The sequence below is a fragment of the Salmo trutta genome, chromosome 4 (assembly GCF_901001165.1).
Source record: "Salmo trutta chromosome 4, fSalTru1.1, whole genome shotgun sequence".
Lineage (NCBI taxonomy): Eukaryota > Metazoa > Chordata > Actinopteri > Salmoniformes > Salmonidae > Salmo > Salmo trutta.
The window spans coordinates 24,762,362-24,906,540 of NC_042960.1; the positions used below are offsets into that span (position 1 = coordinate 24,762,362).

Below are 144,179 nucleotides of genomic sequence, written 5' to 3' on the forward strand. Positions count from 1 at the left end.
ACGCAGCCAGGAGAAGGGAATTATAATTATTATATTTAGCCCAAGGGCACAACGGCCACAGGCTGCAAAAGGCATGGATTTTTTTAGGGGGGAATACGGCCACACAAAGGGGATTTAACCGAGAAGTTCTAAGCATTATCAAATGCTTGTCAAATTGTGAATAAGAGACTGATCAAGTGTGTCCAGCCTGCGCAAAAAACAAAGCAGAGCTCATGCCTTTTCATGCAACTTTTTTCTAATCATCATTAGAGTTGCATCATGCAGCCTTATAATGTATTAAAAATCAAAACATATAGCCCAACGTTTGTAGAACAACTAAAGTTACATTAATAACTCTAAATTAAACATATAGGAGTAACTATTTCTTTGTTAACCGCTCAACACAGAATAGCCGCATGTGCACACTCCCTCAAATCTTTTGGAGAAAATATCCTTTCTATTTTATTCAGCTTTGTTCAATTGTATTCTTCATATTATTAAAATAATACCACGGAATTTAAAGCAAATCTTGTCTGCTAAATTAACTAGTGTAGTTCACAGCCATATGGCATAGCCAGATCTAGACCTAACATAAGGACAACTCAGAGTATGCTTTTCTGTTCTTCTGAAATAGACTATATTTTCTTCATATCATGTTTCTTTAGACCTGTCTAAAATAAATAATGGATTTATTGTGATGGTGTAGGCTATATTACATGGATTTATTAGACTTTCTAAACTGTAGATGTTCCAAAGGTCTGCATCAGTGGCTATGTAGGCTATGCGTGGAAGCCAGGAGATTCTACATGTGTTTATGTTAATTAACGGTCAATTACCATGAGACCAGCAGTTCTTTGCTTGACAATCACCAGCTGACAAAGTGTCATGACAGCCCTAGGCCTACCCATACCTCTAATAAACATTGTTCAAGATCAAAATCCCCAAAAATTGAATGTTTCTATGTTAAGTGCAGATGTTTAGTATTAGTGGATCTCTTGGATTCACTTTACTAGGTGTTTTCATTCCCCTTTAATTAATCAATTATACAATAAATGTGACTTTGTTTTTACCAATGTAATTACATATCAACATAATGGTAGTAATTTATTTGAATGGTAAATCTCTTGATAAACTGGGTAAATTGTGATGTAGCTAGGCCTATCCACAATACAGGTGAATGCATATTCAAAATGAGTGTGCATGCATTGAGTTGAGATTGTTTTGGCTGATTTCATGGGGCTACAGATGATAAACAATCTGTTTCCCTTACATTTGGGACTTGTTTTATTGTACTGATAAACATTTGCATAGAAGTAGCGCATATTTTTTTATAAAAGAAGCTGTCTCTTTAACTAGTAAAGTAACAAACTCTAGTACTGAACTGTTTTTCATGTTCTAGTATTAAAGTTTCAGTATACAGTCGTGGCCAAAAGTTTTGAGAATGACACAAATATTATATTCCACAAAGTTTGCTGCTTCAGTGTCTTTAGATATTTTTGTCAGATGTTACATTTGAACTTGAAGTATAATTACAAGCATTTCATAAAGGTCAAAGGCTTTTATTTACAATTACATGAAGTTGATGCAAAGAGTCAATATTTGCAGTGTTGACCCTTCTTTTCCAAGACCTCTGCAATCCGCCCTGGCATTCTGTCAATTAACTTCTGGGCCACATCCTGACTGATGGCAGCTCATTCTTGCATAATCAATGCTTGGAGTTTGTCAGAATTTGTGGGTTTTTGATTGTCCACCCGCCTCTTGAGGATTGACCACAAGTTCTCAATGGGATTAAGGTCTGGGGAGTTTCCTGGCCATGGACCCAAAATATCGATGTTTTGTTCCCCGAGCCACTTAGTTATCACTTTTGCCTTATGGCAAGGTGCTCCATCATGCTGGAAAAGGCATTGCTCGTCACCAAACTGTTCCTGGATGGTTGGGAGAAGTTGCTCTCGGAGGATGTGTTTGTACCATTGTTTATTCATGGCTGTGTTCTTAGGCAAAACCATGGATGACAGAGGAAGAACAATAATTCCAAGCACCACCCTCCTTTTGAAGCTTCCAGTCTGTTATTCGAACTCAATCAGCATGACAGAGTGATCTCCAGCCTTGTCCTCGTCAACACTCACACCTATGTTAATGAGAGAGTCACTGACATGATGTCAGCTGGTCCTTTTTGTGGCAGTGCTGAAATGCAGTGGAAATGTTTTTGGGGGATTCAGTACATTTGCATGGCAAAGAGGGACAATTGCAATTAATTGCAATTCATCTGATCACTCTTCATAACATTCTGGAGTATATGCAAAATTGCCATCATACAAACTGAGGCAGCAGCCTTTGTGAAAATGAATATTTGTGTCATTCTCAAAAATGTTGGCCACGACTGTACTGTGCAACACTACTATGTGTGTCCATTGGGTTGTAGTCTATACTTGTGTGTATTTAACACACATAGCTATATTCAATATACAGTCCCCCCAGTGTGGTCTCTAGTCCCGGCTCTGTTCCTCTCCTTGACTGGCTTTCCCACAGCTCAACGTGCAGACCAAAACAGTGGAACCCCTAGTGGAGGGAGGAGCACAGGTGCAGCAAGTCATCAATATCGAGTGTCTGACCGACTTCATTGATGCTCCGCTGCTCAACATCAAGTTCAGGTACACACACGCACAGAATATTACACAGAACATAAGATACAAACACCTCGCAATGACGCACGGAAGATCAGTAGTATCCCAAACGTACACACAAACATATTTTTTGTTGTTGTCATCTTCAGTTTATAAAGGTGTGTGTGTGTTCCTCTCAGGTATGGGGGAGCCCTGCAGAACATCTCTCTCAAGCTGCCTGTCACCATCAACAAGTTCTTCCAACCCACAGAGATGGCCGCCGCAGACTTCTTCCAGCGCTGGAAACAACTTAGCCAGTGAGAGAGAGAGAGAGAAGTGTGTGTGTAGGGTGCGAGCATGTAAGAGGGTGCATGTGTGTGTGTATTTATGACTTCTTCTCTTTTCAGGCCCCAGCAAGAAGCACAAAAGATCTTCAAGGCCAGTCATGGCATGGACACAGAAGTGCTCAAGGCCAAGGTAGACACACACACACACACACACACTTTAGGAATATTAATTGAATTCCTTTGCATGCTGAATGTCTACCACATTCTACTCCCTCCCATTTTCTCTCTCCCCCACCCTCCCTCTCTTGTCTCTAGTTGCTGGGCCTGGGGACAGCCCTGTTGGAGAATGTGGATCCTAACCCAGAGAACTATGTCTGTGCTGGAGTCATCCAGACCAAGGCCCAACAGGTCGGCTGCCTGCTGAGACTGGAACCCAATGCGCAAGCCCAGGTACACACACACACAAATGTACATGCATATATATATACACACACACAAATGTACATGCATATATGTATATATATATATACACACACACACACACACACACACACAGAGTCCGTCTGTCCTTCTCTGTGCTGCTCTCATTGCATCACTCACTGCTGTCTGTGTCTTTCTGTGTGCTGCTGCAAATCAAGCCTGGCGAGCAGGTAACACACAACTGTCCCTGTTCTCTCTCGCTCTCTCTTTCTTTCTTTCTTTCTCATCCCCCTCTTCTCTCTTTCACACCCTTTTTTCACTTTCTCATTCACTTTTCCCTCCACATTGATTCTTCCACACTTTTTCTCACTGACACCCCAAAATTCAACACTTGAATCTCCACATTCTCTGTCTCTCTCTGTCTCTCTCTGTCTCTGTGCAGTGTTAGACTCAAGGTTGATAATGTGTCATCAGTGTAAATCCATTCTACTCTCCTGTTAAAAATGTTGATGATCCAATATATACAGTGCCTTAAAGAATTCATACCCCTTGACTTATTCCACATTTTATTGTTAAAGCCTGAATTCAAAAATGGATTAAATATATATTTTTCACCCATCTACACACAATACCTCATAATGACAGTGATTTTTATTTATTTTTTAAAAACAGAAATATCTCATTTACGTAAGTATTCACACCCATGAGTCTATACGTTATGGATTCACTTTTGGCGACAATTACAACTTTGAGTCGTCTTGGAGAATGTGTCATTATTGTCTGTAGCAGCTTTGCACAACAGAATTTGGGGATTTTCTTCCTTGCAGATTTTCTCAAGCGCTTAAATTAGATGGGAGCGGCGGTGAACAGCAATCTTCAAGTCTTTCCACAAATGTTCAATGTGATTCAAGTCTGGTCTTTGGCTGGACTTTCACATTCTTGTCCTGAAGCCATTCCAGCGTTGCTTTCTCTGTTTGCTTGTGGTCATTATTGTCCTGTTGGAACATAAATCTTCGCCCCAATCTAAGATTTTGCACTCTTGAAGCAGGTTCTCATCAAGAATTTCCCTGTATTTGCCTCCATTCATTGAAATGCATAGCATAGGGATGGTGTTAGACGGGCAAGGACCTGTGCCTGGTTTTCTCCAGACATAACGCTTTCCATTCAGGCCAAAGAGGTACATTTTTGTCTCATCAGAATCATCTTTTGCCTTATGCTTTGAGTCTTTAACGTGCCTTTTTGCAAACTCCAGGTGTGCTGTCTTGTACCTTTTTCTCAGGAGTGTCTTCCGTCTGGCCACTCCAATAAAGCCCAGATTGGTGATGTGCTTTAGAGACTGTTGTCCTTATGTCAGGTTCTCCCATCTCAACCAAGGAACTCTGTAGTTCTGTCAGAGTGGTCATTGGGTTCTTGGTCACCTCCCTGACCAAGGTCCTTCTTGCCCAGTTTCGTCAGACGGACAGCTCTAGGCAGAATCTGGGTTGTTCCATATTTTTTCAATTTCCCAATGATGGAGACCACTGCTCTTGCAAACTTTCAACACTCTATACCCTTCCCCAGATATATACCTCATCGCAATTCTACCTCTGAGCTCTACGGACAGTTCCTTGGACTTCATGGTATAGTTTCCGCTCTGACATTCACTGTTAACTGGGGGACCTTGTATAGGGTTTCTTTCTAAATCATGTCCAAACAACTGAGTTGGCCACAGGTGTATCAAGGATGATCAAAGGAAATTGGATGCCCCTGAGCTCAATTTGGGGTGTCATAGCAAAGGTGTATAAATACTTATGTAAATTAGATATTTCTGTATTTCATTTTCTATCAATTTGCAAACATTTCAAAACATCTTGATTTCACTTCGTCATTGTGGGGTGTTGTGTGTAGATGGGTGAGGAACTAAATGTAATCCATTTTGAATTCAGGCTGTAACGCAACATAATGTGGAGTAAGTCAAGGGGTATGAATGCTCTCTGAAGGCACTGTATATATATTATGTGTGTTTGAACTTTACTGACCACCCTGTATGTTCATTCATGTTTAAGGGTGTGTTTGTCGTCTGTGTGCGGTCTTGAGTGCACGCATGTGTGTGTGTGTGTGTGTGTGTGTGTGTGTGCGTGCGCACGTTAAATCTGTGTCCCCTCTCTGTCAGATGTACCGGCTGACTCTGCGCAGCAGCAAGGACACCGTTTCCCAGCGCGTCTGTGACCTCCTGGCAGAACAGTTCTGAAACCCTGAGTCTAGAACCCACCCAAAGCGCTCCAGGCCATCATCATCACAATGCTCTAGACACCCAACACACCGAGACCAGCGTTTCAACCCCCCCCCGAACAAAGAATCAACGAGAAGAAAGAAAAATACCTATATAAGGGAAAAAAAGCAGCCGTTGCCACTTACACGACTGCCCTATTATTATTGTCATTTATTATTTTTGTCACGATTATAATTCCGATTGTTATTACTGTTTATTTTCATTGGCGCTACAATTCTTGTTTTTTTTTCTGGTGTTTACCTGTGTTTACCTATAAGTGTGTGTGTGTGTGTGTGTGTGTGTGTGTGTGTGTGTGTGTGTGTGTGTGTGTGTGTGTGTGTGTGTGTGTTCCAGAATTGTGCTGGTGTGTGTGTCCTGTTCTTCTCCGTCCTGTCTGTTTAAGCCCTGAGTACTCCTGTACTTGTGATGACAGCTGGTGTGTGCCTGTGTGATGCATGGGGGAGGGTGGAAGATTCTGTGCATTGATTCCGCGACATTTCAACCTTAGACTATTCCTGGGAGTTGCATGGGAGGACCAGTTCTATACACACACACACACACACACACACACACACACACGTAATACACACCCAGATACTCTCACATGTAGGCAGATACATGCATATATTTGTACATGCTTAAGTGTATGTGTAAAGTATCTGTATAGGGTCCTCCTTTATTGGGAGGGAGGGGTAAAACGAAATCACTAAAGAAATGGGACTCTTCTGTGTAAGGGTTTAAAACGACACTCTAAACCCCCACTTTCTCCCCAACCCCATCTCTTCTCCACCCTCTGCTGTCCGTCCCCCACCGGTTATACATTCCAAGGGCCTCTATCAGTATAATCCCTGAGCTATAATATTCCATAAAAAAATTCCAGCACATTCCCAAGTCTACAGTTCCAGCTCTATTCCAGTAGAAATGGCCAGTGCACTTTAGGTGGTTCTAAGAGACCTCAGTCCTTCAATACCCCTCCAACACATACAAACACCACCCCTCTCCCACTTCCCCCGTCTTTCTGGCGTGTAACCATACTTTATATATAAACTCAAATGATTCTGTACCTGTTCATGGAATATATATATATATATATATATATATATATATATATATAAAAAGAATGTAATTACTTTATCTTTTTTTGTCATCTTTACTTTTATTAGTAGTGGAGTTATTGAAGTGTTTGTTTCTTGGTGTAATGTTGTGTTGCTTCGTGTGAGTGAGAGCGCGAGAGTAGGGCAAGCTGTGTGTACCCTGCGAATAGGGTAGAGGTGTCGGCTAGAAGGAGAGCGAGATTGAGGGAGAGAGTAGCAGGGTAGCTGGTCTTGTTTACAGTGTTAATCAGACAGCGGTGAGGTTGACACTTGACTTAAACCTGTCGTAAAGCCTACTTACCACCATCGTAGTTAACTGTTTATTTCAGATTAGCAATGTTTTTTGACACTTGAGGCAGGGAACATTGGTTGAGAGCTGACATGGGGTGTTTTTACGACAGCTTATGAAATGTTTGTCGTGCATAAGCAAGCATTGAGCAAGTCCCATTGATGGGGAGTTCAGGTGGTATTTGGAAGGAGTTAGAGGGCAGTGGGCCAGTCCGTGTTCACATGAAGAGTGAAGCGGCAGAGCAGAGGCCTAGTATTCGTTATTTTAATTTTTTTCATGCTGAAAAGAGGGATGGGATTAGAGAGGAGTAGAGTGCTGCTTGACACCGTGATTGACTGAAAAAAAGAGGAGTACCTCAGAACTTGATCTCTAAACACGCACAGGCTTGTGCACGCACGCACGCACACACACGTCACAAATACTTCCTTTATGGTATTAATTGGGAGAAGATAGCAATCTGCAAATAGATTGATTATAATCTTTGAAAACACAACCAACCACAAAGACACTGGACAGCACTTATCTGTAAACTCAACATTTCAGACACACGCACCCACATGTCCATTCTTAGAGATGAGAGGGAGGAGGAGAGAACTCAAAGACCAATTGTCAATCACATCTATCAGGATCTATTCATCAGGGGTGGGCATCGCGTGTGTGTGTGTTCGTTTACCACGTGATAAAAATATCCTAAATTATCTTTGAGACATAGTCATATTAGTTTCAACAGGAGTCACTTATATGTCTCACCCATGCAGCATTAGTGGGACAGTCTGATCATTGTAGTGGAAACTGTAGAATCATTTTGTGTGTGTGTGTGTGTGTGTGTGTGTGTGCGCAGTATCCGCTAGCTAATGCAGCCCTGTGTATCGGTGTTAAACCTGTGAGATACCTGTGTTAGATTTAAGATTTACTCTGTACTGAATAATGTGAAAGTAAAACTATGCCATATACTCTACCACTGGCTCTCTGTTTCTTGGTGGGAAAGTGTGTCTGTGTGTAATGTGTGAAGAGGAATTTCTTTCCAAAGCTCACCACAGTTCCACATCCACAACAAGAAACTGATATTATGTGTTAGTGCTGGGCTTGAACAAAAGCCTGTACACCCAGCAGCTCTCCAGAACCGTAGTTGGATGTATCACATAGTCCAATCAATAAGAACTCATCACATTGACTAAGTAGTAGATGTAATGTGATTTTGCTCATTGAATAAAGATTCTGCAAAAGCAGGTAATGTGGCATGTTACCAGTGTTGGGGAGTAGTAAAATGTAGTTGTAATTTCATTATATTTTCCAGTAGTTGAACTAAATTCAAATCTAGGTAGTGTTTTAACTTTTTTTGCCATGTAGCAGTGTAGTTAACTACTGGAACTAGACACTACTGATTTTGCTCAAATAAAATGTGGGTGAAGTAGGCAATAAGTTCCTTTTTCTGCATCATACTTGCCTAACTCTCACTTGAAATTGTGTTTAATAGGCTAAATTCCACATTATGTTAACATATGACCCCAAAGTGATCTTTTCTTGCGATTTGTACTCTGACGTATCGGATTTACATATGATGCTTTTTCATTAAGTAGTTTGGATGTAGTGAACTACTACTTCAAAGTAACTTTAGTCAAGTAAACTATATTTTCTTGTGGGTAGAATTAGTGTAGCTTAACTTCCAGTGTGAAGTAGTTGGTAGCTTGGTTAACTGTATTTTCAGAGTAGCTTCCCAAACACTGCATATTACCAACCTGTACCTCTAACCTAATGGCTGAGGATGAAAGGGGTGATAGGATATGGAGTGTCACAGTGGGCCTTAACAGATCACAGAGTGGGCCTTTACAGATCATTTAGGCAGTGTTTACACAGGCAGCCCAATTCTGATGTTTTGTCCAATTCTTGGTATTTTGACCGATCAGATCTTTTGCCCAATTCAGAATTGGGCTGCCTGTGTAAATGCAGCTCAAGTGTGCAAAGATAACAGATTCCATCCTCACTGTCATCTTGACATAATAGAGCCTTTTTCCTGCACTAAAAAGCTTGATCAATGGAGATGTGTTTGGGAAACCGACCCTCAATCCACATAAATTAAATGTATGTCTTCTGGTGTGAGATGAGATTTTTCCTGATTTCCCGATTTTTCCTGATCCTCTATGAACAGGTCAGAGGGGGAGGGAAAGTGACCCAAACCCATTATTCACCTGTTCCTGGTGTCCTTTGTTGTGCTGATCACATCTATTACGAGCGTCCACCGGAGAAAGCGGCACCTGCATGCGTTTTTATCCCTCAATAATCAAAACGACGACAGACAAGTTCTAGAGTCATATTTCTATTTTCCTAATTCAACACCAGGTTAAAATGGCCCTCAAGCACAGGTTTAGGATTAGCAAATCTTTCCCCAGTCATAAACCTGAACTGTTAACGGGTAAATGCAGAACTGGATTCAGATTAGATCAAGTCTTTCTTATTCTTAATTTGACCCAATAGAAATATAGGGCTTCAGCAAGAGGAGTATCTCGTCATGATGCACCAATGGGACGAACTAGGCCGTCTCCTAGGCTACAGTGAACACGCAAACGTGTGCCCCGTGCAAAGCAAAGATCAGCCTTGATGCAGAAATAAAACATGAACTAAATATAAATTATCTATGTACTTCTCATGTTAACCCATTTATCTTGTTGTGCAATGTTATGTGAATTTTCTCCCCCTCTTGCAGCTGTGGGTCACTAAATATAGGTTATGATTGAATGATTACATTATTTGTATTTATTAGGATCGAAGGCAGGTGCTATTCTTCTGGGGTACAGCAACATTAAGGCAGTTATATACAATTTCAAATATTACATGACATTACATTAAGTGTGTACCTTCAGGAAACTACCACATATCTACAATACAAAATCTATGTGTTTGTAGAGTGCGTGTCTTATCGTGTATGTTTTTGTGTGTGTGTGTGTCTCTTCACAATCCCCGCTGTTCCATAAGGTGTATTTGTATCTTTTTTTAAAACTAGCGCTCTGTCAGACTGACCATCACGTTCTTGGTCACCTCCCTGACCAAGGCCCTTCTCCCCCGATTGCTCAATTTGGCCGGGCGGCCAGCTCTAGGAAGAGTCTTGGTGGTTCCAAACTTCTTCCATTTAAGAATGAGCGAGGCCACTGTGTTCTTGGAGACCTTCAATGCTGCAGAAATGTTTTGGTACCCTTCCCCAGATCTGTGCCTTGACACAATTCTGTCTCTGTTGATATCACAAACATTATCAAGCATTTCAGTTCTGTGAGCTTGTGTTGCCTACCACTTCGCAGCTGAGACATTGTTGTTCCTAGACGTTTCCACTTCACAATAACAGCACTTACAGTTGACCAAGGCAGCTCTAGCAGCAGTGGTGATTTTAGCATGTAAATCTTGGTGGGGCAAAAAAAAAAAAAAGTGGGATGCATGCCAGCAAAGCCCCGACACAACACTAAACAATACATGAATTGCACTATAACGGTGACAAACGGTGCCCACACACTGTTAGGGCCTACATAAAGCTGTCCCAACAGCAGTCCCACCACCTTACCACTGCTACACCTGGCTATCAGCGGAGCCTTGTCTGGCAGCAAAACAGTTAATTCAGCCTCATTTACTTCCTTTTTTTTTTAAAACATAGCTGATATGGCTGATTGGTTTAAAAAATATGGTTTCTAATGACAATAGAGATGTACAAACTATGGCATAAGGAGACGACAAGCGGATAAGAGGCAATCCGTAATTTCGATTGAGACAATGAGCGAGCTAGGATGGATGTAGTCAAAATAACTATTTGTTTAGCACTTTTGAAATGTACAGCGACAAAATTCAGAACATGGGCCGTTCTTACAGTGTTCTCCTTGTACACCAAGTCAGAACTGTAGGATAAATAAAGGGGGCATATAAGCAGACAATGAAAGCTCTTACAATATTCGTTGATTACATTTCTCTGAAACAGGTTATAGGCTACATGTGCACCAGCAAGTCAGAACAGTAGGTGATATTAAGAGGGGTAAATATACCAAATGATTAGGGTGAGGCACATGGGCTACTAACATCTTACTACACAACATACACTTATGTATACTGTAGCTAAGAAAGTAATACTATCTCCCTGGCGTATTACATAATTTATGCAGCAGCATACAATACATTTTTGGACTCACCTTGTTGTGCTGAGCTCACTTGAACAGGAAGGTGGTGTGGCGGTCCTTCATGGGCAAATTTTGTAATCAAATCAAAATCAAATCAAACTTTATTTGTCACATGCGCCGAATACAACAAAAGTGTAGACCTTACCGTGAAATTCTTACTTACAAGCCCTTAACCAACAGTGCAGTTCAAGAAGAGTTAAGAAAATATTTACCAAATAAACTAAAGTAAAAAATTCTAAGTAACAATAAAATAACAATAACGAGGCTATATACAGGGGATACCGGTACCGAGACAGTGTGTGGGGGTACAGGTTAGTTGAGGTAAATCTGTTGGAGCAGTATGCGAATTGGAGTGGGTCTAGGGTATCTGGGAGAATGCTGTTGATGTGAGCCATGACCAGCCTTTCAAAGCACTTCATGGCTACCGACGTCAGTGCTACGGTGGTAATAATTTAGGCAGGTTACCTTCGCTTCCTTGGGCACAGGGACTATGGTGGTCTGCTTGACACGTAGATATTACAGACTCGGTCAGGGAGAGGTTGAAAATGTCAGTGAAGACATTTTCCAGTTGGTCCGCGCATGCTTTGAGTACACGTCTTGGTAATCCATCTGGCCCCGCGGCTTTGTGAATGTTGACCTGTTTAAAGGTCTTGCTCACATCGGGTACTGAGAGCGTTATCACACAGTCATCCAGAACAGCTGGTGCTCTCGTGCATGCTTCAGTGTTGCTTGCCTTGAAAAAAGCATCAAAGGCATTTAGCTCATCTGATAGGCTCAGACGAGCAGCTCGCGTCTGGGTTTCCCTTTGTAGTCCGTAATAGTTTTCAAGCCCTGCCACATCCGACGAGCATCAGACCCGGTGTAGTAGGATTCAGTCTTAATCCTGTATTGACGCTTTGCTTGTTTGATGGTTTGTCTGAGGGCATAGCGGGATTTATTATAAGCGTCCGGATTAGTGTCCCGCTCCTTGAAAGCTGCAGCTCTAGCTTTTAGCTCGATGCGGATGTTGCCTATAATCCATGGCTTCTGGTTGAGATATGTACGTACGGTCACTGTGTGGATGACGTCGTCGATGCACTTATTAATGAAGCTGATGACTGAGGTCGTATACTCCTCAATGCCATTGGATGAATCCCGGAACATTTTCCAGTCTGTGCTAGCAAAACAGTCCTGTATCGTAGCATACGCGTCATCTGACCACTTCCTTATTGAGCGAGTCACTGGTACTTCCTGCTTTAGTTTTTGCTTGTAATCAGGAATCAGGAGGATATAATTATGGTCAGATTTGCCAAATGGAGGGCGAGGTAGAGCTTTGTATGCATCTCTGTGTGTGGAGTAAAGGTGGTCTAGAGTTTTTTTCCCTCTGGTTTCCTCTGGTTACACATGCTGGTAAATATTTGGTAAAACTGATTTAAGTTTGCCTGCATTAAAGTCCCCGGCAACTAGGAGCGCCGCTTCTGGATGAGCATTTTCTTGTTTGCTTTTGGCCTTATAGAATTGGTTGAGTGCGGTCTTAGTGCCAGCATCGGTCTGTGATGGTAAATAGATGGCTACGAATAATATAGATGAGGTCTACAGCTAGATAGTGTGGTCTACAGCTTATCATAAGGTACTATACAAGCAATACCTCAAGACTTCTTTAATATTGGACATCACGCACCAGCTGTTATTGACAAATAGACACACACCCCCACCCCTCGTCTTACCAGACGTAGCTTCTTCTCTGTTCTGCCTGTGCATGGAAAATCTCGCCAGGTCTATATTATCCGTGTTGTCGTTCAGCCACGACTCGGTGAAACATAAGATATTACAGTTTTTAATGTCCTGTTGGTAGGATAATCGTAATTGTAGGTCATCCATTTTATTTTCCAATGATTGCACGTTAGCCAGTAGAACGGATGGTGGTGGGAGTTTACTCACTCGCCTACGGATTCTCAGAAGGCAGCCCCCTTTTCCTCCGTCTTTTCTGAGTTCATTTCGGTCATAAGAGACAGTAGCAGCAACATTATGTACAAAATAGGTTAAAAAATAAGTTACAAACAATGCAACAAAAAAGAACAAAATAGCACAGTTGGGCATGTAAAACGTCAGCCATCCTATTCGGCACCATCTTAACATCCCTTTCTGGCATTAGTCTGGCATTCTCTGGATTTATGGTGCTTTCAAAAACAACTGGGAACTCTGAAAAAAGCAAGGTCGAATCATAATGACGTTGTTGATCTTCAGGTCGTAGCTCTACAAAGAGGCCGGATTTACAATTCCGAGTTGGATGACGGTTCAAAAGTGTTTTTACCCAGTCTGAGCTCGTTTATTCTTGACTTCCCAGTTGTCTTGAACTCACTGAAGTCAAGTTTTCACAGTTCCGAGTTAACTGTTCTTTTGAGCGCGGCACAAATCATGCATCATTGACAGTATGGCCAATGTTGAATGTTTATCATTATACATTTTACATTTTTGCATTTTCTCAAGTGGTTGTTTCCTAGTTTTCCCGGTTCTGACCATTCTGCCTGCCCTGATTCCGAGCCTGCATGCCGTCCTGTACCTGCCTGACTCTGACCTGATTACGAACCTATGCCTTTCCTCGACCTGCCCTTTGCCCAGTGTTATAATAAATTATTGAGAACTGTACTATCCGCCTCCTCTGTCTGCATCTGGGTCACATCCTGAGTCGTGATAAATGTAATCATCAAATATTGTAAGAGCTTTCCTTGTCTGCTTATATGCCCCCTTTATTTATCCTACGGTTCTGACTTGGTGTACAGGGAGAACACTGTAAGAACAGATCATGTTCTGGATTCTGTTGCTGTACATTTCAAAAGCACTGAACAAATAGTTATATTGACTGTGTCCATCCTAGCTCGCTCATTAATGTCTTAATCGGAATTACAGATTGCCTCTTATTCCCTTGTTGTCCCCTTATGCCATAGTTTGTACATCTCAATTGTCAGCAGAAACCACAGTTGTTTAAGCAAGTCAGCCATATCAGTTATGTTTTTTTAATGGCAGTAAATGAGGCTGAATGAACTGTTTCGCAGCCAGACAAGGCTCCACTGATTGCCAGGTGTAGCAGTGGTAAAGTGTTGGGATTGCTGTTGGGACTCTGCTGTTGGGACAGCTTTATGTAGGCCCTAACAGTTTGTGGGCACCGTTTGTCACCGTTATAGTGCAATTAATGTATTGTTTAGTGTTGTGTAGTGGCTTTGCTAGCATGCATCCCACTTTCTTTCTTTTTTGCCCCATCAAGATTTCCATGCTAAAATCGCCACTGGAAGAGATTATAGGGTTTTTCACAAATAAATGCTTTACGCCACGGGGTATTGCAGCTGCATGTTTTTTTAAAACGCCTCTGCAACAATAGCGTCAGAAAAGGTACGATTCGTCACAATAAAAGCAAAGGGTCTTCAGGCGAATTGATGATGATGAACAAATGAGTCAGGCATGGGCGCAGATTGGTTGAAAATGACATCACATACAATTGTACTATTCTTAGCTTGTAGAAACAGCATTACCTCATCCTTTTCCCCTCGCGCAGGTATAGACATACAACAACAAATAATGTTACAGTCGCAGACAGGACAAGGAACAGGACGAGAGTAGAAGTCAAGAAATAGAGAGCGAGCTCTATACTCTACTTATTATTAATTAAGCATAAGATATATTTTTGGATTCCTCATCCATTTTCTTTGAGACCATTCGGGTTGATTATATCGAGTTATTTGGTGTGCAAGTTGATTTGTGCGATATTTCCAGTATCTTCGTTTGGAGTGAAAATCGTCACTGTAAGTACAATGTAATATTTCTTTCATCATTTATGTCTGATCTTATATTCTCTTATGATCATCTAATGAATGTAAACTTGCAAATTCCATGACGTAATGCAAAGAGAACGTCATTCTGCAGCAGCAATAGACCAAAGCAATGTTTTCTTAATTAACATTCATGGCAATAATAATGCTAATATATTTCATGCAACTGTTAAAATGATTGTCAAAGTTCCATGCAGTATTTTTTCGATGCCTACGTATTGTAGCCTAATACATAACTGTAAGCCCTTGATATTGAAATGAACACAGTTTTCTCTCATGTTTCGGTTCCAGACACAAAGGACAGAGATGGTGTTCTACAGGGAGAGAGAGAACGGGACACGCGAGCGTCCACCGCTGTCTCTCATCCTACCGCATCTTTACCTGGGTGCAGAGACGGACGTTACGCAGGTAATAATGTTTTCATTCAGTAGGTCAGTCTATAGAATTGATAGTCTAGCTCTCGTCATTGGCAAAAGCGTTGTATTTTCACAATGCACCTCTTACAGAAGACTAGAACGTATTAATATTTCGTGTTCTCTGTCTCTCTTTTCCCCGTGCACTCCCTACTCGGCTGCAGGATTGCCTCGGCGCCCGCGGGATCTCATACGTGCTAAGCGTGAGCCGATACAACCCGCAGCCTACTTTCCTTCCCCGTTCCCAGTACCTTCGCATCCCCATCGAGGACTCTCTCCGAGACGACCTGCTGCCTCATATCCCGGAGGCACTGCGTTTTATCGGTGAGAATAATGATGAGATTGGGTTAGTTTGGTGTCAAATGCATGGCAACCCTATTCCCCATATAGTGCAACTGCACTATTTTCGACAAGACAGAGAGCTGATAGAACACGACAGAGCTAGTTCACTATAAGGGGAATATAGGCCTCATTGGAGATTTGACCAGGCAAATCCTGCAGGTTAGGTAATAGGACATTTCTGCATGTCATCATTATGCTATAGTCTGCATTATCATGTATGCATTACACACTGGCAACTGTCTGTCTGGAAGAAACACAGATGACTCAGTTCAAGTGATGAGCAGTTATTGATCAGGGTTTCATGTAGGCCAGTTATGATCCTATGGTTTCAGAAATATTGAATGCTGTTACATCCCATTCAGTACCACGGACAATTGATACGAGCCTACTGTTGCAGGAAGCCCATTTTCATGACAGTTGACATAAACTGTGTGCTTTGCACAGTTTGCAGTCTGGCTGAAGTGATGTCATGCAATACAGTATGGATGATTTCAAATAAAAGAAAATGTCTTCTCTCTTCTCTCTCAGATGGGGCTATGTCATCAGGTGGATCTGTGTTAGTTCATTGTGCTGCAGGAATCTCTCGCTCCCCTGCCCTGGCTGTGGCCTACATTATGTACAACCTGGGGATGGACCTTGACCATGCCTACAGGTGTGTTTGTCTGTGCTGTATGTGTATGTATTCATGCATTATAATGTGTGTGTGTGTGTGTGTCTGTGTCTGTGTGTGTGTGTGTGTGTGTGCGCATATAAACTATCCACATCTAATCTTGTCTGTTCCTCACTTTCAGGTTTGTGAAAGAGCGCAGGCCTTCAATCTCCCCAAACTTCAATTTTCTGGGTCAGCTACAACACTTCCAAGGAACCCTCGCTCAGAATGGCAACCCCACTATCCAGCCAATCAGATCACTGGACACATGTCTGCAGCCAAGCAATGAAAACATTAGCCGCGGTTCCTCTGTCCCCCTGTCAGCCAATCAGATCATGAATATTCAGGACAATGGCTATGTTGCTATTGACTTTTTAGAGGTTGCTAAAGTGCATAATATGTACAATGAGAATTCCACTTGTAACACAGAGAATATAGAGCAAAGGTCCTCATATTCAGGTGAAACTCAGAGTCTATCAGAGAAGCCACAGCAAGACCAGAGGAGCGTGCCGTCACAACTGACGCTGTCTCTCTCCAGCAAACTAAGAACGCTCACTCTCAACCTGAACCATAACCGGAACCAGAGGGAGGCCCAGAGCCCATGTGGAGCAATGACGCCAAGCCCCAACGAACCAGCGACACCGACACCAAAGCCCAACCCACTACAAATCCCAACAGGCATTGTGTCTCACTCTGAGAAGCGCAAGAGCCTCACCCTCTCCCTGTCTCTCGTTGGTGCAATTCCCCCAACTCCCCACCAGAATGAGCCAGAAAGCAGCAACAGGCACAGCATTTGCCACAACCAAAGCACTCCAGCGTTTCCAACACCATCCACAAGAGGGAGTCAGAAAGGCACCAGTGGTTCAAAAAGGCACGGTAGAAAGCCTTCGACAGTGGTCCTTTCCTCCTCACAGACAGATGTACAACAGAGAGAGAGGAGCACATCCTGCGTCAAAGCAGCAGGTCTGCCCAATCGCTGCTCCTCCCAAACCCAGGCAAAGGTAGAGAGAGAGGGAAGAGGCCAGCCTAAAAGAGAGCCCAGCCGCTGTCAGATCGTGAATAAGGGGAGGCCTAACTCGACTCCAAAGACGGGGAAGGACAACAGCAAGGGAAGAGCAGAGAGGGAGACACTAACAGGCAGCCTGAGCAGCAGTTCTGTTTTGAGCCAGCACAGTATCGTAGTTGACCAGCAGGTGTCGCCAGCAGCTAAGCTGTCTGCATCTGCAGTGGGGGCTGAGGAAAGAGTGGATGCTGAACAGGGCCTCCTGTTTCCTCTCAACAAGCTGCTGGGCTGGGGGGAGAAGATGCAGCTGGGGGTGCTGTTTGGCCCCCGGATCAAAGTGGAACAGGCTGTTCTGCCCTATAGGTGCTGATGCAGTAAGAGACCGTTGGCGAGGACAGAGAGAGGGCTGATAAATGCCAGGAGATTGATTTTGTGTGTGTGTGTGTGTGAGAGGAACTGAAGAACAGAGAACTGAACTGCATGTATAATATTTGTCTGCCCATACCATGTTCACAGTCCTCTTAGTGAATGCTTTGTCCTATAAATGCCAATTTATTGTTGACTTCCTTCAAAAGCACTATGTATAGTACACATAGGGCAGTTTATGCCTCCAACACAATGCTCATGGATTAAGGCTTGATTATGTTGAATTTTATTTATTGATTGATGTGAATCATGTGATCAGTTTGTTGTTATTTATAAAATGAATATTTTGAGGATGGTATTTTGGCACTGTTGTTTGTAATGGGATCACAGTGTTCATTAGAGATGACATATTTTACTCCTGTTCTCTCCTGGTTCTTCAATTCTGACTCATCTCCCATGTATTTCACCATAAATGTACAATCATTTAGGCCTATGAGGAAAAAATCTGATTCACAATTCAGACTGATATGGTTATTCACTTATTTTGTAAAATATTACAAGAATGCAGTCTTGAAAATAAAGTTTGGATAATTTTCACTTTTAGACAAGTCTACCCTTAAACATCAACAAATTACTTGGGTTAATAAGGAGGAGTTGAGGGTGAAAGGGGGTTACCTAGTCAGTTGTACAAATGAATGCCTTCAACTGAAATGTGTCTCCCGCATTTAACCCAACCCCTCTGAATCAAAGAGGTGCAGGGGCTGCCTTAATCGACATCCACCGCGCCCAGGGAACAGTGGGTTAACTGCCTTGCTCATGGGCAGAACAACAGATTTTTACCTTGTCAGCTCAGGGATTCGATGCAGCAACCTTTTGGTTACTGGCCCAACGCTCTAACCACTAGGCTGAATGTGGGTGTGGTAAAAATGAGCAACATGCCCATGTAAATGAGTCACATCCGGTTGAGGGGATGGGCAAATCAGGGAGGGAAAGAAAGACAAGAATGCTTTACTTGGCAAGAACTATTAGTATAAAATACTGTATGCTAGGAGTTTTCCCTCCCATATCTCCTCATATTCTCAACAGGTTGGCTAAAGTCGTTTGAGGGTAATCATACAATACTCTCAAATGCATTGGCTAAAGTACTAAACAGGAAACAAAAAAATAAATAAAGGGGTTATAAAACATTCCATGTGCCAAGGATCTATACGCCCCCCAATATGTTGCAAAAGCAGCTTTATAGGTATACTCCCCTGCTCTAGATATATGTACACCCTGCTGTAAAATTCCCCATTAAACAAATGAATGACTAGACCTACATACAACGGGGCTCAACGGCCAAATAAGGTAATACACGTAATGTAGTACACATAATGTGTGAATACTATAGTTCACTAATTTAAAATCTGGTTTAACCATATTGTTTCAGTTTCACGAATAAACGAGCAGTGTTGATTAAATAAACATTTTAGAATGTATCTCATTCTAATAGAGCCTTTGCTGATTCATGAAAAGAGGGAGAAGCGTGAGAATTTATACAATGAGGAAACAGTGTCGTTAAAACACGCCCATTTTTACATACGCATGAGATTTCGAGAAACCCTTCTTGGTTAAGAAACAAAAGTTGCCTTGGAGCGTTGAAAAAAATAAGTCCGTGAAGACGAGGGAAAAATGAGCACATCGCCAAGAAAAACCCTGTAACTTAGACATCACAAAAGTTTGTATATAATGCGTCTGCAGAGATATGTAGATGGATCAATCTAGAGATAATGAAAGTTAGACAAGTGCGTTGAAGTTTGACGGGGTAGTTGATAATCAAGCTCATATTTTTTTCTTCTGGAGTCACAAAGTTGGCATCGGTAGCCTAATTTACTTAAGGCGGGTGCGGAAGGCTTTTCACCTGACAAAAATGATGTGAGAGAGGCCGATAACCGTTATATTTTAACAATAATACGTTATGATTATTTTTTACCGGGTTATGTAGCGACCTATGAATTTTAGGAGCAGTAATACGAAACTATTGGGGTTAGAGGCGACTTTTGTGGATAGTTTACAACACTGGGCCAGACTAAAACTGTAAACTTTTCAATGTTATGAAATAGTATCAGAAAACGAACTATATATTTTATATTTAAGATATTGATAACTTATCGTAGGTAATTCAAGCTAAATATATTGGCGTAACACCGAGGTAAAAACCCAACTCTGCTACCTTCTCGGATTTGTCTATGAGCTAACGTTACCTTGATAAAAGTAGTTTGCTCAATCGTTGGAGAAGTGGACTTTCATTTTTCCCCATCATTTACCCTGCGGATTACTAAATTACACTTAATCAATAGATCTTATCAGCTAGTCAGTTATATCATTTCGTTTTTAGACAATTGTTGAAAGTATTTTACGAAACGAATCATGTCTGCTGAGGAGGAGAGATTCAAACTGGTCGTCGTGGGCGGGGGCGGTGTGGGGAAAAGCGCCTTGACCATACAATTCATTCAGGTGAGAGAATCCCCCAACTGTTTGGACATTGTCAACTGTGTGTTGTTTTGTTTGTCTTTAATTTGTCACATCTTCTGATGTGATGAGTATGTTGTAGTGGTAATTGAATATGTGCCTATTAACCCATATAGGCCAACCCACACCGTCTTGACTCATGCTCTCCTATCTTTTTCGCAGTCGTACTTTGTATCGGATTATGACCCAACCATCGAGGACTCCTACACCAAAATATGCACAGTGGATGGGAAAGAGACAAGATTAGACAGTAAGTCATAATGTAGGTTTACTGACGTTCTTTGCTCTAAGAATAGAGGCAAAGCGTAAACTACTTGAGTCAGTGAGTGAGCAAGGCCAAATCTGTCTGTATGATACACCAACATCTGCTCTGTTATAACTTGCCGTTGGCAGATGTTGATGCTCTAAGCCAAGGTGTAGTCTTTTCACTATGCCATAACAAAAGTGTTTCTGTCCAGGGATATAACAATATGTAAGTGCACTATGGCCTGTTGGCTTCTGTCGAGTCGGTTAACCCTGGGCATTTACATCTAAAAGGACCCATGAGGACCAATGTGAAGTTCATAGGAGCATGTCAAATTGAGTGTCAAATGAAAGATAAGTCAATATTATTTTTTTGAAATTAAGACATATGTTTTCAACCATTTCCATCCTAAAAATTAGGAATAATCAAAGGCTTAGATTTCTGGTTGAACAGATAGAAAAGGGGTCTTAGACAACATCTACCAGAATTTTTTTAAGGTATTATATATTTACATCAAAACACAATAATGTTGACGTAAAGACCCCTGCCAACTAATATCAACACTTATATTTAGTTACAGAGAAATGATTTGCCTTCTGTAAGTTTAAGAAACATTGCCTTGTCTTGTAATTCTGTTACCAGAAACCCACATATCTAAGATCTTTTCTAAGGAGGATAATGAAAGTTCACAAGCAAAGGTAGACCTAATAATTCGTTATAGGGGTTTTACTGATATCAAGTTTGTTTATGAATTAAGTGAATAAAACTTGTAATTCTGTTACCAAATCCGTAATGGAATTACCAAACAATCAGTAACGGAATTATTGCGATTGAATTGGCTAAAATGGGAAGTCATAGTAGTCACAAACCATTTACATTTGAGTCATTTAGCAGACGCTCTTACCCAGATCGACTTACAGTAGTGAGTGGATACATTTTTGTACTTTTTCCACATACTGATCCCCTGTGGGTATCAAACCCACAACCCTGGCAGTGCAAACTCCATGCTCTTCCAACTGAGCTACACAGAACATTTGGGTCCAATGTGGGTCACCTGCTACTGTCCTCCCTTCAACTGGCATACTGCTATCTTCAGCTCATAACTGTTTTTTTTCTCTTTCTGTCGTCTGGTGGTCAAAGCAGGACTGTGAAAACAGTCTTGACAACCGCTTTCTTTCTCTCTTCTCTTTCTTTCTCTCTTCTCTTTCTTCTCTTTTTCTCTATCTCTATTTTTCTCTCTTTCTCTTCTCTCTTTCTCGCTCTTTCCTTCTCTCGTTCTTTCTTTCTCGCTCTCCAGTTAATGTCACCTCTCCCAACTCTTACTGACACCTACCATGACACCTAACCACCTACCCTCTTTCCATTTACTGTAACAAGCATCCTCAACCGCTGAGCACCAACTGACACCGGACCTCCATGGATGTTGAAAAGTAATTGAAATTTGGTCAATCCGCCCAAATCTGAACCAATCATAGACGTCTATGTTTTACAAGTTTGGACAGTAAAGAAAATGTAGTACTGTACTGAGCTGTACTTTACTGTGCTGTATTGTAATGTCCAAACTTGAGAAACACAGACATCTATGATTGGTTCAGATTTGGTCTGGTCCGGACCAACCAAAACTGGTTGAGCAGACTTCATTAGCAAAAGGATATTGCATATTTCTAGCTTTTGTGTACTGGGATTGGTCCAGAGGGGCTCTAATCTATGCGGTAGCGAGGAGTGGTTTTGGCTTTGTAAGTTGCAAAAATCAAAACGATATATTTAATGTTCACCGAAATGGCACTTGGCCGGTTCAAGAAGGGGAAACTAAATCCAGTGCGTCGCGGCGGGATAGTGCGTCTGTATTTTCGTGATGGACCCCGGATCTGTGGATGATGACGTTACAGGGTTGCAAGCACAAGAACCATCTACATACCCTACTGTTATTCTCTTTTTTTCTCACCATCCAGGTGAGTGTGCATTATCAGTCACGAGAGGGAATTTTATTCCCAGCAGATAATATCTGAGGTAGTTGAGTGACAATTTTATATCCAGCCCCTCTCGGTCAACCGTGGCATATTTTATTTCCCTCCCTGAGAGCTTACTGCTGATGTAGGCTATGGGGTGTTCGACCTTTCCCACTCCCTGGGACAGGACCGCTCCGATACCGACATCAGAGGAGTCATCAGAGGCATCAATCTGGACAATGAACTTCTCAGAGTTCAGTGTGTCAAATCGGAGGGCCTGTTGTCCGGACCTCTGGCAGTCTCTATGGGGGTGCCACAGGGTTCAATTCTGTGTCCGACTATTTTCTCTGTATATGTCAATGATGTCGCTCTTGCTGCAGGTGATTCTTTGATCCACCTCTATGCAGACGACACCATTCTGTATACATCTGGCCCTTCTTTGGACACTGTGTTAACAAACCTCCAAACGAGCTTCAACACCATACAACACTTATTCCGTGGCCTCCAACTGCTCTTAAATGCTAGTAAAACTAAATGCATGCTCTTCAACCGATCGCTGCCCTCCCGACTAGCATCACTACTCTAGGCGGTTCTGACTTAGAATATGTGGACAACTATAAATACCTAGGTGTCTGGCTAGACTGTAAACTCTCCTTCCAGACTCACATTAAGCATCTCCAATCCATAGTTAAATCTAGAATCGGCTTCCTATTTTGGAACAAAGCCTCCTTCACTTATGCTGCCAAACTTACCCTCGTAAAACGGACTATCCTACCGATCCTTGACTTCGGCGATGTCATTTACAAAATAGCCTCCAACATTCTATTCAGGCTACATCCAATTTGCTATCACAGTGCCATCCGTTTTGTCACCAAAGCCCCATACACTACCCACCATTGCGACCTGTATCCTCTCGTTGGCTGGTCCTCGCTACATATTCATCACCAAACCCACTGGCTCCAGGTCATCTATAAGTCTTTGCTAGGTATAGTTCCGCCTTATCTCAGCTCACTGGTCACCATAGCAACGCCCATCCATAGCACGCTCTCCAGCATTTACATTTAAGTAATTTAGCAGACGCTCTTATCCAGAGCGACTTACAAATTGGTGCATTCACCTTATGATATCCAGTGGAACAACCACTTTACAATAGTGCATCTAAATCGTTTAGGGGGGGGGATTAGAAGGATTACTTTATCCTATCCTAGGTATTCCTTAAAGAGGTGGGGTTTCAGGTGTCTCCGGAAGGTGGTGATTGACTCCGCTGTCCTGGTGTCGTGAGGGAGCTTGTTCCACCATAGGGGTGCCAGAGCAGCGAACAGTTTTGACTGGGCTGAGCGGGAACTGTGCTTCCTCAGAGGTAAAGGTAGGCCAGCGGTGGATGAGCGCAGTGCCCTTGTTTGGGTGTAAGGCCTGATCAGAGCCTGAAGGTATGGAGGTGCCGTTCCCCTCACAGCTCCGTAGGCAAGCACCATGGTCTTGTAGCGGATGTGAGCTTCAACTGGAAGCCAGTGGAGAGAGCGGAGGAGCGGGGTGACGTGAGAGAACTTGGGAAGGTTGAACACCAGACGGGCTGCGGCGTTCTGGATGAGTTGTAGGGGTTTAATGGCACAGGCAGGGAGCCCAGCCAACAGCGAGTTGCAGTAATCCAGACGGGAGATGACAAGTGCCTGGATTAGGACCTGCGCCGCTTCCTGTGTGAGGCAGGGTCGTACTCTGCAAATGTTGTAGAGCATGAACCTACAGGATCGGGTCACCGCCTTGATGTTAGTGGAGAACAACAGGGTGTTGTCCAGGGTCACGCCAAGGTTCTTAGCACTCTGGGAGGAGGACACAATGGAGTTGTCAACCGTGATGGCGAGATCATGGAACGGGCAGTCCTTCCCCGGGAGGAAAAGCAGCTCCGTCTTGCCGAGGTTCAGCTTGAGGTGCTGATCCGTCATCCACACTGATATGTCTGCCAGACATGCAGAGATGCGATTCGCCACCTGGTTATCAGAAGGGGGAAAGAAGAGGAGTAATTGTGTGTCGTCTGCATAGCAATGATAGGAGAGACCATGTGAGGATATGACAGAGCCAAGTGACTTGGTGTATAGCGAGAATAGGAGAGGGCCTAGAACAGAGCCCTGGGGGACACCAGTGGTGAGAGCACGTGGTGCGGAGACAGATTCTCGCCACGCCACCTGGTAGGAGCGACCTGTCAGGTAGGACACAATCCAAGCGTGGGCCGCGCCGGAGATGCCCAACTCGGAGAGGGTGGAGAGGAGGATCTGGTGGTTCACAGTATCAAAGGCAGCAGATGGGTCTAGAAGGATGAGAGCAGAGGAGAGAGAGTTAGCTTTAGCAGTGCAGAGAGCCTCCGTGACACAGAGAAGAGCAGTCTCAGTTGAGTGACCAGTCTTGAAACCTGACTGATTTGGATCAAGAAGGTCATTCAGAGAGAGATAGCAAGAGAGCTGGCCAAGGACGGCACGTTCAAGAGTTTTGGAGAGAAAAGAAAGAAGGGATACTGGTCTGTAGTTGTTGACGTCGGAGGGATCGAGTGTAGGTTTTTTCAGAAGGGGTGCAACTCTCGCTCTCTTGAAGATGGAAGGGACGTAGCCAGCGGTCAAGGATGAGTTGATGAGCGGGGTGAGGTAAGGGAGAAGGTCTCCGGAAATGGTCTGGAGAAGAGAGGAGGGGATAGGGTCAAGCGAGCAGGTTGTTGGGCGGCCGGCCGTCACAAGACGCGAGATTTCATCTGGAGAGAGAGGGGAGAAAGAGGTCAAAGCACAGGGTAGGGCAGTGTGAGCAGGACCAGCGGTGTCGTTTGACTTAACAAACGAGGATCGGATGTCGTCAACCTTCTTTTCAAAATGGTTGACAAAGTCATCCGCAGAGAGGGAGGAGGGTGGGGGGAGGAGAATTCAGGAGGGAGGAGAAGGTGGCAAAGAGCTTCCTAGGGTTAGAGGCAGATGCTTGGAATTTAGAGTGGTAGAAAGTGGCTTTAGCAGCAGAAACAGAAGAGGAAAATGTAGAGAGGAGGGAGTGAAAGGATGCCAGGTCCGCAGGGAGGCGAGTTTTCCTCCATTTCCGCTCGGCTGCCCAGAGCCCTGTTCTGTGAGCTCGCAATGAGTCGTCGAGCCACGGAGCAGGAGGAGAGGACCGAGCCGGCCTGGAGGATAGGGGACATAGAGAGTCAAAGGATGCAGAAAGGGAGGAGAGGAGGGTTGAGGAGGCAGAATCAGGAGATAGGTTGGAGAAGGTTTGAGCAGAGGGAAGAGATGATAGGATGGAAGAGGAGAGAGTAGCGGGAGAGAGAGAGCGAAGGTTGCGACGGCGCAATACCATCCGAGTAGGGGCAGAGTGAGAAGTGTTGGAGGAGAGCGAGAGGGAAAAGGATACAAGGTAGTGGTCGGAGACTTGGAGGGGAGTTGCAATGAGATTTAGTGGAAGAACAGCATCTAGTAAAGATGAGGTCAAGCGTAAATCCAGGATCCCTCGGCATCCTTAAAGCCAACACCTCGTTTGGCTGCCTTTCCTTCCAGTTCTCTGCTGCCAATGACTGGAACGAATTGCAAAAATCACTGAAGTTGGAGACTTATATCTCTCTCACTAACTTTAAGTGTCAACTGTCAGAGCAGCTTACCGATCGCTGCAGCTGTAGACAGCCCATCTGTAAATAGCCCATCCAACCAACTACCTACCTCATCCCCATTTTTTTTCTACTCTTTTGCACACCAGTATTTTTACTTGCACATCCTCATCTGCACATATCACTCCAATGTAAATTGCTAAATTGTAATTACTTTGCCACTATTGGCCTATTTATTTCCTTACCTCCTAATTTGCACACACTGTATACAGATTTTTCTATTGTGTTATTGACTGTATGTTTGTTTATCCCATGTGTAACTCTGTTGTTTTTTGTCACACTGCTTTGCTTTATCTTGGCCAGGTCGCAGTTGTAAATGAGAACTTGTTCTCAACTGGCCTACCTGGTTAAATAAAGGTGAAATAAAAAATTCCCTGTCGAAGTCTGGTGTTCTTAGCACTGGTTTTGCGCACAGGGCTACCTTTAGCTTTTGGAAAGCTATCTTTGCTGCTTGAGTCCATCTCACCTGTGTGGGTAGGTCTTTCTTGGTCAGGTCGGACAATGGAGTGCCTATAGAGACATCATTTGGTATGAAGCGCCAGTAGTCACTTGTGAGCCCTAAGAAGGACTGCACCTGATTTTTACACCTTGGCCACTCCTGGATAGCCTCCACTTTCTTTGTCTGGGGGCGTATGACACCACACCCAATAGTGTACCCCAGATATTCTGCCTCACTTAACCCGAGCCTGCATTTCTTAGGGTTAGCTGTCAAGCCCGCTCTCCTTAGGCTCCCCGTAATGTAGGTCCTGCTCTTGCTGGTGCGTCAGCGACTTCACGACCTGCACCTCTAGTTGGGGTTGATCTTGTTTGGCTGCGGGTTGGGAGCAGAACATAATATCTTGATTTCTCTAATGGTACTCCTTCATAAGGTTGATGTGGTATAGCTGTTCAGGTTTTCTCCTACCTGGCTACCTAACTGTAGTTTACAGGGGATACTCTTGCCATTACTTCCATTGCGCTAAGAGCCAATGTTCCGCTGTTGGAATTAAAAGGAGTACCTTAACCTCTCTGGCGCAGGTGGGACGAATTCGTCCCACCTACGTAACAGCCACTTCAATCCAGTGGCGCGATTTTTGAATCGTTTGAAATACTATTACTTCAATTTCTCAAACATATGACTATTTTACAGCTATTTAAAGACAAGACTCTCGTTAATCTAACCACACTGTCCGATTTCAAAAAGGCTTTACAACGAAAGCAAAACATTAGATTATGTCAGGAGAGTGCCCAGCCAGAAATAATCAGACACCCATTTTTCAAGCTAGCATATAATGTCACAAAAACCCAAACCACAGCTAAATGCAGCACTAACCTTTTATGATCTTCATCAGATGACACACCTAGGACATTATGTTATACAATACATGCATGTCTGTTCAATCAAGTTCATATTTATATAAAAAAACAGCTTTTTACATTAGCATGTGACGTTCAGAAAAAGCATACCCCCCGCAAACTTCTGGGGAATTTACTAACAGTTTGCTAAATTACTCACGATAAACGTTCACAAAAAGCATAACAATTATTTTAAGAATTATAGATACATTACTCCTCTATGCACTCGATATGCTTTTCGGATGAAGCACATTTTGCACATTTTGCAATATTCTAAGTACATAGCCCAGCCATCACGGGCTAGCTATTTAGACACCCGGCAAGATTAGCCTTCACCAAAATCACATTTCCTATAAGAAAAATGGGCTTACCTTTCCTGTTCTTCGTCAGAATGCACTCCCAGGACTTCTACTTCAATAACAAATGTAGGTTTGGTCCCAAATAATCCATCGTTATGTTCCATCAGCGACGTTTTGTTCATGCGTTCTAGACACTATCAGAATACTAAATCACGGTCATGAGCATGGCGCATGGCGTGACAAAAAAATTCTAAATATTCCATTACCGTACTTCGAAGCATGTCAACCGCTGTTTAAAATCAATTTTTATGCCATTTATCTCGTAGAAAAGCGATAATATTCCGACCGGGAATCTGCAATAAGCTAAACAGCCGAATGAAATTTCTCCACGGGGGCGAATCGCGCACGCGCCTCATTCCATTGTCACCTAATGGGACACTTGGAAAAGGCGATAATCTGTTTCAGCCTGAGGCTGCCTCGTCATCGTTCCTGTTTTTCCTGGGTTCTGAGAGCCTATTGGAGCCCTAGGAATTGTCACGTTACAGCTAAGATCCTTACTCTTCAATAAACAGAGGCAAGAAGAACGACTCCTTGTCAGACAGGCCACTTCCTGCATGAAACCTTCTCAGATTTTTGCCTGCCATAGGAGTTCTGTTATACTCACAGACACCATTCAAACAGTTTTAGAAACTTTAGGGTGTTTTCTATCCAAACCTGAACAATAATATGCATATTCTAGCTTCTGAGTTGGTGTAGGAGGCAGTTAAAAATGGGCACGTATTTTTTCCAAAATTCTCAATACTGCCCCCTATCCCCAACAGGTTAACTCCTACATAAATCCAGGATCCCTCGGCACGGCCTCCCAAATAACAGTTAAAACAGGGAGAAGTCCGATGGCAACTGGGGCATCTCCCTAAGAGCAAACAATAAGTGAGGTAATAACATGTCCCAGTTCCTCCTGTCCCGTTCCACAACCACCTTTTATCATCGACTTGACAGTTTTATTCAAGCGTTCTCATAAACCATCTGTCTGAGGATGAAATATGCTCGAGTGTATCTGTTTAACCTGTTACAAGGCACACAAGTCCTTCATTATGCGGAAGATAAACGGGGTCCGTGGTCGGTCAAAATAGAGGGTATGCCGACTTGGGAAAACATCTGAAACAACTCTTTAGCAATACCTTTTAGTGGACATATTACGCAGGGGTATGGCTTTGGGGTAGCATGTGGCAAAATCAATTACCACCAGTATACAGTGGCTTGTGAAAGTATTCACCCCCCTTGGCATTTTTCCTATTTTGTTGCCTTACAACCTGGAATTAAAATAGATTTTTGGGGGGTTTGCATCATTTTATTTACACAAAATGCCTACCACTTTGAAGATGCAAAATATTTTTTTGTGTGAAACAAACAAGAAATAAGACAAAAAAAACAGAACTTGAACGTGCATAACTACTCACCCCCCCAAAGTCAGTATTTTGTAGAGCCACCTTTTGCAGCAATTACAGCTGCAAGTCTCTTGGGGTATGTCTCTATAAGTTTGGCACATCTAGCCACTGGGATTTTTTCCCATTCTTCAAGGCAAACCTACTCCAGCTCCTTCAAGTTGGATGGGTTCCGCTGGAGTACAGCAATCTTTGTCATACCACAGATTCTCAATTGGATTGAGGTCTGGGCTTTGACTAGGCCATTCCAAGACATTTAAATGTTTCCCCTTAAACCAGTCGAGTGTTGCTTTAGCAGTATGCTTAGGGTCATTGTCCTGCTGGAAGGTGAACATCCGTCCCAGTCTCAAATCTATGGAAGACAAACAGGTTCCTCAAGAATTACCCTGTATTTAGCGCCATCCATCATTCCTTCAATTGTGACCAGTTTCCCAGTCCCTGCCGATGGAAAACATCCCCACAGCATGATGCTGCCACCACGCTTCACTGTGGGAATGGTGTGATGAGAGGTGTTGGGTTTGCGCCAGACATAGCATTTTCCATGATGGCCAAAAAGCTCAATTTTAGTCTCATCTGACCAGAGTACGTTCTTCCATATACTTGGGGAGTCTCCCACATGCCTTTTGGCGAACATCAAACGTCTTTGCTTATTTTTTTCTTTAAGCAATGGCTTTTTTCTGGCCACTCTTCCGTAAAGCCCAGCTCTGTGGAGTGTACGGCTGAAAGTGGTCCTGTGGACAGATACTCCAATTTCCACTGTGGAGCTTTGCAGCTCCTTCAGGGTTATCTTTGGTCTCGTTGTTGCCTCTGATTAATGCCTTCCTTGCCTGGTCTGTGAGTTTTGGTGGGCGGCCCTCTCTTGGCAGGTTTGTTGTGGTGCCATATTCTTTCCATTTAAAAAAAAAAAAAAAAAATAGGATTTAATGGTGCGATGTTCAAAGTTTCTGATATTTTTTTACAACTCAACCCTCATCTGTACTTCTCCAACTTTCTCTGACCTGTTTGGAGAGCTCATTGGTCTTCATGGTGCCCCTTGCTTAGTGGTGTTGTAGACTCTGGGGCCTTTCAGAATATATATATATATATATATATATATAAGATTGTGTGACACTTAGATTGCACACAGGTACATTTTATTTAACTAATTATGTGACTTCTGAAGGTAATTGGTTGCACCAGATCTTATTTAGGGGCTTCATAGCAGTAATTATTTTTCATTTCACTTCACCAATTTTTAATATTTTGTATGTCCATTACATGAAATCTAAATAAAAATTAATTTAAATTACAGGTTGTAATGCAACAAAATAGGAAAAACACCAAGGGGATGAATACTTTTGCAAGGCACTGTATATTCGTGCCCCCGGGCTGATTTGGGAATAGGACCTACCAGATCCATGGCTATCTACTCAAAGGGTGTTTCAATGATGGGGAGGGGGGTGAGTTTCTGTAATTGGCTTTGGGGGCATTCTTTTTGGCACTTGTCACATGACTTGCAGTACTTCTTTCTCTGTATCACTTGTAATGCGGGGCCAGTAGAATCTACTCATGATGTGCTCTTTAGTTTTGTCTACTGCTAAGTGGCCTCTCAACACGTGCGCCAGGTACAGTACCATGTCTCTATATGCCCCTTCTCTTAACCAACAGTACTGTAAGCCCTTTATGCAGTAATAAGGGGGATTTAATAAGGGGGATTGATGTTCTCCATGTGCTTCCCATCCATCACCTTCACTCTGCGTTGCGCCGAGACCAGGTCCGGGTCCTGCAGCTGTGCGGTGCTAAACTGTCCTGTCAACTCATCAGATAAATTAAAGTATTGGCTGTCTATTCTCACCGGGGCCAATGCGGGCCCTTGGTCTCCTCCGCTCTCCGTTGCGAGACCTGAGCATGTATCCTCCGGTCTTTTCTTCAAACAGCTGCCTGAGCCTCTGATGTGACTTCTCCCTGTAGTGCTAGTGGGGCATATCGGGTGCGTGCCTTTTGGGGATGTGTTTTCTCTGAGTGTGCCAGTGACTGCTTCGCATAGCTTATATGCACTGGTGCGGTCTGGGGCTGCTCTGTTTAATCCGCCACGAATTCTTAACAAATTAGTCTCTCCCGAGCAGTACTGGTAAGTGGTTCACCACCCCCAACTTCATAGTGCACTTGCCTCTGGGAGTAACTAAGGTCACCTGCGCCACTGTGTCCCCATGGATACAGGAGACTGACATCTGTTCCTGACACACATCTCCCTACTGTACTAAGTGTGACCGAACTAGGGTAATCTTACATTGCTTCTGCATCCTCTCCTTGGACTTTTATGGCCGGGGCTCCCTCTGCGGTCCAACACTGCGGGGATAGATTACATGGATGTGCACCGCTTGAACCGGAGGAAGGCTCGGTGGGCACCGGAAACACCGTCTCTCCCCAACCCCTGGTCAGCCGTATTAGTTGATACATTTGGGCTCTTGCTGACTCGTTGCTATCGAAGGTCAACTCGTGGAAACGCTTGGCCTATGGATTCAGACAGCACCGGGATAAGATTTTGGCTTTTAGTTTCTTAGTCCTCTGCTTCTGCAGGATCCAGGTTGAAATACGCAGCCTGTGCACGCCCAGAAACAAAGGGGGCCAGCATCCCTGCCCACTGCTCCGGGGCCTATAGTTCTCTTACTGCTGACCTCTTGAATGATAGCGGATAAGCCTCAATGTCATCCTGTTCTTGTAGCCTAGGTATGAGTCCCCACTCCAGGCTTACTGTCCTTCCCTGCCTGAGCCAGCATGGCCACTTAAATTCTCAAGAGGTCTGTGCTTTCCTTTTGCACATTTTAACAATGCGGCCTCCATCCTTAATATAACTTATAGTAACTCTGTCACCACTTCTGGGGCCCGCATTCTCCACCACTGTGATTGGTCCAGAGGGGTTCTGATCTAATGCGGTAGCGAGGGGTGGTGTAAACAGAGGAAGAATTGGCTTTTTAAGTTGCAAAAATCTAAATGATATTTAATGTTTATCGAATGGCACTCGGCCGGTTCAAGAAAGCGGAAACAAAATCCAAGTCCGGTTTAGAGCACTTCACTTACAATATCCTTTCGATAATCACCAAATTACCTTTAGCTCGCCACTACGGGAATCACTTACGCAAGCAGTGGTGTAAAGTACTTAAGTAAAAATACTTGAAAGTACTAAATTCGTTTTTGGGGGTATCTGTACTTTACCATTTATATTTTTGACTACTTTTACTTTACTACATTCCTAAAGAAAATTATATATTTTTTTACTCCATACATTTTTTCCTGACACCCAAAAGTACCTGTTACATTTTGAATGCTTAGCAGGAGAGGAGGAATGTTCAAATTCACGCACTTATCATGAGATCACCCTTGGTCATACCTACTGCCTCTGATCTGGCGGATTCACTAAACATGAATGCCTCGTTTGTAAATTATGTCCAACACTCTTGACTTTTTAAAAATTGTGCTGTCTGGTTTAAGGAATTTGAAATTATTTATACTTTCACTTTTTATACTTAAGTATATTTAAAACCAAATACTTTTAGGTTTTTACTCAAGTAGTATTTTACTGGGTGACTTAACTTAATAGAAAATGACTTAAGTATCTTTACTAAAGTATGACAATTGGGTACTTTTTCCACCACTGCACACAAGGTCTTCCTCTTTTAAGCTGTTTGTCTCTCTGTCCTCTTCTGTCGTTTTATCCTCTCCGTTCTATATTTGTCCCCCACACCTCTGGATGGTTCAGGATGCATCACCATGAAGATAATGATATTCATATCCATAATTATGTAGTACAGATCAGGGATGTAAATCCACTTCACCTACTGTTGTTCAATAACCAAAATACTTTATTTTAAACTCAAGGTGTCATGTCGTAACTGACACCCCATTATTTCAGCAGACATCTTTGAATCTTAATTCGGAGCAGATATTTAACCGTTTTTGGAAAACGTGGTCGCATAAACTGATTTTATCATAATTATTTTAGAAACTTTGCATCTGCACAGTTCTTTCAGTAAATGTGTTTTTGTGAAATGTTCTGTGTAAATTGTGCATAGTTGTATGGTTTGAACTTTTAAATCAATGGTTTTTGTTTTGCATACATTTTAAAGTGAAAAATCTTTGTCAAAGCGTAATTCCTACTGGCACAAAAGGAGGGTGTTGCGCTTGTCAGTGAGCCTTCCTTGCACCCCTCCTGCATTTGTTACTATGTTGCATCTACAGTGCATTCGGAAAGTATTCAGATCACCTGACTTTTTCCACATTTTGTTATATTACAGCCTTATTCTAAAATTGATTTAAATTATTTTATTTTCTCATCTACACATGATACCCCATAATGACAAAGCAAAAAGAGGGTTTAGCAATTTTTTCAAATGCATAATAAAAAAAAACTATTTACATAAGTATTCAGACCCTTTGCTATGAAACTCAAAATTGAGCTCCGGTGCATCCTGTTTCCATTGATCATCCTTGAGATGTTTCTTCAACTTGTTTGGAGTCTACCTGTGGTAAATTCTATTGATTGGACATGATTTGGTAAGGCACACACCTGTCTATAAAAGGTCCCACAGTTGACAGTGCATGTCAGAGCAGAAACCAAGCCATGAGGTTGAAGGAATTTTACGTAGAGCTCCGAGACAGGATTGTGTTGTGGCACAGATCTGGGTAAGAGTACCAAAAAAATCTCTGCAGCATTGAAGGTCCTCATGAATACAGTGGCCTCCATCATTCTTACATCGAATAAATTTGAAACCACCAAGACTCTTCTGGCCAAACTGAGCAATCGGGGTGAAGGACCTTGGTCAGGGAGGTAACCAAGAACACAATGGTCACTCTGACAGAGTTCCTCTGTGGAGATGGTTGTCCTTCTGGAAGGTTATCCCATCGGTGCAGCACTCCACCAATCAGGCCTTTTATTGTAGAGTGGCCAGACGGAAGCCACTCCTGGCTGTCTATTTCTCACCATTTGGAGTTTGCCAAAAGGCACCTAAAGGACTCTCAGACCATGAGAAATAAGATTCTCTGGTTTGATGGGACCAAGATTGAACTCTTTGGCCTGAATGCCAAGCATCACATCTGGAGGATACCTGGCACCATCCCTACTGGTGAATCATGGGGGTGGCAGCATTATGCTGTGGGGATGTTTTTCAGCGGTAGGTACTGGGAGACTAGTCAGGATCAAGGGAAAGATGAATGGAGCAAAGTACAGAGAGATCCTTGATTGAAACTGACTCAGGACCTCTGACTGGGGTATAATGCTTTGTCATTATGGGGTATTGTGTGTAGATTGATGTGGGGGGGAAAAAGTTTAATTTTAGAATAAGGCTGTAACAACAAAATGTGGAAAAAGTGAAGGGCTCTGAATACTGTCCGAATGCACTGTATGTCACTATCCATATTTATCCCTGTGTACGTACATCTGATCTCTGTGTGTGTGTGTGTGTGTCTCAGTCTTGGACACAGCCGGTCAAGAGGAGTTTGGGGCAATGAGGGAGCAGTACATGCGCTCAGGAGAAGGCTTCTTGCTGGTGTTCGCTCTGAATGACACTGGCAGGTAAGAATTGTCCACCTAGACAATCTCGAGTCATAGGCAAGCTGTAGATTCAAAACAGTATTCCCAACTACACAACATTCTATGAAGTCCTCAGAGCTAAAGCATTTGTCAGGGCTACAGTACTCAAGGTTTCAGGAAGGCAATGTCACTGTTTGCAATTAGGGATGCATATTTCGGTCAATTTAGCTGACAACTAACTGACCCTCATTAACCAGTCAATGAACAGTAAAATAAATTCAGAACATTAAAATGACCAACAGAAAATACTAGCAGAGATATGTATATAATAACGAGATGCTTACGTCTCCGCTCTAACAATGGGAGTGGTCCCAAGGCAGGAAAGCAGGCGACAAGCTTAGGCCAAAAATAAGGCCATAGAAACACATTGGACACTATTTTGGACAGATTTTGGCGCTTCGCCTCTTCCTCTCTGATACTATGCATGTATATGCATACAAGGACCGGACATTTTTTATTAAGAGCTTATGGCGAATAGGAGGCTCGCTTTACGAGTTGAGATTGAGAAATAAAAATAGCTCCTTTTTAGACATGGCCACAAGTTTTTAACACGTGGTTGCATTTAGAATAGTTGTTTGTTGTGCAATGACTGGGCTTACAAAAGCAGCTTTCACTCCAGTAGCCTACAGGCTTTTTGAGGAGCTACTCTCGCGCTGTCTGGTAGGCTATTTCTCTCCGCAAACTAGGCTCTCTGTATGCTGTGCACATGTGATAAATAAAATGTATGACGACTAATGAAAATACACGAGGCAATTTTTATGTAAAAAAATTATGCAGAGTAACCTATAGACCCGAGTTCCCCAAAACTTGTGCCCCGAATTTGGCCTGTGGGTGGTTTTATTTGCCCCCCTCCCCCACCCCCCAGTTTTCTGAGCAAAAAATACGTTTGAATTTTCATTGTTGGACATAAGACTGTAAAAACACCAGGAAATCAGCTCCAAGTGAGTTTTATTTAGGAAATCTATTCCCATGCATTATAGAGATGTGATCATAGTCTAATAATAATTAATTGGATTTATATAGCACTTTTCTACCAGCTGAGGTACTCCAAAGCGCTTTTATATAGTTAGGGGAAGACTCAGTGATGCACAGCGACCACAGCTAACCGATTTAACGATTAACCTCTCTAGGGTAGGTGGGACGAAATCGTCCCGCACTATTCAACAGCCAGTGACGCATCAGAGCGCCAAATTTAAAACCACAAAATGTAATAATTCAAAGTTCTCAAACACAGGACTATTTTACACCATTTGAAAGATAAGACTCTCGTTAATCTAACCACACTGTCCGATTTCCAAAAGGCTTTACAGCGAAAGCAAAACATTACATTATGTTAGGAGTGTACATAGTCAGAAATAACCACACAGCCATTTTTCAAGCAAGCATATATGTCACGAAAACCAAAAACACAGCTAAATGCAGCACTAACCTTTGATCTTCATCAGATGACACTCCTAGGACATTATGTTATACAATACATGCATGTTTTGTTCAATCAAGTTCATATTTATATCAAAACCAGCTTTTTACATTAGCATGTGATGTTCAGAACTAGCATACCCACCGCAAACTTCCAGTGAATTTACTTAATTACTCACGATTAACATTCACAAAATACATAACAATTATTTTAAGAATTATAGATGCAGAACTCCTTTATGCAATCGCGGTGTCAGATTTTAAAATAGCTTTTCGGCGAAAGCACATTTTGCATTATTCTGAGTACATAGCCCGGCCATCACGGCTAGCTAATTTGACACCCACCAAGTTTGGCCCTCACCAAACTCAGATTTACTATAAGAAAAATTGGATTACCTTTGCTGTTCTTTGTCAGAATGCACTCCCAGGACTTCTACTTCAACAACATATGTTGTTTTGGTTCGAAATAATCCATAGTTATATTGAAATAGCTCCATTTTGTTCGTGCGTTGAGGTCAGTATCCAAAGGGTGATGCGCGGGCGCATTTCGTGACAATTTTTTTTTAAATATTCCATTACCGTACTTCGAAGCATGTCAAACGCTGTTTAAAATCCATTTTTATGTGATTTTTCTCGTAAAATAGCGATAATATTCTAACCGGGCGACGTTGTATTCGTTCAAACACTGAAAGAAATAAATGGAGTAGTCTCGTGCACGCGCGCTCCAGTTTCATTGTTCTCAGCAGGACCACTCACAAAAACCCCTGCTGTTTTTTGCCCAGAGACTGCAGAGCTCTCATTCCACTTTCTGGTGCCTTCTGAGAGCCAATGGAAGCCTTAGAAAATGTCACGTTACAGCAGAGATGCTGTATTTTTGATAGAGATGCCCTAGAAGGACAACAAATTGTCAGACAGGGCACTTCCTGCATAGAATCTTCAGGTTTTGGCCTGCCATATGAGTTCTGTTATACTCACAGACACCATTCAAACAGTTTTAGAAACTTTAGAGTGTTTTCTATCCAAATCTATTATATGCATATTCTCGTTTCTGGGTAAGAGTAGTAACCAGTTTAAATTGGGTACGTTTTTTTATCCGGCTGTGAAAATACTGCCCCCTAGCCCCAACAGGTTAACTGTTAACATCCCTATTTGCGACGCAAACGCAGTACACTCATGATCATTTATTCATTCCTTGAAGTGTTGAGGCATTCAAGCCATGGTCAGTATTACACTTAGTCTATACTGTGTTTTCTGGTTCCGGCCGTGCAACCCTAATCACAGAGCGATGCTACAGTAACTAAGGGAAGTGAGACTTGTTATAGGCGTTCACCTCTCATAAGTGTCGCATTCATGACATGGTGTCAAATACAGGCAGCATAATGAGCTGCTGTAGTAGTTCTCTCTGAATTGAAATGTGGATGGGTGCAATTGCACGTTAACAGAGTTCATGTGTGCCATTAGTTTAGATTGCAATTCATACGAGCTTCACAACCAACGAACCCTTGCCCTCTTATGAGCTGTAGAATGCGTCTTAAAGGTGCACTGGAGAAGTTCTGTCCCCATGCGACGACGAGTCTAAGTACAAACACAACATTCTAAGAACATATGTAGAGCTTAGCCTACAATATAAGAATTGTCTGTATTTATTTATGAACTGTACCCCCCCCCCCCCCCCCCCCCCCAGACTTGACTCCTGCCAGGTCACACAGGATGCCTGGCTTGCTTTGGCAAGGCTCGATAGGTGTCCTGGTAGGACCCAGGCTACCCCTCCCACTTCTAGTGTGTGTTTGTCATGTTTGAATGTTTGTTGTCACTGTGCTGTCATATTTACAAATTTTTAAATAAGAGTATACAATTAAACAACAAAAAAGAAGTTGGATTAATGCAAATGAGTATGCCTCTTTGTTTTAGGGGGCATATACACTCGTTTTTCTTTTTTTTACAGTAAATTGAACTAATGGATTGCACCTTTTTAAGGACATAAAGCACTTGTGATCAGTTCCTAATGTGTTCTCGTTTTGACCACTTTCCTTCCCTTTTTTCAGTTACAATGAGATCCACAAGTTCCACACCCAGATACTGAGAGTGAAGGACCGGGATGACTTCCCCATGGTGTTGGTGGGGAACAAGGCTGACCTGGACCAGTCGAGAGTGGTATTGGTCTTCATTGACACTCATTGTCATGATAAAAGAGATCTTCTGCTAGCTTTAATAATGCCAATTTAGATCCTACTGGTTCAAAATCTCAGTCCTTGAAAATACGTTTGAGTTGCCAACAGGTGGCGAGTGGCTACAAGTGTTTCTTTGGCTAGATCTAATAGCAACTTCCTAATCTTACACAGTTTAACGGAATAAGGAAATGAAACTCGCCTGGCGAGCAGCTCGCTTTTAACCTGAGTGCATGTACCTCTCTCTGTCCTGTCTGTAGATCTCCAGAGAGGAGGCCCAGGGCTTTGCCAGAGAGAACAGGATCCATTACATGGAGGCCTCGGCTAAGAACCGCTACAACGTAGACGAAGCCTTCCTGGAAGTGGTGCGAGCTATAAGGTAACGTCATAACGTTAACATCTAGCTGCAAGGTAGGCTGTTTTAAATATTTTATTATGTTGCAGAAAGCTGTAAGGTACTTTATAATAGGTCATCATGTTTATAGCTAGATGATTAGAAAAGTTGGTGACCAGAGAAAAAGTTGAGGGACAGACATTGTGGTGTCCATTTTATAGCCTGCTCCTGAGTCGAAGCATCCAATGCGCTTTCCCTTACTCTCTCTCTGTTTTTTTTTAAACACAGAAAGTTTCAGGAGACTGAGAGTCCCCCTCTACCTGCAAACCACACAGGAAAACGGAAGAGCAGTGGCTGCCCCTGCACCCTCCTTTAACTGTCCCCTCCCCTGGCATAGCACTGTTGTCACAGAGACCAAAACCCCCTCACCTCACCACTGATGCAAGTCTTGTCTGACTTACCTGGAGGAAAATGGGAAGATTGGGCAAGGGAGGGGAGAGATATACACTTGGAAATGCAAAAAAACTGTATGGGGAGGTTTGGGGAATGGGGCAGGGATGTGTGTGTGTGGGAGAGCTTGCTTACGTCAATGGTGGGCAAAGTGGTGGTGTTACACATTTTTTATGGTTTCATTCACACTTAGAAATTAGCATCTTCAAACTTTTTTCTATGCTTGTTTTGTATTTACGGTTTTGTTATTTCATTATTGAGTAAGGATGTAAAGGGAAGCCTTGAGCTAGATGAGAAGAGAGCAAGAGATGAGTCCACAGACTGAAAGAGCGAGAGAGGAGGGATGGTAAAAAGGGAGATCTCACAGATACTGTGTTTTAGGTAGCCTCCTACATTGGGTCAACCTGATGTAAGTCACTGGTTTGACGTTGCTGGAAGGAATGGATAATTTAAAAACTAGAGGGTGCTGTTATTCATACCTACAACAGAAAAGGAAGGGAGCCCAGTTAAACTGAATAGACAAATTAGATTTTTTTTTAAATGCATGGAAAAGAGTGAGATGAAGAAGCAGAATGAGAGCGGAGGAAAAAAATGTTTGAAACACTGGTACTTTTTCACAGTGTAGTATCCATGACCACATAATATATTTTTTTTTGCACAACTTCAACTTATGGACTGGTAGGCAAAAGTAGTTTGACACTAAAGTGCTATTGTTTATTTTAAAATGACTGGGTGGATGTTTAGGCGTGTCCAGGTACTTTTGTCTATGCATACAGGTGTAGGCCTGCTTTTTAAGTCATTTTTATTGTAGTGCTGTTTGCACATTTTTGTCACACTGCTACCAGCCATGTACATCAAGGAGTTCGTTTTTGAACTGTATTAAATGAATGAGTCAAAGCTATTGAAGATCTGTTGAAAAGCTGCAGACAAGGCATCATTCCTATCAACCAAAATAATTGTGGGTCCAACAATGAGAACAAATGCAGTGTATTTATAATTTTGGTGTTATGTAAAGTTCAATAGTATACAGGGTTAACTGAATTAACAACAGAGACAGAATGCAATATGGAGTTTTCTTAAGTTTGGGGTATGGCCTCATCTCCGGGATTGCTCCTCAGAGCCAGATGCTGATGACGAGTAGCCCTACACTGGGCAGCTGGCATCGGAAACCAAACCCGCTGCCCGTTATTATAACTGGGGGAGGTGGATGGTTGTCGACAACTGTTGATGAGAAAGTGAGAGAACATGGGTAAGTTGACATATAAATACATTGTAAGATTTATGCCCATTGGTTGAGAAAGAGGACGGTGATAAACACGAGTGAGCCCATGGGCTGAACAGCAAGCATGAGGAATGTGTATTATTGTGCCGTGCTTATAGGCTATAAGGTAAATAATGAATGACATTCCAGACATGGCTAATAGGAAAGAAGAGAAGACCGCTATGCTGATGACAATACGTTCGTATTCATTCCCACTATGCCCATATAATAGGAAGCTAAGTGAATTATGTTATGCTTACTTGAAGTTAACCAAGCATTCAGACCAGCCTCCCTGATTGAACTTCCATAAACTATATCTGTCTGTCATGAAGTAACTTGTTTGATTAGAGAGGATGTGTAGCACTAGTCCTGCAAACCTTCATATAGATGTAATTAACATATGACTAACAGTTAGCCTACTTTCCCCCAGGGTGATATTTTACACAAAGCAGGATAGCCATCTAACTTTCTGAAAGATTGTGAATGTGCTCCATATTTGTGAGTTGAATCGGGCATAATTCTGTGACCCCAAACATTTTTGAGATGTTTTGATGAATAATTTGAGTTCTCAAAGCTGGCAATCTTATTTTATTTGTGAAATAGAACCCTGTTCATGATGTAGGATCAACCTTTGTCCCCCATTTGTTCTTTACCTAATTCTAGAATAATGCATTGACTCTGTGTTTATTACTGTAGTGTAATAAGCCACAACATACAATTGTACTTAAGTCTGTTATATGTAATTATTTTTAACAGCAAAAAGCCGCTTTAATTCGTATACCAATGAATCTCAAACTATATCTAACTTGCACCCTGTAATCTGCCGGTATCTGCCATGTGTATTTTGTACTGAAATAAACCAAATACTTTTTTTACACACACTTTTTATATGTTATTACTCAAATCTAGAGTTTTTGCTCAGAATGAAATAGGGCAGCTGGTTTATCTGGACAACACCAACTTTTTTTCTACTTTACTATTTCTCTTCAACAGCATTGGTGAACACTTGGTGATAGGAAAGAAGTAGTAAATCTCAGTTTGGCTTAGGTCAAATGTGATTAAAAAAAAACTTCTGATGAATGCAATGAGAAAAGGAGCATGTAAATGTACAGATCAATAAAAAGGACTGTTTTGAATTAAGATTGTGACAATTCAATGTACTCAAGCATGCATTTCTCTGATGTTCATTCTCAAAAATATTATGTATGGTAGCCTGTGTGGTCCAGTGGTTATAGCCGGCATGGGTTCGAATCCGTCCCACTGCCCTTTGATTTGCCCTCCCCATCTTTCCAACACTGTTCCATCGCTTCAATAAAAGCTAAATATATAAAGTAAAAAATACCTTTAACCCTAGTGTAGTGTTCGGGTCTGTGGAACCCATTTTCAATGTTTACTAAAAGAACAATTATACAATTAATACTTTTTTCAACCTGAGACTCATTGGACTTGGCTCATTTTCTGTGAAGAACATGTAAAAGAACACATTTTCATTGAGTGCACACTGTACCCCCCCCCCCCCCCCCGAACATTTATATTACATATGTGGTGTTTGGGTGGACCCGAGGGTAATAAAAGTGTATGTGTGTGGGTGAAAACAAGTAATACTTAAACAAGGTTTGCTGTGTGCCTTCACTCTGTCTTCCTCCCTGGGCCTGCTGTTTCAACATAGCACCAAGAACCTGTCTGTCTCTTGCTTTCTTGCACTCTTTACCCTTTGTAGTGTGTGAAATCACACAATGTCTTGCGGGAGCCTGAACAATGTTATTACATTACATTATTTCGATACATTGTAAAAAAGTAAGTATTTCCTACACACAATTGGGGGAGGGACAACAAATAGCTTTGCATGTGTAGCTCCTTACCACAATCAGTATGGCAAAAATGATCTCTGCTCAGAGGGCCCTTGAAATTATTTTCGCAGAGAGAGAAGCTAGTGTGGAAGGAGTTTTCCGAAATATGAGGATCATGTCTCTGTCAATTCGGAGTCTGACAGTGAGTTGGAAGGAGAGGATGAGATTGACCCTCAGTATGCACCAGAACCAGCCCATCAGCAACCAGCTCATCAGCAGCCTGCAGGAGGAGAAATATGGATGTCAAAACATTGTGAAATTGAATGGTCTTCTTGGTCAAGGAATGAGCCACCCGCATGGCTGCCAATGTGATAAGGATGCAACCAGGGCCGACACGGATGGCGGTCACTCATGTGCAGGACATAGTCTTCAGATCAGATCGACAACCATCAGATCCTCCTCTCCACCCTCTCCGAGTTGGGCATCTCCGGTGCGGCCCACGCTTGGATTGCGTCCTACCTGACAGGTCGCTCCTACCAGGTGGTGTGGCGAGAATCTGTCTCCGCACCACGCGCTCTCACCACTGGTGTCCCCCAGGGCTCTGTTCTAGGCCCTCTCCTATTCTCGCTATACACCAAGTCACTTGGCTCTGTCATATCCTCACATGGTCTCTCCTATCATTGCTATGCAGACGACACACAATTAATCTTCTCCTTTCCCCCTTCTGATAACCAGGCGGCGAATCGCATCTCTGCATGTCTGGCAGACATATCAGTGTGGATGACGGATCACCACCTCAAGCTGAACCTCGGCAAGACGGAGCTGCTCTTCCTCCCGGGGAAGGACTGCCCGTTCCATGATCTCGCCATCACGGTTGACAACTCCCTTGTGTCCTCCTCCCAGAGTGCTAAGAACCTTGGCGTGATCCTGGACAACACCCTGTCGTTCTCCACTAACATTAAGGCGGTGACCCGATCCTGTAGGTTCATGCTCTACAACATTCGCAGAGTACGACCCTGCCTCACACAGGAAGCGACGCAGGTCCTAATCCAGGCACTTGTCATCTCCCGTCTGGATTACTGCAACTCGCTGTTGGCTGGGCTCCCTGCCTGTGCCATTAAACCCCTACAAGTCATCCAGAACGCCGCAGCCCGTCTGGTGTTCAACCTTCCCAAGTTCTCTCACGTCACCCCGCTCCTCCGCTCTCTCCACTGGCTTCCAGTTGAAGCTCGCATCCGCTACAAGACCATGGTGCTTGCCTACGGAGCTGTGAGGGGAACGGCACCTCCATACCTTCAGGCTCTGGTCAGGCCCTACACCCAAACAAGGGCACTGCGCTCATCCACCTCTGGCCTGCTGGCCCCCCTACCTCTGAGGAAGCACGGTTCCCGCTCAGCCCAGTCCAAACTGTTCGCTGCTCTGGCACCCCAATGGTGGAACAAGCTCCCTAACGACGCCAGGACAGCGGAGTCAATCACCACCTTCCGGAGACACCTGAAACCCCACCTCTTTAAGGAATACCTGGGATAGGATAAAGTAATCCTTCTAACCCCCCCCCCCCCTTAAAAGATTTAGATGCACTATTGTAAAGTGGTTGTTCCACTGGATATCATAAGGTGAATGCACCAATTTGTAAGTCACTCTGGATAAGAGCGTCTGCTAAATGACTTAAATGTAATGTAAATGTCTTATTTTGAACTGTTCATCCCAGACACCATCCAGAAAATCATTCTGGACTGCACTAATTTGGAGGGAAGGTGGATTTTTGGAGAGAGATGGAAGGAGATGGCCCATTTACATGCATACTTTGTGGTTCTTATCCTTGCTGGTGTTTTCAGATCCAATGGGGAATCCCTGTGGGATGCAGAAACTGGCAGATAACTTTTCCGTGCAACGTCTCTGGAAAACTTCCAAATTATTTCCAGGATTATCCGCTTCGATAACTGAGACACCAGACCAGCTTGGCGGCAGAGAGACAAGCTTGCTGCAATCAGGTCAGTGTGGGACAAGTGGGTGGACCGCCTTCCTCTGTTTTACAACCCTGTGCCAAACGTTAGGCAGTACATACCATCTAAATCCTATACGGGGAGGCCAGGTGGAGGAGCCCCTGAGAAGAACCAAGGGATGCGGGTTGTCCTGGACATGACACAGGCTCCGTGACCACAACATCACATGCAATAACTTTTTTACTTCGCACAATCTGGGACAGGAGCTCAAGAGGAAGCTGACGATGGTAGGAACAGTATGCAAAAACAACCCAGAGCTCCCACCTCAGCTGTTGAATACACAGAACAGGCCTATCAATTCCTCTTAAGTTTGTGTTCACGGCTGACATTTCCCTTTTGTCCTACTTACCAAAGAAAGGCAAAAATGTGGTACTCATGAGTACACTGCATAGGGATGGAAGAATCTGTGGCCAGAAACTGATTACAATGCCAAAAAAAATACAGGTGGACAATTTAGACAAGCTGTTGACTGGCTACAGCTGCAAAAGAAGAACCCTACGCTTGTGACGGCTGTCAAAAGGAGAGGACCAAGGTGCAGCGTGTGTGTAGTTCCACATTTTATTTACTCTGTGAAACTATGCAATACATCAAATAACCGAATAGACAAAACAACAAACTGTGATGCAGAGGAGAAACAAACACTACTCAAAAATAAACACCCACAAAACCAAGGAAGAAAAACCCCTACTTAAGCATGATCTCCAATTAGAGACAACGAGGACCAGCTGCCTCTAATTGGAGCTCATCCCAAACAAACCAACATAGAAATACAAAAACTAGAACCTAAGAACATAGAAATAGAACACATAGAATAAACCCCCCTGTCACGCCCTGACCTACTCTACCATAGAAAATAACAGCTTACCATGGTCAGGACGTGACAGCACCCCGCCCCACGCATCAGGCCTCTAGTGCGCATTCCCAGTCCAGAGCTTCCGGCGACGGCCTGCAGCCCGGAACCTCCGGCGACGGCCTGGAGCCCCGAACCTCCGGGCTGCATTCCATTATACTCCCTCAATCATTAGTTTTAAACTTCCTCAATGGTTATGTGATTGAACATGCGCTACCCTTGGATACAATACTGTACTTCAAATCTATGAAACTCCCATACCTAATATACTCCTTGACTAGTTTGGCCCAAGCAAGCCCTTCAGTCTGTCTGCAAACAGGCTCACAAAGTGTTTAATAGGAATACCCTGTCATTATACACACACAACTGTGATTAATGTGCACTGTCCCTGTAAAATAAAATTAACTCAGCCTGAGGTCAATGGTTGCCAATTCAACACCTCACAGTCTGTGTCCTCTGAATCCTCACTGTCATTCCCCTCATCTAGTCATGCCTGTTCTTCCTCATCCTCGGACTCCTCTTGCTCTCTCATTCGCCTACGTTCCCTCTTCTGTCTATCCCTAAACTGTTTCTGTCTACTGTTCCTTGGTGGGGCCTTTCAATCCTCTGCCATGTGGCCTGTTTTATTGCAGTTGTAGCACTTTCTGTCCTCAGGTTCTATCCACTTTCTACTCTCCCTGTTTCCCTCTTTCCTTTTAAAATCTTTCCTGCAATTTCCCCAAGAGTGGCGATCAAATTTTCTGCTCCTGTCTGTTCTTTCTTACTTTTCTTTTCCTTGCCATTATGCTCATGGTGTATAGCATACCTCTTTACTTCAGCCAATGTGGCTGTTCCCCACCCTATCAGTCTCTTTTATGATTTGGCAAATTTCAGGCTTCATACCACTCAAGAAGGCTATTTTTAACTGTTGGTGGTAAGGTCCGTCATCTCCCTGTCTAGGATCTACCAGTCCACTATTAGCATTGAACACGTCTCTCAGTCTCTCTAAATACTGGCTAACCGTTTCCCCATCCCCTTGTTCACACTCATGTATCTTTGAAAAGTCCGCATGTCTATGGTAATAGTCCCTAAGATTATTACAGAGCTGTGTCAATTTGTCTGCATAATCCCCATCTCCTGCCCATGGTAAAACCGGTTCTCCTCCTTGCCCTGGAACCCAGGCTCCCTTCACTGCTGCCCAGTCTTTCCCCACTATCTGTCGGACAGCCCTTTCCAATTCTCCTGTATTTAGTTTAAAACTCTCGGTCAGTCCCTCCATATCTCTCCTAAACCCTTCTATTCCTGTTTTTGGATGTACTATTCCCTCAACTGCTCTTGCTACATCTCTCTGAGTCCAGGGTCGATACACTTGTAAGGTATCCGATTGATCAGCTTCGCCTGCCCTAGGATTAGGAAGCTCTATGAGAGGACACTGATCCTCCTCCCAATCTGATTGAACCTCCCTCAGCCCTGGCTTATTATATGGTGCTAGTCGCTTTTTAAGGTTAGACTCTCTTGGTTCTGGCTCTTCTTTCCTCTCCCTGGCTATGGCTTGCTCTCTCTGTTCGTGTTCATATCTTTCTCTCTTTCTCTCTCTTTCCTTTGTTCTCAATCTACCTTTTATTGTTTCTTCCTGAATACTTTGCTCTCTCTCTCTAATCCTACTTGGCTCTCCCTTCTTTTCACTTTCCCTTTTATTATTACCTTCTACTCTTTTCCAGGCCTCTAACAGCCTCACCCTGGCTGTATCCAAACCTTCTGCTTGTTGTCTCTGGATGTTAGGTTTCATGCATCTGTTTTATTATAACCTCCAGCTTGTCCACATCTAGACGCCCCATAAACCCGTATTTCTTTCTCAATTTAGGACCATAATACACATTCCTCTTATCCTCCTTTGAGGATTTACCACCCATGTTTATTCAATTACTGTTATGCTTATTCTCACAATATGTGTGTACTTACTCAATTACTACATTTATTTTCTAATATGTATTCTCACTTTCTATGGGTGTAACCTCCTTCCTCCTGTTTGGAATAATCAGACCTATTTTGCGCGCCTCCGGTAGATCTCGATTATCCCCTCTAAAATGTATTTTGACAGGCGATCTATATTCATACAAATTATGTCCCTGACCTACGTTCTTATAAATTGTATTATTATATTTCGCCTTCTATATTATGTTTTCCGCCTAATATATTATTGACCAGTTATCGTTTAGGTCTCAATATTAGCTCCAATTCTCACAATCTATGTGTGTGCTTCTATAATTCTGTTATTATACTTAAATCTCACAATCTATGTGTGTGCTCTACTGTTATCATACTTAATCTCACTTACTCCCGTTAGTCCTAGACTAACGTAACTTACTTATCTTTATTTCGCCTTCTATATTACGTTTTCCGGCTACTGTACTTCAACCAGTTTTACTGTTAGGTCTTACTGTTAAATACTGTACTTCAACCAGTTTTACTTTTAGGTCTTACTGCAACCAGTTTTACTTTTAGGTCTTACTGCAACCAGTTTTACTTTTAGGTCTTACTGCAACCAGTTTTACTTTTAGGTCTTACTGCAACCAGTTTTACTTTTAGGTCTTACTGCAACCAGTTTTACTTTTAGGTCTTACTTAGATCTATAACTCAACACTAACAGAGATTCTTTTGTCTTAAACTTTCTCTACATTAGATTATATGGATGGTATACCCGATACAAATCTTACTTACTGTTAGTTTTACGGTTAAAATCCTCCCTCACATTTATCTTGACCAATGCTTAATAGGAATTTAATCAAATTTTTAGTAAGTTTAGAATTTAACCCCAAACTAATGAATAAAGATTACTGACCTTATCTTGCAGCTGAGAATTCAATGTAGGTTGGATCTCGTCACCGTTTCTGTCGCATACCAGTTCACCACCGGCCTGTAAAGAACCCTCAGAAAGGGGCCAGGTCTTTAATCTACGGATATTTCATCCGCCCGTGCACGGTTTCGGTGTCTCCGTGGACCGACAGAAGCAGACTTTGAGATCCGGCTCGAAAAGGACCAAGCTGTCAAAGGAATTATTCTATCCCAATGATGATAATTAACAATCAATAAGCCTTGACTAATTCCCAAGGTTTGTAAGACAATGGGTTAATAATTAGGCAAGGACTCAGCTTTCTGTAAAAGGTTCCTACGGTTTATTCAGAGAACATTCTGCCCAACATTAACAAAGAAGTTCATTTTATTCTCTCTCTCCGCTTACGCACACACCTCCATACCAACGGTAGATAACCTACACACAAACAGGAGGTGAACAGTATGCCTCCCTTGACTTCCCACCACTGTTAATCACTATCCAACGCTGCCTGTTCCTTTCCCCCGAGATTAGGAGAACCTTGAAGGCTACTCCCGGTCTCTACACACACACACACACACACACACAAACGTCTACGGTTCCCTTAGGCCCACTAATCACACACACACATTTCTCTCCCTTCAGGGTCTCTACTAGACCTTATGGAACTAACGTTCAGTACTTTAATTATTCATTGCCCATGCTACATAACTACTAATTAATAATGGATTATTGATTAATTTACCTTTATTAGATAATTCTCTTATCAGTTCGGCAACGAGTATGAAGCGAGGGCCAACCAACGAGAGCATACAGGTCGCAATGGTGGGTAGTGTATGGGGCTTTGGTGACAAAACGGATGGCACTGTGATAGACTGCATCCAGTTTGTTGAGTAGAGTGTTGGAGGCTATTTTATAGATGACGTCACCGAAGTCGAGGATCGGTAGGATGGTCAGTTTTACGAGGATATGTTTGGCAGCATGATTCAATATAGGAAGCCTTTGTTGCAATATAGGAAGCCGATTCTAGATTTCATTTTGGATTGGAGATGCTTAATGTGAGTCTGGAAGGAGAGTTTACAGTCTAACCAGACACCCAGGTATTTGTAGTTATCCACGTATTCAGAGCCGTCCAGAGTAGTGATGCTGGACGGGCGAGCAGGTGCGGGCAGTGATCGATTGAATAGCGTGCATTTAGTTTTACTTGCGTTTAAGAGCAGTTGGAGGCCACGGAAGGAGAGTTGAATGGCACTGAAGCTCGTCTGGAGGTTAGTTAACACAGTGTCCAAAGAGGGGCCAGAAGTATACAGAATGGTGTCGTCACCAGCAGCAAGAGCAACATCATTGATGTATACAGAGAAGAGAGTCGGCCCGAGAATTGAACCCCGTGGCACACCCATAGAGACTGCCAGAGGTACGGACAACAGGACCTCCGATTTGACACACTGAACTCTATCAGAGAAGTAGTTGGTAAACCAGGCGAGGCAATTATTTGAGAAACCAAGGCTGTCGAGTCTGCCAATAAGAATGTGGTGATTGACAGAGTTGAAAGCCTTGGCCAGGTCGATGAATATGGCTGCACAGTAATGTCTCTTATCGATGGCAGTTATGATGTCGTTTAGGACCTTGAGCGTGGCTGAGGTGCACCCATGACCAGTTCTGAAACCAGTTTGCATAGTGGAGAAAGGTACGGTGGGATTCGAAATGGTCGGTAATCTGTTTATTAACTTGGCTTTCGAAGACCTTAGAAAGACAGGGTAGGATAGATATAGGTCTGTAGCAGTTTGAGTCTAGAGTGTCACCCCCTTTGAAGAGGGGGATGACCGCGGCAGCTTTCCAATCTTTGGGAATCTCAGACGATACGAAAGAGAGGTTGAACAGGCTAGTAATAGGGGTTGCAACAATTTTGGCAGATAATTTTAGAAAGAGAGGGTCCAGATTGTCTAGCCCAGCTGATTTGTATGGGTCCAGATTTTGCAGCTCTTCCAGAACATCAGCTATCTGGATTTGGGTGAAGGACAAATGGTGGGGGCATTGGCGGGTTACTGTGGAGGGTGCCAGGCAGTTGACCGGGGTAGGGGTAGCCAGGTGGAAAGCATGGCCAGCCGTATTGAAATGCTTATTGAAATGCTCAATTATAGTGGATTTATCGGTGGTAACAGTGTTTCCTAGGCTCAGAGCAGTGGGCAGCTGGGAGGAGGTGCTCTTATTCTCCATGAACTTTACAGTGTCCCAAAACTTTTTTGAGTTAGTACTACAGGATGCAAATTTCTGTTTGAAAAAGCTAGCCTTAGCTTTTCTAACTGCCTATGTATATTTCTTCCTAACTTCCCTGAAAAGTTGCATATCACGGGGGCTGTTCGATGCTAATGCAGAACGCCACAGGACATTTTTGTGATGGTCAAGGGCAGACAGGTCTGGAGTGAACCAAGGACTATATCTATTCCTAGTTTTACATTTTTTGAGTAGGGCATGCTTATTTAAGATGGTGAGGAAGGCACTTTTAAAGAATAGCCAGGCGTCATCTACTGACGGGATGAGGTCAATGTCATTCCAGGATACCCCGGCCAGGTCGATTAGAAAGGCCTGCTCGTAGAAGTGTTTTAGGGAGCGTTTGACAGTGATGAGGGGTGGTTGTTTGGTCGCAGACCCATTACGGATGCAGGCAATGAGGCAGTGATTGCTGAGATCTTGATTGAAAACAGCAGAGGTGTATTTGGGGGCGAGTTAGTTAGGATGACATCTATGAGGGTGCCCGTGTTTACGGATTTGGGGTTGTACCTGGTAGGTTCATTGATAATTTGTGTGAGATTGAGGGCATCAAGCTTAGATTGTAGGATGGCCAGGGTGTTAAGCATGTCCCAGTTTAGGTCACCTAGTAGCACGAGATCAGAAGATAGATGGGGGGCAATCAATTCACATATGGTATCGAGGGCACAGCTGGGGGCAGAGGGAAGTCTATAGCAAGCGGCAACAGTGAGAGACTTGTTTCTGAAAAGGTTAATTTTTAGAAGTAGAACCTCGAATTGTTTGGGTACAGACTTGGATAGTAATACAGAACTCTGCAGGCTATCTTTGCAGTAGATTGCAACACCGCCCCCTTTAGCAGTTCTATCTTGGCGGAAAATGTTATAGTTAGCGATGGAGATTTCGGGGTTTTTGGTGGTTTTCCTAAACCAGGATTCAGACACGGCTAAGACATCCGGGTTGGCAGAGTGTGCTAAAGCAGTGAGTAAAACAAACTTAGGGAGTAGGCTTCTGATGTTAACATGCATGAAACCAAGGCTTTTACGGTTACAGAAGTCAACAAATGAGAGCACCTGGGGAGTGAGAGTGGAGCTAGGCACTGCAGGACCTGGATTAACCTCCACATCACCAGAGCAACAGAGGAGAAGTAGGATAAGGGTACGGCTAAAGGCTATACGAACTGGCCGTCTAGCACGTTCGGAACAGAGAGTAAAAGGAGCAGGTAAGGATAATCTTTTCTCGTTTTAACGAATTAGGCTAAACGATCAATTATTTTTGACCAAAATCATTGGGCAGGCATCACTGGCCAATTGTTTATTATCGATATAACTATAGCTATGATAATTAATTATCGTTAATTGTGCTTCTCTTTTCTCAATGCAACCGAACAAATATTTTGTTAGATAGAAAAATAAAATTGTATTTCTTTATTTTCATTATTATCTATAAGACAGTAGGGCTATCTACGATAAGTAGGCCTACGATACGCTACAATGTAGGTATTTGTTCCTATGTGATTCAATTTTGTTACATGTCGAGATGTTCTAAAAGTAGCTTTTGTTTCATTTTAACCTCCGCCTTAAGAGGGCGACATAGTCAAACAATCGTTTATTTTATGTGTGGGTGCCTTTTTTACATGAGAAAATCACTGAATAATGTTTTGAGTATGGCATATTTATTTAGAGCAAATAATGAATAGATACATTTTGTTGCAGTTGTGTCTCCTGCTTGAGAAATGCCAGGCTTGGCAGAGATATCTCCTGGCATGCTGTCGCTGCTCCCCCTGGCTTGGGCCAGAGTTGTCTACAACCACAATGAAGGTAAACACACATCTGTTCAGTAGTGGTGTGTGGGTAAAATCACTGGGGAAGCCAAGCCAGGGAAGAAAAAGCCATATTACAACCTATGTGTTGTGATAATTGTGTTGTTTGCTCTATAACCTGTTAGTTCATATGCTTGCCACTGTAATATATAGGCCTAAGGCCGAGACAAGGAGACACAGTGGCAGAATAAATTCAACCACACCTTTGTTTCATCACAAACCCTTAGAGCAACCTCTGTCTGATGAAGTCCACAAAGCATATTGCATGTAACAAACAGTTACATGACCTACAGCATCGTCAAGCAAGTTAATGTTTCAGACATTTTTTTACAACTAAACAACTATTGATTTAGAACCACGGACAGTTACCGCAAGTCGCAAAGAAAACAGGAGCTGCCTTCACTATTTCAACTTCAACATTTCAACATCATCAAATCACCTATGCTAAGTCTAATGCAGTGACAACTAAAATATAACAAAAACTATTTAGTTCAATCAACGTAAGCTAAATATGATGTGTCTGTCTGGCTGGCTGTAGAAAAAACATGTTGACTCACCCTACTTGTAGAGAAATTCTATCCTCCTCTCTTTGATGTTAATGAAACTGTCTATGACTGTCAGACAGTACACACTTTTAATTTTTGTTGTCCTAGGCTACCTGACTAAAATGCTTGCTCACTAACTTCCTTTCATGGGCAACGATGAGCCAGCTAATTAACATTAGCCTTCTACATCTAGCTCCATATTGATCTTCCATTCTCTCAGGCCAGGGGCACAATGTATGAATTTATGGTTGGATCAGAATCTTTTATAATCATTGGCCAGCACGGAGAATTAAGTAAAACCACAAGTCTAAATCCCAATCTCCATCCATGGGTAATTTAGGAAAGGGGCAATTTTAGCTAGCTAGTTAGCTAGCCACCGGAGGACAATGACAACAATTCAAATGTTTCTGTCAGTGATTGGTGTGAAGCCAAATCCAAACTGGCTTCCCTTGACACTTTTTTGTGCGCCAGGACCATTCACAGTTGGGCTCACTCAGTTTAGCTCAACGCTGATCTGCTATTGTTTTACACTTTTTTTTTTCAAGGGTGGCCAAATGTTCGCTGGCTTCCCTTGCATTCGGTGCTATGAGTGGCAACAATGTCATACACTTTTTGACCAGACAGCATCAGATAGATACAGAGACAAAGAGGTGCTGTCTTGGATACTTTCTCCAATGACATACATTCAGCCTCTTCTTGCAAATTGAAGGAAAATTCTGAAACACAGAGAGACTAAAGATAAATTATTTAATGTTATTTATTTTTTTGTAATTTTTTTGGGGGGGAAGCCTGGCTTCCCTTGGCATCCATGAATACATGCCACTGCGTCTGTTTGTCCTTAACACTCTCAAGTGTGTGCACTGCACTGAGAGGGAGAGAATGTCTGTCCAAATGTGCATTCAGTTCAACTTTTGGAGGCAAGTTTACCCCCTCCTCTTTCACCCTATTTCATGTAGGGTCATATTGGGCCAGTGGTTCCCAAACTGTGAGGCATTAAGGAACTCAGTTCGGCTTTCAACTTACTCTTGAAAGTTGTAATAGTAGAATGCACAATGTGCAATTTCATGATTGGATAGTGAATCAGCAGTTTTCCTCTTGTCACTGCAGACCTTTAGAGAGCTATTTATAACTTGTCAGAAAGTTTTTTTAGCCCGTTGATTTTGTTGTAATGTATCAGTCACTTAATTATCACATGAACACATACAAGACATGGCAAAATATGTAGAATTGCAGGAAATTTGCTTTAAAACTGCAAAATGTGTTCTCCACCACATGGCAAAATGTATAGAATTGCTGTTTTAAAAAATCACCACCCCATGGCAAAGTTTATAGAATTGCAGGAAATAGGTTTGAAACTTGCAAAATTCTCTCCTCCAACAAGAGGGGTGTGACCAGTTTGTGTCATTGACAGTGTAGGGGGATGGGTGTCCCCAAAGTTAGAAAGGGGGCTGAGTGAAAAAGTTTGGGAACCACTGTGTCAGGCAATTGTTATTTTGCTTCACTTTTTCTATTTATATCTGATTGTGAGGTTATCCATTCAATACTGACTTTTGTCTGTCGAAGTCAGACTTATGATCAATGATTGCTTGTGTGTGTGTGTGTGTGTGTGTGTGTGTGTGTGTGTGTGTGTGAGAGAGAAAGAGGCTCCGTCTATCTCTGATTATATCAATCTCATGCCCATCAATATCGTCTCTCGGTCTGTCTTATTCCCTCTCTGTCTCTCGCACGCTGTCTGTCTCTCTGTTTCTCTCTTTTTCTGGGTCCAGTGTTCCTTGGACAACAGTCCGCATCCTCGTACCCGTCTCGCTCGCTGCTCTGGAACAAATGGGACCTGGAGCTGGTGACGTCAGGCAGGCTTGAGAGGGAGTGCATGGAGGAGGTGTGCACCTACGAGGAGGCCAGGGAGGTGTTTGAGGACACACCCCAAACGGTGAGGAAAGGGGGCAGTGAATGTGGTGGTACCTTTCATGAAAGTCTGTTGGGAAATTCTGTATTATTTACACACATTAAGAATACTGTAAGCTTGTTCAATTAATTGACTAATTGGATACTAGGAATTTGCTTGGAATTAATTTTCTATTTTCCCCAGAATGTATTTTGGGACACATATACCAGCAGTCACAGTAAGACCTTTTTTGGGGGGGGCTTTTAGTAAATCTATACTAAGTCAATATTGACATTTACTTTCTCACGACTGTCCTCATGTTTCTCTATGGATGATGCTAGTGTTGTGTACTATAATCGCACAGGCTGTAATCTGAATATAATGTACATTGCAAATGTATTTATTGTGTTGGTTCTTTAGACACGGCGCCCAGAGTGGATGTGCCGGGTCTAGTGGCAGGGATCTTGGCTATTCTAGTGTCTGCTGTCATAGCCAGGGTGCTGGGCTGCTACTGTTAAAAGAACAAGGCTGGTAGGACGGCAGGCAGGTAAGTTTGAGTGTGTGTGTTGTGTCTATGTATGTTAGTGTGTCGATCTTAGAGTGTAAATATGTACAGTATAGCCTAAGGCGTCTACTGCCTGATTGCCCTACCTGTCAGCAAATTTAAAATGATAAAGTAGGCCTATGTAACCCCTGGTATCCCAACATAGTAGCAACATATGGTAAAGTACATTGTCTTATTTGTAACTCCCTCCAGTAACCACGAGCACAACCGTTCCTTGATTTTAACTGGCGGCTTTATTCTGTAGTTTAGTCAGAATTATCACCTTCCGTGAGAACTATAAAGTAAATGAAAATACAGTTTAAGCACACTCTTACACCTTCTTGTCATATGAGTGACTTATTAGCTTGGTATAACTCTGAAGTAATTACATACATAAACAGTTTAGCCGGAGCTATAACAGTATCAGATTGAACACACGAATAAAGGAAAAAATACCTCATTGGCTGCTTATTACAGAAGGGAGGAAATCAAACTTCACACTTATTATTCCTGGCATGAATTCACGCTTCATCCTAACATACACATATCAACCTTTACGAACTACACCCGGTAACATGAAAACTTAGCTAACATCGCGCGGGAAAGCCTTCACCCCCAAAGATGTGTTGCTATGATAATGATCCCTGTTACAACAGTTATTAGCCACGTAGTTCCACCTGTCTTATCATTTCCTCCGCATAGCGAACACGTAAACAATTCAAACAAAAAAACAACGACATAGACTTACAGATTAACTGTCAGTTACACTCCCACCAATCACCTGTGATTTCTGTGAAAGGGGTCTGCAGGGTTTTTTGATCGGCTTCCAGGAGGGTGACTGTCTTATGGATGGGCCTCTCCAGATAGGTGGGTTTGGTGATGCGTTTACCTCTCTCATCCAGGAATGGACTCAATTTATGCAACTTGCTTGCTTTATCTTTGGTCTTGATGTCTTTCTGGTGCCTAAGGTTGTGTATCTCATGGGAGAAGGCTGCTTCTTGAACCATCCTTATAATGGTGAGCTCTGCCTCTCTCCTTTCTTCTATGCTTGTAGCTTCACTGGACCTCAATTTTAAGCCTATGGCTTCCTTGACACGTCGTTTGAGCCTGGCAATAGCTTTTACCACTCTTGCCCAGTCTGAGAACTTGTGAAGGTGATCTAGTAATGATCTTTCTTCCTTTGCCTGGGTATCATGGACCAGGGATTTCTGCAGCTCTGGGTCATTGTCTGAGAACTCTCCCCCCTTGACTTGTCCTTTGGGAAGTTCTTCTTGCCAAAGAAAGTCTGGACCTGTGAACCAGTAGGAAGCCATGAGCTGTTCTGATGTGAGACCTCTGGAAGCATGATCCACAGGATTCTCTTCAGAGGTCACATATCTCCATTGTTCGGGATCTGTGCTTTGCTTAATGCGTTGGATACGGTTAGCTACAAAGACATGGAATCTTCTGGCTTCATTGTTGATGTAGCCAAGAACTACCTTCGAGTCTGTCCAGAAGTATTCCTGTAGACCTTGTATCTCTAGCTTCCTTTTGAGCATGTCACTTGTTCGAACAGCTACCACCGCTGCTGAAAGTTCCAGTCGTGGTATGGTCGTAATCTTGGAAGGGGCGACTCTCGACTTTCCCATAACTAGGGAGCAATGAACTTCTCCTGCTGTGCTGATTGTTCTGAGATATGAGCACTCTCCATAACCTGAGGTACTAGCGTCGGATAAGTGATGGAGCTCATAACTCTGCACTTCCTTGAAACTTGATGGCAAGTAGCCTCGTTGGATCCTTACTTCCGACAAGTTTTGTAGACCTTGGAGCCAGAATTCCCACTGGAAACGTAGGTCATCTGAAATGGGGTCATCCCAGTCGATCTTGTCACGACACATCTGCTGCAAGATCTGCTTCCCTGCCAGGACAAAGGGTGCCACAAACCCAAGCGGATCATATACAGAGGCTACTGTAGACAACACTCCTCTTCTTGTGAGTGGGCGTTCCTTGACAACTACCCTAAACTGGAACTCGTCTGATGTGACACACCACAGTACACCAAGCGCCCTCTCCATGTGTGGTTCACCCAGAGCCATATCCAGGTCTTTGGCACCCTCAGCACATTCTTCCTTGGGAATTGTGGCTATAACTTCCTTGCTGTTAGAGATAAACTTGTGCAACCGAAGTTTGCCGATGCTGCAAAGCTCTCTTGCTTCTTTCACCAGCCGGGCCGCTTCAGCTTCAGACGATACGCTCGTCAACCCATCAACATAAAAGTTGAGGAGATAGTCATTCAAGGACGTCTCTCGAAACTTAGCTGAGCAGTCAAAGACGACTCGTATCTTCCCAGGCTTTTGTGGGTGATAAACCCCATGATGTGGGATGTACCATGCTGGATGTTTGTTAATTTCTTCCTTGGAGACCTTCTCAGCATCTCCACAAGCTATGGTCTCTTCCATAAATGCTGTGTAGTCCTTGTAGTACTGCTTGTCTCTCCTTAGCCTCCTTTCCAGGCACTTGAGGCGGTGAACTGCACATGTTTTATTGTTCGGCAGGTTGGGTCTTTCTTCCTTAAACGGCAGCGGCATCTCGTAATGTCCATTGTCCTTGCGTTTGATGCCCGCTTTCATTTTTGTCAGGAACCGGATATCCTCTTGAGATATGAGGTCCTCTTCTGTAGCTCTCTCATTGAAGTCGGATTCAAGCGTCTTGATAATGTCCAGTGCTGTGATTACCTCTCTTACGTGTGTTCAATCTGATACTGTTATAGCTCCGGCTAAACTGTTTATGTATGTAATTACTTCAGAGTTATACCAAGCTAATAAGTCACTCATAAGACAAGAAGGTGTAAGAGTGTGCTTAAACTGTATTTTCATTTACTTTATAGTTCTCACGGAAGGTGATAATTCTGACTAAACTACAGAATAAAGCCGCCAGTTAAAATCAAGGAACGGTTGTGCTCGTGGTTACTGGAGGGAGTTACAGTGAGAACTCATTGGCTGCTTATTACAGAAGGGAGGAAATCAAACTTCACACTTATTATTCCTGGCATGAATTCACGCTTCATCCTAACATGCACATATCAACCTTTACGAACTACACCCGGTAACATGAAAACTTAGCTAACATCGCGCGGGAAAGCCTTCACCCCCAAAGATGTGTTGCTACGATAATGATCCCTGTTACAACAGTTATTAGCCACGTAGTTCCACCTGTCTTATCATTTCCTCCGCATAGCGAACACGTAAACAATTCAAACAAAAAAACAACGACATAGACTTACAGATTAACTGTCAGTTACATTATTATTTTTAAATTACAGTAGCCTACATGAGGTATTAGCAACATGATAACATAGGTCTATGTAATCCCGGATAGCCCTACATAGCAGCAACATTATTTCAGAAATAAGCAATGGACCCTGAGTCTTCCCATATTTTGTCTTGTGTGTGTGGCCAACATTACTTGTGTGTAGCCTAACCTAGTATTACTTTTATGTCATCTGTTTCAATGCTCCATTGAGGATGGTTTTGGATGGCCAGCCTGCCCCAGAGACAGTGCCTCTCGCTGTGATCATCGCCCCAGGACTGCCCTCCTATGGCGAAGCCCTGAACCACAGTGGGCAGCATGACGCACCCCCGCCACCTTACTCTGGGTAGTCCTGTGTGTGTGTGTGTGTGTGTGTGTGTGTGTGTGTGTGTGTATATCACAGGAGGTTGGTGGCACCTTAATTGGGGAGGACATGCTCGTGGTAATGGCTGGAACAGAATGAGTTGAATGGTATCAAGCACATGGTTTCTACGTGTTTGATGCCATTCCATCTACTCCGTTCCAGCCATTATTGAGCCATCCTCCCCTCAGCAGCCTCCACTGGTGTGTATGTACAGTTGAAGTCGGAAGTTTACATACACTTAGGTTGGAGTCATTAAAACTCGTTTTTCAACCACTCCACAAATTTCTTGTTAACAAACTATAGTTTTGGCAAGTCGGTTAGGACATCTACTTTGTGCATGACACAAGTAATTTTTCCAACAATTGTTTACAGACAGATTATTTCACTTATAACTCAGTATCAAAATTCCAGTGGGTCAGAAGTTTACATACACTAAGTTGACTGTGCCTTTAAACAGCTGGGAAAATTCCAGAAAATTTGTCATGGCTTTAGAAGCTTCTGATAGCCTAATTGACATCATTTGAGTCAATTGGAGGTGTACCTGTGGATGTATTTCAAGGCCTACCCCCAAACTCAGTGCCTCTTTGCTTGACATCATGGGAAAATCAAAAGAAATCAGCCAAGACCTCCGAAAAAAATTGTAGACCTCCACAAGTCTGGTTCATCCTTGGGAGCAATTTCCAAACGGCTGAAGTTACCACGTTCATCTGTACAAACAATAGTACCGAAGTATAAACACCATGGGACCACGCAGCCGTCATACCGCTCAGGAAGGAGACGTGTTCTGTCTCCTAGAGATGAACGTACTTTGGTGCGAAAAGTGCAAATCAATCCCAGAACAACAGCAAAGGACCTTGTGAAGATGCTGGAAGAAACAGGTACAAAAGTATCTATATCCACAGTAAAACGAGTCCTATTTCGACATAGCCTGAAAGGTCGCTCAGCAAGGAAGAGGCCACTGCGGTTTTGAAGCCACTGCTTCAAAACCGCCATAAAAAAGACAGAATACGGTTTGCAACTGCACATGGGGACAAAGATCGTACTTTTTGGAGAAATGTCCTCTGGTCTGATGAAACAAAAATAGAACTGTTTGGCCATAATGACCATCGTTACATTAGGAGGAAAAGGGGGAGGCTTGCAAGCCGAAGAACACCATCACAACCGTGAAGCACGGGGGTGGCAGCATCATGTTGGGGTGCTTTGCTGCAGGAGGGACTGGTGCACTTCACAAAGTAGATGGCATCATGAGGGAGGAAAATTATGTGGATATATTGAAGCAACATCTCAAGACATCAGTCAGGAAGTTAAAGTTTGGTCGCAAATGGGTCTTCCAAATTGACAACGACCCCAAGCATACTTCCAAAGTTGTGGCAAAATGGCTTAAGGACAACAAAGTCAAGGTATTGGTGGCCATCACAAAGCCCTGACTTCAATCGTATAGAAAATTTGTGGGCAGAACTGAAAAAGCGTGTGCGAACAAGAAGGCCTACAAACCTGGCTCAGTTACACCAGCTCTGTCAGGAGGAATGGGCCAAAATTCACCCAACTTTTTGTGGGAAGCTTATGGAAGGCTACCCACAACTTTTGACCCAAGCTAAACAATTTAAAGGCAATGCTACCAAATACTAATTGAGTGTATGTAAACTTCTGACCCACTGGGAATGTGATGAAAGAAATAAAAGCTGAAAAAAAATCATTCTCTCTACTATTATTCTGACACTTAACATTCTTAAAATAAAGTGGTGATCCTAAATGACCTAAGACAGGGAATGTTTACTAGGGTTAAATGTCAGGAATTGTGAAAAACTGAGTTTAAATGTATTTGGCTAAGGTGTATGTAAACTTCCGACTTAAACTATGGTGGAACATACAGTTGACGAATGTGTACTGTGAGTGAATGTATTCTAGCTTTCTGTACTAGTTGTAATATGCATGTCTGTCCACTGTGTGTGTCTGTCTGTCTGTCTGTCTATCTCAGTGGTGGAAAAAGTACTAAAATATCATACTTGAGTAAAAGTAAAGAAAGTCACCCAGTAAAATACTACTTTCGTAAAAGTCTAAAAATATTTGGTGTTGAATATACTTAAGTATCAAAAGTAAATGGAATTGCTCAAATGTACTTAAGTATCAAAAGTAAAAGTATAAATATTTTCAAATTCCTTATATTAAGCAAACCAGACTGCACCATTTTTATTATTTATTTTTTATTTACAGATAGCCAGGGGCACACTACAACACTCAGACATAATTTACAAACTAAGCATTTGTGTTTAGTGAGTCTGCCAGGTCAGAGGCAGTAGGGATGACCTGGGATGTTCTGTTGATAAGTGTGTGAATCGGACCATTTTCCTATCAAAATGTAACGAGTACTTTTGGGTTTCAGGGAAAATGTATGGAGTAAAAAGTACATTATTTTCTTTAGGAATGTAGTGAAGTAAAAGTTGCCAAAAATATACATTTTAAAGTAAATTACAGATACCCCAAAACACTACTTAAGTAGTACTTTAAAGTATTTTTACTTAAGTACTTTACACCACTGGTCTGTCTGTGCATCTTTCATTCATGTCATTATTTTTCTTTCTCTCTCTTTTTTACACGGGGGCGCCATCAGAACCTCCTGACCCAGCTGACAATACTGAGATTACTGCTAATACCGAGGACGCTGAGTGAAAAGGAGGGATGGACATTTTAAAAAGGGGCATTCATGAAGTGTGTGTGTGTGTGTGTGTTACAAGCTTCTTCAATTGGAGTTCTGGACAGTTATAAGTGAGCACAGCTGTGAACATTTCCATTTCAATTCTTGTGAGTTCTTGAAATAGACATGGTATATGTCCATTTAATAGGAGAGCATTTCAATCCCTGTACTGATTGAAATTGGGATGTAATTGACACAGTTCTAATTTTTAGGACTTTTTTTTTTTATTCAGGGGAAGAGGGGAGTTCATGGAGGGCAAGGCTGAAGGATGTTATAGATAGAGAAATTAAGGGAAGGGGATGAAGACTTGTTAAGAGGTTACCTGTGAGAAAGAGAAGCAATCCCTTGAAAGTTACATATCTTGAAAACTTGATTGCTGACAGTCCCCAAATGTTTTGCTTATGTCAACAATGGACTAATGAAACAAAGGATCGTTTTTGGGTGGAATTTCCTTTAATATGTATAAACTAGCACCTGGTACTGTATTTAGGTCAACATGTTGGCTAATTTGTCTTATTTCAGTTGTTTCTATCTGTATTGTTACATGACAGACCACTCTGAACTTGTTTATATTTATACACATTTCTTATTAAAAACATTTTAATAAAATGTTTTGCACCTGGCCCACTGGTCAATCAGACAGTCATCTAGACTCCATAGAGTTGCACGTTTTCAAGGTTTTAAAATATGCCCGGGTGTTAGAAGTGAAAGTCATCCAAAAGTAATTGGATTATGTTACTCCTTTTGAGTAATCCAAAGGTTTCCGTTACTGATTACTTAATTTTTAAAAATATAACTGCAATCAGTAACGGATTACATTTTTTAAGTAATCCACCCAACCCTGCATATATCGGCACTCTTCAAAATGAAATTTCTCTTGCATTGCTCCCAAATGTACCCTTTTTCTCCCTGGATGAGAATTGGCCTGTGCTACACTGTCTTCTGTCAGAGAACGGTCTCTGTGTATATGACTAAATGCTTTACATGGTCAATCTGCATCTGAGGTGGCTGTAAAGCATTTACTGCGCAGACATATTGTGCTTAGCCGAACTATCGTGAAGGACTTTGTCAAGGAAGTTGAGATGGTGTTTATAGTGGACCTCCCACCCCCACATACCGTCAACCAATCATGTCAATGCGGAACTATACAGAGTCCTCCGCTTTGTTAAACAATTTGAGAGGCGCACGGCGATGCGATACAGAGCATGATTTGGCCTCTGCATTCCTCCGATTGCTCGGAAATTGCGTCACATCCGCCATACGAAACCTCCGACCACACTCCAGATCAAGCATAAATTGTTTTTTAGCAAGTGCGTGTGTGTGTGCGCACTGGAGAGGGAGAAAAAGTGAGTGAATGGGGAGCGAGGGAGCCGCTCTCAAAAATGGCGTCTTCAGAAGAAAAATACGTGAAACCAAACATCAAGATTCTAGTACGGCCGCGAGACCTCTCTTCAATTCTCTTTGGTCTATTTATAATTGGTTTTTACAAAAGAACGCAAGCAAATATATTTTGAAGTGCGGTACGAAATTGTAGTCGTCGAAGTTAGAAGGCCCGCCTACTTAACCAATCAGATGAGGGAGTGTGATGGACGCGTATGCCGGTTTACGATTCGTGGGAAAAGACCAATCAGATTAGGGAGTGTGATGACGCGTATGCTGACCGGCTTGCAGGGGCAGACGAGAGACATGTATTTATACCGCGTTCATGTAGTAGTCGGAACTAGGAAACTGACATTTCCGACTTGCTAAATGGTTGGAGTTAAACACGTGCCGTATTCAACGAATCATCAAGTCGGAAATTTCAGAGTTTCCTAGTTCCGACTAGCAATTGAACGCGGCACCATTTTATCACGTTATCCATCAATGGTTTCTTTATTTATTGGGTGTCTTTTTCAAACTCAGTTACTTGTCTTAACCCAAAATAGGTTTACTCCAATATCTGCATTGTTTTTAAAGTGGCATGTAGACAAATTGACACCTTGATTTTATTTTCAAAATCCACAAGTAAAACGTAGTTTCATAGAAATGTTCACATAATTGTTTTCATTTTAAATGTGTTTATTTTTGGGTGATTTAAGATCAACTTCAGCCCTGTTACTTTATTTGGCACCTATGAACATACTATAGTCGTTTATTTAACTTAACAGTACACCTTTTGGTATTTTGTATCTGTTTCTGTACAAAGTTATGGAAGATGGCAAAACATTTAATAATAATCATGATTAATTGGACTTACAGTGGCAAAAAAAAGTATGTGAACCCTTTGGAATTACCTGGATTTCTGCATAAATTTGACAAAATTTAATCTGATCTTCATCTGTCACAACAGTAGACAAACACAGTGTGCTTAAACTAAAAACACACAAATTATTGTCTCCCTGTATCCTGTATATTGAATACATAATTTAAACATTCACAGTGTAGGTTGGAAAAAGTATGTGAACCCCTAGGCTAATGTCTTCTCCAAAAGCTATTTTGAGTCGGGAGTCAACTAACCTGGAGTCGAATCAATGAGATGAGGTTGGAGATTTTGATAATAGCTGCCCTGCCCCATAAAAAACACTCACAAATTTTTTTATAAATGGAGAAATTTCAACACTGTTGCTACTCTCCCTAGGAGTGGCCATCCTGCAAAGATGACTGCACGAGCACATCGTAGAATGCTCAATGAGGTTAAGAAGAGTACTAGAGTGTCAGCAAAAGGTTACAGAAATCTCTGGAAGATGATAACATCTCTGTTGATGAGTCTACAATACATAAAACACTAAACAAGAATGGTGTTCATGGGAGGACACCATGGAAGAAGCCACTGCTGTCCAAAAAAAAACATTGCTGCACGTCTGAAGTTCGCAAAAGAGCACCTGGATGTTCCACAGCGCTACTGGCAAAATATTCTGTGGACAGATTAAACTAAAGTTGTGTTGTTTGGAAGGAACACACAACACTATGTGTGGAGAAAAAAAGGCACAGCACACCAACATCAAAACCTCATCCCAACTGTAAACTATTGTAGGGGGAGCATCATGGTTTGGGGCTGCTTTGCTGCCTCAGGGCCTGAACAGCTTGCTTGCTATCATCGACTGAAAAATGAATTCCCAAGTTTATCAAGACATTTTGCAGGAGAATGTAAGGCTATCTGTCCGCCAATTGAAGCTAAACAGAAGTTAGGTTATGCAACAGGACAACAACCAGACACACCAGACATCCCAAGAATATTGTCGAACTGAAACAGTTTTGTAAAGAGGAATGGTCCAAAATTCCTCCTGACCGTTGTGCAGGTCTGATCCGCAACTACAGAAAACATTTTAGGTTATTGCTGTTATTAAATCCAAGGGTTCACATACTTTTTCCAACTTGCACTGTGAATGTTTACACGGTGTGTTCAATAAAGACATTGAACAATTATAATTGTTTGTGTTATTCGTTTTAAGCAGATTGTGTTTGTCTATTGTTGTGACTTAGATGAAGATCAGATAACATTTTATGACCAATTTAAGCAGAAATCCAGGTATTTTTTTTATTTAACTAGGCAAGTCAGTTAAGAACAAATTCTTATTTACAATGACAGCCTAGGAATAGTGGGTTAGCTCCCTTGTTCAGGGGCAGAACAACATATTTTTACCTTGTCAGCTCAGGGATTCGATCTAGCAACCTTTCAGTTACTGGCCCAACACTCCAACCACTAGTCTACCTGCCACCCCAGGTAACTCTAAAGGGTTCACATACTTTTTCTTCCCACTGTACATGGCACTTTTTTAGACATCCAAAGCTCTTTACAGTGTAAGGGAAACTCACCACCCTAACCCCACTTACAGTGCCTTCAGAAAGTATTTATACCCCTTGACTATTATTTTTACCCATCTACTAACAGGTGCCCTTCTTTGTGAGGCTTTGGAAAACCTCCCTGGTCTTTGTGGTTGAATTTGTGTTTGAAATTCACTGCTCGACTGAGTGACCTTACAGATAATTGTGTGTGTGTGGTACAGAGATGAGGTAGTCATTCAAAAATGATGTTAAACACTATTATTGCATACAGCGTGAGCCCATGCAACTTATTATGTTACTTGTTAGGCACATTTTCACTCCTGAGCTTATTTAGACTTGCCATAACAAAGGGGTTGAATACTTATTGACTCAAGACATTTCGGCTTTTCATTATTAATTAATTAGTACAATTAAAATAAATTAAAATCATAATTCTACTTTGACATTATGAGGTATTGTGTGTAGGCCAGTGACACAACATCTACATGTAAACCATTTTCAATTCATGCTGAAACACAACAAAATATGGAAAAAGTCAAGAGGAGTGAATACTTTCTAAAGGCACTGTACATACCCTTTATTTATTTTATTGGCCCATCCACCCCCCTCTTTGGAGGACAAAAGTAACCTTGTTTTTTAAATTGTATATTAATTTTACATATATTTTCTTCCATATACTGTACGATAGGAATACAGTTTTATATACACATTACAGATAACATGGTACTCATCATTACATACTCTTGCAATAAGTGCCATAGGACATGCATTTAAAGCCCCATCTTACATTTTATGCATTCCATTGTTGGTTGGTACTTTAACATGATTAAAATGAAATGAATGATGTAAAAGTGTATGGTATAAATTACAGTGATCGGTCTTTGAACTTACTGCTTTCATGTTAATTTCTGCAGCATATTTATCTTTTGCGTTTGTTTGTCTGTCTTTCCCCTGGTGGAATTCATACGTCTTTGTGCTCACAACTTCAAGTTGGGAGACTTTTACTCTCCCAACTGAGTTTTTTTCCTGCCAAAGGCTGTGTATCTGTTGAAGGTCAAGAATATGATATATTACTATTAGAATGAAATGCTTGTAGGGAAACTAACAACATTGCTCCATTAAATCGGTTGTGATCCAGGCTGTATCACAAACGGCCGTGATTGGGAGTCCCATAGGGCTGCGCACAATTGGCCCAGCGGGTTTGGCCGGGGGTAGGCCGTCATTGTAAATAAGAATTTGCCTAGTTAAATAAAAAATAAAAATAGAATAACTTCTCTGTGCTTGGAATGGAATACATTTACATTTTTACATTTTAGTCATTTAGCAGACGCTCTTATCCAGAGCGACTTACATTAGTGAATGCATACATTTCATACATTTTTCCCCCGTACTGGTCCCCCGTGGGAATCGAACCCACAACCCTGGCGTTGCAAACACCATGCTTTACCAACTGAAAATAAAAATACATTTAAAAAAGACAATTTACCCTTTTGCCCAAAACTTTTGTCCTTTCTCAATGTTATGAATTTGAGTGACGTTGTGCATTTAGATATTTGGTCGTCACACTCCCTCATCTGATTGGTTGGGTAGGCGGGCCATCTGAGCCGGTTAGAGATTATCCAATCACTGATTACTTTGTTTTGTACAACACCCCTGGCAGTCTCCGAGTGGAGTATGATGCGAACATAGAGCAGCCAAGTAATTCAGTTTGATTCGTCAGGCAACCACGGGGATACGAGTGTATTATCGTCTGGGAACATCAATCCTAGACAATAGTGCAGATCTAGCGCCCACTATCGGCTGCCTAGGCTACCAATATTGGGAAGGGGGTGTGTGTAAATGCATTTTGGAGAGGGAACTGGCAAGCCAAAATATAAACAATAGACACTGTTGCTATAATAGAATCGCCCCCTTTTATATATATATATATATTCCAAATATTTTAGAAATGCAACACTTCAACAACGTAGGGGACTGGGGATGGTAAGAGAGCGTGCTTCAGTCAAGAGTGATAAATGGGCACCAAATATTTTGATTTGCACAGACTGGTTTAGACTACGCGCTAGCATCAGCTGAATCGCTGGTTGTGCCTAGAAGGACAATAGACATTGAAATATATAGAGCGGGCTGAAGAGGGGAGGGAAGGAAGAAACCGGATTTTTGTGGTGGTGGTTGGTGTGACCCCCCCATCCACCCCCTCCTCCTCTCTCTTTATCCTCCATATCCCCCTCCTCCTTCTCCTCCCCTCCATTCCTCTCCCCCTCCGTGCTGGTCGCAGTCTTGAGGACTTGCTAGTTAATCGGGAGAAATAAACAGACACTGAGCAGAGGGGAAAAAAGGATACAGGGAGAGATAGCGTGCGAGAATTTAAGACATCTCCTCCCTCCCCTACCCCCTCACTATCTCTCCATCTTCATCCCTCGTCTTTTCTTTAATGGAAAGAAATTATCCTGGTACAGGGTTCGGTGATTTGGGCGCTGGTACGGGATGGAGTTACGAGAGATCGGCCAAGGCAAGGTAAGCATTTGTACCCGTACATGTGCGCCCTCATACATAGGATGCATACATATGCTTGGCTTGCTGTAACAATGCCCATGCCGATAGAGGCAATGCAATCCGTGCTCCCTCTATCGTTCCGTTCATATATATAGATTACATTGTTTGCAAGCGCCAGGTAGGCTCTAGCAAGGCTATCAGTATTGTCATTAGCAAGATGGGTGGGGGGTCTTGAAAATGCAAGGAACGCGATTGAGAGTTAATGCGTGATACGGAAGGTAGACCGAGACATAAAAAACGAGGGGGGAGAGGGGCGAAAAGAGGGGGGATGGGTTGGACTTGGGAGGATATAGCTAGCTTTAGCTGGCTAGTGTATAATCAGAAATGGAACAAACATAATTTAATGATATTTGCCGAGTGCATTTGCATTTTTCACAATATTCAATAATTATATGAATGCATACTGGGTTGTCTTTACAAATGCATTGATTGCGTAATATGTTTACAAAGCAATGGTTGGTGCTAATTAGCTATACAAACCAAATGTATTTGACGATGCAACATGCAATGTTTGTAGCTAGGCTACTGTCGGCAGTTTACTGTAGCTAGCACACTGTCTACAAATGAAATGGCCTTTATGCTAGAAATGGTGGTGCTGCAGGGTTGCTTTTCCCCGTCTCACATTCTCGGTAATACACTTTAGGATGAGTGAAGGCTAAATCAAATCACGATATGTAGCTATCATCAAACAATTAGAGTAAACACTTTACATAACTTAGCTAATATCAGTGATCATCTAGTGACAGCTACTATACCAGTGAATTGTAAGGTATTTTAATTAACTCACTCTGTAAGCACGAGTACATTACATCCCATTATTAAAGCAGCAGCAGTTGCAGCATGGTTATTAGTGCAAATCTTTTTCTGTTGGGATAACCCCTAGATAGATTTAAGCCTAGCAATTGTATTGATGGAAACTTCGATAAATTGGTAACGGTACACCGTGTATAATAACTGTATAACTTCAGTCTCAAGTTTACGTGATAGGCGTATTATTAACAGGTGCAATGATAGGTGTATTACTTTTTTTTGGCACAAAGTGCATTTTTATTCATGCAAGAAAAACCTCTACTAGCTAGCCATTTTGGGGTAAAGTTAGCTAGCTTAAAGGTAGCTAACGTTAGTTGTTCAATTCAAGTTAAATGATTCGGCATATTGACTCAATGCTGCAGGTCTTTGGCAATAAAGTAAAAACATAAGAATCGATCATAAACACCAACATATGCCATTAGCTAAAACGATGGCTTGTGTGATGTTTGCTAGAACTCGCTATCCATCTAGCTAAATCATGTTATGCGGTATTGAGAGACAGTTGGCTAACTCTAACCACCGAACGTTAGCTAGCTAACATTAACGCGTTAGCTAAGCTTACGGGCGTACTGGTAAAATATCTCAATAATGTTTCATTTCCGTTAACGCATGAATTAAAACGGGAATGATATACTGTAAGAACATTAATATAACGAAATGTTACAATGTTTCACAGTTTGTTTCTTAAAATGCCTAGTCTCTGTGTTTTAATGAATTGGGGCCTACTTACATTTCAAAGGCTACCCGGCTACGCACATTACCAGTCGTCGCCGGGACAACCAAATCAATCTTGCTACAGAACGTACGTTTCATGTAGCAACAGTGTAGCTCGCAGTAAACACCCGTTTATTTGGATAATTTATTTTTCAAACGCAGATACTGTGAAATTCCAGGTTGGCGATAAAATGTAATATAAGCACAATACCATTGCATAATGGTAGTAAGGGAGATACCTCTCAAGTATTAGTCCCACGGGCAAATGTTGCATTCTGACTGAGCGTGTGCATGGAGTAATTGCTCAATTGCTGCAAGTCATAAAGCCCAATATTGTGCCCTCTATTACAGTGTCATTCACTGGTAGTGCCACTTATTATATTGTCCTTATAAAGTTTTACCATATTTTTTATTTTGGGTCTGAATACTCATTGGTTCCTCAAATATGTAAATGATTGAATCCCTGCACAAACAAATTAAAATCTATAGTAATTGCTTATGCAGTATAGACGACTGTATGTAACCTTGGTAACTGACAGTGTTTACATACATAAAATACAGTAGTAGGCTACATACAATGTTGTATCTTTGATGAACCAAGGAGTATTTAGGCCCCAAAATAATAATCATATATATATATATATATATATAACACTGGTCAGCTGTTCTAGCCTAGCCAGCTGTTTTTTTTATGGCTGAATCCCAGAGTCAAGGGCATCTCCAAGCCCACATGCAGATTGATGTAGTCCTGGTGTTCTTATGATGACCTCATGCTCCCTAATGTGGGATTGGCTGGCTGCCTTTTTTTTGCAAAAGGTAAAGGAACAGAAACTACTACTACTTTACTGTTCTACTACTGTTCTAGGGTAATGAACCTAACCAACATTGGATGACAGTTACAAAATATTTTCTCTTCAGCCATATTGATTGAAGTGAATACATTTATAGAAACCTTTATTTTAATGTACAATACATATTTGAATATGTTAATTACTTGTATGAGTCATTTAATCAGTTAATTGATTATATGAGACTGGTTGGTTACACCTATTGTGGTATCATACATGTACATGCTTGCAGGTAGCCTTGACAACATTTTGGTAGTCTAGCCCATTGGTAGTCTGAATTATATTGTATTGTAACTACAGCAGAGTTCCAAAACAATGCCCTCTGCTGCACTCAACTAACAATAGCAATAATACATTTGTTTAGCTCAGAATCTCCATACCAAGCTCTTACCAGCTCTTACTAGTACCAGACATGTCTGTAGAAGACACATGTCTAGTGTATTAAACTAGTGAGCCTATTATCATCATACAACAGCCCGGACAGAACGGCAGGGTGAAATGAACTGTGGTTGATTGCGAAAGCAGTCTTAATGAAGGATTAATAGCTCCCCCTCCTTTATGTATCCCCTCTTTCACAATCTTGAGGACTGCAGCTCACTCCATCATGGTTATACGGACTGACAGAGAGTTGGAGAGAAGGGGAGGGTGTGGGAGAAGAGATGTAGTGAGGGTGGAGGAGAGGAGAAAAGAAAGAAGGAATGGTTGAATTTGGAAGAGAGGGGAGGAGATGTAGGGAGGAGTGGAGAGAAGATGACCGGTTGAAGGAGGAGGAGAGGAGATGATGGAGAGAGAAGAGTGATAAGGATAGGAGGGTGAGTGAGCAGTCATAAGAGAAGTCTGTAGAAGGGGAGAGAAAAGATTGGGAAGAGGTGGAGAGGTTGTGCGCTCATTTGAAAAATGAATCTGAGCAGTACAAGAGAATATAGCACTCAACTAAATACATACTATTGATTCATTTGCTTAGCACATTGAATTCTCAATTTACATATATTCTGGGAAAGTCGAAGTACTGAACCTGACTGCATCTGGTTCCAGTATATAGTGTCTAGTTATAGAACAATTCATTTCAATGGAACCAGTTTCTTAAACATAGAAATCCACATTTAGGGATTAGGGTTCAGTTTGATATTTTAGCATTTAGCCATAATTATTTATATTGTTAACATATTATGAAGATTTCAATAGAATATATGGATGTCAAATTCAAGAATACTGAACACACTGATGGGTCATATTCAGAGAAAGATTAAACCCCCCCCCCACACACACACACACACACACACACACACTTTTATTCCTGAGTCAGAGAGTGGCGTACGCTAACCGAGCCGTGGTTAAACTTAGCGCTGCGGAGAAGGAGGCGTCAGCGTCCGACACACTCAGACAGTCACCACCACACTTTTATCAATAAAACCACTATGGGTCTTGCCTCACCACTTTGTTGTCCAGCCATAACCACTCGCCTCTGCTGCTAGCTGTCTATGCATGTCTGGGGAACAGCATTTCTAATCAGCTAAGGTGGTTAGCCACAGTCACACGATTGGTTGATTGGTGACAGAGTGGTGGCCAATAAACATCACATTACACTGAAGAGAACCAAAGGGTGATATAGCGGTTTTCACGTTTGAGCAAAATACCATCCTCCGTCCTCTCTCCTCCGTGACCCGGAAACCGATGAGTGGTCGAAGAGTGTGTAAATTCGCTTGCAGGCAAACAGAAGACAGTCCTCCCCCCATAAGCATTTCGCTACACTCGCAATAACGTCTGCTAAGCATGTGTATGTGACCAATAAAATTTGATTTGATTTGATGGCCTCATTTTGGAGAGGAAGCGTAACTTGTGAAGTGTATCCTACCTGAATCCTTCACGGAAGAGTTTTGAAATCACACCCCCTTTGAATCAGCTATTGTTTTATCGATGGAGAAAAGCATGCAAACATTTAAAAACAATATGCTACTTATCCTTTTATCTATAAAAGGTCGTGCACTGGCGTAATCGTTTTTGATCAGTTTATACATTTAATTTGGGATTCCACCCTGTAAACTTAATTTGCCTGATGACGCGCGATTGGAGAAGGAGAGTCTCATTTCATACAAGCCATTTTCATCCACTTTCCCACTCCTCGCCGCCAATCCTCAATTACCTTTGACCTTTTTCAAAAGGAGAGGACGCAGGAGGCGAGCAAATCTAATTGATTAGAGGCCATGGTTATCGGGCAGTTCAAAAATAGAACCACAGGACGTTAAAAGTTAACAGTTAATAATACTTTCTTTATGCATAATAGTTTTGAGTGTATTCCACATTAATGAATGAAGGAAAGAATATAATTTAAATGTAGAGACTACACTGCACTGTAGTGTGGTGACTTCATGACCATGCCCAACCTTTGATTTCTTGACTCTGTGGAGATTTTCTGTTCTCTGAGACTGGTTGCATCCCAAATGGCACCCTATGCATCCCAAATGGCACCCTATTCCTACATAACGACATACTTTTGACCAGGCCATTTGGGACACTGTCTCTATGTTTGGGTGTTGTTTTTCTCCTTTGTGCAAGTAAGTGATTGGAAGTGGGGGTGATTGTTAAAAATCTTTCTTTTCATTCAGACTTTCATTTGAATGTTGCTCCCAGTTCTATTCAGAGGCTGATATTGATGAACAATACCTTATTTTGAGTGTTAGGTTACCCTGTGTAAAGTGCAAGACTGGCTCAGATTTTATATGGTGTGGGCTGGAAAGAGCGATATTGCCCTTATACAGTATGGAGTATACCCAAGTAAACAACTCTACAAGAGAGTATAGGTAGATTAGAAAGGTAATCCATCACCAAAGCCTGGGAGACAGTGTCAGCCGGGACCAGAATGCATTGTTGTTGTTGAGGCTTTGTGGTTAGAACAGGATTTTATCTGAAGTCGGCGTAGAGAACCTTGCATTTGCTGATTCCTTCACACTACTACTAATGGAAGGACACTTTAGACATTTTTCCATTTGCCATGCCATCACCATTTTCTTGGATGTTTACAGTTATTTTGGTTGAGAAATGAACTATTTATTTGTTATTTGATAACAGGAGGTGTTATGGAAAATGCTGTAAGCTTTCAAGAAAGTAGCCGTATCTAGGCCTAATTGATGATGATGGGTTATCAGTAATATCCTGTACGCACAATACTTCTCTTGCCTCACTATTCGTATGCAACCCTCAAATTCAGATTTTGACCTCAAAGTCAGTTTTACTGCTTTTCTCCTAGTAATCAGGGACTGATTTAGACCTGGGACATCAGGTCGGTGCAATCAGGTTGAAAATAAAACCAGCAGTACTCTGGACTTCGTAGAGTAAGATTTGAATACCCCTGGTAAACAACATGAGTATCCCAATTTGGATGTATCAAGTCTGCAGCACTTCTGGTTTTCATGATTGATTGATTGAAGGACTATGAGACAACATTACATACATTCACCCTGTAATCAGAGACTGATTCAGACCTGAGACACTAAGTGAGTGGACTCTCTGGCCAATCAATTAGGCTACATTAATCAATCAATTATCTACCAAAGAAAAACAGCTGTACTGCAGAACTCGATACCAGGATTTAGATAACCCCGATATAGAAGAATAATGCATCTTTTCATTAATGAATGATTCATTTTTCTCCCCTTTCTCCCTTCTTTCCTCAGCCTGGTGTATGGGAGTTCTAGGTCCTCCCATCCGGACTCAGAGCTGCTCCATCGCCAGGCTTATGGCACACCCCACCCTCTGCAGGGCTACGCAACCAATCACCATCCTGGCAGCTCTGGACAGGGCGGGGCATGGGGGGCTGGGCGGAGTCTAGGTGAGGGGCCGGGCTAATATTAACCTTGATTCAAATGTAAAATTGAGGTCTCTGCATGATGCCAAAAGGTTGTCAAATAGAATGTTAGTATACCTGTTATTACAGTACAATATTGTCCTATCCTATACACACAGTCAGGAAGCGTGTGTATTTTTCTCTCTATCAAAGTGTTTTTGTTTAGATTAGACTTTTGTTTAGATGAGTCACTTTAAACAGAAAAATGTGGGTGGTTGAGTAAATGCTTTTGTGTCTATGTCCTTCAGGCTTATCTGGGCTGTTTGATACTGGGCTACACCATGCCAGTCCCTCTGGTCCAGACCCATCTGTCATGAACTTGATTTCAGCACTAGAGTCCCAGGGTCGGCAGCCACCCCCCTCAGCCTCCTCTCTCCTCTCCCAGTTCCGAACACCCTCCTGGCAGACTAGTGAGTGCAGGAGCCAGCCATGAGTAATGCTCAAGTACAACTGAGTTGTGTTCATCATTTTCTAAGTGTTATGAAGGACAGCAGCACATTTCTAATAATCTCTGTTACTTGTCTTTCTCTCTATCTCCATTTCTCATAGCGATGCACACTCAGCCAGAGCTCTTCATTGGGTCTGGCTCCTTCCCCTCCTCCTCCCTCTCGGCCTACCAGCACCCAGCCTCCTTTTCCGGGCGGTCCTTCCCTGGCGCCTCGCTCTCCCTCCAGGACTCCCCCACCTTCAGCCCCACGTCCAACGGCCTCCTGTCCCCCCACGATCCCCTGCTGCACATCAAGACACCCTCCCAGTCCAGCCTGGGCTTCGACCGCTTACTCTCCTCGCAGGGCGCCGCCTACCGAGGGTCGCAGGACCCCACAGGCCCGCCGCAAACATCCTCCTCGTCAGGCCGCCACCTACCCCCTCCACAGTTTAACCTGCTGTCCTCCCAGCTCCAGGACCAGTCCTCCCAGTTGTACAACGCCTCTGTGTTCTCATCATCACCCGCCCCCCCGCCACCCCAGGAAAGGGCCATCCCCCGGCAGGACAGCGTGATCAAGCACTACCAGCGCTCCTCTCCGGCTCAGTCGCAGCTCTCCTCCTCAGCCCCCCATCCCCTGCAGCACTACCTCAGCTGTGGGGCATCGGGGTACCAGCAGATTTCCCACCACCGGCATGGAGGGGTGTCCTGCAGTCCGCTGGGGGAGCAGAGCCCTTCAGCAGACCCCAAGCCCTCCCCCCGTTCAGACCAAGTGTACCGCCCCATCATCCAGACCCCGTACACCTCCTCAGCCGCCTCCTCGTCAGGGTCAGGTGGAGTTCTAGGGAAAGGGGCTAAGAACTCCAGCTCCAGTAGTGGCTACTCCTCCTCGGGCTCCTCGTCGTCCCGAACCCCCCACACCCCACCCTCAGCCTCCTCCACCTCCTCATCCTCCTCAAACTCCAACCCTAACCCTTCCTCCAGCTCTTCGTCGGCCCCCTCCAGACAGCAGCCCCCAACTCAGTCGGTGCCCCCTCCCCCTCCAGTCTCCTCTGCCCCGGCCCAGCAGCCTCCTCCTAAACCCTGCCTGTCAGCATATGGTTCCCCTGTGGCCCCCGTCAAGCCCACTGCAGGCCTCCCTGGACAGACACCTCCCCAGCAGCAGTCCTACTCCCCCAGCCAGCCCCCTCCCTCACACCTCCCCTCCCACCAGCCCTATGGGGGCTTCAGCTCCCCCCAGGACCTGACCTCTGGCCCTGGGAGTTCTGGGAAAGGGTATGGAGGACTAGGGCCAGGAGGCCGCTCCTTCTCTGCCGAGGTGGTCTACGGGACGGACTCAGGATACGGCTCGCTGCCTACCTCCCTTGGGGGAGCAGGCAGTCCCTCGTTGGGGTATGGTGGCTCAAGGCACTCCCCTGCCCTCCTGGGGTCTGGAGGGGGTGGAGGGTCAGCCGGCAGCGGGGCAGGGTCCGGGGCTGGTGGAGGTGGATCAGGAGTTGGGGGTGCAGGATCAGGTGGTAGCAGTGGAGCTGGAGGAGGCAGCTCATACCACCTCCCTGACTCCAGCCCTTCTCCCTCCAGCATAATTCGACCTGGGCTGCACTCTCCTGCTCCCACCCGACCTGCCCAGTCCCCCGGGGGAAACAAATACCTCTCCTCCGTCCTCTCCCCTGCTTTTCTGTCCTCTCCGCAGGGATACCCCGACACCCGAGGCCCCCAGCCTCAGTCCTACCACCCCACGCCCCCCAAGCCCAAGCCAGACACTGACATGCTGGGAGTAGAGCGCTCTCAAGACGAGGAGGATGACGATGACTTCCTGATCCAGCACTTGCTGCATTCCCAGAGCCCTGCGTCCCACCCGTCCCAGCACCACCCCCAGCAGCAGCCGCCGCAGTCCGTCCCTCAGGCCAGGGATGGGGGCAAAGTTCTGGCCTATGACCTGAACAAGGCCTCTGAGGAGCGCTACCACCTCCAGAGCGTCATCCGCACCAACAGCGCCACCAACAGCATGGTCCCCGATACTGCAGGTAACGTCAGCGGAGGTGGCCTGGAGAGCCAGCTGGAGATGTCTCTGAAGAAACAGCAGCAGCAGGCCAAGAACGAACAAGGGCTGTCTGGAGCAGGGGCCAGCGGAGGAAGAGGGGGGGCAGACTCCCTCTCACATCCCAACCCTCACGTGCCCTATCCGCAGCAACACGACTCCCTCGGCTCAGTGGTGCAATACGGCAGGGGCGACCCTTACTCCCAACACCCTCACTCCCAGCACCCCCACCATCCCTCGCAGGCCCCCTCACATCCCCAACACACCCAGCACTCTCAACATGCCCACCCCCACTCCCACGTCCACCCTCACATGGAGCTCAAAAAGCCTCCCGACCCGTCCGAGCTGCCATACCTGCGGAAGACACCCGAACTGCAGCAGCAGCCCCGACAGCCCCAGTCCTCCCTTTCCCTCATGGACTCCCCCCCAAACCAGCCCCAGCAGCCTCCCTCTGCCCACATGCTCCAGTCTGTTCTGTCCCACACTACCCGTAACAAGATGGACACCCAGCAAGCTGCTTCTCAGCAGCAGCAGCACTCCATGAGTCAGCAGGCCATGATGGGGGCAGGTGGAGAGGCAGAGTCTGGGGGACAAGCGGGGGTGGATCCCCAGCCCCAGTCTCAATCCCAGCTGCAGCTCCAACTCCAGTCCCAGGCTATGGAGGCCCACTACGGCCAGAGCCAAGCCAGTCAGAACTCGGTTTCTCCACTGGACATGCTGGAGCGCACCCTGTCTCGGGCCAACAGCAGAGACAGTGTAGGGGCCGCGGATAGAAGTGGGGTGGGGGGAGGAGATGGGGGCAGTAGTGACGGACACAGACAACAACAGCAGCAGCACAGGCTGCCGTCTCATCACCACTCCCAACAAACTGCCTCCAAGCTTCACAACTTCCTCTCCGAGCCAGACCTGGGCATAACCACACCCTCCCACCTACACCATCTCAACCCACACCACCCCCACGTCCATCACCAACAGCAGACCCACCCACATCACCCCCTCCCGCACACCCATGCCCACCACCACTCCCACCACCTGGCGACCAACGCAGGGCCCCAGCAGCAGCAGCCTCCGCCCCATCAGAGGGACCAGGAGCCCCAGCTCTGCCAATCCCAGTTGGACCAGCTCAAAGAGCACCAGTTTGACACTGTGAGCCCCGTGGGGAAAGCGGGACAGAACCAAGGCCAGCAGCAGCAGCACAGGTTTGTGCCTCTGACCTCCATCTGTTTCCCAGACTCCCTCTTACAGGATGAGGATCGCTCCTTCTTCCCCGGCATGGAGGATATGTTCTGCTCTGACGACTACTCCAAGTCAAGCTGCGGCGGGGGTCCTGGGGCAGGCCAAGGGGTCCAGGAAGGTATGTCTGAGGCACGTGGACAGGGACCAGACAGCATGGAGGAAGTCAAGACCAGTGATGGAGGAGGTGTGTATGATGTGATGGGTCACCATGGCGACCATGGTTACGGGTACTGCCACGGCCTCACGGAAACAGAAAACAGCACCATGCATCTGGACCTGGACTCCCTGAAAACCCATGAGCTCCCCTCCACTGTGAACACAGAGCAGCTCGGCCTCATCCAGTCCCAGACCCCAAGCCTTGGCTTGGGGGGTCCAGAGGGAGTTCCTGGGGACGGCTCCGCCAACAAGATGATTGGGGGTACGGGCGTGGGGGGAGGTTCTGGTCTGGCCGGGCTGACGTCGCCCATCTTCTGCTCCTCCCGACCCAAGAAGCTGCTGAAGACCAGCTCCTTCCACCTGCTAAAGCAGCGCCGCGACCCGCAGCCGCAGGCCAAGAAGAACTACGCCCAGGAGTACGAGTTCGAGGGCGACGAGGACAAGGCTGATGTTCCCGCTGACATCCGCCTGAACAGCCGGCGGCTCCCTGACCTCCTCCCCGACCTGGTGTCCAGCTGCAGGAAGGCCGGAGGAGGAGGGGCCTCGGGGATGGGCTCCCTCAGCCCTCTGATGGGTGACCTGGACTTCTGCCACCCATCCGGCTACCCCTCCCTTGGCCCCCCTCCCCAGCTTCTACCCCATGATGGGCCCAAGAAGAGGGGCAGGAAACCAACCAAACCCAAACGTGAAGGGCCACCTCGGCCCAGAGGGCGCCCTCGCATCCGCCCGCTCCCGGAGCCGCCCTACTGTAGGGGGCTGATGGGAAATGTAGGCGGGGAGACCCGCAGGGGTCGTGGGCGGGGTAGGGGGCGTGGCAGGAAGGAGGAAGGGATGATCGAGATGCACCGAGACATGAACAAAGTACCCGACCTCCAATATCAGCAACAACAACAGCAGTTCCACCAACAACAGCACTTTCAACAACAGCAGCACCAACACCATCACCTCCAACCGCAGCAAAATCTACAACATCAACAGCAGCAACAGCAGCAGCACCTACAACACCTTCATCAACAACAACAAGCACAGCATCCACAGCACCATAAAACTTTCAAGCCTATCAAGGTAAGGGAGACATGAGCAGAGTGATATCATGTTTAGATAGCGAGTTGTATGGACTCCATAAAGCATACAGTGCCTTCAGAAAGTATTCATACCCCTGACTTATTCTACATTTTGTTGTGTTACAGCCTGAATTCAAAATGGATTAAATATTTTTTTCTCACCCATCTACAGACAATACCCTATTATGACAAACTGAAAACATGTTTTTAGAAATCTTAGCAAATGTATTGAAAATGAAATACAGACATGAATACAGACATAGGTGTTCACACCCCTGAGTCCATACATGTTAGAATCATCTTTGGCAACGATTACAGCTGTGAGTCTTTCTGGGAAAGTCTTTTAAGAGCTTTGCACACCTGGCTTGTACAATATTTGCACATTATTCTTTTAAAAATTCTTCAAGCTCTGTCAAGTTGATTGTTGATCATTTCTAGACAGCCATTTTCAAGTCTTGCCATAGATTTTCAAGCCTATTTAAGTCAAAACTGTAACTAGGCCACTCAGGAACATTCAATGTCGGCTTGGTAAGCAACTCCAGGGAATATTTGGCCTTGTGTTTTAGGTTTTTGTCCTGCTGAAAGGTGAATTTGTCTCCCAGTGTCTGTTGGAAAGCAGACTGAACCAGGTTTTCCTCTGTGCTTTTTTTATACCCCAAAAAACTCCTAGTCCTTGCTGATGACAAACATACTCATAACATGATGCAGCCACCACCATGCTTGAAAATATGAAGAGTGGTACTCAGTGATGTGTTGTGTCCATGCAACTTATTATGTGACTTGTGAGACTTGTTAAGCACATTTTCACTCCTGAACTTATTTAGGCTTGCCATAATAAAGGGATTGAATATTTATTGACTCAAGACATTTCAGCTTACATTTTTTTATTAATATGTAAACTAATTCATTCCACTTGGACATTATGGGGTATTGTGTGTAGGCCAGTGACACAACATCTCAATTTAATCCATTTTAAATTCAGCCTGTAACACAACAAAATGTGGAAAAAGTCAAGGGGTGTGAATCCTTTCTGAAAGCACTGTAAATTATCAGTTGTGTTATTTCCTCTCTTACCCCACTAACTCTTTCTCTCTGCATTTTCTCTTCCTCTATCCCTATACCCCTCACTTCAACTATCCCTTTCTTTTCCCCTCGCCATTCCCCAAATACCCTCATTCCTCCTTCTGTCCTTCTGTCTCTTTTCCTCTTTTCCCTACACCCATCACTCTTCTCCATCCCTTCTTTTATATCTCTCAGATCAAGCTGCCTATTCCCTCTATGTCTCCCTCGGACTCCTTGCTAAGGACAGACTCCCTGTCCAGCACCGACCCGGTTCTCTCTGATGGGTCAGTGGGCTCGGCTCCCTCCCTGGGCCTGAGTCCTGGACCCACTGCTGGGATGGACATGAACATGACCAGGAGCCAGGAGAAGATGAAGCAGAAAGCTCAAGCCCAGGAGGTGAGTGCATTTGCCTTTGTCTTTTTTGGATTCTACCTGCTGTTTAGATGCCTTTTTCCATTAACCTCTTCGTACATCTGGACCTATTTTAAAGGGAAAGGGCAGGGAGTTGCGTGAATACTAGTGATGCACCGATATTACATTTTTGGCCGATACCGAATCCAGGCTGTATCACCTCCGGCCGTGGTTGGGAGTCCCATAGGGCGGCGCACAATTGGCCCAGCGTCGTCCGGGTTGGCCGTCATTTAAAATAAGAATTTGTTATTAACTGACTTGCCTAGTTAAATAAAGGTTACACACACACACACACCACACTGACCAAAAAGTTATTTTGTTGGCATTTACCTATGTCCCCATTACCAGTAAAACATAATCAAAACCTATTTCTTTCACTTACTTGTGCTGTTTCGTTGTTCATTAAACCCTAATTTATAAGACACTTCTTATTTGATTAATGGTGTTTGGACCCATCTATGTGAAGCTAGCCACAATAAGGATTAGCAACAATAGTGGACTTTGCGGTTAGCCTTCAAAATAAAAGTATGTAATTGACAGTGATGCAAATGCTTACAAATAGTAGAATTATGCCATAATTGAATAGGCCATGCTAAACGAGGTTGGAATGTTGTTATATAAAATCAACAAACGACAATAATTTGTTAATTTGACAAAAATCTGTTGAAATCACACTGGATGTATTATACTTTAGAATTGCATTGGGGGCATACTTATTTCACTGTACAGTTTTACCTATGGATTGTGGATCAATGACATGGGGTATCAGTCTACTCAGTGACACCCAGAGAACATTAGCATCGTAGCTCTTGTTGCGGGACTCTGAAACAACTGTGAATTGAGCCACATTTATTGTCAACCTATGTGTATTGAACACTATTCCAGAGATAAAGCAATACTGCTTGGATGTTTTGGAGTCTGATAACTCTGAGTAGGACGTTGGGAAAAAATATCTTGGGTATTGAGTAGACTGTTACCCCATTTCATTGATCCCCAATCCTTAGGTAAAGCTGTACAGTGCAATATGAATGTCAATACACACAATAGGCTGACTGGGGAGGTGATTTCACACAGTCACAGTCCCGCGATAAGAGCTACAATGCTAATATTTGTGTAAACTCTTCGCAGTTGTGTTCTGTGGGTGTCACCGAGTAGATTGATACCCCATTAGATTGCTTCACATTCCAACCTTGTTTACCATTATCTAGTCTTAATATGGCATGTTTCCACCAATTGGAACCTTCTGCATCACTTTCAAAGAGGTACTTTTATTTTGAGGGCAAAACGCAAATTCCACTATTGTGTGCTAATCCTTATTGTGGCTAGCTAATACTTACTCACAAGGATTCCTAAATCATTGCTAAGAATAGGGAAAAGGACTGCAGTTTCTACTGGTCATTGTTTTCAGGCTGGTTGTATTGGTGCTAGCTTGGTACCAAGCTAAAGCTAGCTACCCCAGAAGTTGTGGTGTAACAAATAATGCTTTATTACCAACGCGGTATGGTAAACACATCGTTCGTGGCCAGTATTTGCTTGTTTGCAGACTTTTTTGTACAGCTTTGACAGTGCTACTGATAGTAGTGGTGGCGCTTGGCTTGCACGTGCAAATTCAGAACACACAACATTCTCTAATAGAACTGTGTTATTTGACATGTCAAATGAAGCGTTTATTTCAAATTGTGCTATTTGATATGTGTCTTTTTTGACACGCAAAGACCCAAACGCGTTCCATAGTATGTCGTGAAGCTAATAGCAGTGTGTATTACTGTGTAACTCCGGTAGGGCAACATCTGGACAATAGCGCACTTGGTAACGTTAGTGTGTACTGGTGCTTGATCAGTCGCGAAAGCCAACATCACCCACAATAGAGAAGGGTTGATTGTCAAGGGCAATGAATCCCATTATCTTGGCGTTAATGGATTTTGCCTTTGAGTTGTCTCGCTGAAATTTTCTTACTCTTTCAAATGACTGCTCGACTTGTTGACTGCTCGATCCACACAGCAGACATTGTGGTCTAGGTTAGGAATGCTGTGTTGCAGGTGTAGTGAAAAGTTTTCTGTGGCGTCATTACGTCATGTATGTACATTATATAGATATGCACGTCAGCTTTGACATTGGTTTTTCACATCGGCGTTAAACTAGACATCGGGCCGATACCGATGTTGCCATTTTTAGCTAATTTCTGCCGATTCCGATATGTTCACCGATATATCGTGCATCCCTAGTGAATACCGTTTATTCACCTTTTTATTTTGTAAATAGTACCTATTACGTTATTATTGTTTGCATTAATGTTTACTTCACTCACCATCTGTCATTTTGACCAGTGTTCAGCTTTATCCCAACTTATTTACCACTACATGTACATCCTTGGGCAAGGGTGATAGGGAGGCCTCTCTCTATAGGACACTAAGGGATCGTTTCAGAGAATCAGTAGTGATGCATTGGTATGATTTAAAAAAAAAACAAAGATAACATTTTTGAATATTTCATCAGCAATGATGTTTATTTTTATATTTTTCTACTGAACTCGCTGGTCAGTACTTCACTGTTGATTTGTTGTTATGCACTGTAGCTACAGTATCTGAGGTTTTGAAAGAGATTTCTTCTCATTAGTGGGTGTACCTGATATATGTTTTTAATTATTCATGTTCAGCAGAGCTTCTCACTACAAGGGGAGAACGACAAAGTTATTTGAAGTGTAAATCTGTCTGTCATGCACATAGTGTAGGAATTGTAATTTTTTACTTATGAAAAGGGTTGGGGGGTTGAATCACTTCAAATCAGTAATAATTTTACTATGCACATTTTTGGGGATTGACGCTCTGTGGTGTGTGACCAAACCTGAGAGTTTTCTCCTCTTTCTTGTCACATTATACACACCAGTTTGGGAGGGAGGGATCACTTTATTTAAACTTCAATTTAAACTGACAAACCTTTTGCATTGAAAACTGAAATATTTCTGATATGAACAACTAGTCCCAAAAAATAACTTGGACATCTACTTGATGTGATAACGAGTATGTTTTTAATCTATATATGATTTTATATATTTAAATTCAGCATATATAGTATTCAGTATTTACAGTGCCTTCAGAAAGTATTCATGCCCCTTGACTTATTCAACATTTTGTTGTGTTACAGCCTGAATTCAGAATGGATTAAGTATTTTTTTTAATCTCACCATCTACACACAATGCCCCATAATGACAAAGTGAAAACATGTTTTTAGAAATGTTTGCAAATGTATTGAAAATGAAATACAGAAATATCAAATTGACATAAGTATTCACACCCCTGAGTCAATACATGTTAGTGTCACGCCTGCTCCCGCTCTTCCTGCCCATCGTTACGCACCCCTGTCACCATCATTACGCGCATCAGCGCAATATTGGACTCACCTGGACTCCTTCACTTTGTTGACTTCTATATCTGTCTGTTCCTCAGTTTGTTCCCCGTGTCAGCATTATTGTTGTTTTGTTTTTCCATGTCCAGACGCTGTCTGTGTTCTGTTTCATGTCCGTGTTTATTAAATGTTCACTCCCTGTACTTGCTTCTTGTCTCTCAGCGTCTGTTCTTACAGAATGTTGACACCACAAATTGAAGCATCAGGGAGTTTTGTTTTTTGGTTGGTGACGTTGGGTCCGGGGCCGGTGCCGAAGGAACCAGGGGTGCCTCAGCTGGCTCTTCGGGCTTCCACACCTTAGCTGGCTCGAGAGGTTTCCGCGCCTTGTTTGGCTCGGCAGGCTCCCACCCCACGTCATGCCTCAGCCGGTTCGCCAGGCTCCCACGCCTCAGCCGGCTCGTCAGGCTCCCACGTCTCAGCTGGCTTGTCAGGCTCCCACCCCTCAGCCGGCTCGTCCGACTCCCCTGTCTTGGCCGGCCCGTCAGGTTCGCCCAGGTGTGGGGTGGGTGTACTGTCACGCCTGCTCCCGCTGCCCCTCCCTGGCACCAGGCTGCCCATCATTACGTGCATCAGCACAATATTGGACTCACCTGGACTCCTTCACTTTGTTGATTGCCCCTTCTATATCTGTCTGTTCCTCAGTTTGTTGCTCGTGTCAGCATTATTGTCCCTGTCCAGATGCTGTCCATGTTCTGTTTCATGTCTGTGTTTATGAAATGTTCACTTCCTGTACTTGCTTTTCGTCTCCCAGCGTCTGTCCTTACAGTTAGAATCACCTTTGGCAATGATTACAGCTGTGAGTCTTTCTGGGAAAGACACCTGGATTGTACAATATTTTCACATTATTATTTTTAAAATTCTTCAAGCTCTGTTGCTAGACAGCCATTTTCAAGAATTGCCATATATTTTCAAGCCAAACCTGTAACTAGGCCACTCAGTGTCATCTTGGTAAGTAACTCCAGTGTAGATAGGCAAGTTAGTTAAGAACAAATTCTGATTTTCAATGACGGCCTAGGAACTGCCTTGTTCAGGGACAGAACGACACATTTTTACCTCGTCAGTTCAGGGATTCGATCTTGCAACCTTCTGGTTACTAGTCCAACACTCTAACCACTAGGCTACCTGCCGCTCTGTGTGGGGTACAGAGATGAGGTAGTCATTCCAAATCATGTTAAACACTATTATTTCAGTGAGTAAATGCAACTTCTTATGTGACCTTTTTAAGCACATTTGTAGTCCTGAACTTGCAGTATTTAGGCTTGCCATAACAAAGAGATTAAATACTTATTGACTGAAGACATTTCAGCTTTTCATTTTTAATACATTTCGAAATATTTCTAAAAACACAATGCCACTTTGACATTATGGGTTATTGTGTGTAAGCCAGTGACACAAAATCTCAATTGAATCAATTTTAAATTCAGACTGTAACGCAACAAAATGTGGAAAAAGTCAAGGGGTGTGAATACTTCCTGAAGGCACTGTATATTTATATTCAGTATTTGTATAATAATGGTCGGAATCTCATAGGAAGTCGTTAAGATGGTACATATAATGCCACATTTTCCTAACCTTTACAATGCCCTTTTCCAGGTGCTCAAAGCACTTAAAGTCACCTCATCCTCTATCAATATGTGATTGTAGTCTGAGCGTTACAGTGTAGCAGCAGCCAGCCATGTATGATATTAAGGGGGGTAGGGCTTTTGAATGTATTTCTTATGTTGGGCTAGCGATAGATAAGATGGAGTCTTTTTGTGTGAGTTTGATGTTCTGGATTCCATCTGTTGATGTCTGCTGGTTGGTCATGGTAAAAGTAAAATGGCGGCTGTTGCCTCAGCAACAGGGAGAGTGTGGACTCAGGAAAGTGGCCAATGAAATGAACAGTGTACATTTCTGTGCGATTTGCAGGGGTAGGGGGGTGAGGAGCAGAATCCCTCCCTAATTCTCATCACTTGCCTTTTACTCATTGTAAAGCTGTTGTAATTATAAAAATATACTGATGTCAATTGACTGTAATGCCTTTTAACATAATGCAGGAAGTTTAATTGATGAGATGATACAACATTATCACAGTGGTGCAACAAAGACTGTTGTTTTGTCTTAATCAAGTGTGTTCAGATGTCCATATTGATTTGAAGCGGGTTGAACAGTCAAAACAGTGGCGACTGGTTTCCTCACGTCACTCTATAGAACATGGAATGTGACTTCAACCTGACAACAATGCAAAGTCAATCAGTCAATTCACCAATCATCAATTGAATCATTAATTAAACCTCTCTTGTAGCACACAGCAGTGCCGATATGCCAACAATGTAAATGTTACCCCATGAAACAAGCTAGCCGGACACTGCCTTTAATTGAATATGGGTGTAGTTTTTTGAACATATGATTAATGTCTTTGCTTTGTGGCTGCCACAGATGACGTGGGAGAGGGACATGGATGAGCAGCTGACCCCAGAGGCTTGGGCTGCCATGCAGAAGCTCTCCAACACGGTGAGAAACCTCAATCCGTCCCTAGCTACACCTCCTAATAACACAGTATCATCTATAATTCATTACTCATATTTCACAAGTCGTATAACTCAGAGATCCCTTCAGCGCTGGGAAACTCGCCAGACAAGAAGGCTGCAGGGAAGGCTCTACCTCAGTCAGAACAGTGGTGGGCTAACGTTGACTGGAACACAAACATCCAAAGGAGAGTTTATGTGTGTAGTTAGATATTGTGGTTAGTGGGGCATAAAGATAGAGGGGCATAGGGCTCCACAAGTGATATTTCAAGCTTCAGAGTAAAGTCGGGGAAAGACAAAAGAGAACCACACATTGGTGTGTGTAAGTTTTTAAAAAACATTTAAGGTGCAATTTTCAGAAGTATGTGGGTCATTTTCACAACTCTATTTTCGATTGACTGAGTACATACAACAAGGAACATCACCAAAACACTCTTTCAATTTGGACACATATTCAATCCAAGTATCTGGTTTTCAAAATGCAATATTCACTTGCCTTTAGATATTATGTTCTTGTCATTTTCTAACAACACAACTATCACTTAATCAAAGTGCTCTAAACTGATAACTACTGAACCAAAAGTATGCTCATGCCTAGTTACTGTAGCTTATATAGTTTGATAACTTCTGAACACTACATTTCTATATTTTTCCCTCATAAATGTATCAAATTGACATACATTTATGTTGGAAGGTAAAACCAAATAATATATATGGATGTGGCTGTAAATACTACATCATCAAACTCCATCAGCCAGTGTGCTTCAATAGGACAAAGTAGAAATCAAATCAAATTTATTTATATAGCCCTTCTTACATCAGCTGATATCTCAAAGTGCTGTACAGAAACCCAGCCTAAAACCCCAAACAGCAAGCAATGCAGGTGTAGAAGCACGGTGGCTAGGAAAAACTCCCTAGAAAGGCCAAAACCTAGGAAGAAACCTAGAGAGGAACCAGCCTATGAGGGGTGGCCAGTCCTCTTCTGGCTGTGCCGGGTGGAGATTATAACAGCACATGGCCAAGATGTTCAAATGTTCATAAATGACCAGCATGGTCAAATAATAATAATCATAGTAGTTGTCGAGGGTGCAACAAGTCAGTAACACAAGAGTAAGTGTCAGTTGGCTTTTTCATAGCCGATCTTTGAGAGTATCTCTACCGCTCCTGCTGTCTATAGAGAGTTGAAAACAGCAGGTCTGGGACAGGTAGCACGTCCGGTGAATAGGTCAGGGTTCCAGCAGGTCTGGGACAACAGGTCTGGGACAGGTAGCACGTCCGGTGAACAGGTCAGGGTTCCATAGCTGCAGGCAGAACAGTTGGAACTGGAGCAGCAGCACGGCCAGGTGAACTGGGGACAGCAAGGCGTCATCAAGCCAGGTAGTCCTGAGGCATGGTCCTAGGACTCAGGTCCTCCGAGAGAGAGAAAGAAAGAGAGAATTAGAGAGAGCATATTTAAATTCACACAGGACACCTGAGAAAGAGTCACTCTATGTGCTACCATTTTGAATAATAGTGTAGCACTGCTGAAATACCTGGGTTGTATATAACAATATACAGTGAGCTCCAAAAGTATTGGGACAGTGATACATTTTTTGTTATTTTGACTCTGTACTCCAGCACTTTGGATTTGAAATTGTACAATGAATATGAGACTATGAAGTGCAAACAATCAGCTTTAATTTGAGGGTATTCATCCATATCGGGTGAACCGTTTAGAATTTACAGCGCCCCCATTTTAGGCAGTGGTGTAAAGTACTTAAGTAAAAATACAACTTAAGTCGTTTTTTTTATTACCTTTATTTAACTAGGCAAGTCAGTTAAGAACAAATTCTTATTTTCAATGATGGCCTAGGAACAGTGGGTTAACTGCCTTGTTCAGGGGCAGAACGACAGATTTGTACCTTGTCAGCTCGGGGATTTGATCTTGCGGTTTCGGTTACTAGTCCAATGCTCTAACCACTAGGCTACGCTGCTGCCAAGTATCTGTACTTTACTTTACTATTCATATTTTTGACAACTTTTACTTTTACTTCACTACATTCCTAAAGAAAAGAATGTACTTTTTACTCCATACATTTTCCCTGACACTCAACAGTATAAGTTACATTTTGAATGCTTAGCAGGACAGGAGACTGGTAACATTCAAGTCCTTATCAAGATAACATCCCTGGTCATCGCTGCTGCCTCTGACCTGGCGGACTCACTAAACATACATGCTTCATTTGTAAATGGTTTCTGAATGTTGGATTGTGCCCCTGGCTATCCATACATTTAAAAAACAAGAAAATGGTGCCGTCTGGTTTGCTTAATATAAGGAATTTGAAACAATTTCTACTTTGTCTTTTAGGGGACTAAAAGTATTGGGACAAATTCACTTATGTGTATTAAAGTAGTCAAAAGATTAGTATTTGGTCCCATATTCCTAGCATGCAATGTTTACATCAAGCTTGTGACTCTACAAACTTGTTGGATGCATTTGCTGTTTGTTTTGGTTGTGTTTCAAATTGTTTTGTGCCCAATAGAAATGAATGGTAAATAAAGCATTGTGCCATTTTTATTGTAAATACTGTAAGAATATTATATGTTTCTAAACAATTCTACATTAATATGGATGCTACCATGATTACGGATAGTGCTGAATGAATTGTGAGTAATGATAATTGAGAAAGTTACAGACGCACAAATATTATACCCCCAAGATATGCTAACCTCTCACCATTACAATAACAGGGGAGGTTAGCATTTTTTGGGGGTATGATATTTGTGCGTCTAACTTTCTCACTCATCATTATTCACAATTCATTCAGGACTATCCGTAACCATGGTAGCAACAAACATTATTGTAGAAGTGTTGAGAAACATATTCTATTCTTATTTACAATAAAAGTGACTCTAAAATGACAGAATACATTATTTACCATTTATTTCTATTGGGCACAAAATAGAAATGAAACAAAATACCCTCAAATTTAAGCTGACAGTCTGCACTTTAACCTGATAGTCATTGTATCACTTAAAATCCAAAGTGCTGGAGTACAGAGCCAAAACATGTACTGTATAAGGATAATGAAACTGTAAGGCTGACATACACTACATGACCAAAAGTACGTGGACACCTGCTCGTCAAACATCTCATTCAAAAATCATGGGCATTAATATGGAGTGTCCCCTTTGCTGCTATAACAGTCTCCACTCTTCTGGGAAGGCTTTCCACTAAATGTTGGAACATTGCTGCGGGGACTTTCTACTATTCAGCCACAAGAGCATTCGTGAGGTTGGGCACTGATGTTGGGAGATTAGTCTGACTCGCAGTCTGCGTTCCAATTCATCCCAAATGTGTTTGATGGAGTTGAGGTCAGGGCTCTGTGCAGGCCAGTGAAGTTCTTCCACACTTTTTACACGCTTCGGCGGTCCCGTTCTGTGAGCTTGTGTGGCCTACCACTTTGCTGCTGAGCCTTTGTTGCTCATAGACGTTTCCACTTCACAATAACAACACTTATACAGTTGACCGTGGCAGCTCTAGCAGGGCAGAAATTTTACGAACTGCCTTGTTGGAAAGGTGGCATCCTATGACGGTGCCATGTTGAAAGTCACTGAGCTCTTCAGTAAGGCCATTCTACTGCCAGTGTTTGTCAATGGAGATTGCATGGCGGTGTGCTCAATTTTATACACCTGTCAGCAACGTGTGTGGCTGAAATAGTTGAATCCACTAATTTGAAGGGGAGTATATATTTTTGTATAAGTAGTGTATATCTCAACGTGCTCAAAACCTGTCAATTGAAACAAATCATAAAGAAAATATGTGCATGTCAAGCTATAGCCAAATACTTTATGGAAAATTATATTTACCATCTACTATTCTTTCTATTCAGCACTTCAAAAAGAACAGTGTTAAAATGTGTATGTTGTATTTTTTGCTATTGGATCGAATAGTAGTTAACTTGACTAAATGTTGAGCCTATCATCATTATCTGATGTATTGGTGACTAAATAAAATGTTCTCATGGTATTTCACACAAAATTTGGATTTTGTATGAATGACTCAGGGGTGAAATATGTGTGAAACCCCAATGAAGGAACAATCAAATGTTCTGAGCATAAGATACAAGTGTTATCAGTTTAGTTTTGTACTTAGAGTTTTGAAAATATCCCACTGGGTACAAACTGATTGAATCAACGTCGTTTCAGCGTAATTTGTCAACGTATTGTGATGTAGAATCTACATTGGATTTGAAAAAAGTTATCAACTATTGTTTTGAGGTTATCAACCACAGGATTATGTCATCAAGGTAACCAAATTTCAACATAGCCAAACCTTATGTTGAAATATGTTGAATTTGTACCAACTGGAGAATTGATCTAGCTACAGCTACCCTCCCATCCAAAGTTTTAACAAAGCCCAGCTATTATATTTGTCACTGACTATTAGCGATGTGCTATTGTGAGAATGATTGTTGAGAGAGCTCCACTTAAAAACTAAATAGAGTCACTGTTGCTATCATTCCAAAGGGTAGGTTTAACAGAGCGAATATGTGACCATACTTTATCAATCATCAGTGATGCTATTTGCAAAGTCATCAGCAGCAACTGTTTTAATTCAATCCAGAATTCAACAAAAAAATTAAAATACAATAGGCCTAGGGTTTCAAACTCTGGTTGATTTAAAATGTAATGATATTTAGTGATATTGAATTTAGTGTTTGGTTGTCAACGCAACCAAATATCAACATTTGAAGGAGATGTATCTTCTGCTTGAAATGTTCTATCTGTGCCACTGACTTAGTCTGGCTTTAATTCCAGTTTGTCTACAAATTAAAAATGAATATGTTGGATTCACGTTTCCATCTCAACCAAAATCTAAGTTAAAGAATAGGACTAAATCAAATCAAACTCTATTGAAAGTTCATTTAAAGTTTGATTTGATTTAGTCCTATTCTATAACTTAGAATTTTGGTTGAGATGGAGACGTGAATCCAACATATCAATTTTTTCTTCTTTTTTTAACAGGAATTAAAGGCAGACCTAGTCAGTTGCACAGATGGAGCTATCCAAGTAGAAGATCAAAATCTTTTTCAAATGTTGATATTTGGTTGCATTGACAACTAAACACAATTCAATATCACTTTTGAAATACAATAATATGAGTAACACATCCATGGCCAAATTCTTCTTATTTCACCTTTATTTAACCAGGTAGGCTAGTTGAGACAAGTTCTCATTTGCAACTGCGACCTGGCCAAGATAAAGCATAACAATTCGACACATACAACAACACATGTAATCATATAAAGCGTGCATCTTCAAGATAGCATGCATAGGTCATCGCAAGTCTGTGGAGATTGCTGTAATAATTTGCACAGAATCTCAAACGGCATTGACACATCCAAGCGCCACATTTTGAGGTTACTGTAACTATACATTTCTTCTTATGTAATCATATAAAACGTGCGTGTAAGATAGCATGCGTAGATCAACGCAGGTCTGTGGAGATAGCTGTAATAATCTCTGCAGAATCTCGAACGGCATTGATCACTTGCACCACGGACTTTTACTGTAATCTCAACTGCAATCTAGGTAATTTGGTTCTGCTATTAGATGAAGCACAGTGATATCACATTAATCTATTGTATAAATGAATTAAATATCTGACTTTGTATTCCAATTTGAACTTTGCTGTGAATTTATATGGTTGAAAGTGCAGTGATAGAGAAATAATGAGAAAAGGGTGTGAATGGGGAAGAGAAAAAAAGAGAGTATATAGGAGGGAGATTTTTATATATTATTATAATAAAGCTTGGACTGAAACAAATGATAATAAATCCCTATAGGCTATATAACTGTATTTTCCCCCAAAATCAGACATTGTTTTATCAGACATTGTTTTTATTTTGGAATTTGGTTGTGCTTTTAAATGGTTGAAAGCATTTAAAACTTTTGCCTGTTTTTTTGAGTGGGTGAATATAGGTTGTAATCTCATTGATCAACGTCTCAATCAAAAATGAGCCAATTATCCACGTTGAAATGACGCAGTGTGCCCAGAGGGATACCACTTACATCTGAAAGTGTCAGGACAGCCGAAACAAATGACCTCACCATTTGGCTGTGCTTTGAAGATGCATTAGAGGTGTGTGTATGTAAGGCCGTGTGTATGTGAGTCTGTGTGTATGTGAGGCTGTGCGTGTGCGTGTGTGTGTGTATCTACATAGAGCTGTGTGTGTGAGGCTGTGTGTAAGGCTGTGTGTGTGTGCGCATATCGGCAGCCTATAGAGGGCGAAGCGGAGGCATGAGTCGGAGGTGATTGACAGCCAGCCTCTCTGACTGACAATAAATCAGAGAGAAAGGGAGAGAGGAGAGAGAAGGCTGTTGCCAGGGTAGCTGTTGCCACGGTTACCCAATTATATTTTCTTACCACCCTCAGACCCCCCCCCCTGCTGTTGGTAAGGTGAACTACCTCTATTCAGAGGAAGAGAAAGCTTTATAAAGGTACACCCCAACACGAAGCATGGAAAAATACGGTTATATAGCATTTAGGGATTTATTACCATTTGTTTCAGTCCAAGCTTTATTATAATGATAAATAAAAATCTCCCTTCTATATACTCTTTTTTTTTCTTTTCCCATTCACACCTTTTTCTCATTATTTCTCCTGCCATTCATTTTCTTATTTCTTTCCTCCCCTGTCTTGTCTGCACCTCACCTTTCCTCTTCCCTCTCTTTTCTCCTCTCCTCATCTCCTCTCCTCCTCCCTCTTAGACAGAGGACAAGCCCCCGGAGCTGAAGTCTAATTTCATGGCCTCCTTCCTGGACTTCCTCAAAACGGGGAAGAAGCAGCCTGAATCTGGACCTGGTGGACCACAAGACCTTGGAGGGCCAGTGGAAGGAGTTGAAACCACAGACTCTTCCTCCCTGAAGGGTAGGATCCTGTCCCCGCCTCCCCCTCCACCGCCCCCTCCTCCACCCCCTCCGTTTGGGGACAGTAGCGAGGGCGAGGACGGGCTGAGTCCCTGTAAGCGTCTGGATGACGAGCTGAAGAGGAACCTGGAGACACTGCCGTCCTTCTCCTCCGACGAGGAGGAGGACTCTGTCAGTAAGAACCAGGACCTGCAGAAGAGCATCTCCTCGGCCATATCTGCCCTTTACGACACGCCCCATTCACTGGCTGCAGCCGTGGCCCTGCCCCCACCCAGCCCATCTCCATCTCAGAGCCCATCGCTGCCACAAACGCCGCCGCCCGTGGCCCAAATGCAGGAGGACGTAGCCGATCTGGAGGAGCAGGACAATGACGTAGAGACAAACATGCAACTTCACAACACACAGGCCAACACACAGCCAAATACACCGTCCCCAGAACAGGAAGGACTGAATGGGATGGACAGAGAGGATGAACGACAAGAGGAGATGGAGGAAGAGGAGGAGATGGAGAAGAAGAGGGTAGAGGAAGACCTGAATGTAGAGCGCAGGGGTATGGAGGAAGAGGTAGAGGAGAGAGAAGAGGAGGAGAGAGAGCCTGAGTTTGAGATGCTGGATGCTCCTAAAGTGGAAGGTGAGTAGCCTACAACCTCAGATATTCTGGAATGGTATGACAAACAGTTGTTCATTTCCAAAGATGTAATATACTCTGAACCCCCCCCTCCCAGATTCTCCATCCGGGCCTCCCCTCGCCACCGCACCCCCCTTTCCCCCATCCCTCTCCCCGTCCCCTCTCACTTCTTCCTCCCCCTCCCCCCTATCTCCCCCACCACTCTCTCCACCCTCCCCTCTGCCCTTCCAGCATGAGGATGATGAAGAGGAGCAGAAGCAGCCGTCCCCCCAACAAACCCACCACCCCCACCACAACCCCGCCGCCTCTCCTCCCCCCAGCTCCTCGCCCCTGGCCCTACCCTCTCCACCCTCCCCTTCCCCTGCAATGCCCCCCTCTACTACCCCCCCTCCCTCCTCCTCTCCTCCCCTTTCGGATGCTCCAGAGCTGGCCCAGCCTTCCTCCTCGCCCTCCTCTTCCCCACCCTCACCCCCCACCCCTGAGGATGCTCCAGCCTCCAAGATCACCTCTCTGCACCTGGCCAAAAAGCAGGACAATGCGGCCATCGCTGGAGAGAGCGAGGAGGAGGACAGCGAGAGTGGCGGCGAGGGCATCTTCCGGGAGAGGGACGAGTTTGTGGTGCGGACTGAGGACATTGGCACGCTCAAGGTGAGGGCTTCTGGCATTCACTATGGGAGGTGGTATGTCTTGTCTTCTCACTCACACACACACACACACACACACACACACACACACACACACACACACACACACACACACACACACACACACACAGACACACACACACACACACACACACACACACACACACACACACACACACACACACACACACACACACACACACATACACACACTTACAGTGCCTTCAGAAAGTATTCACATCCCTTGACTTTTTCCAAAAATGTTTGTGTTACATCCTGAATTTAAAATAGATACATTTTTAATTTTGGGTCACTGGCCTACACACAAAACCCCATAATATCAATGTGTGATCATGTTTTTAGACATTTTTACTAGTTAATAAAAAATGAAAAGCTGAAATGTCTTGAGTCAATTAGTATTCAACCCCTTAGTTATGGCAAGCCTAAATAAGACTACAAATGTGCTTAACAAGTCACACCATGAGTTGCATGGGCTCCCTCTGTGTGCAATAATAGTGTTTAACATGATTTTAAAGGACTACTTCATCTCTATACCACACACATATTATCTGTAAGGTCCCTCAGTCGAGCAGTACATTTCAAACACAGATTCAACCACAAAGACCAGGGAGGTTTTCCAATGCCTCGCAAATAAGTGCACTTATTGGTAGATGGGTAAAAAAAACAAAAAAAACATTGAATATCCCTTTGAGCATGGTGAAATTATTAATCCTTAAGAGACACACCCGTGCGTCAATCTAAGTAACATAATAAAACATCCCCAGAGGTATCAATCCGCTGCATCCGCCTATGTCGGCCTTCCGCGTCTGCGGTGGAAGGTGGCCGAGCTACAGCTGTGTTTGTCAGACCATGAGACATCCTGAAAATCAGTCTTCTCACGAAAACGTATGTAGCATCTGAACAGTCCTACGAACCCCCACAAGTGTCACGGGAGTCGTCTGAAATCGGTAACGTTGATGTGCCAATTGCTGACTATAGCGTCTGAACCGTTTGGGCTACAAACTAATATCGGTTTTGCTCTACGACCCCCATTCGTCTGAAGGTAACCCATACAAATGTATGGAGGTGGCTTTGTGGCAACAAAAATAAGGGGTTAAAGATGTGTAAAACAATGTATAACAAAAATATTTCCTGAGCTTTCGTATATCTCCTAGATATAGGATAGACTTCAAAACCTTAATCTTTATGAATTATTTGTTGACATTTTTTTGCCATTTATGGACGTGATTTTCAATGCATTTCTGTAGGCTATAGAAGTAAAGGCCAAATTCAATATTTTATCAAATAATGAAAAATACAACATTTGGGATACCTAAAGGTGTCTTAAAATTCCAAATCAAATAGCTAAATGATCCCCCCGGGTGTTCTTCCTAACTCAGTTGCCGGAGAGGAAGGAAACCACTCAGGCATTTCACCATGAGGCCAATGGTGACTTTAAAACAGTTGCATAGTTTAATGGTTGTGATAGGAGAAAACTGAGGATGGATCAAAAACATTGTAGTTAAGGATCGCCTAACATTTTGCCTGAAATGACATACCCAAAAATAACTGCCTGTAGCTCAGGACCTGAAGCAAGGATATGCATATTTTTGATACCATTTGAAAGGAAACACTGAAGTTTGTGGAAATGTGAAATTAATGTAGGAGAATATAACATATTAGATCTGGTAAAAGATAATACAAAGAAAAAGCATGCGCTTATTTTTTATTTTTTTGTTCCATCATCTTTGAAATTCAAGAGAAAAGTCACCATGTATTATTACAGGTTACGCGCAATTTCGATTTTGGCCACTAAATGGCAGCAGTGTATGTGCAACGTTTTAGACTGATCCAATGAACAATTGCATTTCTGTTCAAAATGGTGTATCAAGACTGCCCAAATGTGCCTAAATGGTTTATTGATCCATTTTTCAAGTTCATAACTGCGCAGTCTCCTCAAACAATAGAATGGTATTCTTTCACTGTAGTGTCTACTGTAAATAGCACAGTGCAGTTAGATTAACAAGAATTTAAGCTTTCTGCCCATAGACATATCTGCCCATCAGGTATGTCTACGTCCTGGGAAATTTTCTTGTTACTTACATCCTCATGCTAATCACATTAACCTTCGTTAGCTCAACCGTCCCGCGGGGTGGGGCACCGATCCTGTAGAGGTTAACAATACTAACCTAAATCAGTGAAAAGAAGGAAGCCTGTACAGAATACAAATATTCCAAAACATGCATCCTGTTTGCAATAAGGCACTAAAGTAAAACTGCAAAGAAATTAACTTAATGTCCTGAATACAAAGCATTATGTTTGGGGCAAACACAACACATCACTGAGTACCACTCTTCATATTTTCAAGCATGGTGGTGGTGACTGCATCATGTTATGGGTATGCTTGTCATTGGCAAGGACTGGGGAGTTTTTGGGGGATAAAAATAAGCAGAATAGTGTTAAGCACAGGCAAAATGTTAGAGGAAAACCTTGTTCAGTCTTCTTTCCAACAGACACTGGGAGACAAATTCACCTTTCAGCAGGACAATAACCTAAAACACAAGTCCAAATATACACAGGAATTGCTTACAAAGATGACATTGAATGTTCCTGAGTGGCCTAGTTACAGTTTTAACTTAAATCAGCTTGAAAATATATGGCAAGACTTGAAAATGGCTGTCTAGCAATGAGCAACAACCAACTTGACAGAGCTTGAAGACTTTTAAGAAGAATAATGTGCAAATATTGTACAATCCAGGTGTGCAAAGCTCTTAGAGATTTACCCAGAAAAACTCACAACTGTAATCGCTGCCAGAGGTGATTCTGCCAGGGGTGTAAATGTAAATGGAATATTTCTGTATTTCATTTTCAGTACATTTGCAAACATTTCTAAAATCATATTTTCACTTTGTCATTATGGGAAATGTGGAGTAAGTCAAGTATGAATACTTTCTCAAGGCACTGTACATACTCTCTTTGTCTCTCAAGATGGCCCTGCAGACCGGCCGTGAGCCACCACCCATCTGGAGAGTGCAGAAAGCCCTGCTGCAGAAGTTCAGCCCTGAGATCAAAGACGGACAGAGGCAGTTCTGTGCCACCAGTAACGTGAGTTACTCACATCCCATTTAAGACAGGAGACTCTCTCCTTCTCTTTAATGTTAAAGTACAATCCAGCGATGGATGCAAGGATTTACAATCCAGCATGAGATCGTCATGATGGTTGTACAAATATTTTGAAGCTACACATTGTTTGTTTATAATAACTAAAATGATTATCTCTCTATAAATATTTCCCTCCCTTTCTCTCTCTCTCTCTCTCTCTCTCTCTCTCTCTCTCTCTCTCAGTATCTGGGCTACTTTGGCGATGCCAAGATGCGGTACCAACGTCTCTATGTCAAGTTCCTGGAGAATTTCAATAAAAAGGATTATGTCCGTGTGTGCTCACGTAAACCCTGGCACAGACCTAGACTCATGTTGAGGTAGGTTTGTGCTGTTTGTCCCTGTGTGTTTGCCGTACTCCTCTGGGTCTTGATTCATACGTGCCCAACCCCATGTAGAACCGTAGCCCCTACCTCCATGCATGTGTAACTGTAAGCAATATCCTGCAAAATTACTCATTTTTTTGTACCTTGACAGGCGTCAATCACTCCCATCGCTCCCCAAGCCACCTCCCCCTGTCATCAGTCAAACTCCACCCCGATTGGAGCGAGATGAGAGGGAGCGGAAGGAGAAAGAGAAGGAGCAGAAAGAGAAGGAGCAGAAAGAGAGGGAGCAAAAAGAGAGGGAGCAAAAAGAGAGGAAGCAAAAGGAAAAAGAGAAGGAGCAGAAAGAGAGAGCGCAAAAGGAAAAGGAGCAGAAAGAGAAAGAGAGGGAACAAAAGGAGAAAGTGAGAGATCAAAAGGAGAAAGAGAGAGAGAAAGAGAGGAAACAAAAGGAAAAAGCGAAAGAGCAGAAAGAGAGGGAGCAAAAAGAGAAAGCGAGAGAGCAAAAGGACAAAGAGAAAGAGATGGAGCAAAAGGAGAAAGCAAGAGCGCAGAAAGAGAGGGAGCAAAACGACAAAGCAAGAGAGCAGAAAGAGAAGGAGAGGGAGCAGAAGGAGCGAGAGAGGAGGGAAAAAGAAAAGGAGCGAGAGATGGAGAGGGAAAAAGAGAAACAGCGAGAGAGAGAGCGAGAGAAGGAGAAGAAGGAGAGAGAAGAAAAAGAAAAGAGGCATTCACCACCTCAGGAGAAGGTGGAGAGAAGGAGCAGTGAAGTGGACCGAAAGAGAGTGAGGGAGGAGAAGAGAGGAGGAGGAGAGAAGAAGACAGAGCGCCCATCGAGGGCGAGGCTAGTGAAGGTGGAGCCTCCACCCAAGAAGAGGAAGAAGTGGCTGAAGGAAGTCCCCTCTGACTCAGACTCCTCCCTCGATGGGCCCAGCGAGGACCAAGGTGAGGGACTATGTATGTTTGTGTGTGTGTGTAACTGTGTGTGTGTGTGTGTTAATGCAATTTTGGTATGTATATTTATGTGTAATGGCTTGGCTATAACTCAGAGAGTTAAGTCTTGTAACGCACTGGAGCCCCAGGTTCAAACCCACTCAGTGACATATTCTCTCTCTCTCTCTCTCTCTCTCTCTGTGTCTCTCCCCCGTAGCCCCAGTGAGAGGGGGGATGAACAGTCGAGCCATGAGGGAGATGTTCAGGAGTTACATAGAGATGCTGGTCAGTACAGCACTTGACCCCGACATGATTCAAGCCCTGGAGGACACAGACGGTGAGATGGATGGGGTCGTGGTGTGAGCAGATGAGTGGGTGATGATGTGATCAGGTCTGGGGTACATTCAATGTCCATTCAGTCAATAAACTGAAATTACATTGCTTCTCTATGATAATTTGGAATTAGAATTTCAGTTTACTTCCTGAATTGACTGAATTCAAAGGGAATTTACCCCAGCCCTGGGAGTGTGTAAAGAGATTATTGATCAAAGTAAGTGAGTGAGAGTAGGATTAAGGAAGAAAGATGTCATGAGATAAGTCATACAGACTCTATGTCCCTCCCACTCTGGCCCCCAGACGAGTTGTACCTCCCGCCCATGAGGAAAATTGACAGCCTACTCAACGAACAAAAGAGGAGACTGTTAAGGAGAGTCAACATGAGTGGCCAACACCAGGTAATTCTGTCTGTTTAGTTGTAAAAATGCTGATACCTGATGTGGTACCTGTTGTGTTTGGAGTTTTACCATATCTCCTTCCAATCTCCATCCAACTTTCTCACTAACATAAAGAAAAGTGAAAGCTTTAAAACAGTTGAAATTACCACTTCTCCCTCTCCCCCTTGCTCCCTCCATCTTTATATTTTTCTTCTTTAGGAGACTCTGCATATGTTCCCCAAAATGACAGCAGACCCCCTGGACTCTGGAGCGGTCAAAGTGCACCTCGGCGGTGAGTGCTACAACCGTAAAACCCTCAACCGCGTCAAGAAGAGCACCACGCCCAAACAGCAGGTGAGTGAACCACATCCAGTCATGAACTCCTTGACTTTAGTATCACACTGCTGACACCAATGTATCCAATCCACTGTGGCTAACCCTGGCCTTGAAGATTATGTCTAGGTGTTGTAGAAGCCGAGTAGAAGAGACCATTCTGTTTCACAAGAACTGGAGTAATAAAGTCTGGACCTGTTTGTCACTTTGCTTTGTACATAAACTTGTACCTTGGTGGTTTTAACATGGTCCGGATGGTGTTTACCCATGTGCTAACAAAGCAAAACCATGACGCTGTCCTTATTTACACTTGCGTTGTCTTATTTCTTCTAGTCTCGCGTAGCCATACCTCCAAAAACATTGTTGTCACGTCCTTTGGAAACGGTTTGAATGGTCCACTGGCTTCCATTTTTAGGTATTTTAGGTATTTTACATTTCAAGAACCCTCCCCCCACATGCCCGTTGAAGGAGTGCTGCGTGTTAAGCTCCGCCCAAGCAATGCATTTGATCGTTTTTTTTCGTGTTGCAAGGCGTCACTGATTTACACCGGGTCCCCACCCCTTTTTAGCCACTTTCAGCCATAGACTTCACCAGGCTTTCCAATCAGGGAAACCTGGTTCTCGACAAGGCTATGTTTCTTCTTTTAGCATTGATCAAGTGTATTTGTATTTTTAGTGGTCCTCTGAAAGTATGTGAAGATGGCGCTGGAGAAGAAGGATGACGTTTCATGTGTCCCCTAACCGATTGTGTTTTTTTGTTTGTTTCTTTGCGTTGTTTGTAACTTGTTTTTTTTACTTATTTTGTACATAATGTTGCTGCTACCGTCTCTTATGACCGATCTTCTGGTCATCAAAACTGCGATTATTCACCACGAACTGGCAGAATACTTTATTTCCTTTTATGAGTCTGACGAGCCCGATGTGAATGACATACTGTTTTCCCGGGAACAGGCCCAGATCCCCGTCATTTGCGTGAAGAGAAGGTGTAGAAAAAGGGGCCGGAGGTCTGGCTGCCTTCTGAGAATTTGTAGGCGATCGAATAAACCCCCACTGCCTTCCATTCTGCTAGCAAACGTGCAATCTTTGGAAAATAAAATCGATGATCTACACGAAAGATTAAACTACCAACGGGACATTCAAAACTGTAATATCTTATGCTCCACGGAGTCGTGGCTAAACAACGACATTATCAACATACAGCTGGCTGGTTATACGCTGTATCGGCAGGATAGAACAGCGGCGTCTGGTAAGACAAGGGGTGGCGGACTATGTATAAGTCTTGAGGTGTTGCTCGTCTGAGGTAGAGGATCTCATGATAAGCTGTAGACCACACTATATGCCTAGAGAGTTTTCATCTGTATTTTTCGTAGCTGTCTACATACCACCACAGACTGAAGCTGGCACTAAGACCGTACTCAATGAGCTGTATTCCGCCATAAGCAGACAGGAAAACACTCACCCAGAGGCGGCACTCCTAGTGGCCGGGGACATTAATGCAGGGAAACTGAAATCCGTCTCATCAAATTTCTATCAGCATGTTAAATGTGCAACCAGAGGGGAAAAAACTCTGGCCCACTTTTAATCCACACACAGAGACGCATACAAAGCTCTCCCTCGCCCTCCATTTGGCAAATCTGCCCATAATTCTGTCATCCTGGTTCCTGCTTACAAGCAAAAATTAAAGCAGGAAGCACCAGTGACTCGATCAATGAAAAAGTGGTCAGATGAAGCAGATGCTAAGCTACAGGACTGTTTTGCGAGCACAGACTAGAATATGTTCCGGGATTCCTCCGATGGCATTGAGGAGTACCACACATCAGTCATTGGCTTCATCAATAAGTGCATCGATGACGTCATCCCCACAGTGACCGTACGCACATACCCCAACCAGAAGACATGGATTACAGGCAACATCCACGCTGAGCTAAAGGCTAGAGCTGCCACTTTCAAGGAGCGGGACTCTAACCCGGAAGCTTATAAGAAATCTTGCTATGCCCTCCGACAAACCATCAAACAGGCAAAGCGTCAATACAGGACTAAGATCGAATCGTACTACACCGGCTCTGATGCTCGTCAGATGTGGCAGGGCTTGTAAACCATTACAGACTACAAAGGGAAGCACAACCGAGTGACAGTGACACGAGCCTACCTGATGAGCTATACTACTTCTAAGCTCGCTTCGAGGCACATAACACTGAAACATGCATTAGAGCACCAGCTGTTCCGGAAGACTGTGTGATCATGCTCTCCGCAGCCGATGTGAGTAAGACCTTTAAACAGGTCAACATTCACAAGGCCGCCGTGCCAGACGGATAACCAGGACGTGTACTGCGAGCATGCGCTGACCAACTGGCAAGTGTCTTCACTGACATTTTCAATCTCTCCCTGTCCGAGTCTGTAATACCAACATGGTTTAAGCAGACCACCATAGCCCCTGTGCCCAAGAACACTAAGGTAACCTGCCTAAATGACAACCGACCCATAGCACTCACGTCAGTAGCCATGAAGTGCCTTGAAAGGTTGGTCATGGCTCACATTAACACCATTATCCCAGAAACCCTAGACCCATTCCAATTTGCATACCTCCCAAACAGATCCACAGATGATGCAATCTCTATTGCACTCCACACTGCCCTTTCCCACCTGGACAAAAGGAACACCTATGTGAAAATGCTATTCATTGACTTCAGCTCAGCATTCAACACCATAGTGCCCTCAAAGCTCATCAATAAGCTAAGGACCCTGGGACTTAACACCTCCCTCTGCAACTGGATCCTGGACTTCCTGACAGGCCGCCCCTAGGTGGTAAGGGAAGGTAACAACACGTCCGCCACGCTGATCCTTAATACAGGGGCACCTCAGGGGTGCGTGCTCAGTCCCCTCTGCACTCCCTGTTCACTCATGACTGCACAGCCAGGCACGACTCCAACACCATCATTAAGTTTGCCGATGACACAACAGTGGTAGGCCTGATCACCGACAACAACGATACAGCCTGTAGGGAGGAGGTCAGAGACCTGGCCGCGTGGTGCCAAGACTACAACCTCTCCCTCAACATGATCAAGACAAAGGAGATGATTGTGGACTACAGGAAAAGAGGACCAAGCACGCGCCCATTCTCATTGACGGAGCTGTAGTGAAGCAGGTTGAGAGCTTCAAGTTCCTTGGTGTCCACATCACCAACAAACTAACATGGTCCAAGCACACCAAGACAGTTGTGAAGAGGGCACGACAAAACCTATTCCCCCTCAGGAGACTGAAAAGATTTGGCATGGGTCCTCAGATCCTCAAAAGGCTATACAGCTGCACCATCGAGAGCATCCTGACTGGTTGCATCACTTCCTGGTATGGCAACTGCTCGGCCTCCGACCACAAGGCGCTACAGAGGGTAGTGCGTACAGCCCAGTACATCACTGGCGCCAAGCTTCCTGCCATCCAGGACCTCTATACCAGGCGGTGTCAGAGGAACGCCCTAAAAGTTGTCAAAGACTCCAACCACTCTAGTCATAGACTGTTCTATTGGCTACCGCACGGCAAGCAGTACCGGAGCGCCAAGTCTAGGTCCAAGAGGTTTCTAAACAGCTTTTACCCCCAAGCCATAAGACTCCTGAACATCTAATCAAATGGCTACCCAGACTACTTGCATTGCCCCCCCCTTTTACGCCGCTGCTACTCTCTGTTGTTATCATCTATGCAGTCACTTTAATAACTCTACCTACATGTACATATTACCTCAGCTAACCGGTTTCCCCACGCATTTTCTCTGTACCGGTACCCCCCTGTATATAGTCTCGCTATTGTTATTTTACTGCTGCTCTTTAATTACTTGTTACCTTTTATTTCTTGTTCTTATTTGTATTTTAGATTTTTTTTTAAACTGCATTGTTGGTTAGGGGCTCGTAAGTAAGTATTTCACTGTGACTAATACAATTTGATTTGATTTGAAGTTGTGAATACATAGTAGACTAGGCCTTTTCCCTATTCATCCTCAGTCCAAGAGAATCGGAGAGATTCCCTAATAAATGATTTCCTCTCTCCTTTCCCTCCATCTCTTTTTCCTCTCTCTCTGTGACTCTCAGGACCTCAAGCTGTCCACAGAGACGTGTCGTGTCTATAGCCTTTATCATTCTCTCCATCACTACAAGTATCACACCTTTCTGAACTGCAAGAAGGAGGTAAGACTCAGCATCACAATTGCTTTTCACAACACTGACCTTCCAACACCCCTCTCTTTCCTCTATGGCATTGTTGTTCTTCTCTACTTTCTTCCTGATTCTCTCCCTTTCCCCTCCTCTCTCTCTCTGTTTCCATTGTGTTAGGAATCATTCAAATGGAGCACTGTGTATTTAGTCCTTTTGTTGTGAAATGTTGGCTGTCATTTGTGGGTGGTTGTGCTTATATAATAATCACTTTATTTATTATCCATCCTAGAGTAGATATTTGAATTGCATAACATCAATTCATGTTAGATGTATATGCAACATGTCTATACTCATGGGCATTAATATGGAGTTGGTCCCTCCTTTGCTTCTATAAAAGCCTCCACTTTTCTATGAAGGCTTTTCACTAGATGTTGGAATATAGCTGCAGGGATTTGCTTCCATTCAAGAGCATTAGTGAGGTTGGGCACTGATGTTGGGCGAGTAGGCCTGACTTGCAGTCGGCATTCCAATTCATCCCAAAGGTGTTCGATGGGGTTGAGGTCAGGGCTCTGTGCAAGTCAGTCAAGTTCTTCCCCACCCATCTTGACAAACCATTTCTGTATGGATCTCGCTTTGTGCACAGTGCTATTGTCATGATGAAACAGGAAAGAGCCTTCCCCCAAACTGTTGCCACAAAGTTGGAAGCACAGAATCGTCTAGAATGTCATTGTATGCTGTAGCATTAAGATTTCCCTTCACTGGAACTAAGGGGCTTAGCCCAAACCATGAAAATCAGCCCCTGACTATTATTCCTCCTCCACCAAACTTTACAGTTGACCCTATACATTGGAGCAGGTAGCGTTCTCCAGGCATCCGCCAAACCCAGATTTGTCCGTCGGACTGCCAAATGGTGAAACGTGATTCATCACTCCAGAGAACGCATTTCTCAGTGACACAATGAATGGTCGTTTTGTTCGATAAATTCCTTCTTTATATCCCCAAAATGTCAATTTATTTGACGCTTTTGATTAAGAAATACACAGGTTCCAACTTGCCCAACATGACTACAAAGTATCTACCTGTAAACTTGGTCCAAACATTTCAAACTACGTTTCTAATCCAACCTCAGGTACCCTAAAATGTAAATAATTTATCAAATTTAAGACGGAATAAACTGTTTCCAATACCGGAGAAAAACAACGAGGAGCGCACTCCTGTTCACACACACCAAAAGTCCACCTGAGTGACACTTAGAAAGAATAGGACTACTTCTTCATTTTTCAAAATAAAAACATCAAACAATTTCTAAAGACTGTTGACATCTGCCAAATCAGTTCTGTTATACTCACAGACATTATTTGAACAGTTTTAGAAACTTTAGAGTGTTTTCTATCCAATACTACCATGCATATGCATATCCTAGCTTCTGGGCCTGAGTAACAGGCAGTTTACTTTGAGCATGCTTTTCATCCGGACGTGAAAATACTGCCCCCTAGCCCAAAGAGGTTATTAACTGACTTGCCTAGTTAAATAAAGGTTACACTGAGAGCATAACATTTCTACAACCTAATTTTCTAATTCTAGTCTAACCAATACCCAAACGGAGATTCAGTGAAAATAAAAATCTCAATATCAAGAACAGTCCCCATGCTTGTCTCAGAGCAGCGCGCAATGGAGCTAAAATAGAAGCAATTGGATTTGAAGCAATAGCCTACAACTAACTTTAATATGCTCTTTAAATAAATAAGACCTACACCACTTTTAAAAGCACATTACTCAACTCTAGTGAGACTCATGTTGCTTACGGTAGGCCTACAGTATATTGAAAAATATGACGTGACTCTCCGCCAATAATTACATATAAAGGATTGGAGGATTCTAAATTAAACCAAAAGCCATCTCATGGGTCTCCCGGTGGCGGCCGGCACGGGTATCTGTAGCAACGCATTTTACATTGCGATGACTTAGACAGCTGCGCTACTGGGGAGGCCCCATCCACAAAGTATCAAAATACAGAGAGGTGTTGGTAAAGGTATATTGTCCTGCTAATAGCCCATAATGGGCTATTATAATACTGTACCTGGTGTCCATGTCAGGATAATCAAAACATTACTTTATTAAAGACTATCAGAAAGAATGTTGGTACTTGTTTATTTTGATCCAAAGCCATGAATGAGTGAGTCACTCAGCTTTATGTAGGTACCGCCTATAAGACTGTGTCGTCTAGTTGATAATATACTGTGTAATGATATTTTGGAGTTTATTTTGTTTTCAAAAAAATGAAAGAGAGCGATTATAATCTGAATAAAGGCCAAAACATTTATTTCTCTTTTTAGAGGGAGAAAAACGCTGTGCCAATTGTGCGCCGCCCATAAAGGCCAAAATATAGCCCTGCTAATAGCCATCATCGTGCTGTACAATGTGACCGTGTGTGTTTGAAAGAGTATTTTTTTATCATTATTTTATTAACGAAAGCATAAAGATGCTGATGAAGAAATACAGTACTGTACAGTATATGCTTTTACATTTGGATAATTAAGCATTTAAGCATTTGTGAAGATATAAGCCACCTGCATTTGTTTTAGGCTACTGTGCAGTCTGACAAGTAAACATACTGTAGTATACATGGGAAAGTGCCTAATTCCTTACATAAGGGAGAGCAGGCCATGTCCAGACTTTCTCAGTGACCTCAAGTACTCATTAACTCTGTCTTTAATGCGTTTTTGGGTTGCACCAGTCATGGACAGAAACTTCTGAGACACAGTATTAATGATGAACACCCGGAGGTTCACTGGTAAGCCACAATTGCCTCGGCATCTATCCCAGTTGGTATTCTGTGCCCGCTCCTGGTATCTCTCTTCGGTTACATATCCTTGGAATAGCAGAACAGCATAACGGTCCGGATGGCCCTTGCTGTGCCTGGTGAGCAGTTGGTTAAGTTCTGTTGTCAGAAGAGGAATGGAAATGTCAGGGTGAACAGACGACCTGATGAACCTGCCAGGCATGTTGACTCTGCCTGTCGGAGGTGGAGTTCCAGAGCTCACAGGTGTGCCTGGCATGGATTGTGACTCCATCTCATTTCTCGCCCTCTTCAACGCGTCATCTTCCACCTGACTCTCCGCCAATGCCGCCTGGCTCTGGACCAATGCATCAGCTGTCGCCCGTATCTCTGCCCTCCAATAATGTTTCTCTTCTGCTGATCTGCCTTCAATTACTTGATCTCAGTCATCCGGGTGTTCATCATTGATTCTGATCGATTGATCCATCGATTACAGTGGCCTATGATAGAAATGACTCCAACACACAAATGCTGCGTACATATTTTAAGAATCTGGCAAAACTAACCGCTTTCTTGGCAACAATGCGTTTTTTCGGTGCGGCCTGTTGTCCCGCCTTTTGTCCACTGATCTCCACGGGTGGTTGTCGGCATGTTTGCATGCGCTGCAAAAACACATTCATGTTTTTAGTACACAATAATTTATATATATATTTTTAATTTAACCTTTATTTAATTATCGATTTTATTACACAGTATGCTTTCATATTGATAGGCTATATAATTTTTTGAAAGAAAATGCACTGAAACCAAAATAACTTTAGCTTTAGTGATCCTTTCAGCTCCGGCTCATTTTCAAGTCCTCTCGTGGTGGTCCAAACCCTGGAACGGGTAGCACCATAGAAAGAAGCTGGCTTGATGAAAATTATGTCCATTTCATCTGTTCTCTTTGGTCGCAATGTCATTTTTTTAGATAAACAGCTCGTTTTTGAATGGTAACTGTTTCTAGTTATTTTATTAACGAAAGCATTAAGATGTTGATGAAGTACTGCTGTTTTGAGTTAGCAATGTAACTCTTCAGAGTACTTAAGCATCGAATAAATTGCAGGTAGGGGGATGTTCACACCTACAGTAGCTGGGCTATAAAGAGTCTTCTGTCCTGCTAATCGGCACCAAATGTTTGAAAACCTGTTTTCAAAATGCCACCAGCTGTCCATCACTACTGTAAATAAAAACACAGCATCTTGTTTACATCTTGTTTACATTTTTATTGTAACCACAATGTTACAAATAATTTGTATCTACCTTTCCAATTACTTATAGAGTTTGGGATTAATTTGATTAATATTTTTGTGTTTCTATTCTAATAAAAATGAAAAACTCTCTGGGTTTCCGTTAGGATGGAATGGAAAATATGGCGCTGTACAACGTGATGGTCGGGAGTACAGTACTGGGCTATTTAGCTAAATAATCCCTGTGTCGTGCGGGCACGCGGGAGACCGTGGTTTAATTTCCCGATGGGGAGGAAGGAGTAGCCTGTCCTTTTAAATTTGTTCTTAACTGACTTGCCATTATTAGTTGCATTGTATTAGTTTGAACGTGCAGACTGGCACTAAGAACAGAACAGAGGGAACGTTTCGCTAGTCTGCGTCATTATTCGTGCAATGCCCCTTAAAGTATTGCCAGTGTGGCGGGGTGGGGGTCCATCCACCTTCCTCCTCCTCCCTTCCCAATGATCTAGGTCGGTCTTCTGTGCGCGTCTCTGCGGCCCATCCCATGCCCCCTGCCCTCGTGCCTTGAACCTCACACGCTTTCAGTGGATACAGCTGAGGAACTGCAAGGCAATCCCATTGTGCACCACTCGGGAGCCATAAACAATATGACCAATATATATTGTCCTGCTAATAACAGGGTTAATAATATATCTGTGAGAGTGGTTGTTCCACTGGATATCATAAGGTGAATGCACCAATTTGTAAGTCGCTCTGGATAAGAGCGTCTGCTAAATGACTTAAATGTAAATATCCAACAGGCTTTTATATCATTCTAAATTAATAATAATAATAATCTCTTTGTTTAAAAAATAAGAATATTGTCACGCCCTGACCTTACCCTTTTATTCTCTATTTGGTTAGGTCAGGGTGTGACTAGGGTGGGCAATCTATGTTTTCTATTCCTTTGTTGGCCGGGTATGGTTCCCAATCAGAGGCAGCTGTCTATCGTTGTCTCTGATTGGGGATCATACTTAGGCAGCCTTTTTTCCACCTTTAGTTTGTGGGATCTTGTTTTTGGTACTGTGCTGTGTAGCCCTACTGAACGTTACGTTTCATTTGTATTTGTTTTGTTTTTGGTGTTCATTTTAATAAAGTAAAATGTACGCCTACCACGCTGTACCTTGGTCCAATCCTTCCATCGACGAGCGTAACAAATATTTTGTTTTCAAATAACGTAAAATAAGTGAGGAAAAAGGCCATTTTTGAACATGGGGTGAGACATTGTTACTAATTTGTAAATAAAGCCAGTTTGTTATTTAGAATTATTTATTTCTGTTTTTAGAGGGAGAGATACCAAAAACCTATAATCATCTCATGGGTCTCCCAGTTGAGGGCGGCACGGGTATTGAACCAGCATCTGTAGCAACACAGCTTGCACTGCTATTTAGTGTCTTAGACCATTGTGCCACTTAGGCGCTGTATAACGTGACTGGTCGGGAGTGGCCTACACTACTACAGTAAGACCAAAATAATCTTAACAAAATAATAAAAACCTTAGTGTAACAACAGTTTTAGTAAGTAATACTGAAGTCGTGGAGAATTATCAGTTTCTGTTTAGGTTTATGTCGCCCATTCATTGTCTGTTAGTGACACAGTAGAACCCAAAAGCATAATTAGTTAACTCCCCCTTGCACTGGTCTGGAGCAATGAAGTGGTGACGCAGGGTACCGTACTAAACCACAAATTACCTCTAAGTCCCGCAGCATAATCGCAAAACTTTTTTGGAGCAACCACTGTACCACTTCGCAGCTGAGCAGTTGTTGCTCCTAGACGTTTCCACTTCACAATAACAGCACTTCGAGTTGACCGGGGCAGCTCTAGCAGGGCAGAAATTTAACAAACTGACTTGTTGGAAAGGTGGCATCCTATGACGGTGCCACGTTGAAAGTCACTGAGCTCTTCAGTAAAGCCATGTTTGTCTATGGAGATTGCCTGGCTGTGTGCAGAATTTTATACACCTGTCAGCAACTGGTGTGGCTGAAATAGCCGAATCCACTAATTTGAAGATCCACATACTTTTTGTATATATTACTGTAAATAAGCAAGTGAACTTCAATAGCAAAATAATCAAATGTCTTCCTTGGAGGAAAATAAACTATTCTATTCTCTTTCCCCTCCCTTCCAGACGGACAGTATAGAGCAGGCAGCGGAAGACCCTGGTCAGGAGGAGGTGGTGCAGCAGTGTATGGCCAACCAGGGCTGGCTGGAGACCCTCTTCAACTCCTTCATCGACCTGCTAACCCTCAGCACCAAAGCCTGATGAGGGAGGAGGGGACACAGTCCGAAATAGTGCACTACAATTGGCCAGGGCCTATATGGAGAATAGGGTGCCATTTGGAAAGCAGAATGTGGGTTGGAGAAGGGAGGGGAGGGGAGGGAGGAGGTATACAGTATTTGGGAGACAAAGCAAGAGAGTTGGAGTGGAGAACACTGGACCGTACCAAGATGGAGAGAGAGAGGGGGGTTTCCATTCTAGTTCTTTCCGAGCAAGAAAGAAAGAACAGGCAATGTTCGGTCTGTGAGTACGGTTGAGTTTTAACTTAAAATGGATGCTACTATGAACTGTTTTTAGCGCTTTGTTTAGTTTTTCTCCCACAAAATATCTCTTGACTCAAGAAAAGAGACAGACGGAAGAGAGCAGAGGAGGCGGATTGAAAATAGTGAATGTGTGAAAGGGTATGACTTCTGCCACTTGACCTGAACTGGGAAAGCAGGGGACCACAGTGAATCTACATCCAAACATGCACGGGCACACACACCAACATACAAACACTATATATATATATATACACGTATATGTATTAATAGTTATGATTTGTATTATTTATACAAGGAAATTACCCTCCCTAGCTGGGATTGTTTGCTGTTGTTATTTTAAATAATCATGTTTTATTAGGGTAACATGAAATGGCCTACCTGAAATCCTTTGCTCAGTCCCCCTTTTACAGCTGAAGGGGAAAAAACGAGTGGAGGGGAGCAAAACTGAGGTGAAGGGAGGGAAGGGGAGAGAGGTTAGAGGAGTGTGTGATGTTCCCTTTTTTCTGTCTGCCTAAATAAATTGTGAGGGGGAAAGATGTATTTAAAAACTAAGCAAACTGTGTTCTTTATGTTTGTTCTTCAAAAGACAATGAGAGCAGAGTTTACACCTGAAGTTAATAAATTAAAATAAATATCTGTTCGCTTTCTAAAAGAAAGCTCTGTGGTTTTAGGGAGGTGTAACTGTTAAAAAGCGTATACATTCTGTGTTGACTGTTTTTATTTGATCTGTTTGTTGTTTATGATAATTATTATTTGGGAGGTTTGCCTATTTGTTCAAGCTCTCTTATCTGTAAATATTGTACAGTTACTTCAGTCTCTAAAGCCCAGTTCCTCTTCTGTACATGCTATTCCTGTATTTGACAAAAGCAAATAAAACATTGAAATTGATGAACATGACAGGGAAAAACAACTTTAGCTGTAATTTTGTTTTTCCTCCTAAAACTTTATAAGATAATGCATTAAGTGTGTGGTTGACCACATATCAGGGTTGGGGTCAAATCCATTTAAATTCCAGTCAATTAAAATTGTACACAAAAATTGCAATTCCGATGAGGAACAGTTTGGAATTGGAATTTCGTGTCCTTTTGATTTGCCTGGAAATAGGATTTTCCCAACCCGGAACCACATGTACTATTGTTAGTAAAGTACACTATATATACAAAAGTATGTGGACACCCGTTCAAATGAGTGGATTCGGCTATTTCAGCCCCACTCGTTTCTGACAGGCTGTTATTGTGAAGTGGAAACGTCTAGGAGCATCAACGGCTCAGCCACGCAGTGGTAGGCCACATAACCTCACAGAACGGAACCGCCGAGTGCTGAAGCGCATAGCTCATTAAAAATGATCTGTCCTCGTTTGCAACACTCACTACCGAGCTCCAAACTGCCTCTGGAAGCAAAGTCAGCACAATAACTATTAGTCGGGAGCTTCATGAAATGGGTTTCCATGGCCAAGCAGCCACACAAAATCCTAAGATCACCATGCCCAATGCGCATGGTGGAGGAGGAAAAATGGTCTGGGGCTGTTTTTCATAGTTCAGGCTAGGCCCCTTGGTTCCAGTGAAGGGAAATCTTAACGCTACAGCATACAATGACATTCTAGATGATTCTGTGCTTTCAACTTTGTGGCAACAGTTTGGGGAAGCCCCTTGCCTGTTTCAGCATGACAATGCAACCGTGCACAAAGTGAGGTTCATACAGAAATGGTTTGTTGAGATCGGTATGGAAGAACTTGACTGGCCTGCACAGAGCCCTGAGCCCCCAGCAAACCAAAGTTGGTTCTTTGAACATTCGTTAGGTTGAGGCAAATCTCATCAGAAACAGTCCAGTTGTGTGGATGATTATACAATGTTTGTAGAAAACATTCCCCTGATGTTCAAGAACGTTCCCTTTCACATTTAGTTGTGGCAGTATGTTCTAAAAATATAACTGGTACATTGTGTTATTACATTAACTGGAATTGTTGTGCACAACATTTTAGTGAATGAGAACATTCCAAGGATATTTAATTTAAAAATTTTTCTGGAAGACAAAAATCATTTGTTATCAAAAACATTCTTTGAATGCTTTTGGGATTTTATCATCCTAATGTTCTGAACTTCATTGGAATCTTAGCTAATGTTCTGGGAATGTTCCCGGTTTGCTAGGTCATCTGTTACGTCAGTTAAAGTCTGTCTGTGAAGTTTCTGATCCAGTCAAGTTAATAATTTCTTGTGTGTGAAAATGCTGACAAAACATGTTTTCTCTGACAGCCCCAGAAGACTTTCAGAGGATTTTACCCCTATTGATTATTTTCCTATCCAAGGCAGACACTGTGACAGTACAGTACAGCAGGAATGGTTTATTTATATTTCCACCTGAGAAACCATATGCATTTTACACTACAGCAAATATTGGAGGGGAAAGGAAGTATATACGCAGAGGAATGAATGACAACATTTTGGAAGAGGAAAAAGCATGTTACTCAAAAGTAATGATACCCTTTCCCTTCACATGACAGGGACAGACACCTGCACAATAACTGCTCCCACATCATTGATTACAACCATCATGGACCTGTTATTCCCTTTCCAGTCCAATTGTGATATATGTTCCACATTGGGATAATGTCCTCAGAGTGGATTGGCTCCTTGGTTGGGTGGAGTGTACAAGTACAGGAACACACAAACACACCACACACTCAACCAGATCTATCCCCTGTTACAAGCAAATGGCATTGCACCCTTGAATATAAGTGGGGGTATCTCCAGGAGAGGAACCAGAGTGGAAAATAAAGGATATGGAAGCATAACAACACTACGATTGGCAAGGAATCTGAGGACTCTATTCTCTGCTCCTTGTCCATTCTCTTGCGTTTCTTTCTCTCTCGATGAATGTACCTGGCTACAGTGTTTCTAAGAGTGTTGTTTTGGTGGGTGATGCTACCGTATACAGTACATTCAAACTAGTGCTACACACTCCCAGCTACCCACTGCTCTGAGGCTAGGAAACACTGTTACAACTGATAAGTCCACTATAATTGAGAATTTCAATAAGCATTTCTCTACGGCTGGCCATGCTTTCCACCTGGCTACCCCTACCCCGGTCAACTGCCTGGCACCCTCCACAGCAACCCGCCCAAGCCCCCACCATTTCTCCTTCACCCATATCCAGATAGCTGATGTTCTGAAAGAGCTGCAAAATCTGGACCCCTACAAATCAGCCAGGCTAGACAATCTGGACCCTCTATTTCTAAAATTATCTGCCGAAATTGTTGCAACCCCTATTACTAGCCTGTTCAACCTCTCTTTCGTATCGTCTGAGATTGCCAAAGATTGGAAAGCTGCCACGGTCATCCCCCTCTTCAAAGGGGGAAACACTCTAGACCCAAACTGCTACAGACCTATATCTATCCTACCCTGCATCTCTAAGGTCTTCGAAAGCCAAGTTAACAAACAGATTACCGACCATTTTGAATCACACCGTACCTTCTCTGCTTTGCAATCTGGTTTCAGAGCCGGTCATGGGTGCACCTCAGCCACACTCAAGGTCCTTAACGATATCATAACCGCCATCGATAAGAGACATTACTGTGCAGCTGTATTTATTGACCTGGCCAAGGCTTTCGACTCTGTCAATCACCACATCCTCATCGGCAGACTCAACAGCCTTGGTTTCTCTAATGACTGCCTCGCCTGGTTCACCAACTACTTCTCTGATAGAGTTCAATGTGTCAAATCGGAGGGCCTGTTGTCCGGATCACTGGCGGTCTCTATGGGGGTGCCACAGGGTTCAATTCTTGGGCCGACTCTTTTCTCTGTGTACATCAATGATGTTGCTCTCGCTGCTGTTGAGTCTCTGATCCACCTCTACGCAGACGACACCATTCTGTATACTTCTGGCCCTTCTTTGGACACTGTGTTAACTAACCTCCAGACAAGCTTCAATGCCATACAACTCTCCTTCCGTGGCCTCCAACTGCTCTTAAACGCAAATAAAACAAAATGCATGATATTCAACCGATCATTGCCCGCACCTGCCCGCCCATCCAGCATCACTACTCTGGACGGCTCCGACTTAGAATACGTGGACAACTACAAATACCTGGGTGTCTGGCTAGACTGTAAACTCTCCTTCCAGACTCATATTAAGCATCTCCAATCCAAAATCAAAACTAGAATCGGCTTCCTATTTCGCAACAAAGCATCCTTCACTCATGCCGCCAAACACACCCTCGTAAAACTGACCACCCTACCGATCCTCGACTTCGGCGATGTCATCTATAAAATAGCCTCCAACACTCTACTCAACAAACTGGATGCAGTCTATCACAGTGCCATCCGTTTTGTCACCAAAGCCCCATACACTACCCACCACTGCGACCTGTACGCTCTCGTTGGCTGGCCCTCACTTCATACTCGTCGCCAAACCCACTGGCTACAGGTTATCTACAAGTCTCTGCTAGGTAAAGCCCCGCCTTATCTCAGCTCGCTGGTCACCATAGCAGCACCCACTCGTAGCACGCGCTCCAGCAGGTATATCTCACTGGTCACCCCCAAAGCCAATTCTTCCTTTTGTCGCCTTTCCTTCCAGTTCTCTGTTGCCAATGACTGGAACGAACTGCAAAAATCTCTGAAGCTGGAGATTCCCATCTCCCTCACTAGCTTTAAGCACCAGCTGTCAGAGCAGCTCAAAGATCACTGCACCTGTACATAGCCCATCTGTATACAGCCCATTTATCTACCTCATCCCCATACTGTATTTATTTATTTATTCTGCTTCTTTTGCACCCCAGTATCTCTACTTGCACTTTCATCTTTTGCACATCTACCATTCCAGTGTCTAATTGCCATACTGTATTACTTTGCCACCATGGCCTATTTATTGCCTTAATTCCCTTATTTGACCTAAATTGCACTCACTGTATATAGACTTTTAGTTTTCTTTTTTCTTACTGTATTATTGACTATGTTTTTGTTCATTTCACGTGTAACTCTGTGTTGTATGTGTCTAACTGCTATGCTTTATCTTGACCAGGTCGCAGTTGCAAATGAGAACTTGTTCTCAACTAGCCTACCTGGTTAAATAAAGGTGAAAAAAAAAAAATAATAAACATAGGGACAGATGAGGTGGGGTACAGACACACGGTCCAAATTAAAGTGCTTTCAAGTAAATGGATGAAAGTAAAAATATTTTGAAGTACTACTTAAGTATTTTTAGGGGGTATCTTTAATTTATTATTTATATTTTGTACAACTTTTACTCAGCTACATTCCTAAATAAAATCTGTCGTTTTTTTGGGGGTTTTTCTGACACGCAAAAGTACTTGCTACATTTCAAATGCTTAGCAGGACAGGAAATGTGTCTAATTCACAAACTTATTAAGAAAACACATGGTCATCCCTACAGCTTCTGATCTGGCGTACTCACTAAACACAAATGCTTTGTTTGTGAATGATGTTGGAGTGTGCCCCTGGCTATCCATAAATAAATAAAAATCAAATAAATTGTTCTGAATGGTTTGCTTAATATAAGGAATTTGAAAGGATTTATAGCATTTACTTTTAATTTTGATATTTAAGTATATTTTTTGCATTGTCTTTTACTTTTGATACTTAAGTATATTTAAAACCAAATAGTTTTTGCTAGGTTACTTTCACGTTTACTTGAGGCATTTTCTATTAAGGTATCATCACTTTTACTCAAGTATGACAATTGGATACTTTTTCCACCACTATGCTATATAAATACAAACCAACCTCTATCTATCTTACTCTCTCTCTCTTCACCATCCTATGCTTCTTACTCTACCCTCCTATCTCTCACTTTTCTTTTCTCTCCTCCCTACTTTTCCCTCTCTCCCTCTGATTCCACCTCTTCCACAGTGCTCCCCCTCATCTGACCACACAGGGACTCCAGTCTCCCCCCTGTTGTCACTCCCACTGGTTGGATGATCTTGTCCCTGAGAGAAACAGAGGGAGAAAGAGAGAAAATGGCAACATCCATCTATTTCACACACTTGGATAGTCACTAACTGAAACAGATATGAATGGGGGGGTGAAAGAGAGAGAGAGAGATATGAGTTACTACATGTGCTATGAGGGGTTAATAAGTGGGTTCTAACTAAGAGTTACTTTGAAATGAGCTAGTAAGAGTGACAGGAGTGTGATTATGATGTGGGCACCGTTCTCTTTGCAGAGCACAAAGAGGAGGTCGGCAGCACAGTGCTTCATGTCCGTGTCCACGTCCCCTCACTGTGGCCCCGGCCTCAGTGCCACGTCCCTCAGAGGGGGAAGGATCTGTAGCGGTGGACAGGCAGAGGCAGCTGTTAGTGCTGGGTGGGAGAAAAGACCTGCTCAACCAGTTAGTTGCTATCCAGAACCCATGTAGGGAGGGGACAGACAGAGGCCCCAATATCACAAGTCGAAGCAGGCTTCTCCAACAATGTAAACTGAACATCAGACTAACATTATCATTCTGTATTAAAACCACAATAATCAGTTGGAGTTTCAGCCCAACGGGAGAGAACAGTACCTGTTGTCTGAGGTAGTGGCGTGTCTCGCGGTGCGCACGGCAGCTCTCAGTCAACAGATTCAGGACTGGAGTCACTTTCTCCTTCAACTTCTGACCCCTCATAATGAATTCATAGGGGATTTTGTTAGCTTATGCTTCCATAGCTATTCTCTATTGAGATGCAACCCTCCACTGCACACCATGGGGGGTTATAGGTTAAAGGTCAAGGGTTAAGGGTCAGGGATCAGAGGTAAGGAGACATGGGGCAAACCTGAAATGGCACCCATTTCGAAATGATTCAGAACATATCTTTTCCACTTTGCCACGAAAAAGGAAACATTTAGACAACACCTAGAATGGCCACCATTACTTTCAAAATAAAGATTCAAATACAAATACATGGATAGACAACAGAAGAGGAGACAGCAGAAGCCTTCGTACATACCCCTGAAACTCCTCAGTGAGTTCTTCTCCATCACTGGTCAGCAGCAGGCAGTGATGTAGCACTGCAGCCAGGCGGCGATAGAGAGCTGCATCCTCCTGAGAGGGACATAAAGAGAAGGAGATGTTAAAAAGGCCTCCTGACCATAGATCTAGGATCAGTTTAAACTAACCCCCATTCTTAACTTAAAAAAATACTGGCGACAGCTCCTAGCTACGTACACCTACCTACTCACAAACTAAAAGCCAGCGATGCCCCATAGAAGACGGACAAGGTACAGATTCAATAATTCAATGGAACTCTCCTCCACCCACCTCATCTGGCTCCTGTCTGTGGAAGCTGTATGTGATGTTGAACAGGGTCTTGAGGATCTCCACAGCCCTCTGTGACACCTCCTTAGAGACAGAGGCGCACTGTGGTCGCTCAGCACCTCGTACTCTTCCCCCCACTGCACAGACAGACACAGCAGTGACACCCCTCACTCCTGACAGAGGGAGACAGGGGATATGGAGAGAGAGAAAAGAAAGAGAAATGTAGAGATGGCAGGAGAGAGGGGCATACAGTAGGCCTACCTATCCCAAATCATACGCCTAACCATTATCAGGGAAACCCCAACTCCATCCTCCTCTAGGCTGTTACCTGCTGCAGTTGCACCCTGAGCTCTGGCCTCAGAGCCGTCAGCAGGAAGAGCAGCCGTAGTTCATAAAACTGACCACTTGGAAGAGCTTTGGCACTAATCCCCTGCTTCAGCCTGTCTGATAGACCAGAGAGCAGTCTGAGAGAGAGAGAGAGAGAGAGAGAGAGAGAGAGAGAGAGAGATGCCATACTAGAAATAGTTTTTGCTGTACTCCAACAGTTGCTCTCTCTCACCTCAGAGCGCTGACCCTCTCTTGCGCCCTCTGACTGTTGTAGATTATATTACAAAGGGCTTTCAGGGCCTCCCTCCTCCCCACCTGGTCATCTTCCTCTTTCTCTTCTTTGTCCTCCTCTTCATCCCTCTCTTCCCGGACATCCCTCTTTCCATGCACCAGCGCTCCATGACCCAGAGAGCAGTGGTGCTTGGCAGTGCAGGTTTCCGTGGAGACAGAGCGCAGGTTGCCGTGGCAGGTTTCCGTGCTGAGGGCGCAGCAGGGGTCCCTGGTCACCGATGGGGGTCCCTGGTCCCTGGTCATCGTTGCTCCACCTTGGCTGTTGTTGGCCGTAACCAGGGCTGGACAGGTCTGAGTGGAAGCCTGGGACAAGGGGTGCTGGGTCGGGCTATCACCGACAACATTAGAATCCACGTTGCTAACCACTAACGAGCTAGCATTAGCGCCCCTACTGCACCCACTGACCTCCGTGTCGCTCTGTTTACAGGCATCCAAACTGACATCATCGAGGACACAATTAGCTTTGGAGTACATACACACACACACACTTACGTAGGCCACACACACGCACACACACATAGGCACGCACTTTCACACACATGCACACACCCACTAATGAAACACTGCGCTGAATGGAGATTGGTGTAATGTAGTGTAAGGACCTGTCAGCTCAACTCTCACCCTCCCCCTCCACCTCTGTCTCTCTCTCTTCCTTTTTCTCTCTATTCCTTTCTCTCTGTATCTCTCTTTCCTGTATTCCTATCTCTCTCTCTGTATCTCTCTCTCTTTCTGATGGTGTAATGAGTTTATCTTTTTACCACATCCAGCTCTTTTTGCTGCAGTCATTTGCACAGCCATTATAGTAGAGCCATTATAGGTGAAAGAAAGAAGACAGAAATTATGAATAATGACGTCATTAACATTATGAAGAGATACGACAGAGAGAGAAGAGAGGAAGTGAAGGGGGTGACAGAAGAGAGGGAGATGAGGGGATGAGAGGGAGGGAGGTGGAAAAGAACCATCCCACTGGACATTGTTCCTACGTCATTTCAACAACAAAAATTATATGTGATAACGTTGAATCAACTTGGAAAACTGATTGGATTTGCAAGAAGTCATCAACATAAGGGAATTTTGTATTTTCTTTTACCCAACTTTTAACCTAAATTCAATGACATGGTGACCTTTTTGTTGATGGCACATTCAATTCACGTTATTCGAGTGAGGAAGAAATAGAAATTAAGGGATGACAGAAGAATGAAAGAGAGAGGCAACAGAGAAACGATGCAAAGGAATGACAGAAATAAAGAATAGTTCAAGTCTTTTCTTCGTCCTCACCTTTCTTCTTTCCCTCTCCTCAATATTGAAGAAGCAGCATTCAGCATACTGTGGATAAGATGGGGGGATATGTGGGAGGGAGGGATAAAGATAATTGGAAAGAGAAGGAGAGGGTATAACAGTACAGTCAAGGATATATGGTGCAGTATTGTAGTTATGGAAACAGACAGCCCCATGGTATGGTAGTCATGGTTACAGACAGTTGTTTACAGTAGTGTGGTAGTCATAGTAACACAGGCAGTGGAGTACTTGAGTGTTGTAGTGTGTCTGGACACTGTCCTGGTCTCCTTGTTTGATGCACTGAATGATCCTCTCCAATCCATATGCATGCCTTCACACACACACACACACACACACACACACACACACACACACACACACACACACACACACACACACAATTACAATGCTGAACCAGAGCAGTGTGATAAAGCATTACTTTTTATCCTCACGTACAAGATTCAATACCATCACCTTAAGTCATGCAATAGCAGCACACATTCTACCTACATCTACAACCAACAAACCAGGTGTCCCTTCAATGGCAGGATACAGATAGCAACCTTGGTCTTGTCTCTTTGTCTATCTGTGTTTCTCTGTGCAGTTTCTCTCGCCTAAACTCTGTATGTAATCTAATCTAATCTCCCTCACATCTTTCTCTCTCTCCCTCTCTCTCTCTTTTCACAGTACAATAGGCCATGGATTATATTGTGAATTTTGACTAGTAAATGGACAGAGACAGACAGCAAAATAAGGAACGTTTCACAGATTAGAAATTGGAACAATACAGAGAAGATAGCCTGGTAGTGAAGGGAAAGCATGAGGAAATGAAGGAATGCTTCACAAATGTGAATGTTTTAATATTTTATCCTCCTCATAGACAGACAGACAAACAGACAGACATGCAATGAGACAGGCAGTCAGACTTTTGGGAGAGAGTAAGTGGTCACCATCAAAGAGAAAAAGAGAAAAGACGATAAAAAATTAGGAGGGCGCGTTGACAAGGTACTGATGCTGCTCATACTTGTTAAAGAAAGGGGAGGATGAAAAGAGAGTTGTGAAAAGGGGGAGTCGGAGAGATGAAAGCCTGTGAGCCTACCCAGCTAGCACAGTGGATCTGGGCCAATTCCGGCTGAGTCGTGGGCACACGGCTGAGAGTCAGACTCGGCCGACATCCTTCGGCAGTATTACTTATGGCTAGGATGCGGGGATTGAGCTCTGCCCGTTTCCGGTGTGAGTTATCTGGCCCAAATGTATTACTTGGGGGCGGCAGGTAACCTGGTGGTTAGAGTGTTGGGCTAGTAACTGAAAGGTTGCTGGATCAAATCCCCGAGCTGATAAAATACAAATCAGTCGTTCTTCCCCTGAACAAGGCAGTTAACCCACTGTTCCCCGGTAGGCTGTCATTGTAAATAAGAATTTGTTCTTAACTGACTTGTCTAGTTAAATAAATAAAAAACTTGATTGAGGCTACTCTCTAGCAAATTATTACACTGGCTGCTTTATATAATTAACATTTCCAATATTTTCTCATTGTGTCTGTGATCAAAAAAGACAATTAACATTTAAATTAAATTCTTTAAGAGTCCTGTATAGTGTTTTAGTATTTTGATCCTTTGTGCAATTCAATAGATAAGCATTAAAAACTTTGTGGATGGAGCCTCTCGAGTGGTGCAGCCTGTCTAAGACACTGCATCGCAGTGCAAACTGCGTTGCTACAGATGCTGATTCGAGACCCATGCAGGCCGCGCCCGGGTGACCCATGAGGCGACGCACAATTGGCCCAGCGTCGTCCAGGTTGGTGGAGGGTTTGGCCAGTCGGGAAGACCTTGTCCCATTGCGCTGTAGCGACTCCTGTGACGGGCCAGGAACATGCACGCTGACACAGTCACCAGGTGTATGGTGTTTCCTCCGACACGAAATGTTTCTTTGTGGATGGGTATAATTTGTATGTATAAAATGTATAATAATAATATTTAAAATTACTAAATCGGATAATTTTGAATACATTTAGTTAAATTTGCATCGGGCCGATTCTGGAGGGATTCTGGTGAGATGCCGGCAAAGTTGGCTGAATTCTGGTAGACAGAAACGGCCCGAGTCCGACACCGGATTCCGGGCCAATTCAATCAGTTCCAAGCCCCCCTCATTGCTAGCTGGGTAATGCTTGGATGGGGATTTAACTCGTCTTCTTGACACTTACATCACAAGAAAGAGAAGAAAGTATGCAGGTAAATCATTGTAGTTATAAACTCAATTTGCAATTGTGTAACTGATCAGTTGTGAACATGAAATAATAATCTGTAGTTGTAAACACATTCTCAAACGTGTAATTGATGAGTTGTGAACATACAATTTTTTTGTCGTAATCGCATTCGCAAACTTGTAATATCTGCAAGCAATGATTGCATCTGTACACCTGCACATGTCAGTTTCGCACGCTCAGACTTCTGGCAGTGCTTTTTACCATGACAAACATATTTGTAGATGTGCAAACAGCGATTTGCAAGGAGAGAGAGAGAGCGAGAGAGAGAGAGAAACATTTGTGAGTGTAATGTTAACTGTTTATTTTTGATTGATTATTTTGTTCATTATCTATTTCACTTGCTTGGGCAATGTTAAAATATGATTCCCATGCAAATAAAGCCCATTGAATTTAAATAAATTGAGAAAGAGAGAGCAGGAGCTCTTGGAAGTGGAACCTGTTTCTTCTAACCAATCGGATTAGGTTTTAAAAGACCAGTATAGGCTACTCTACACTGGTTGGTTACAGCTCACATGGGCGTGCTGGCGCAACCACCTGTCAGTGACGTGTGTTACCAGGTTACCACTTGTGCTGTTACTTGTCATGAAAGAAAGATATTTAAACTTGCTCAGCTGTTACTTGTCATGGCGGGTAAGTTTACATTTATTTCTCTTATGGCTAGTAGGCAAGTCTCTCCTTGCTTGCAAATCTTTGTTTGCACATATTATTCCAAAGTTTTAGAACACCTACTCATTCAAGGGTTTTCTTTATTTTGACTATTTTCTAAATTACAGAATAATAGTGAAGACATCAAAACTATGAAATAACACATATGGAATCATGTAGTAACCAAAGAAGTATTAAAATCTAAATATATTCTATATCTAGATTTTTCAAATAGTCACCCTTTACCTTGATGACAGCATTGCACATTCTCAACCAGCTTCACGAGGTAGTAACCTGGAATGCATTTCAATTAACAGGTGTGCCTTATTAAAAGTTAATTTGTGGAATTTCTTTCCTTCTTAATGCATTTGAGCGAATCAACTGTGTTGTGACAAGGTAGGGGTGGTATTTGCCCTATTTGGTAATTGACCAAGTCCATATTATGGCAAGAACAGCTCAAATAAGCAAACAGAAATTAAGGTCAGTCAATATGGAAATTGTCAAGAACTTTGAAAGTTTCTTCAAGTGCAGTCGCAAAAACCATCAAGCGCTATGATGAAACTCGGTCTCATGAGGACCGCCATAGGAATGGAAGACCCAGAGTTACCTCTGCTGCAGAGGATAAGTTCATTAGAGTTAGCAGCCTCAGAAATTGCAGCCCAAATAAGTGCTTCACAGAGTTCAAGTAACAGACACATCTCAACATCAACTGTTCAGAGGAGACTGTGTGAATCAGGCCTTCATGGTCGAATTGCTGCAAAGAAACCACTACTAAAGGATTCCAATAATTAGAAGAGACTTGCTTGGGCCAAGAAACATGAGCAATGGACATTAGGCCGGTGGAAATTTGTCCTTTGGTCCAAAATTTAGATTTTTGGTTCCAACCGCAGTGTCTTTGTGAGACGCGGTGTGGGTGAATGGATAATCTCTGCATGTGTATTTCCCACCGTAAAGCATGGAGAGCGACTTAGAAATTGGTGCATTCACCTTATGATATCCAGTGGAACAACCACTTAACAATAGTACATCTATATATTTTTTGGGGGGAGGGTGGGGGGGGGGTAGAAGGATTACTTAATCCTATCCCAGGTATTCCTTAAAGAGGTGGGGGTGCTTTGCTGGTGACACTGTCTGTGATTTACTTAGAATTCAAGCCACACTTAACCAGCATGGCTACGACAGCATTCTGCAGCGATACGCCATCCCATCTGGTTTTGGCTTGGTGGGACTATCATTTGTTTTTCAACAGGACAATGACCCAACACACCTCCAGGCTGTGTAAGGGCTTTTTGACCAAGAAGGAGTGTGATGGAATACTGCATCAGATGACCTGGCCTCCACAATCCCCCGACCTCAACCAAATTGAGATGGTTTTGGATGAGTCGAACCGCAGAGTGAAGGAAAAGCAGCCAACAAGTGAGGACTGTTGGAAAAGCATTCCAGGTGAAGCTGGTTGAGAGAATGCCAAGAGTGTGCAAAGCTGTCATCAAGGCAAAGGGTGGCTATTTGAAGAATCTCAAATCTAAAATATGTTTTGATTTGTTTAACACTTTTTTGGTGTTATTTCAGAGTTTTGATGTCTTCACTATTATTCTACAATGCAGAAAATAGTCAAAATAAAGAAAAACCCTTGAATGAGTAGGTGTTCTAAAACTTTTGGCCGCTAGGGGAGAGAAAACTTTTTCTCATGGTAGAGCGCAAAAGCACTGCATTGCTCACAAATATTGGCCTTGTTTGAGAGTGGGTGGTTCCAGCCCTGAATGCTGATTGGCTGACAGCTGTGGTATATCAGTCCGTATACCACGGGTTTGACAAAACATTTATTTGTACTGCTCTAATTACCTTGGTAACCAGTTTATAATAGCAATAAGGCACCTATGGGGTTTGTGATGTATGGCCAATATACCACGGCTAAGGGCTGTATCCAGGCACTCTGCGTTGTGTCGTGAACAGCCCTTAGCCGTGGTATGTTGGCGATATACCACACCCCCTCGTGCATTATTGCTTAATTATACAATGGGTGGTTCTAATCCAGAATGCTGATTGGTTAGAACTGCATGCCAGCCGGTGTCTATTCCACAAGTTACCACAGGCTAAATCTATGAAGCTAAAATGCCTGTTCCATCTGACCACGCAATCCACTGCCTCATCAGCCCAGCCAGGCAATTTATGAACTTGATGTCCACTATAAAAATCATCTAGACATTATCTCACATTTCTTTTAGACTAAAGTTTTGTTTTCAATGGCAGAGATTTGTATAAATCTTGCTGTCTGTCTCTCCGACATTTGCAACATTGTTTCAATACTGAAATTCAGTCGTCAGCTGTCCCATAGTAATGAGCGAGTCGGGACAAGACAGACAGACAGACAGACAGACAGACAGCATTTCTAATCAATTCAATTAGCTTTTGCAAATGCATTCATGTCCAACTCCCACATTACTGATGCAGTATTGACTGTTCATTAAAGTCTATAAATAGATTAAAATAGTTTTGCCGCTTTTAACGACTCAATACGCAAACTTTGAAAAAATAGGAACATTTTTCCTCTCAAATGTTCTAATAATGTGCAAGCTATCAGAGGGGGTGGTCCCCACTCCCCCGCTAATTAATGAACCCTCACCCATAAAAGGATTGATCGCTGACCTTAACCGCAATACCAACCCTATCTATGCCATTAGCAGAGAAACAGTAGAAATTGCGAACAAACGCTCTCTAAAATCAACCATTGGGCGCAGGCCTTGTAAAGGTTCTCTCCAGTTTAGCCCTGATGTATTGCCATCCAAGATTGGTTCTCTCCAGTTTAGCCCTGATGTCTTTCCATCCAAGATTGGCATCAATCCAATACCACAGTGAACAGCTGAAGCACGAGCAGGAAACGGTAGACATAAAGGGACAGGTGGAGAGAACCGGGAAACGAATGACAAAAGCAGAAAAGGGAATAACACTGCTAGCTATGGAACTGCATTTGAAAGCTGAACAATTAAAAGTTATTGCAAAAGCTTATGATGATGAACAAGCACAAACTTGTCAATAAAATCATTTTCTACAGGAACATAGTTTTCTAAAGGAACAACTCGATTTAGCCAAAACTAAATATGATGATGTCCACGCGAAACTAGATAAATCTGACGAGTTATCGACAAACAGGAGCGCGCAACTTGATAACATGCATGCAGTTTTGTTGAACGTTACTCAAAGTAACAATGTTCTAGTCCAAATGCTGCAGACTCAAGACGATCAATTAATGAACACCATGACTAAGTTGGATGACAAATCAGCAGAACTCATTGAAGTTGCTGACCAAATGAATGATGAGAGAACTCAGGTGAATTCTAAGCAAGATGAGGAAATCTCATCACTGAATCTCTCGCTTCGTACTCTAGACCTCTAACTGCAAACCATGACAAATAAGTATGTGGCCGAACGGAGCAAGTGCGACACTCACATGTCCAAAATCAATACTCTAAGCGCTCAAGTGGACTCTACTATGCAGCAGAATACCACCCTTAGGTACCATCTGGTGGAATTCCAGGATGGTCACTCGCTACAGCGTGACTACCCAACCAAGCAACCGGAGCTCTGTACTCAAAGGAGTGAAGATTATAGAAGATTTCAGACTTTGCCTCCCTCATGTGTCCCTCATTCTTCTCCTCTTGGCCATTCGGCACAGAGTAATATGGCGCCTCTTTCCCCACAGGATGAAGCCAACCCTCTCCGCCTGCTTGGCACGGAATGCCTTGACAAACTTGTGAAAAACTTCCCCACCTTTGACATAGCTGACATAGAGGATGCCTTGGATAGCTACCCGGGTTCTGACAGGTTTAACCTGTTAAAGCTAACGTCGAATAGACACACGTATACAGCAGCAACACATGCAAAACAACTACGCTAAACTTGCCACAGCTTTGAAAGTAGAATTCAGTGGTTCTGTGACTCGCAAACACAATAGTTCACTGGCTAACACTATCAAACAAGCTCAGAATGAACACCCACAAGCTTACTATCATAGGCTTCGTTCAGCTTACTTTGGCCTACTCACTGAAACAGGAATGGAAGAGCTGTTACCATTCAATCAAATGTTTCTGTCGAACATGTATCCCAACTTCATTACCTACTTGGGCCCTACAGCCCACGTTGGCTTGCCTATCTTACAACTCAACGAGCATTGCAAGCACAGCTTTTGAGGCATCAAAAGCAAGCAATGCTAAAAGCCCTGACATCTCCTTTTTGAAGTGACCAGGAGCACTCACTCCAGTTAGAGGGTGCATTATCAGGTATTGGAGCATTGAGAGATGACGCACAACAACGATTTCTACCATGAAACCACAAATCCAATAACCACAGCGGTCTAAATAAGTGTAAAGTACATTGCCATCGAAACGACTACCGCTACAATCGACCTGTTCACTACGTTCCTGCACCCAACCCACACAAAGTGCCAGAGCACAAGGGTAACAAAAGGTTCAAGGACAATCAAAACGTAGACCAATGTTCTCTAGAAGTTCTACTATGTGAAGAACTAAAGCGAGAACAATTTGAGAAGAAGTAAAAAGATATGTCACACAAGGACTATACGGGGAATTGCCGGACACCAGGTCTGCAGGAATTAACACCCTTAGCAAGGACGTTAATACTCACATTTTTTCCCACTCTCACTCGCGACCCTATCCAGGGCCTGCTCGATCAAGAAACAAGCCCACAGGTTGTGTCTATAAACTCTGATACAATGGTTGCGAAGAAAAAGGTCAAAAGCTTCGCTTAAGCCAAGCCCACTCAAAATCTGATAAGTCGATCTGCTTTCACCTTGAACAGAAATGACACATTACATCTTTGTGAACGACCACTCCACTTTGTGGGAAATATGTCCACTAAACGCTCTAAACGTCGATACCTGGAAACAGTCCTGGAGGGCTACTTGACTTGTCATGAGCTAATTGATTCGGGCGTGACAATATTGCTCATCTCTCAAACATTGTTTAGTGATCTCAAAAGGGCTTTGAAGCCAACTAAACATTGGTTAAAAGTGGAACGATGCAACACTAAACTTCGAGGTTTCACTCAGAATACCTTGCATCTCACATTGAGAATTATGCTAAAACTACACTTCCAGGACGTATCACTTGTTCACCCTTGTAACGATCGGCGTATGAAATGGACTAAGGCGCAGCGGGTTGAGTGCTCATTTTTACTTTTAATTAGAACACTGAAAACACAAAACAAGAAAATGCACGGACGCACAGTAATGCAGGCTACGCACAGCAATGCAAAAACAACTTCCCACAAAGGGACAGGTGAAAACAGGGCTACTTAAGTATGACTCTCAATCAGCAACAACGATGTACAGCTGTTCCTGATTGAGAGCCATACCAGGCCAACAAAGAAATACACAACATAGACAGAACATAGAAATACAAAATATAGAACATAACCCAAAAACCCCAGAAAACTCTAACCAAACACCCCTCTACATAAACACATATACTAACACACCCCGAACCACATAAAACAAATACCCCCCTGCCATGTCCTGACCAAACTACAATAACAAATAACCCCTTTACTGGTCAGAACGTGACAACCCTGTGTAGGTCGACAGCCTCGAATCTGAACCATTGCTACTCGGAGCAGACTTGTTGGATCGGTTTCTCCCACTGATGGATTGAAAAACCAACCATTTATGGTCACAGGTCACAGTGCCTTCTCCACGGACCACACTGTCTTCCGCTAACGCTAGCTGCAACGCAGTCATACATGACAGGTATCTGTCAAAAGCACCCCTTGGGAAAAAGATGTTTAGAAACCTCATGGTGCAGAATCCCAGCCAAGGAGATATTACGATATCTTGACACATTCCATCAGCAAACCTGATTGACCATTCTTTTCATGATTTCGAGCCAGCAGTCTCTGTGAATGAGCAACTTCCCTCCTCCTTGAAGTTATGCAATGCTGTAGTTGAGATTAATTTATTTTTCCCTTCGGACACTTCCGCACGCACGGCGGCCGTCTCAGAAATAAAAACATCGATGCGCAGTGTACTCTGCTTCCGATGATGCATCTTCCACTTTGTGGGGGACTGTCACCCCTTACAATGACACTAATGGCGTCAGTCCCGCAACTGACCCGATGACTCCCACTGGTGAAAAACTTTGCGATATCACAAACAGATATCCTCGTCTCAGTTTGCAGGTACTGAAGAGGTTGCCACTTGCGGACGCTGTGGTGACTGACAGGCCTCAACAGTCATTGAGCGTTTTGAAGCACAAACACCAGGAGATTTGTGCCTCGGATACCAACACCAACCACTGGTGGGAGGGTCCCGAGACACAAAGGGGGAATACTAGCCCAGACCCATGATGAGGCCGGGGGGGTCGAGACTTTGTGCAACACTGTACGAAGGCGCCAGAGCAGAAACTAAATCTAGTTGTAAAACTTTCCCATGAGAACAGAGTGGAGCGGACAGGCCCATCGACAGGGATATCCTTAGAACACATATAAAATGTCACTGAGGTGTACCACACTGGTCATAAAAGAAGTCCAGTGGACTTTCCTCCTCCAAAACAAATGGAAAAATGTATCATTCCTTGCCATGTGTAGTTTAAACTACAATGCAATTAGTAAAATGCTCTAATCATGTGTTCCGGTAGGATAACATTTCAGAATAAATCGGTATGATAACTTGTCCCCTTGAGTACCAGTACCAATGCCAGCACAGTCAGTCCAGCCACAATCAGTAAGAAGGTTAGAGACCTAACAACAGCGACAACAGCGACAGAGTAGTTAGGAGTCACTCTGATTGCAACATGTGGAAGGGAATCTCCAAAAAACTCTTCTGATGGTTAACACACATGCCACTAATAAATAGAACCCTTCATTCAGGAGGAAAGTTATTAGAAGTCATGACTCATGTTCACACTGCTTACAACTGGTTCAGTGCTTATAGAGTACTTCAGTTGTGAGGTTAGCTTCTCCGTGGATAACCCATTGCCACTACAATGGTGGAAGACACAGTGACTTGTAGTAAAACCTCTACAGATTCCCTCGACACGAATTCTTACTGACCTCCAGGCATTGAGCTGAAAATGATCTGATTATGTCAGATTCATTCTGAACAGGTTGTAGCCTACCAGGATACTTGGTTTTCTTTCCCTTGTCATGCACGCTTGTGTACGTATAAAAGCACACGTACAACTGAACAGTTAATGAGGATTTATGCTGGGATCACTTAAGGATCCAAGCAAAATACCAGCCTTAGTAAAGTTGAACATTTACTATGAGGCGTTTGACTCTACAGCTACAGTACTCACCAGTTTCTCCACAGAGGTCCATAGGTCGTCCCTGTAGACTGCCCGAAGCTGGTGTCTTACAGCCGTAGACTTATCATGTAGTTATCAAGTTAGGATAGTGCCTAAGCAACACACCACTAAGTAGGAAAACTCTAGACATGACATTAGAGACAATGCCATGATAGATGGCATTGACTGTGGATGTATATAGAATACAGTCCAATTAGATGATTAAGGTGTGGTAACTATATTTTGTATCTCTTTTGTTTGTTCTTTTATTATTATTTTTTACATTTCTTTGACACATAGGAAGTGATAGCGGCACTCATTTGGGAAAGAAATGTAATTATGTATTTTGTGAGTGTGTGTGCATTGCTAACATCTACCTGAGTTACTGCCCAGCTCTACCAGCTTGTACGACCAGACGACGGGTCTGGAATGGTGGTGCCCAACTTGGACGCCCGCTGCCCATTCTTGTGGTGGACTGCTCCATTGGAAGAAACCCTGTCAGGTTAAACCACCAGAGGGGGACAGCAATGGCGGTCCCCAACCAGGACATCCCCTGGTCATTCTTATGGTGGCCTGCAGCTTGCAGAAGTCCTCCCAGGGTAAACCACCAGAAGGGGACTGCAAAGATGATCCTCAACCAGGACATCCCGTGGTCATTTTTATGGTGGGTTGCAATGTGCAGAATAATACCACAATAGAACCTCCAGAGGGGGACTGTCACGACTTGCCAGTCCTGAGATGGAGATCGGGAGTGCCGGCTAGAGATCGGGAGTGCCCCCCCGGGGCTGTTGGCCAGTTTTATGATGGTCGTAAAGACCTTCCCATGTCAAGCAGTATGGTGGGAGAGACCTTAGTAGAACAAAACTCCTACCTCCCCAAAATTGGACAATTAAACAATATTTATATTTCTGAGAATGTGGAAATGGTCAGGAGAGACTAAAAGGACCCTCATGTCGAATTTGTTTTGATGTTGTGACATCATGAAAGATGGTAGAACCACATCACGGTGTCTCTGTTTGTCTACACTTCTCAATTATGAGGTTTGCATCGGAATGTTGTATAAAATGAATGATTAATTATCAGAATACTTTTGAAAAGATAGAAATGTGTTTTTAGTCTTCTAAATGAGAAAATGTTTTTTCATGTAAAGTTTACCAAGTCAGTAACCAAGCCACGTGAGCACAGAGATGATGCAAAACAGAATGGAATGCCCTTTTCCCCCAAGTGTTTAAAAGGACACGCTGAAGAAGTAACATATTAGACCAGTTACGTGCAGCGCCAGCTGAATACGTTACAAATGGTTCAGAAATCTACCACTCTATAGACCAAGCAGACTAAGGCGTGAGCCGAATGTTGCAAAATGCTTATAAACTCTGAAACTATTGATCACTACAGAAGAAGCAAATCCTAGACGTTGCGTTATCAGTCTGCAGCTGAAAACGTATGTAGCCTAGGACAAGAACACCGACAACCTCTGAAGCATTCTAACAAGATCAACTTTAAGAACTTTAAGAACATGGTGATCTTTGGTGGTCGAACCAGAGCTATACACCCACCATCTCCGTGACCAAAGGATTTGGACTATCAAGGATAGCTCAATCGTAAATGCATAAATTGCATTCTCTTTTTATGAATGTGCGGTTATTAGAGTGCTTAAGATTTTGTATTTTCATGAGCGTAGCATCTTCCCCCCCTCCTCTCTCTGAATTTGCCACCGTGTTATAACCAAACTGTCCTGTTTTGTTGGTCTTCTAGAGACAATTTACTGTATAATGTTGGTGTGTATTTGTGTATTTTGTAATTGTTTAATTAGTTAGTAAATAAATAATTGAGCCAATTTGTGGATCACTGATTCATCAGTGAAGTAGGGTTCGTGCAGACTACAAGAAATTATGACGTTCATAATGACTGATAAGGTAATAATACATTAATAAGTGACTGTAATCGATAAGATATGAAAATATCTGAAGAGAGTTACATTCGGGAAATAGTAACTCTTTAAACAACATTTTCACGTGGTGCCCCGACTTATTAGTTAATTGTGTTTACATGATTATTTTGACACGTAATAATAATTACACATAGAGAATTGATTTGATATAACAGTCTTCACATTAATAAAAAGTCACTTCATGACGGTGTCCAAATCAGTAAAGACTGAAAATGGTCCAAACACACATGCACAGTTGTGAAGAAGGTGCGACAGTGCCTCTTCCCCCTCAGGAGGTTGAAAAAGTTTGTCATGGGTCCTCAATTCCTGAAAAGGTTCTACAGCTGTACTGAGAGCATATTGACTGGCTGCATCACTCCTTGGTATGGCAATAGCACCGCCCTCGATCGCATGTATGATTTAAAGCTGGTTCTAAATTCGGGTAAAACAAAATGTATGGTATTTTCAAATGCCAGGCATGTTACTAATCATGTCAATGCTACATTGGCTGGACATTCTATAGAGCAAGTTAAAGTGTACAAATATTTGGGTGTGTGGGTTGATGATAAGCTTAGCTTCACTGTGCATGTAGAGAACTTGATAAGGAAGCTCAAGCTGAGAATAGGTTTTTATTACCAGCATAAGGCTTGTTTTTCTTTGGAGGCCAGGAAGGAGCTGGTACGATGTACATTACTGGCGGTTTTAGATTTTAGTGATGTTATATATATGCAGGCGTCAACCACTACCCTGAGAGCACTTGATTTAGTGTATCATGCAGCCCTCAGGTTCATTACAAATCAAAAACATCTAACACATCATTGTGATCTCTACAGCGCTGTTGGCTGGTCGTCATTGACCTTGCGTAGGCGTAAACACTGGTATACACTGATTTCTAAGGCCATGTTGGGTAAAATGGCATTTTATCTCTGTTATTTTTTAGTCAGGTCGGTAAATAAATATCAATTACAGTCCCATTCTCATTTGCTTCTAACAGTACCAAAAATTAGAACAGGTCAGAAATAGTTTTAGTTTAGCTCTGTAGTCCTGGAATTCTCTCCTGAACATTTTAAAATTTGATGTTCTAGTTTTGTTGGTGGAGTTTAAACAGTTGATCGATGTATATATCATAGAAGAGTGTAATTGTCTTTAGGACAGCTGTTTTTAGTCAAGACTTTCGTGTTTTTAACGTAATATGTAATTGTTGTACTGTATGTGTGTTTATAGTTTTGTTTAATGTTGTGTTAGTGTATGTAAGTTGTATTGTCTGAAACGTTGTTCCCCTTGCTGCTGTTGGACCAGGTTTCTCTTGGAAAAGAGATGTTATCTCAATGAAAAAAACCTGTATAAATATAGGTAAAAACATATATTTTTTTAATGGTGCTACAGAGGGTTGTGTGGACAGTCCAGTACATTACTGGGGCCAAACTCCCTGCCATCCAGGACCTCTATATCAGGCGGTGTGAAAAGAAGGCCCGAACTACCAAAGCCGTAGACTATTTTCTCTGCTGCCTCACAGCAAGATGTACCAGTGCATCAAGCTTGACACCTACAGGCTCTTGAAAAGGTTCTATCCTTAAGCAATACGACTGATAAATAGCTAACAAAATAGCTACATTGACCGAGTTTACCTTATATCTTTATTGACCTTTTATTTCAGTATTTGCACTGTCTCTATGCACACTCAGAGGGCCCTACACACTTGAAGTGTACCTGTGGATGTCTTTCAAGGCCTACCTTCAAACTCAGTGCCTCTTTGCTTGACATCATGGGAAAATCAAAAGAAATCAGAAAAAAAACTGTAGATCTCCACAAGTCTGGTTCATCCTTGGGAGCAATTTCTAAACGACTGAAGGTGCCACGTTCATCTGTACAAACAATAGTACGCAAGTATAAACACCATGGGACCACGCAGCCGTCATACCGCTCAGGAAGGAGACGCGTTCTGTCTCCTAGAGATGAACATACTTTGGTGTGAAAAGTGCAAATCAATCCCAGAACAACAGCAAAGGACCTTGGTGAAGATGCTGGAGGAAACAGGTACAAAAGTATCTATATCCACAGTAAAACGAGTCCTCTATCGATATACCCTGAAAGGCCGCTCAGCAAGGAAGAGGCCACTGCTCCAAAACCACCATAAAAAAGCCAGACTACGGTTTGCAACTGCACATGGGGACAAAGATAGTACTTTTTGGAGAAATGTTCTCTGGTCTGATCAAACAAAAGTAGAACTGTTTGGCCATAATGACCATTGTAATGTTTGGAGGAATAAGGGGGAGGCTTGCAAGCCGAAGAACACCATCACAACCGTGAAGCACGGGGGTGGCAACATCATGTTGTGGGGGTGCTTTGCTGCAGGAGGGACTCGTGCACTTCACAAAATAGATGGCATCATGAGGAGGAAAATGATGTGGATATATTGAAGCAACATCTCAAGACATCAGTCAGGAAGTTAAAGCTTGGTCTCAAATGGGTCTTCCAAATGGACAATGACCCCAAGCATACTTCCAAAGTTGTGGCAAAATGGCTTAAGGACAACAAAGTCAAGGTATTGGAGTGGCCATCACAAAGCCCTGACCTCAATCCTATAGAATATTTGTGGGAAGAACTGAAAAAGCATGTGCGAGCAAGGAGGCCTACAAACCTGACTCAGTTACACCAGCTCTGTCAGGAGGAATGGGCCAAAATACACGTGGGAAGATTGTGGAAGGCTACTCAAAATGTTTGACCAAAGACAATGCTAACAAATACTAATTGAGTGTATGTAAACTTCTGACCCACTGGGAATGTGATGAAAGAAATAAAAGCTTAAATAAATTGTTCTCTCTACTATTATTCTGACATTTCACATTCTTAAAATAAAGTGGTGATCCTAACTGACCTAAGACAGGGACTTTTTACTAGGATTAACCTCTCTAGGGTAGGGGGCAGTATTTTCACATCCGGATAAAAAACGTACCGGATTTAATCTGGTTATTACTACTGCCCAGAAACTAGAATATGCATATAATTGTTTGATTTGGATAGAAAACACCCTAAAGTTTCTAAAACTGTTTGAATGGTGTCTGTGAGTATAACAGAACTCATATGGCAGGCCAAAACCTGAGAAGATTCTGTACAGGAAGTGCCCTCTCTGACCATTTCTTGGCCTTCTACACTCTCTTTATCGAAAACAGAGGATCTCTGCTGTAATGTAACACTTTCTAAGGCTCCCATAGGCTCTCAGAAGGCACCAGAACGTTGAATGATGACTTTGCAGCCCCTGGCTGAAAAACAGTAGCGCATTTGGATAGTGGTCGATCTGAGAACAATGAGACGGGTGCGCGCGTGCACGTGAAGAGGCCATTTTACATTTTCAGTCTTTGAACGAAAAAGACGTCTCCCGGTCGGAATATTATCGCTATTTTACGAGAAAAATCACATAAAAATTGATTTTAAACAGCGTTTGACATGCTTCGAAGTACGGTAATGGAATATTTTGAAATGTTTTGTCACGATACGCGTCCGCGTGTCACCGTTCAGATAGTGTCTTGAACGCAAGAACAAAACGGAGGATATTTGAACATAACTATGGATTATTTTGAACCAAAACAACATTTGTGGATGAAGTAGAAGTCCTGGGAGTGCATTCTGATGAAGAACAGCAAAGGTAATCCAATTTTTCTTATAGTAATTCTGAGTTTAGTGAACGCTAAACTTGGTGGGTGTCAAATTAGCTAGCCCGGGATGGCGAGCTATCTACTCAGAATATTGCAAAATGTGCTTTTGCCGAAAAGCTATTTTAAAATCTGACACCGCGATTGCATAAAGGAGTTCTGTATCTATAATTCTTAAAATAATTGTTATGTTTTTTGTGAACGTTTATCGTGAGTAATTTAGTAAATTCACCGGAGGTTTTCGGTATGTTTGCTAGTTCTGAACGTCACATGCTAATGTAAAAAGCTGGTTTTTGATATAAATATGAATTTGATTGAACAAAACATGCATGTATTGTATAACATAATGTCCTAGGAGTGTCATCTGATGAAGATCATCAAAGGTTAGTGCTGCATTTAGCTGTGGTTTTGGTTTTTGTGACATTATATGCTAGCTTGAAAAATGGGTGTGTGATTATTTCTGGCTGGGTACTCTCCTGACATAATCTAATGTTTTGCTTTCGTTGTAAAGCCTTTTTGAAATCGGACAATGTGGTTAGATTAACGAGAGTCTTGTCTTTAAAATGGTGTAAAATAGTCATATGTTTGAGAAATTGAAGTAATAGCATTTCTAAGGTATTTGAATATCGCGCCACTCGATTCCACTGGCTGTTGACTAGGTGGGACGATTTCGTCCCACATACCCTAGAGAGGTTAAACGTCAGTAATTGTGAAAAACTGAGTTAAATGTATTTGGCTAAGGTGTATGTAAACTTCCGACTTTAATTGTACAGTTGACTGGGTTTTCTGTGCATTAGCAAGACAGAACAGCTACCTCCGGTAAGACGAGGGGTGATGGTCTGTGTCTATTTGTCAATAAGAGATGTGCTCGAAAATAATTTTAAAGAAGTCTCGAGGTTTTGCTCATCTGAGGTAGAGTACCTCACGATAAGATGTAAACCACACTATTTACCAAGAGAGTTTTTTCTATATTCTTCGTAGCTGTATATTTACAACCACAAACTAATGCTGACACTAAGACCGCACTCAATGAGCTGTATAAGGCCATAAACACACAAGAAAATGCTCATCCAGAGGCTGTGATCCTAGTGGCTGGAGAGTATACAACATTAGTGCGTTGATGACGTCGTCCCCACAGTGATAGTACGTATATCCCAACCAAAAGCCATGGATTACAGGCAACATCTGCACTGAGTTAAAGGGTAGAGCTACTGCTTTCAAGTAGCGGGGCATGAACCCGGACGCTTATGAGAAATCCCGCTGTGCCCTCCGACGAACCATCAAACAGGCAAAGCATCAATACAGGACTAAGATTGAATCATACTACACTGGCTTTGACACTCGTCGGATGTGGCAGGGCTTGCAAACTACTACGGACTACAAAGGGAAGCCCAGCTGCGAGCTGCCCAGTGACACAAGCCTACCAGACGAGCTAAACTACTTCTATGCGTGCTTTCAAGGCAAGCAACACTGAAGCATGCATGATGGAACAGCTGTTCCGGACGATTGTGTGATCACGCTCTCCGTAGCCGATGTGAGTATGACCTTTAACAGGTCAACATTCACAAGGCTGCAGGGCCAGACGGATTACCAGAATGTGTACTCAACTGGCAAGTGTCTTCACTGACATTTTGAACCTCTCCCTGTCCGAGGCTGTAATACCAACATGTTTCAAGCAGACCACCATAGTCCCTGTGTCCAAGAATGCCAAGGTAACCTGCCTAAATGAGAACCGAACAGTAGCACTCACATCTGTAACCATGAAGTGCTTTGAAAGGCTGGACATGGCTCACATCAACACCATCATCCCTGAAACTCTAGACCCACTCCAATTCACATACCGTCCCAATCTCTATTGCACTCCACACTGCCCTTTCTCACCTGGACAAAAGGAACACCTACGTGAGAATGCGGTTCACTGATGATAAGGGAATTTATATGCTTAAAGGTAATGTTTAAAGTATTCCACCCTGAAATGTAACTATTAGTGAGTATTCGTTTATGTAGCATGTATAATGAATAATTAAAGTACTAAATGTAAGTCCAATAAGGTTCGGTAGAGACATGTGAGGGAGAGAAATGTGTGTGTGTGACTAAGAAGATACCGAGAACAATTAAACTGTGTATGACCTGACCTGGTTAGAACTCTGAGAAACTTACGATAGGACAGGGAGTCCTTTCAAGGTTCCTCTAATCTCGGGGGGATGGAACTGCTAGTTTGGTAGTGATAAACAGTGGTGAGAACCATGGGGAAGGATACATTCCACCTACTGTTCGTGTGTATGTATGTGCGTAGGCTATCTACTGTTTGTGTGGAGGTATGTGCGTAAGTAGGGAGTGAGTTATAAAATGGCATGTCTTTGTATTGTGGACTTCAGAACGTTCTCGTGAATATACTGTACGAACCTTTTGCATAAGCTGAGTCTTTGCCTAATTATTATTAAACCCAGGGTCTTACAAACCTTGGTCAAAGCTTAATTGATTGTTAGTTATTATCATTGGGATTGAAAATTCTCATGATAGCTGACTACAGCTCAGCGTTCAACCCCATAGTGCCCTCAAAGCTCATCACTAAGCTAAAGATCCTGGGACTAAACACCTCTCTCTGCAACTGCCTCCTGGACTTCCTGATGTGTCGCCCCCAGGTGGTAAGGGTAAGCAACAACACATCTGCCACACTGATCCTCAACATAGCTGCGCCTCTGGGGTGCGTGCTTAGTCCCCCGCTGTACTCCCTGTTCACCCACGACTGCGTGGCCAAGCAAGACTCCAACACTATAATTAAGTTTGCTGATGACACAACAGTGGTAGGCCTCATCACTGACAACGATGAGACAGCCTATAGGGAGGAGGTCAAGGCAAGTGGTAGTGGAGCGCTAAGTCTAGGTCCAAAAGGCTCCTAACCTGCTTCTACCCCCAAGCCATAATTATGGCTGATGCGATGAGCATATTACCGCTACACCGCGGTCTTGAGTCATGAAGGGAGTCAAATTCCACGTGACCATTTAGTCACAGTAATTAGGCTTCTTCAGGCTCTGATTCTGTTGATGGTCATTAGTAGCCTATCAAACTTGCTAACTGCCTGGTACTCAGCACTCTTGTCCCGCTAATCACTCTGACATCAATGGAAATGTAATTGAAAATCTAATAAAACAGTTCATGAGAGCCGATGAGCTCATGTTGCGCAACATTTTTATAGGCTATGTAATTGCACTTGAAAACAGAGTGATGGCCTCTATTTAAAAGAGGAGGATCACATCAGCTTTCTTTTGTCTAAGCCTATATATTTATTTCTCAACTTTCCTAATATTAAGCGCATTGCTTATCTTTACAACAGGAGTATAGCCTACCTGGCTGGCATGAAAACGAATCATAGGAAAAACATCCTTCATTCGCTTTTTAAGTGCATAGATTACATTTTTTTCCCTGCTGCCCCTGTTTGGAGACAGGTGCATGATAATGGTCCATTCTAAATCAAAACAAATTTCACACATATATTATTTAGTATATGTAAAGACAAGATTAAATCAAGAATAGTCTGATGGGTGACAATATTTTTTGCGACTTTTTCGAATCATAGTCGTATACCTCATGTAGCCTAGCCCATAGGTCTATATGCTTTGACAAGGTTTGTATCACAACTAAAGTGGCCAAATAACTTATAAATAACAAAAATTACACACATTAATCCGCATTACAAGGGGTGTGAGCCTAACTGGCATACATAAGTAGCGCATGAGTTTCAAGTTTGGGGAAGAACATTTTCACCATAAAAATGCGCCTTTATAATAAAAGCATTACATGCATAATCTAATTTGATAATGGTGTTTTCCCACTAATGGAACATTCACGCTTATAGGCTACTGCAATTTGCGCATTGCTGTTTACGTAATGTGAACAAATAGCATAATAGGTTATCAACATTTTAAGCTTAGCATTCTCATTTGTTGGGTCAGCCACATTGTGGTTGTATTAATTTGGGATCTATCATATCCCCAACTGTCCCAGACTATGTTTGGGATATTAATTTCTCGCACAAAATAGAATATGTCAACTTTTGTACTGTGGGGGATAGTAGATTGACATAGGCTAGTGCTTTTGCTGTTCGTTAGGCCTACTCATCTTGTTGGCTGACGAAAAGTAAATGTGGACTGTTCTTCCAATATCTTCAAAATGCATCTCAGAATTGGATAAGGATGCGCGCAGTTGCATCCCCGATGTGTCTGTCTTCACTTGTAGCCTATGAGAAAGACCCAATCACGTGATGGAGAGCCATGTGAGTGAGAGGTGCTTCGGAGCGTGCAGCACTCAGGGAGAAGGGCACAACGCAGCACTCTGGGCCAAGGGTACAACAGCCACTGGCCGCAAATGGAATGGATTTTTTTTTAGGGTGCATTACAGCCACAGAAAGGGGATGCCGCCGTGAAATTTGAGGCATTATCAAGTGTGTAACAATATTTCGAAGATAAATACACAACGCAGAGGACTAAAGGTCAAGAGGGCTAAAGGTCAAGAGGACTAAAAGTCAATAGAGTACTAACGATCAATGGAAATAGTGTTTTTTTCTGTAATAGGGAATTAATGAGCAATGGGTCAGAGGCATGGGAGGAATTTGTCCATACATTGAGCCTGAAATAGGATACTTGTTATTTGGCCACTGGCCAAGTTTTATTGCAAGGAATTCTAATTGGTCAACCACGGGCTAGGGTTGGGTTATAAAATTACATCCTGTCCTTTGTTCTGTGGAGAGAATCACTGAGGAGAGAATCACTGAGGACAGGGGAGAATGAACATATATCTCTCAGCATAACATCTATGATTTGTCCTCTTTGAATAAACCTATTTTTCTCCCACTGTTTTGCTTTGGGGTCTGTTATTGAAGAGTAACATCAACTGATAACAAGTGTTTGTCAAATTGTGAATGAGAGGCTGATGTAGTGTGTACAGCCTGCGCAAAAAACAAAGCAGAGCTCATGCCGTTCAAGCAACTTTTTTCAAATCCTAATTAGTGTCGCATCATGCAGCCTTACAATGTATTAAAAATCCAAACATATAGCCCAACGTTTGTAAAACATCTAAAGTTAACATTAATAACTCTAAATTAAGCATATAGGTGTACCTATTTCTTTGTTAACCACTCAAAACAGAATAGCCGCATATTAGCACTCCCTCAAATCGTTCGGAGAAAATATCCTTTCTATTTTATTCAGATTCTATTTTATTCTGATTCTATTTTATTCTAATTGTGTTCTTCATACTATGAAATAATGTAAAATAATGGCAAGGAATTCTAAGCAAATTTGTATTCTAAATGAACTAGTGTAGCCCACAGCCATTTGGCATAGCCAGATCAGGACCTAACATAAGGACAACTCAGAGTATGCTATTCTGTTCTTCTGAAATAGACTACATTTTCTTCATATCATGCTTCTTTAGACCTGTCTAAAATAAATCCTGGATTTATTGTGAAGGCAGAGTTGCAAAGAAAAAGCCATATCTCAGACTGGCCAATAAGAAGAAAAGATTAAGATGGGCAAAAGAACACAGACAGTGGGCAGAGGAATTCCGCCTAGAAGGCTAGCATTCCAGAGTCACCTCTTCACTGTTGACATTGAGACTGGTGTTTTGTGGGTACTATTTAATGAAGCTGCCAGTTGAGGACTTGTCAGGCATCTGTTTCTCAAACTAGACAGTCTAATGTACTTGTCATCTTGCTCAGTTGTGCACCGGGGCCTCCCACTCCTCTTTCTATTCTGGTTAGAACCAGTTTGCGCTTTCTGTAGTACACAGCGTTGTACGAGATCTTCAGTTTCTTGGCAATTTCTCTCATCGAATAGCCTTCATTTTTCAGAACAAGAATAGACTGATGAGTTTCAGAAGAAAGTTATTTGTTTCTGGCCATTTTGAGCCTGTAATCGAACCCATAAATGCTGATGCTCCAGATACTCAACTAGTCTCAAGAAGGCCAGTTTAATTGTTTCTTTAATCAGGACAACAGATTTCAGCTGTGCTAACATAATTGCAAAATGGTTTTCTAATGATCAATTAGCCTTTTAAAATGATAAACTTGGATTAGCTAACACAATGTGCCATTGGAACACAGGAGTGATGGTTGCTGATAATGGGCCTCTGTACGCCTATGTCGCTTTTCCATATTTTTTAAATAACTGATATAATTGTATATATGAGTGCATTCTAAGATTTTTGTTGTTGTTGTTGAAATTTTACAATAAATTGAATACCCAAATCATGGTTGGGGTCTATTCCCTTTCAATTCCAGTCAATTCAGGAAGTACACTGAAATTACAATTCCAATTATTTTCAATGCTTTGAAATTAGGAACATTTGTAAAAATATGATAGATTAAAAAAATAATAATAATCAAATAGTTTGGAGTATCTTCATCCATTGTCCAATTGTTGCATTTCTATTAATAGTTTTTAAAACCTTTTAATAATGTTGATGATTGTTGCTAGAGGAACGGGGGTAATTATGAATGCTCTTAGTGATGATTAATTGAAGGCCTCTGGCATTTGGCCTCGGACATTGGTATTAGTTAATGTACAGTAGATAGATAGAAATGGAAGTGTGTGTGTGTGTGTGAGTGAGAGAGAGGGAGAGAGAGAGAGAGAGAGAGGGCGAGAGAATAAGGAGATACATATTGATGACACAACAGAAACACAAAAGGTTGGAGAGGAGCAAATCATCTTTGGGTGTGGACATGAGCACATAGAGAGACTCACAGACTGAGCTGGCATTGAAAGTAAAAGCCCTAACAGCCAGTTAACTCTATTTTAAAACTGTACTTAAAACTGTACTTGCATTTCCGTCTTTGAATTCACAGCAACTTTTTTCTTCTTAGCATTTGTCGCTCACCCTCAATCTCACCTCTCTCTCTTTTTCTCTCTCTCTGCCTTTCTGTGTTGGGTTACTTCTTTTTCTACTCTTTCTTAATCTTTTTTTTCTGTCTCTTCTTGCTAACAAATTGTTCCTCTCCATCCCTTCCTCTCTTGTTCTGTCGTCTATCTAGCTAGTCCTTTGTCTTTCTTTCTTTCTCTCTCTCTCTCCCTACATCCCTCCCTCCCTCCCTTCTTCCAACCTTCCTTTATTTATCTCTCTCACAAACCCCCATCATGTTGCTCCTCTCTACTCTGTACTCCTCCTCTGTAGCAGTTGGATGCGCCTCCTTGGTCTCCCTCTCCCCTGGCCCTGTGCCTGCTCCCTCTGCCATCCCTGTATGCGCGTTTGGGAACCGCAGTCTGTGTGGAATCCAGCTGGTCGAAGCTCTGCTGTTGGTCTGTGGAGGGAAGGGGCTGTTCTACCAGCATGGGAGACGGGTTAGAGAGGACAACATAGGTCTGCATAACTTTGTGTGTGTGTGTCTCTGTTGTGTGTGTCTATGTGTCTATAAGTGCCTTTTTCTGTGTAACTGGGTACCCTGTTTTCAACCCTAACAGGTATCATCCAGTGGAGGCTGGTGGGAGAAGCTATAGGAGTACAGGCTCATTGTAATGGCTGGAATGGAATTAATGGATAACATGTTTGACTCCATTCCATCAATTCCATTCCAGCCATTACAATGAGCCCATCCTACTATAGCTCCTCCCACCAGCCTCCACTGGCATCAAGATGAGGGACATAGCCCCTTTCCAAATGGGAACCAGGGTGATGCTGGAGAATGAAGAGTGGGAGAGATAGAGAGAGATAAGAGCCACAGATTGTTAAAGAGGGGCTACTGAAACTACTATGACCTGGAAAACTACTGCAATACTTAGGAACGCTGTTGCATTGTACTAGTTATAAGCCCAAAAGCCAACAAGCAAGGAGAACCACAGAACACTTTGAGACACATTTAGCATGGGTTTACACCAGTGCAAAGTATATACAGTAAAATGATATGGGTCAACATATGAGGATAAAAAGTTTGAAAGTCAATTCACATGTGAACAATAAAATAGTGTATAGTCATAATTATTTGTTATAATAAATGCAAAAAACGGGGAAAATTATAATCTTCAGGAATAAATACACATGTAGATTTATTGTCGGGAAAAGTATTTATTTTGAGCAGGAGCTTTCAAATAGCATTTGGAAGGTTGTCATCCCCAAAAGGTAGTTACTTCCTTGCTTTGCTAGTGGGAGATTTCCGAGAAAGCGGACTGGTGTGAATTGTATTGGAAGGTCGGATGGCCCAGCTGCGTTGATGTAGGCACATTATTGGGGACATGAGCAGAACTCCACAAGGGAAAATGGAGTCCTTAGAGAAAGCAAGTACAAGATGGATGTCAGGGATGGAGCGGACATATTATCATAAGGAGACATGTACTTGGAAAACGGAGAAGGAATGGAGGAAAAAGAGACGGAGAAAAGGTCTAAGAGAGTGAGGGAAGAAGAGGGTGAGCTTGAGTCAGATAAAAATAGTGGAAAAAAGGGAGATGGTTTGTCAAAGAAGAATGGTAGAAAGTGTAAGCAGAGGGAGCTGAAGACGGGGAGAAATGGAAGTGAATGAGGGTGAAGTATCGGAGGTGGTAGGTGCGGTAAAGTTATCAGAGACCGAGGTATGCACCGAGGATAAGGATGAAGAAGAGTCTGTGACAGTAGGAGTGAAGTTTATGGAAAAAGTGGACTCTTGCCTTTTGGCGGATCCATTTGTGGTTTCACGGTGGGTGACAAAAGAGTTGGGTCATATGGAATTGGTGAGGGTAACTAGAAGTCGTCTAGTGATAATTGTTTGTGTCTCTGTTGGGCAGAGGAAGAATGCGCTCGAAGTAAAATGAATGGGGGCAAGAAAAGTGAATTGTTTCGTTCTCAAGAAAAGGGCACCAATGGAAGGAGTGATAACTGGGGTAGTAGTAGATATAAATGTTAGGGGGCAAAGATTCCCGGTGTATGTGATGCTTGTCGTTTGA

The 144,179-nt window shown here is 42.9% G+C and overlaps 4 protein-coding genes, 1 long non-coding RNA gene and 1 pseudogene across 6 annotated transcripts in view; 5 read left to right on the forward strand and 1 right to left on the reverse strand.

Annotated features, from left to right (window-relative positions):
* Positions 1-5,641, forward strand: part of LOC115191626 (AP-2 complex subunit alpha-1) — a 71,397-nt gene extending 65,756 nt beyond the window's left edge. Inside the window, exons 16-20 of the mRNA XM_029749413.1 lie at positions 2,507-2,630; positions 2,783-2,899; positions 2,990-3,059; positions 3,185-3,319; positions 5,442-5,641. Coding sequence (XP_029605273.1) covers positions 2,507-2,630; positions 2,783-2,899; positions 2,990-3,059; positions 3,185-3,319; positions 5,442-5,519 — 524 coding nt within the window. The 3' untranslated portion in view covers positions 5,520-5,641. The remainder of the gene's footprint in view (positions 1-2,506; positions 2,631-2,782; positions 2,900-2,989; positions 3,060-3,184; positions 3,320-5,441) is intronic.
* Positions 5,642-14,512: 8,871 nt separating this feature from the next.
* On the forward strand, positions 14,513-18,253 carry LOC115192115 (tyrosine-protein phosphatase vhp-1). 2 transcript variants are annotated; one of them, XM_029750269.1, is made up of 5 exons: positions 14,513-14,856; positions 15,151-15,291; positions 15,461-15,620; positions 16,167-16,290; positions 16,430-18,253. In XM_029750269.1, exons 2-5 carry the CDS (start codon positions 15,160-15,162, stop codon positions 17,658-17,660), a joined length of 1,647 nt encoding a protein of 548 aa, XP_029606129.1. In that variant the 5' UTR covers positions 14,513-14,856; positions 15,151-15,159; the 3' UTR covers positions 17,661-18,253. The 2 variants fall into 2 exon arrangements, with proteins under 2 accessions (XP_029606129.1, XP_029606130.1); XM_029750270.1 differs by having other exon boundaries at positions 15,175-15,291.
* Positions 18,254-19,253: 1,000 nt separating this feature from the next.
* Positions 19,254-41,414, forward strand: LOC115192116 (ras-related protein R-Ras). Its single transcript, XM_029750271.1, has 6 exons — positions 19,254-20,152; positions 20,330-20,417; positions 34,522-34,624; positions 38,107-38,215; positions 38,490-38,608; positions 38,852-41,414. The coding sequence occupies exons 1-6, from the start codon at positions 20,066-20,068 to the stop codon at positions 38,937-38,939; spliced, it is 594 nt and encodes a 197-aa protein (XP_029606131.1). The 5' UTR covers positions 19,254-20,065; the 3' UTR covers positions 38,940-41,414.
* Positions 41,415-51,714: 10,300 nt separating this feature from the next.
* LOC115192117 (transmembrane gamma-carboxyglutamic acid protein 2-like) lies at positions 51,715-61,731 on the forward strand (annotated as a pseudogene).
* Positions 55,011-55,954, reverse strand: LOC115192118 (uncharacterized). Its single transcript, XR_003877876.1, has 2 exons — positions 55,232-55,954; positions 55,011-55,070 (listed from the first exon to the last, which is right to left on the reverse strand). It is a non-coding gene; the product is annotated as an uncharacterized LOC115192118 (long non-coding RNA).
* A 5,393-nt stretch (positions 61,732-67,124) lies between the features above and the next one.
* Positions 67,125-111,247, forward strand: LOC115191627 (proline-rich protein 12). Its single transcript, XM_029749414.1, has 17 exons — positions 67,125-67,404; positions 73,490-73,644; positions 73,908-74,069; positions 74,209-78,581; positions 79,838-80,038; positions 85,878-85,952; positions 92,720-93,509; positions 93,604-94,154; positions 97,139-97,255; positions 97,496-97,629; positions 97,787-98,002; positions 98,339-98,577; positions 98,783-98,902; positions 99,202-99,299; positions 99,498-99,632; positions 103,690-103,785; positions 109,928-111,247. The coding sequence occupies exons 1-17, from the start codon at positions 67,322-67,324 to the stop codon at positions 110,060-110,062; spliced, it is 7,680 nt and encodes a 2,559-aa protein (XP_029605274.1). The 5' UTR covers positions 67,125-67,321; the 3' UTR covers positions 110,063-111,247.
* The last annotated feature ends 32,932 nt before the right edge of the window (positions 111,248-144,179 follow it).

Excerpts from the sequence above, each read along its gene's own strand:
- LOC115192115 (XM_029750269.1), top strand. The coding sequence starts at position 15,160 with ATGTTTCGGTTCCAGACACAAAGGACAGAGATGGTGTTCTACAGGGAG. Across the intron at positions 15,621-16,166 it reads GGAGGCACTGCGTTTTATCG|ATGGGGCTATGTCATCAGGT; the intron begins GTGAGAATAATG and ends CTTCTCTCTCAG. Across the intron at positions 16,291-16,429 it reads GACCTTGACCATGCCTACAG|GTTTGTGAAAGAGCGCAGGC; the intron begins GTGTGTTTGTCT and ends CCTCACTTTCAG.
- LOC115192116 (XM_029750271.1), top strand. The coding sequence starts at position 20,066 with ATGTCTGCTGAGGAGGAGAGATTCAAACTGGTCGTCGTGGGCGGGGGC. Across the intron at positions 20,153-20,329 it reads TGACCATACAATTCATTCAG|TCGTACTTTGTATCGGATTA; the intron begins GTGAGAGAATCC and ends TCTTTTTCGCAG. Across the intron at positions 38,216-38,489 it reads ACCTGGACCAGTCGAGAGTG|ATCTCCAGAGAGGAGGCCCA; the intron begins GTATTGGTCTTC and ends TCCTGTCTGTAG.
- LOC115191627 (XM_029749414.1), top strand. The coding sequence starts at position 67,322 with ATGGAAAGAAATTATCCTGGTACAGGGTTCGGTGATTTGGGCGCTGGT. Across the intron at positions 67,405-73,489 it reads GAGAGATCGGCCAAGGCAAG|CCTGGTGTATGGGAGTTCTA; the intron begins GTAAGCATTTGT and ends TTCTTTCCTCAG. Across the intron at positions 99,300-99,497 it reads ACATGAGTGGCCAACACCAG|GAGACTCTGCATATGTTCCC; the intron begins GTAATTCTGTCT and ends TTTCTTCTTTAG.